General features: G+C 31.4%; 3 protein-coding genes and 2 pseudogenes across 3 annotated transcripts; 4 read left to right on the forward strand and 1 right to left on the reverse strand.

Annotated features, from left to right (window-relative positions):
• The first annotated feature begins 36,527 nt into the window (after window positions 1–36,527).
• Window positions 36,528–39,754, forward strand: LOC123229984 (immune-associated nucleotide-binding protein 9-like). Its single transcript, XM_044656064.1, has 5 exons — window positions 36,528–36,906; window positions 37,001–37,278; window positions 38,056–38,220; window positions 38,306–38,440; window positions 39,334–39,754. The coding sequence occupies exons 1-5, from the start codon at window positions 36,642–36,644 to the stop codon at window positions 39,541–39,543; spliced, it is 1,053 nt and encodes a 350-aa protein (XP_044511999.1). The 5' UTR covers window positions 36,528–36,641; the 3' UTR covers window positions 39,544–39,754.
• A 6,494-nt stretch (window positions 39,755–46,248) lies between these two features.
• LOC123229985 lies at window positions 46,249–74,759 on the forward strand (annotated as a pseudogene).
• A 995-nt stretch (window positions 74,760–75,754) lies between these two features.
• LOC123228761 lies at window positions 75,755–82,887 on the reverse strand (annotated as a pseudogene).
• A 7,119-nt stretch (window positions 82,888–90,006) lies between these two features.
• LOC123229986 (immune-associated nucleotide-binding protein 9-like) lies at window positions 90,007–93,128 on the forward strand. Its single transcript, XM_044656065.1, has 5 exons — window positions 90,007–90,255; window positions 90,350–90,627; window positions 91,487–91,651; window positions 91,729–91,836; window positions 92,832–93,128. The coding sequence occupies exons 1-5, from the start codon at window positions 90,012–90,014 to the stop codon at window positions 93,039–93,041; spliced, it is 1,005 nt and encodes a 334-aa protein (XP_044512000.1). The 5' UTR covers window positions 90,007–90,011; the 3' UTR covers window positions 93,042–93,128.
• Window positions 93,129–108,403: 15,275 nt separating this feature from the next.
• On the forward strand, window positions 108,404–112,450 carry LOC123229987 (immune-associated nucleotide-binding protein 9-like). The gene is made up of 6 exons (XM_044656066.1): window positions 108,404–108,508; window positions 109,175–109,463; window positions 109,558–109,835; window positions 110,686–110,850; window positions 110,936–111,070; window positions 111,987–112,450. Exons 2-6 carry the CDS (start codon window positions 109,199–109,201, stop codon window positions 112,194–112,196), a joined length of 1,053 nt encoding a protein of 350 aa, XP_044512001.1. The 5' UTR covers window positions 108,404–108,508; window positions 109,175–109,198; the 3' UTR covers window positions 112,197–112,450.
• Window positions 112,451–132,098: the final 19,648 nt, after the last annotated feature.

The raw sequence follows: 132,098 nt of genomic DNA on the forward strand, positions 1-132,098 counted from the left end.
GTGAGTGAAAATTACCTTGGTGCACATAACTTACAATTGTCAAATTTACTGTTGATGGGTAATTTGATGATCAGTAAAGGCGAAAGAGTAAAATCAATATTGGGTATGATCATAGGATAGGCCAAGGTGATCGAAAATCAAGGGATTAAAACATTAGCCTAAGTCCAAGTCCATATGAAGGCATCGGACATGGACTTTGTGTGCTAGAGTGCCCGGGCAATGTATAGGGTATAAGCCCTAAACCACCGAATCTATAAAAGCCTCTTGACCAGCAAAGAAAAGGAAACATTATCATTTAACAAAAAAAGAATATTACTTTCTCCCTTTAGTTTTTCGTAATTCTTGCAAAGATAGTCGGAAGCATGACAAACCTCAGTATTAAATAGAATGAAACTCCTTTGGTAAGATAATATATAAATTAAGAGGGGATAACCACCAAATGGAATCAGATAAGTTGCATAGACACTGTGAATAACACGGGTTGGTTATGATCACAATGTGTGAGTATGGTCATATCAATACTTAGTTGAGTTATTATTTCATGCTACCATGCAGCAGAAAATAAAGTAAGCTTTAAGCATAAAGGGGACAGTTCGATTTTGACATATCGTAATCATAGGTTACATCCATAGGAGCAAGTCCAGTAAATTTAAATCCATTAATTATAACTCAAAAAACTGCCACAATACAATCAAAGATTGAATAATGTGGCACCACTTTGAGTGTTATAATTAGAATTAAATCTATTTTAGGACTGCAAAGCCATATGCCTTGGGTTCATTACACACTTTACAAATAACTCTTCCTCTTTCGAAACTCCTACCTCTTTCTCTGATGAGTTTCGATAGAATATTCTAAGGGTTACATAGTGATTTCTAACAGGCTGAGTTGGGCTACAATAGTGATTAGAAAAGAATTGCTACTTTGTTATGAGTAGCGTAAGTATTGGAGTTTCTCAACTGGAGTGGTATTCTCAGGCATCAAATTATGAGAGATAGATAAATTCTCTAACTGCTGTAGCAGTGGCTGGGCAGGTGCTCTATATGGAAAATTTGCTAATGCAGCAACATATGACAATGGTGTTGTTGAATTATCCCTGCGTAGTAAACAATGCCTCCATGAAACTCTAAAGAAACTTCTAAACTTAATGATTGTTGAGCTCTTCTAATTCTCAATTCATGTTTTTCAACAAGAATTGAGCTCATTGAAGAGTCAGTCTATCATACTTAGATTCTAATCTAGTTGTCAGACTAGCAACTACAACATCATATTTAGAATCTAATATGTCAAATATGTAACTAATGATTTCTTAATCAGTTACACTCGAGCTGAGCCACAAGCTATATGTAACGGCCACTTAAGAATTACCGCCCTCCAGAAGGAAACACTAAGATATTTTACTACTTAAGAATACTATAACTTAAACTTTTATCCATACCAAACATAACTGAAAATTCCAAAAGTACCTTTTATTAAACATATGAGTGCAAAAACATGTAAAGGATGTTCGAAAATGAAACAACAAACCCAAACTATTAATGTGTTTAGCAATAACACATAACTCAAATAAGTCAAATATAGTCTTATACATGAAATAACTGAAAAGCATAAATAATTAAAAAATGACTAGAATACCCTCATGACCAACTACACATTGACTCTCCCACATTTCAATTGCCATGCTTACTTGTTATCAAAAAAACATGAAAAAATGGGAGTAATAGATCACCCAATAAGTAGAACTTAAACTTAAATATTTAATCCCTTTTTGTCTGAACTTTATCTACCTTAACTCGGTCATTAGGAGTACATCTTTAGACTCTATATTTTGATGACATGGATTCATCTTACTTAATTTGGGAATAACTTTGATCCACACGATCATCTTAAGAAGCACAATGGTCTTGTACAATATTGACTTAAATTCTCAATCATCTAGGATGTAGTTAGGATCCTATACTTGGATGAATCGCTAAAGGAAAGCTTATGTAAACTCATTTGAAAGCACTTCAAACATTTCTGATAACTAATAAATCTACGTTGATCAATCTAAATCGAGACATGAATTTAACACCTTGGCTATGTGAGCTTTATACCATATAGTCCTCTTTTTCTTACACATGCTATTGAACTACAATAACATAACTAGGCCTTATTGTGGACTACTATGTTATACTACAAATGACTAGGCCCTACTACAGGCTACTATACCCAACTATGGACATGTGTAGAGATAATCTCACAAACGTCCCCTTGTAATAAGACTTATACAACATATCAATTCATGAGTGAAATTGGTCTCATGCATATAAAACTAACTATAACATGTTTCATAGTAAAGCATGCATGCACTCAAGCCATTTACTTTAACTCAATCTTCTAACTTTAACTCAAGCTTATATACCCTAACTTGGCTTACTCTCATGGTTATTACACTCTTTAGGCATGCTTTGATATTACTACCTACTCTATACTTCCTTACTATCCTTTAAGACAATGTTATGAACACTTGGGTTCAAGACTTACTTCTCAAATATGTCATCATAAATGATAAGGCTTACAATCATGCACCTTCTCCTCTCATACACAAGCTAACTACTCACGAGCATTCTTGGTCATAACTTGGTGCATGGTTGTGCATGTCTTTGTGCACGAGCATAGACACCTTGAACTTGAATGGCTTGTTTATTCTCTCTATAGTCATACTAAAATCCTAAAGGCATAATCTTTTTTTACATTGTGAATGGCTATATACCCCTTCTATATGACAATCTATTGTGGCCTAGTCTATATGTCATAGATGGTCGTATGTGTCCTTTATAAGAGCATTTTTTTATCATCAAAAAATTTAGACTATCGAATATATAGGCATGCATGACTTCATACATGACCATACAAAATGTTTTGAACGTAAAAATAATACATGTCACAATCTTGCCTATCCTTAGGACAGTCATGAATACGCGTCTGATACATTATTTAAATCATATTTCATGATTGATCATTATTCAAACTATGTTTAAACAATTGGTCACATTCCTAACATATTTTTTATCAACAAAATGCATTCAACATAGTACTACAAATTAAAACAATGTTGGGTTTTCGTGATACAAATTGTAATTAATGTTGGTAGCAGAATAAGATGAAAAATAAATTTTTTAGACAACTAAACCCTATTCCTAAGATCTAGAGGTTGTTATACACATCAAACGAGAGTTTTGGATTGCAAACTTGTGTTTGACGGTTCTTTCAAACTAAAATTTACCCTGAATTCATCTCAAACACTTCCACTACTCGTTTATTCTCTACAACATAGTAGGCCTTCTACTCATCTGCATGAAGGCAACCATGAACATATGATAACATGAAGGTTTGTTTGAGGCATAAGTGATTGCTAAATCACCAAGGATTAATGAATAAATAGTGGAAGTTTTGAGAGAACTCTTTCTCTCTAGGGTAGGTGACTAGGGTTACACAAACCCTCTAAGGCTGTGTTTTGTTATGTGGATTATGATGAATATCTCTATATATATATGAGACGAATTCTAACCCTAATCTAATTCCTTATATAATTGAACCCATGGGCTAATTTAATTGCACCTTCAGCCCAATCACTTAACAAATATTAGCTAGACTTTAAATATCTTTAATATTTAGAATAAATATTAAGACACGTTGTTAGATATTTAAATTCGTCATATTTGATATATCACATATATCTCAAGATGATTCACTTTATGTGCAATTAAACTCAAATTCAATTTTCACAAATTATTTCTAGCCCCTAAGCAATTGGATTATTACATTTGACCAATAGTTTGTTAATTTTATACCTTAGGTCCAATAATAGGTAAGACATCCATCATGATATGATTGGATCTATATTCACTCATTAATAGAGGTCCAAATCACGTTGTGATTTACTTTATGTGTAATAAATCTTTAAACTTTCAATCACAATTATTTGGCCCCTATGTGTATGATCCATTGATTTCTTATCATATTAGCAGTCAATAAAATTTATGATTAATTCATAATTAGTTAATTTCCTCATCTAAATTTGAACATAAGTTAATTTCCTTTTCTGATTCTAATTAATTATGTTCTAACTTCTAATTAATATATGATTCAGTTAGCTAACTTAATTACTTTCCTGATCTGATTCTAATTTATCAGATTCTAACTAACGAGTATATAATTTAGTAAATAACATATGTTTAAGGAATACATGTAGCATAAAACAAACAAGGTAATCTTATATATATTTAATTCTTTATTCAATGATGAGAAAAACATTTTTTTAATATTTTTTTTTTTAAGAATTAAACTGTATTTAGTTGTGTTTTGTATATTCATTCAAGAAATTATCGTCATCCTTTGCAGGGTGTGCAAGATCATAGGCTATGTCTAGTGATTAACCCTAAAAGTATCTCATATTCAAAGACATCATTTTCCTCCCAAGCATCCACTGCAAACATAAATTTTTCATATCCAAAAGACACCCATAAATTAAAGAGAAACTTAAACCCATGAAACTAAGTATTAGGTGATTGAAAATTTCCATGGTGCATATAAGTCGTAATTGTCAAGTTTACTGTTGATGGGTAATTTGATCAGTGCAAAAGAGTAAATTCCTTATTAGGTATGATCTTAGGATAGGCCGAGCAGATAGAAAATCACAGGATTAAATATTAGCCTAAGTCAAAGTCCATGTAAAGGCATCGGACATGGACTTTGTGTGTTAGAGTGTCCCGGCAATGCAATAGGCAATATTTTTATAAAGAACCAATTTCTTAAAGGCATTTCTTCAAGGACCTTGCAACACAATAAATTATGAAACCCATTTGTATGAAAATATAATTCAAAATCTACCAAACTGATATACAAAACTTTCTTGACATTACTTTGAAAAATCAAATCGGATTCTTTGATTATTTAATCCTTTAATGCTAATACTTACACAATGAATAAGGCTTCTTCTCTAAAATTTACATTAAATCAAAAGGATAATAAAAAAACTACCATAGAAATGCAATGCTAGGTTTTTTAGTGAGAGTGAACAAACTTTAGTTAAGCGATTTAGTGGTAATTGAAGATGATAGCTAACAATGGTGGTGGAAGATGACAAGATTGGAGGGTGAGAGAAGGGGCGTTAGGGTTTCAGTATGACCTTGAAGGGCGTCAATAGTGGTGGAAAAGCAAGAGAAACAATTGAGATTTTCTTATGAAATGAAATCAGCTAAACGGGAAGACAGAAGGGCGCTACAATTTCCATATAGGAAAAGATATTGATTTTATCATTAAATGAAATTCTAAAAAAACCACATCTGATGCTCTGCCAGTCAGCAAATTATGTCGGTATAGTTTGTCAATATAGCATTTACTGTTGTACCTAAATACGTTAAATCAAATGGAAATAATTTATTATTATGATTTTTTTAATATCTCGTGGAAAAAGATAACCAAATAATGTTATCATATATAGACTAATAATCTCGTTTATAAATAAGGAAAACTCAAGAAACATATAAAAATAAATTAAACATATGTCAAATTACCGTGTTCACAAATATTCCACGCGGCATACGACGGGGAGATGGGGGCGTCTCCGAAACCGCCAAGCACAGTGGCTTGACTTTTTCTGTCATGTTACAAGTAGTTACTGCAATGAAACTTTATACATATTAATTTTAATTTTATATATATATATATATATGCGTTTGTGTGTACTCAGTTAAAAAATACATCTCATGGATTCTCATCCCCCTGGTCCTGCGTATAGATATAGTCGACATTGGCATCGACGGTTTTTTTCATCATCAAGCACATTTCCTCTGAAGCTCCATCGCAATCGACTTCCACCGCATCCGCAACCTGTCAAAATTCCGAAACTATGACTAAATCAATGCCATAAATATTTAGTATTCAACAAACATTAAAAAAGAAAAAAGGACCAACCGCTTGGGCTTCTGTTGGAGAATCGGCTAGTGCTTCTGTTGGAGAAATGGCGGCTTGTGCTTCTGTTGGAGAATCGGCTTCTATTTCTGGTGGAATAATGGTCAGTTCCAGACGGCTAGCGTACGTTAGAGTTGAGAATAGTACAAGGAGAAGGAAAATGGTGGCAACCTGAAGTCTAGCCATGTTTTGCTTTAGGAACCAAAAAATTATGTTAAAAAAGAGTGTTTCGGGATGCAAAGAAGAAAGAAATATGAGGTGAATTTATAGAATAAATGAATTAAAAGAGGTTGTTAGAGAGATGTTTCGCAAATGTGGTTAGAAAGCTAAATTAGGATAATACATATATATAGTTGAGAAAGAACAAAAAATTAGGATAGATGCAAAGGTAACACTGCTGAACTCAAACAGACATTACTTGGGCGGGGAATCAAGGGAGGTACTTGGCCCTTTTATTATCCTAATTTTTTTATTTTGGATAGAGTTGCATTCGAATGGTATTGTGCTCGAGTTTAATTTGATTTGAAAAAGTTGAACTTAATGAGTTTCTCCCAAACTACTTTAATTTGAAAGGTGTCAAACTCAAATTCGAGTTTAACAATGACATTAAATTGAAACAACATACTTTTAATCAATTTAATTTGACTTTTTTCCTATAAATTGACAAACAAATTCAAACTAGGTCCCTTTTCGAATTCACCCTAATTTTGAATATCAGAGTCCTATAAATAAATAAGTACATATTTATATTCGGGGAGCCAAAATATGTATTCTAAAAGGCCAAAATGTAACGTTAAATGAATGAAAGGGCAAATCAATTAGGAAGTTACAAGTATGGGGGCCACAGTTTAAGTTAAAAAACCAAGAAATTTTAAAGTGGAAAACAAAATTTATAGGAAATGAAATTAATATTATATTATACCTATATAAATTTTTATAAATCTTGGCGGTCTTCTAGTATTTCTTCAAGAGCTGGAAACTTCATACAAGGCCCAAACTATTATTTATGATAGCTGTAGCCCAAGTTGAACAGTGATGATATTATTTGAACTTAAACTTAGCATATCGTGTCATTATGTGGTATTCATATCATATTAGTTCAAATTTTAGTTTTAAGACCTTTAAAACTAACTTAACCCAAATTAGAATTGTTTCAAAAAGTTTTAACCGTAATCAAACCCTTTAATATTTAGATTGATTCGACACAAACCAAATTAACTTGAAACTGTTTACTGTTTTTACTTTCTTAAAATTTTTAACATTTTAATTTCTTTACCAAATTACCCTAACTTACAATTAATAAAAGAGCAATGTTATGTGTACCTATTTTTGATACACAATTTATGTACACAGTAATGTGTCATCATGTAATTAGATAATTTTAAAACACGTGTCATCATATGATAAATAAATATCCAATCACATAATAACACATCATCTGTGTACATAAATTGTGTATAAAAAATAGGTACACATAGTTTTATTATTAATAAAATACACAATATAATATTTTGTCTTATTTACAAAGGCTCTAAAAGATTACATATGAATATCTTTAAAACAAGTCAATACTTTTATTAATCATATCACATTCTCACGACTGATTAATCAAATAAAATATTTAAATAAAAATCAAGAATAATATAAATAATTATAATTATATAAAAATATAATTATATTCAATATGTATGGATTTTAACTATTGTTGATACTTGTCCCTCAAAATTTTTGTAATTTACCCTTAACAAATTCTATTAAAGTAATATTTCTCTAAACATTTCAGTGAGATCAGATCAGTTTGGGTTATTTTTGTGTCAACCTTAATACGATCCAATTTAGGTTTGAGTCATGTCAGGTTGCCTAAAATAAATTTTGTGTCAAAAAATTGACTATAACCTGATTTTCTTGTTTGTCATATTATATCAGATTAACAAATCATATTAAAAATTGTCAACTTTATTTGAACTCCACAGATTTTTTTGGCAAACCTCTTTTAGAAATAATATTTTAGTAAATTATTTACTCTAATGTATTAACTTGATGCTTTTAGAAGGAGCATAGAAAAAAAAGTTTTGAGGTTTAACTAACACTAGTCCTATAGGACCTATACAATGGTTTTTTTTAGTTATTGTATGGAAACCCGAATTCCTAGGGGTGTGTATGCTCTAGTTTAGTGTGGTTTGAAAGCTTTGTCAAACCAAATTAAAAAAAAACGGTTTAAAAATTTTTCAAACAAAATCAAACCATTTTAGGTTTTAAACCAAAGTAAACTAATTGAAAAATTATGATTTGGTTTGGTTTAGATTATAATTTGAACCATAGTTATCAATATCATATGATACACAATATGTATATTAGGACACAATACGATATAAGTGAAAAACCATATATATTATAAAGTGTATTGAATTAATACAACAAAATAAACGTATCATATGATACAATACATATTACCAATACAAATTAATACACATTTTTAGAGAAAATAATGGTGCATTATGGGTGTTTATAAAGAATTTTCAAATGTTAAGGGTATTTGAGATATTTTTCAAAATGATAGCGTATCAATTATAATATTTTATTATTTTTTAAGGCGCATCATACAATACAATACATAATACATGATATGAAAAATTAGATTTTTGATACATAATTCGACTACCATGGAATTTTTCTGTTGAATTACTGGAGATCCTTTTAACACGAGATTGGGTTCCGAAGCTTTTGGAATAGTACATTTTTTAGGAGTTTTTCCAATTTACTTTGTTTATTTGTAATGAATTGTATATGTGTGTGTGTAAAATTTAATAAAATTAATTGAGTTATAATTTTCTAAAACATAATATAAAATATAAAATAAATATGAAATATATATATAATATATATTTTAAAAAATGACAAAATAGATGTGAAAAAATATAAGTAATTGTTTATTGAAAAATTTTGTCAAATATAATTATATATATATATATATATATATATATTTAAAGAAAAATAGTTTATAGTTTGGTTCTGTTTGAAAATTGTTTAAACTAAAAAAAATAGTTTGAGAAATTTTTAACCCGAATCAAACTAAACCAAATTGTAATTTTTAAGCAATTCAGTTCAGTTTTATGGTTTAAACTAAATTATATATACCTCTTCGAATTTCAATTAAACAAGCTTTTCTAATTGCAGATTAATGTATCCTTAATTTAAGATTGGTGAATAGATATTTATAGTTTTTGTAAAATATGTATAATCTGTGAATAATATTATTTGCTCCTAATTTTTTTTTATTTTAATTTACGGTTGTTCTCTATTTCTCTTTTTTTTTTTTTTTTCCCTCTCTCTCTCTTTTTATTTGGGTGTTCATATTACAATCAAAATAGGAAAAATTATAGCCCTTCTATTAGGCTAATTGTGTTATTAAAGTATTTTTATTAAAATAATATGAGTAAATCACATTTTTCCACCCAGGGTTTGGGCCTAAAACACTTTTCTGCTTTTGATAAAATAAATAACACTTTCTCACTCATTATTAAACTCTACTTTAAAAAGTTACACCATAGGGGCAAAAGAAAATTTGGATTGTCCAAAAATCTTTTATATAAAATTTAAAGAATAGCTCTTTTATAAATCTCACATTCACGTTTTAAATATAACAGTTTTGTCTTTTAACCTACAATTTAGTTCATGCATTTTGAAAACCAAACAGCCATTATAACAACCATAGCTTATATCCTAGTGAAAAAAGGATGGGCATGCTTAACACCAATGAAAAATAGGAAATAATATCACACTCCATAAATAATAATAACAACAATAACAATAAACATTTCTAAAATGGCATAAAAATCAAGAGATTTGAAATTGTGCATAGTGTTTATTAGTGCCAAGTTGAGAGAGATCAAGCCTTTGATAAGTATTATAAGCATAAGAGATATTTTTGTCATTATTTTTTATTGTTGTTCATAATGAAAACAAAAGAAAATTTGAATAACGAGTTTTGACATGATATAAGAGAAAAGAGATGGTTGGGAAAAAGAATAAAAGGCAACGATAGTAAAGCTAGATTCGAGCTGAGTCAAGCTTTAATTTGTCTAAGCTCAAGCTCAACTTGACTTAAGTAGAGCCAACCTTAAGCTCAAGCTCAAACACATCTTAAAGGTGTTTAAGCTTGACTTATTTGAAAGGAGCTAAGCTCGGCTCATTACTAAAATGGCATCGTTTGATGTAAATTTATATCGATTTTTTTAGGCTTATGGGTTTGACACCTGAACACCCTTAAAGCTTAATCTGAAGCTCAAACTGAAAAAAAAATTTAACTTTCAAGCTCGAGCTTGAGCTTATTTCAAGCTTGAACTCATACTCAAATAAACTCCGCTCAAATCCAACACTAAGTGGTGGTAGGGCTCACTTATGTATACGACAAATGGTGAGAGATAAAAGGTGAGAAATGGTAGGGAAAGAAGAAGAAAAAGAAAGCAATGGTGGTGGGAAGTTGTCTGTATATGTGATAGATGGTTAGAGATGAGAAACAAGAGGCAAGAAATGATTGGGGAAAAAAAAGATAAAGGCAATGGTGGTGAGGGCCATTTGTATGTATGATAGATGGTGAAAGTTGAGAGACAAGAAAAAGTGTGGGAATAAAAGATGAAAGCAATGGTCATGGGTGAGAATTGGTGAGAGAAAAAGAAGGAAATAGTGTTGTCATGTCTCACCCCTAACAATCAAGACTAAAAGATGAAGCCAAATGAGCAAACAGGTTGTAACACCCCTCTTAATAAACATATTCTTAGATAGAATACGAACTGAAGAGATGTGCACGACATAACTCCTTAATGGATACTATAAAAAATGAGCATACAATAGAAACTCTTAACTCATTTGTATATAAAAAGGTGTAACAAATAAAAATTCTCAATTTATAAATAATCATCATAAAACTTCATAAATATAAATCCATCATTAATTAAAAATATTATGTTTGAAAAATATCTAAATCCCCAAAATAAGTGCATAACGTGTGCAACTATCTAAAATAAAATGTCAAATTCTTAAAACATGAAAATGATAATCTTTCCACTTTGTCTCATGCAACGAACTGAGTTGGAACTCTAGCTCCCCTAGATGTGTCATTGCTCACCTTTATCTGTAAAACCACCGAAAAAGAACACATGAGTGAAAAAACTTTTAGTAAGTAGGTGATCTTTTGACACCTAGCAAAAACATAACTAAAACTGGCATTCCACTAATAAAAGATCTATGTGATCATAATTTGGCACCCTCATACCTTAACTATAGGTCATATCACATATTTTAATAAGGTATAAGCTAAGCTTGACATATTTGATGCCTCGTGAAAGCAATTGGCACCTCTTGTGTCTACTAACTATCTTTTGTGTCTTGCGTATATGCCAACTAGATTGTCGAGCTAACTAACTATGACAATACCTTGATCACATGGGAACTAAGCATAATCTCTCCTTTACCATATATGCATAGTTATAGAATCACTAACTAAATACCACCCTTTGGTGGCCCCTACCACAGACACGTATATGATGTATCCCACTGATCACATAAGAAATTAACTATGAAGCCACTCTTTTACTAGACACCCCTAAATTAAACTATATGGCTAATGCACATCGGCACATAGTGTATGATGCATCTCATGGATATCTATCTCTCATATAGTCTTATTGTTTTCACATAACTAACTGTTTATGCATATAGTTAATGGCTAACTAGGTATACTTCTGTTTTATAGACTTTTACTATTTTCGAGTAGAATCTAACTTAGACAGGGTCTTGTCTTGTCTTACACAAAATTGGGCACCTCTACTTGGCTAACTGACCATTTTATTTCTTTGTTAGACTTAGCTTAGAAGTAAAAAAATAATTTTGTCTACTTTGAATGGTGTTAAGTGCCTTTAATTGTACCAAGAATGGACATTCGTCCTATACTGAATGTTCGCTCACCCTAAAACTTTAAAATGAACATCTCATAAAACTTATGAAGTTGCTCCACGAGATACCCTCTAAAAGCTTGTTGGCTCCTCTATGAAACAAAATTTCATGACCTAAACTTAGCCCATGCTTCCTGAAATTTCCTAGCCTAGAAACTAGAACCTAATATCTCACCTAGTTTTCAACTACACTATGCAATTTTCCCTAAAAAATCTCATAACATGTACACACCACTTTCTCCATGCAAACCACTTTAACTTCCATCACATGCATGCAAGAACTTAGTGATTCGACACAAGATTTTCAAGGACTTATTTCTTAGTTGGTTCCTAGAATGAAAACTAAAAACTACAGCCTACAACGTCCATCACAACAAGCTCTAATTACTACTAAACTCAAACTAAGCCATTCCTATAGCACTAGCAACAATCTAAGTTCAAGAATTCAACTCCTCAAACAACGTGGGAATTTTCCAAGTTTCTAGCCACAAAAATGATCAAAACAATCTATAAATCATTCAAGAACACATCCAAGATTCAAGGATAACAAAGTAACAATGATCTTATACCAAGTATCCAAGAAAACTCAATCAAGATACAATAACTTGAAGGAAGAAGTCTACTTTACTTGACTTTTAGCTATATTTCAACACAAATAATAGGTTATTGGAAAAAAAAAAACACAATCTCAATTATGAAAAATAAAGAACAATGAGTCTTCTACCAGTGATCCAAAGATCAAAATGATCCAATGGTGAAACTAAGAGAACATAAAAATTTTTCATGAATGTGCATTACAAATCTAAGGACAACGTTTTTCTCTTTTCTTCTTTTTCTTCTTTATCTTTATCTTTTTCTTTGGCTTGTTGGCACTACCTTCTTTGGACTATCATTTTCTTTCTTGTTTTCTTTCTTAACTCTCTTTTTTCTTTTCTCAATTAAGGTGGCCAATCAAAGAACCCTAAAGCTTGGTGAAAAATAACTTATATAAGCCACCAACTCCTAGTATGCTTAGGAATCCTAACTAATGAAGTCTCTGATACCTTTTATTTAGATAAAAATTCATTACTTGTGATTAATTTATATAGACCAACCATCAGGCCCACACAAGACTTCCATATCAAATTTTGGCATCTTTAGTTCCAACCCTATTCATAATTGAAATTTTTGAAAAAAGGCATTAGTACCCCTAGGTTTACTTATGGAGATTATACAGGCTTTTGCCACGACAAACTATATGGTGCATATCCATCAAGGCAATGTAACAACACATAAACTTAAATCTGGAAATTATTGTTCATATGGCACAGCAGCACTTTGTCTTTCAATTTAACCAATCAAATGACTTCCAAAACATACAAATTATAGATATTGGAAAGAGCATTCAAAGAGCTTTCTAATGGTATAGATAGCAATAACAACTCAATCAACAAGGCATTCAAAACTTGTTTCAAAGTTTGTTGGCAAAATCTAAAAAATGGCAAAATCATACACTGTGAACAGTATCCGAGGCGTACAACACACATTCACACTTTGGATTTTAAGGGTAACAAGAAAGTTAACCAAGGTATAAAGGAAATTTCCACCAACCTTGGGATCTTCCACCACCAATTCTTCATCCAAGATGAATTGGATAAAGGAACAAGCAAATAAAGAAAAGCTACAAAGCTTTACTTGAGAATTTCACTATCAAAGAAGTCTAGCCTTTACAAGTGAAAAAACCACTTTCATATACAAGAGGAAGTGACGGCAAAAAAAAAGGAAATTAATTAGACATGTAAGCTTTGCCCTCCATTTAAGCTAAGCCATTCATTTAAACTAAGGTCATACCACATTAATGAAGAAACTAACAAAAGGGAATAACTTTTCCTTAAAAGGTGGAACTATGTCCACCAACTAAAATTACTTGCTTCCCTTTTAGTTGCAATTCAACTAAATGGGTTTCATGGCATCTTAGGCTCCAATTTAAGTGATGGATGGCTGCCTTATCTACTTGGGCTCATTTAAGCTTCCATTTCATTAAGGCCTTGGATGCAAGTAATGAGAGTGCACCCAAAAGTAAAGTTGGGCCAAATTAGAGATGGCAAAGGTTCTTTGGACTTGCATGGAGCTTTCCCCTCATTCTCAATGGTGGCTAGAGCCAAATGGAGATTTGATAGAGATTTGGAAGCTAGAGTTGGAGAAGTGGCCAAAAATACATCATCCCCCTCGAGTTGGGAAGGACTTGCCCTCAAGTCCTCAAGGTGGCTATCCTCCATATATAGTGAAAGATCTCCAATGTTGAAGGTGGCTGAGACTCCTCCTATTTCATCCAAAAGATTCACCTTGTATGCATTGTCATTCACCCTCTCAAGCATTTCAATTGGTCCATCAGCCTTTGGAGCTAACTTACTTCTTCTTTTGCTTGGAAATCTCTCTTTTCTCAAATGCACCCAAACCAAGTCACCAGGTTTGAAAATGGATGGCTTTCTATGTTTGTTGACCTTCTTCTTGTAAGTTTCATTGGCTTTCATAATCCGAAATTTGATAGATTCATGGAGTTTCTTCATGGCAATAGCTTTCTCCTTGGCTTCTTTATGAATTTGTACATCAAGAGGCAAAGAAGTTAGATCCAAAGGAGTTAAAGGATTGAGACCATATACTACCTCAAATGGAGAGTGTCCGATTGTAATGCTTGGACTCCTATTGTATGCAAATTCAGCTTAGGCAAGCTTCAAATCCCAATCTGTCAAGTGTTTGCTAACCATGGTTCTCAAAATGGCTCTCAAGGTTCTATTGGTTACCTTGGTTTGGTCATCCGTTTGCGGGTGATGGGAGGTGCTAAACATGAGTTTAGTACCCAATTTACTCCACAAAGTCCTCCAAAAATAGCTTAAGAATTTGGTATCCCTATCCAAAACTATGGTTCTAGGGATTCCATGAAGTCTCACCACTTCTTTAAAGAATAAGTCAGCCACTTTACTTGCATCTTTAGTTTTGGTGCATGGTAGGAAGTGAGTCATTTTGGAAAACCTATTAACCACCACCATTATTGCATCCTTCCCTCTTTGAGTTCTAGGAAGAGCTACCACAAACTCCATGCTTAGATCTTCCCAAGGCCGCTCCAGAATCGATAATGGCATGTAAGGACCAGCTTTGAAATGAGATTTAGACCATTGACAAGTGCCACACCTTGCTACAATGGCTTAGACGTCACCAACCATCTTAGGCCAATAGAAATATTCCTTAAGCATCTCTAAGGTTTTATTTATGCCAAAATGACCTGCCAACCCACCACCATGTGTCTCCCTAATAAGAAGCTCTCTAAAAGAACCCTTAGGTATGCATAATTTGGTTCCTTTGAAGAGGAAACCATCTTGGATAGTGTAGTCTTCATAGGCACTCATTGAACACTTCTTTAAGATCTCTCCAAGCTCTTCATCTTTATGATAATAAGCTTTCATGAGCTGAAACCCAAGGACCCGTGCATTAAGTATAGATAATATATAATGTCTCCTTGAGAGTGCATCAACAACTACATTAGAAGCTCTTTGCTTATAGGAAGAAACAAAAGAAAAAGATTGAAAGAATTCTACCCATGTAGCATGCCTTGCACTTATCTTTTGTTGGCTACTAAGAAACTTCAAAGCTTGATGATCTGAATGGAGAACAAATTGCTTAGGCTTTAAGTAATGACTCCAATGATCTAAGACCCTAACAATAGCATAAAATTATTTATCATAGGTAGAATATCTCTTCTTTGTATCATTAAACTTCTCACTAAAATAAGCTATGGGTCTTTTAGCTTGAGTGAGGACTACCCTAATGCCAACTCTACTAGCATCACATTCTACTTCAAACACTTTATCAAAGTCAAGTAAGGTTAAGATGGAGGCTTCACATAACCTTCTTTTAATCTCCTCAAATGCTTTGGAGGCTGTTGTGGACCATTCAAACCTATTCTTCTTCATGCATTCAGTGATGGGAGCCATGAGAGTACTAAAATTAGGCATAAAATGCCTATAGAAAGAAGCAAGGCCATGGAAGCTCCTTACTTCAGTAAGAGTCTTTGGTTGGGGCCACGTTTTAATGGCTTCTACCTTGGATTGATCTACTTGGATGCCATCTTTGGAAACTACATATCCAAGGAACATAACTTAGTCTACAAAGAAATCACACTTCTCTTCCTTTACATACAACTTATTCTTTCTCAATACATCAAAGACACTTCTCAAGTGCAAGACATGATCATCACAAGTTTTGCTATACACTAATATGTCATCAAAATACGCAACAACAAAAGAGCTAATGAAAGGTTTGAGTACCTCATTCATAAGTCTCATGAAGGTGCTTGGAGCATTTGAAAGGCCAAAGGGCATAACTAACCATTCATATAAGCCTCCCTTAGTCTTGAAGGTTGTCTTCCATTCATCTCTTTCTTTCATCCTTATTTGATGGTAGCCACTCCTTAGATCAATTTTGGAGAAGACACAAGCACCATGTAACTCATCAAGCATGTCATCAAGTCTAAGGATAAGATACCTATACTTGATGGTTATATTGTTAATGGCTCTATTATCCACACACATCTTATATGAGCCATCTTGCTTAGGAACAAGTAGGGCTGGAACGGAACATGGACTCATGCTAGGCTTTACAAAGCCTTTTTCAATCAATTCTTCCACTTGCCTTTGTAACTCTTTAGTCTCCATGGGATTGCATCTATAGGCTGGCTTATTAGGCAATGGTGCACTTGGAACCAAGTTAATTTGATGTTCAATGCCTCTTATAGGAGGGAGGCCGGATGGAAGCTCTAATGGGAACACATCTTCAAATTCGGCCAAGAGAGATTGAACTAAGGGATGGGTTTCTTTCTTCTTATGTTTGAGCTCTCCTTCAAGTATAAGTAATGCAAAGACAAGTTGCAAACTCAAAAGAGCCTTTTCTACTTGTTGCCCATTCATATACATACTCTTCCTTCTAACTCTTTTCCCTTTGATAGCCTTATTAGCTTCTTGGGGGCTAAGAGGTAGCAAAGTAATGGTCTTCCCCTTGAATTTGAAAGAATAAGTGTTCTTTTTACCATAATGAGTTACTTCTTTATCAAATTGCCAAGGTCTCCCTAGCAATAAATGGCATGCATCCATGGGAACTACATCACACATAATCTCATCTTGGTAATGCTTGCCAATGGAGAAGGAAACAAGTACTTGTTTGGCTACTTGGAGGCTGGTCCTATTGCTCAACCATTGGAGCTTATATGGTTGAGGATGAGGTATGGTAAACAATCCAAGTTTCTCCACTAATGTAGATGAAGCCACATTTACACAACTTCCATTATCTATAATCAAATAACACACCTTGCCTCCTATGATGTATCTTGATTGGAAAATTTGGAGTCTTTGTTCCTTATGTGGAAAGGACTTGGAATGCAATGCTCTTCTAATCACTAACATCTTTCCTTCATCAGCCCTTTGTATGACTTCATCTTCTTCTTCTTTGGCAGCTTCATCTTTATGGCCATAATCTACATTTTCTTCATCTTCTTGAAGAGATTCTTCAATAGCTTGAATCTCCATCAATGACAAAGCTCTTCTATTTGGGCATTCGACTTGAAAGTGTCCACAGCCTTGGCATTTGAAGCACTTTTTATTAGAGAGATCAAGTTTTCCCATAATTAGTTTGTTCTTGCTAGGTTCTACCACATTTTCTTTCCCTTTCTCCTTAGAAGTGGTTTCAGCAACCTTATAGTTGGAGAGGGAACCTTTTTGAAAGGTGGTTCCCTTGTTGAAAGGAGGACTTTTAGAGAATGAAGTCCCCTTCGTAAATGGCTTGGCAACCGTAGACTTTATGGCCTTCTTTTGCTTCTCCACCTTAATAGCCAACTTACAAACATCTTCAAAAGTGCAATATGGTTGTAATTCTACCATATGAGCAATGTCTTGGTTTAAGCCACCAATGAATCTTGCAATGGTTTGCTCTTTCACTTCCGACAGCTCACTCCTCATTAATAGCTTCTCAAACTCCATTATGTAATGCTCTACTCCATCACTTCCTTACTTAAGAGTGTGTAGCTTGAGGCAAAGATCTTGTTTATGGTTGTATGGAAGGAATCTTCTCTTTATAAGCTTCTTTAGTTTCTCCCAAGATCTTACTCTCTCTTTACCATCTCTTTCCCTTTGCTTCTTAAGATTTTCCCACCACAAGGATGCATAATCCTTGAATTTCAAGATGGTAAGTTTACATTTCTTCTCATCTGAATAGCCTTTATATTCAAAAACTCTCTCTATAGCATGTAACCAATCAATAAAATCATCCAGACACATGCTCTATTAGAATTCCAGAATTTCAATCCTTAAACCCCTATCATCATCCTTTTCTCTCCTAGGTGGCCTCTCTTGTTCTTCCTCATTTGAATAATCATGAAGCATTAATTCTTCCCTATGATGTCTAAGAGAAGGAGGGGAAGGTCTAATATGTCTTCTTAGTTAATGTAGTTGGGTTGGGTGAGGTGGAGGAGGGGGTATTTGGCTTTGTGTTGAAGTTTGGGGTTGTGATAAAGGTGCCTGACTTTGAGTGAGGGTCAAGTCTCTCATCATTTGCATCATTTGATTCATTTGGTCCTTAATGGCCTTAAGTTCTCCTTTGACCTCTTTTTTTAATGTCATGTGGGCAAATTCCCAAGGATGAGGAGGTGGGGAGGATGAGGATAAAGTTCTTTTATGGGACATTTTTGGTAATGGCTAGTAGGTAAAGGTTAATGGTTATAAGTGTTTAAGGGTTGGTGTGAGTATTGGTAAGTGTTTAGGTTAATGAAGGTTTGTGTTTAAGGCAAATCAAGGTTTTGTGAATAGTAATTTTGTGGTAAATAGTAAATTTTGGTGGTAAACAGTGGCTCCGAGAGGTAGAAATCAGTCAACAAATCACACAAACACCCTAGGCTCTGATACCAAATGGTGCATATCCATCAAGGCAATGCAAAAATACACAAACTTAAATCTGGAAATTATTGTTCATATGGCACAGTAGCACTTTGTCTTTTAATTTAACCAATCAAATGACCTTCAAAACATACAAATTATAGGTCATTGGAAAGGGCATTCAAAGAGCTTTCTAATGGTATATGATAGCAATCACAACTCAATTAACAAGACATTCAAAACTTGTTTCAAAGTTCGTTGGCAAAATCTGAAAAATGGCAAAATCATACACTGTGAACAGTATCCGAGGCATACAACACATATTCACACTTTGGATTTCAACGGTAACAAGAAAGTTAACCAAGGCATAAAGGAAATTTCCACTAACCTTGGGATCTTCCACCACCAATTCTTCCTCCAAGATGAATTGGATAAAGGAACAAGCAAATAAAGAAAAGCTACAAAGCTTTACTTGAGAATTTCACTATCAAAGAAGTCTAGCCTTTACAAGTGAAAAAACCACTTTCATATACAAGAGGAAGTAGTGGCAAAAAAAATGGAAATTAATTAGACATGTAAGCTTTGCCCTTCATTTAAACTAAGGTCATACCACATTAATGAAGAAACTAACAAAAGGGAACAATTTTTCCTTAAAAGGTGGAACTATGTCCACCAACTAAAGTTACTTGCTTCCCTTTTAGTTGCAATTCAACTAAATAGGCTTCATGGCATCTTGGGCTCCAATTTAAGTGATGGATGGCTGCCTCATCTACTTAGGCTTCAAAGTGGGCTTGTAGTTGGCTTTTTGGGCTCATTTAAGCTTCTATTTCATTAAGGCCTTAGATGCAAGTAATGAGAGTGCACCCAAAAGTAAAGTTGGGCCAAATTGGAGATGGCAAAGGTTCTTTAGACTTGCATGGAGCTTTCCCCTCATTTTCAATGGTGGCTGGAGCCAAATGGAGATTTGATAGAGATTTGGAAGCTAGAGTTGGAGAAGTGGCCGAAAATACATCACTATATTGCATAACAAGGGTTGTGCAAACTAGACATGTCAAATGGATCGAGTCAGCCTATAGCCCGGCTCGAAGCATGCAATTTCGACATGGCCCACTATAGTGTCAAGCTCATGGATCTTCAGGGTCTTACCATGGGCCTAGATATTAGGCCTAAGGGTTAGCCCAACTCAACCTGTAACTATTCACACACAAAAATTAAAAAACAAAACAATTTGAAATTTTTTAGAAGCCAAATTGGTTTTTGTTGTTCTGCTAGAACAACTATTAGAGTTAGTAGCTATTCCCATTTAATTTTTTTTTTTTTAAATTCATAACAATTTTCTTATACAAACCCTCCTCCCTTTTTCCAAATTTCATATACACTTACACTTTCAATCTTTTAATTTTTCATTCCTTTTAATCTTATATAATTTTTTGTAAGGTTGTCAGTGACATCAAGTTATTTCGTAAGTTGTGCATACTTTTAAAATTTTGGTGAATTTTAGAATTCGGGCATACACGATTGACACCTTCGCCTATATGTCTAGCTAAGGAAGAATTTTCAATTCGATCCTATTTTAGTGAATAGGGACTGAATTGCAAATTTCATAGTAAAGGCCCGAAGATAAAGATTGACTAGTCAAAACCCTTTTCACTCGAAAGGCTTGACATTAATAATGGTTGTGCACTAAAATGTTTAATTTATGTTGTAGAATGTATGTGTAGGTTTTATTTTTGCAAATATCACCTAACATGCTGATTAAACAAATGAGATTGTTTAATTAAAACCCTCAAATGTAATATTAAGTCAAAGATTAAATTGGCATCTTCCAATATGACAACCTAATTAAGCTTATAACCTTATTCACCAAAATGAATGGTACATTTTTACCAGGTAGACAATTAGGAGTTAATCATATTAGGTCTATACTTTGTTTGTTCGCCAAAGTGAAGGTAAAATATATTAGAGGCAAGAGCAAAGAATGCATTTGTCAATGTAAGGTGATATATAGTATCTACCCTACTGATACTGAGAGTCACAATTAATGTCACATCGTTTGTTAGGGTAACACCTAACTTGAAATCATAAGCTTTTAGTGATCAATTTGAAACTTACCTATTTGATAAATTCGAATTTGTTCATCAAATTGAAGGGAAAAATTAGTGTGATAGTATCTCAGTCCACTAGGAAGTTCATCAGAACTTCTTGAGTACAATAGTGAGGGCTATTAGCTTGAGAAAAATAATGAGAGCATTTTAATAAATTAAATTCATGATTACAATGATATTAATAATTAAAATAAAATTATTGATACTTTTCATCTATAATTGTAGATAACAAATCTCCATGTTAAACCAACTTATAAATCAATTTTTGAGAAAGAAAATAGGCTCACTAGAAGTAACTTCACTGATTGGTACAAAAATCTTTGCATTATAGTGTGTCAGAAAAAAGGTTGTCTATCCTTGAGGGGTCATAGCTTATGTGTCCCTTATGTTGGAATTAAGTCTTTATGAGTTAGGCAAGGATAAGCGTTTGAAATTAGGATATCACACATGCCTATGTGGTATAGGACACACGCTTGTGTATGATAACTTAGACTAGCATGCCCATGTAGGAGAAGTAACACAACCGTTAGCTAAAAATGGTAGCTAGAGAGATAAGGTGAATGATAAGTGTAAGTTAGCTAATATTGGAGGCACATGACCGTCTGACTGGGAGTAAACTGCCCATGTATAATTGGGAATTATTAAAATGCATGTGCATGGAGTTGGTCATGCCTATCCATGGATATTAAATGACATGTTCACCTTTGTGAGTTGTGAATAAGGGGATTATAGTGATTTTGGCCTTAGCAAAAAATTAGCAAAGTATTGTATAAGGGGATTGTGTCACGATAAGGTATCCTTAGCCTAAAACCTGACCAATAAGTTTATTGAATATACTTTTATGATAGACATCTAAAATATCGTATGCTTTCACCATGCGTCTGGAACGTTGATATACATCATTTGACATTATCACCTAGGATGACACCATTAATGGAGATAGGACATTAGATGCCAAAATATTTCTGATAGACATTTAGGGGGCGTTTGGTTTGGGTAATGTTTGATTACTAAAATAGAAAGATTACCTTGAAGATAGATTACTTAGAAGATTACTGGGTATAAATGATTACTATGTTTGATAAAATTTGATAGGTATAAATAATTATTGTGTTTGGTTAAAGGTAATAAAATATTACTAGTAAAATATTTTACTTAAATGCCTTTAAATATAATTATTTTTAAATATTTTTTATATTATTTGTCATATTAATTAAAAATAAATTTATTTTTATCTCAAAAAATTAATAAATAATAATTTTTCTATAATAAACTCAAGATTACCCCAGTAATCTTTAAATACCTAAAGTGAAGGTGGTAATCAGATTACCACCTATATTACCTGCCACGTCAGCATTAGTAATAGAAGATTACTGTAATCTTTTATTACTGACAAACCAAATAAAGGAATAAAAGATAGATTACCAAGGTAATCTTAAAAACTTTTAACCAAACGCACCCTTAGGATATTGGGAAAACCTCCAAGAATACCACATTGAGATTGATTATTGGAACATAATAATTATTGTTTATGATGAGTGCCAGGTATTGAGAGGTCACCTACTTACTGAATGTTTTCACATACTATGTTCCCAGTTATGGCTTTGCAGATAGATTTTTGGACTAGCCAGGAGGTCAACTCGGGACATTACATAAGCCTTAATTCATACATGCATACACTTAATTCATGCATTTTATGTACAATACACAAAATTAGCATAAATTTTTCAATGTATATCATCATATACATCTAGCCAATATGCATTAATAAAAATTCCAGGATTTAATTTCACTTTTTAAGCTAAAAAACACATGTATGTCCAAATCAAGTACATATTCATGCGCCCTATGAACACTTCATCATATACATGTCTTAAAGCACATGTTCTTCATCTTAAAATCATTAGAACATGAGAAAAGAAATAAAACTTAGCCAAGAGTTACAAAGCAAAACATACTTGAAAAGCTTGGTTTTCTAGCAAACTAACAATATGCATGTACACATATGATAAATATACATATTTGGCTTCAAAAAGACACACAACGAGTTGAACCATGCTCTGATACCATTTTGAATGATTGGGTGAAAAGAATATATGCAAAATAAACATACATGTCAAGAGAGAAATAATCAAAGCATGTATTTGCAAAAGAAAGAAAGCATAAGGATTTTACCTACTCCTTTACCTCTTATATGGATATGGGAAGATGGAATAAGTCTCCCACTTGCAAGATCTCCAAAGAAAGTCCACTACCAAGCCAAAAGATAACCTTGTTGTAAGGTAGAGAGAGGGGAGAAAGTTTGCAATTTAGTGAGAGAAGTTTTAGTTTAAAATAGACTAACCCTCTTTGAATGAACTAACTTCATTATTTTATAATGGTGGTTAGTTGTAGTTTTCTAAAATTCTACTTTTGGCCCACTAAAATGTTGATTTAAAGATTTTTCATGCATATATATATATATATATATATATATATATATATATATATATATATATATATATATATATATATATATATGTATGTATATGTATGTATGTATATATAAATTATATTTTAGCCCCATTAATTTTATCTCACTAACACCTTAACTCTTAAGATGTTATCTTTGCATTCATATAACATTTTATATGATTCTTATTATCTTTTAGAAGGTGTTAACCAATCCCGGATAATTAATTCTCCTTATTGTAAGCTTGGATTTCTAAGAAAACATAAAATGTAACCAAGGCATAAAAGAAAGTTCCACCAACCTTGGGGTCTTGCACCACCAATTCTTCCACCAAGAATGAATTGGATAAAGGAAAATAGAGAAAGTCAACAAAGCTTTGCTTCAAACTTTTATTATATCAAATTATCTAAACTCTTACAAAAGCATGACCACCCTTTATATAGGGAAGAAGTGGCAGAAAAATGGACTTTCCAATATAAAATCTATTCATTTTTTAATACAAAAATCCTTTGTAACCATGCCATACCTCTTAGTTGCTAAAGACAAAAAGTGAGTTGTCTTTTCCCTAAATCTAGGAACCATGTCTCCTAGCTTTGTAACTAAGTTTCTATCTAGTTCTAAGCCAACTAAATACATAAGTATGAGTTAAAATGGGCTTCAAAAGAGTCTTGGGTGGATTAGGCTTGGAAAGGCACCATGTGAAGCTTATTTTAGGCCAAAAGAGCAAACTACTCAAGGGATTCTTGAGTCCAACTAATAAGGCTATGCCCAAAAGTGAAGTTAGGCCAAAATTGAAGGTGTAATGCTTCCTTTGGCTTGGGATTTGCTAGAACTTCATTCTTCTAGGCTTCAAAGGCTGCATGGAGACTTAAGGATGACTTGGAACCCAAAAATGACAATGAAGCCATGTATACATCATATAGACATTTGGGATACTAGGGAAACCTTTGAGAATACCACATTGAGATTAACTATTGGAATACAATAAATATGGTTCATGTTAAGTGCATGGTGTTGAGAGGTCATATACTTATTGAATGTTTTCACTCATTATGTTCCCTATTATGGTTTTGCAGATAATTTTTTGGACTAAAATGTGACAAGGGAGCTAACGGATCAGTTCGGGACATTACATAAGGTAAGGGTATTTTGGTGATTATGTTTTTAGGATAGGTTCCCTAGAGTCAATCAAAATTTGTTATTTGTGAATGTAATTTTACATTAATAATTAAGAAAAAATTTACTATTATTCAATTTATATGTTGTCTATTTATATGATCGTATGAATAACATACCCTTAGAATGGTATAACTATAATAAGGGGACCAAATGACTAATCATAGAACCCTATATACATTTTTAGTAGTTATTCTAGAAATATACATAATCTCAACATTACAATGAACGAGAGCACATGTAATAGTGATGGGATTGTCATAGTATTGAGCAATCCTACTAAAAATGAGAATAGTTCTTACTTGTCGAAGCTATTATAGATAACTTGGTATAGCACATGGGTACACGATATAGACATGTTCATTAGATTAACCCAACTAGAGGATATCCATATAGATGGTTGTTCCAATTCTTATAGAATAAATCCTCTGAATGTCATAGGTGCATATGATCCTTTGACTTGAGGTTGTCAGACCATCTTATGTGAGGATTAGTATAGTTTGATGTTATTTAACGTGATATCATAATTGGGGTAACTATAAAGGTAGTATTTGATCATATTGTAAGATACATAGAAGCTATAGTTGATCGATAAATGATTCATCACTTTTAAGCATAGGAGTAGATATCTCATATGAGAATACTAGATGACATCTATGATAACTTAAATCTTTGGCCATAGTGGGATGAGGTTGTAGTCTAATCCATGTTAGTCATTAATTTATATTAATTTATATCGAAGAACTACTAAGATAGGCATTTTTCTATGACTCAGCCTCAAGAGATATTGGTTGACTAATCCATGTTAGTTATTGATATATATTAGTTCCTATCGAAACTACTAAGATAGGCATGTCTCAACCTCGAGAGATATTGGATGATGAAAGGATTGAATTGCATGTAATTATGATGTTATAAAAGCTTAAAAGTTGTTTGCTGACATTCTATTATCCGGGTGATCATGATGTTTTGCTAGAGGCTAATCTTGGTCTATGTCTGAATTTAGCTCAAATTTAGACACTACTAGTTTGATAGAGAATTTATGGATCACACACATATAGAGGTTGATTTAAACCCAATGGCGAGGATTATTTGGTAACAATCCTAGTGTTTAGAGAAAGAAAGAATCCAATTGACCATGCTTTGACCAAGGTTCACTTGGTGTGCATGGTGTTAGTAACACCATGCATAATTATTAAAGCATGGTTAAAGGCATACTAGATGGCACACTTGTGGCGCCATTCGAGCAAGTCATAGAACATGTCAGTTATGCATGTTTACATGCCAATTGTGCATATGTGTTAAAAATGTTAGATTTGAATGAAATTCTTGTTGTACTCAAACACCTGTACATGTTTAAAAGAATGCATTAAAATTTAATAAACATGACAAATGCATAGTAGAAACCTTAGCTGTAGGTTTTCTTATTTTCTCTTCTTCTTTATGTGAACACATATAATCAAGTAAAGAAGCCCTAATAGCCTTCTCCTTGGATTGTCTCTTACATGTTCATGCTACATGTGGATGCCAAAGCACTACCTCTCAAGGGCTGGATAACATTTAGTCTCAAGCCACTTGAGAATTTGGATAAACCAACAACATAGGTATAAACTAAAAACACTTTATAAGTGTTTTGCATGATTCATGAATATATGTTCTAAAATGAGTATCCTAGTTAGGGTTTTTAGGATTGTTTGATTTTTAAAATTTTTAAATTTCGATACGCTACTAGTTATCAACACCTTGAAAACCCTACATGTGTTCTGTAGACCTTATTTATGTATTATTCGAGATTATTTTATGCGTTGTTTATGTTGAGGATGATGTTCAGACACTTTTGTGGTGGATAATATTATTATGGTTGTTTATGGCTTCAATGCATGTTTAGTTTTAATGCGTTCTTACATATTTTTGCATGTTGTATGTAATAAGTGTAATATCATGCTTTTACTATTTCACAAGTGATTTAAGAGAAGATTAAGTTAGCATATCTTTTTAGGTCTATATTCTAGATATGAGTATGCATCTAGAAAGAGGTGATACACATGTTAGGATAGATCCTAAGAAAATCGAAGCCATTATTGAGTGGTATGCCCTTGCTAAAGTATTTCAATTTAGATCATTTCTTCGCTTATCCAACTAGTATAAGAAGTTCATAGTTAGTTACACTAAAAATGTTGCACCCTTGATTGACTTGTTAAAAAGAAATCTAGAATTGGACAGTGAGTTGTAAGGAACCCTTCCAGGGTTTAAAGAATGTCATTTCATCCGAACTAATGCTTATGTTGCCTAACTTAGAGATGCCATTTAAGGTGCATACTAATGCTTTAGATAAGGCGATAAGAGAGTTTTTGGTTCAAGACAATCATCCAATTGCATTTGAAAGGTTACTTTTCCCATGAAAAAAATATGGTGGCTATTGTCCATTGTCTTGAAGTTTGGCCTGTTTATTTTTTAGGTACAAGGTTTATTGTTAAAACAAATAATGTAGCTAATACATACTTTAAAACTCAAAAGAAACCCTTACCTAAGGAAGCAAGATGGCAAGAGTTTCTTGTTGATTATGACTTTATGTGAGAGCATAAGGCTAGCCGACATAATTAGGTTGTTTATGCCCTTAGTCAAAAGGAAGTAATAGTTATGTTATATGTTGTGTTTCATGTTGAAACTAATCTGTTAGAAAAGCAACAACTAAAAATGCAACTTATAGGAAACGTATGCAACAAGTTAGTGATGAGTGAGAAGGTATTGGGTTGAAGAGGGATTTCTTTAATTCAAAGGAGGATGTCTATATGTGTCTTCTATTTGAAGAGTAAGGAATGTCTTACTCAAGGACACACATTAACCAATATGGACGAGACATCTAGAATTATTGGACTAAGATGAAAGATGATATTAAGGCATATGTGAAGAAATGTCATATGTGTTAACAAGACAAAATAGAAAAAAAGAAAGAGGTTGGACTGTTGCAACCTTTACCCATCATAACAGGTCCATGGATATTAGTTTCATGGACTTTATAAGTGGCTTTTAGAGGTAAACAATATGAGATCTATTTTAGTTATGGTTAACAGGTTCTCCAAATATACAGTTTTTATTATAGCACCACCTTTATGTCCCTCTAATGTTCAAGAAAGATTATTTTACAAAAATATGATAAAACATCTCAAGATTCCTATGGACATAGTGAATGATAGGGATGAAAGGTTCACAGGCCAGTGTTAGACTTCTTTATTCAACATGATGGGAATAGACCTTAAATTTTCAATTGACAATCATCCATAAACCAATGGACAAACCAAAAGAATCAACCATTTGCTTAAGGAGTACATGAGGCATTATGTGTCGGCAAGTCAAGAAAATTGGTTGGAATTGCTAGATAGTGCATAATTTAGCTATAATTTGCATTGATTATCATCCACAGACAGAAGTCTATTTGAGATTGTATTGGGACATTAAACTAGTGGCCCTTTTTCTATTACATAGAGAATTGCTAATGGCAAATGCCCTACAACCTACAAGTTTGAAAATAATAGGCAAGAATTATTGGATGAAACACAAGATAGTTTAAGAAAGGCTACCAAATAAAAGAGTATGCTAAACAAAGTAGGACAGATACTGAATTCAATTTTAGTGACTAGGTTTTGTTGAAACTTACTAGAAAAATATGGAAGAAAATCATAAGCAAGACAATGCATCAGGTTTGATATCTAAGTATGATGGTCCCTTTGAAATAATTAAAATAGTGCAAAATGGTGCCTATAGATTGATGGTGCCAATAGACTGAAGCTGCCTAAGATACTCAAAGTTCATTCTACTTTCCATGTCGGTTTCTTGAAAGAATTTCATGAGGATAAGAACAAACTTGGTAGGAGCAAGATGGCTAGAGCACCACTAGTGTTCAAAAAACAATTTGATGATGATGTCGACAAAATATTGAATCATAGAGTCCTTGGCTCGAGTAAGAAAAATGAAGAATAGAGTTCTTAGTGTAAAAAGTGAGGCAACAATCCAAGGCAACTTGGGAGAAAGACATTACACTACAGTAATTTGAGAGGTAGATTGTTGAATATTTAAATAGAGGCAATTCTAACAGCTAAGCACATGGACATAATCAATTAAATTTCTTAATGACCCTACATCAGATCAAAGTTAGGATAATTGAAATTTATTTGAAATGTATATCTATATTGAGGTTGGTGAAGTGCACCCTATACTGATTCATGATGGATATCTGATTAAGCATAATATTTTAATGTCGAGTTAGAGTGAAAAATCATATAGTGAGGCAAAGAATGAAGTCTTGTGCATGATTTATTGGTTGAGGTGATGGCAACATATACAAAGAAGAGAAAGATTCTTAGTGCTCACTAATCATGCAACAAATAATTTATTCCAAGAGCCTAATTTAGAGAGGTTAATGTGGCAAAGATGGTCAGAGTTTTTGTTGAACTTTAACTTTGCACGGATACACAATGATGATGTTGATCCAAGCTAGGATGAGTTAGACTAATACAAACCCTCTCAACGAGGACATTGCGTTCAATGGGTAGGGGAGGTTTGTCTCACTCCTAACAATCGAGGCCCAAAGATATGGCCTAGTGAGCAAGCAAGCTTGGGCCAAGACAGATTACATTGTATAATAGAGGTTATGTAGACTATTTGCGCACATTGATCGGGCATACAAATCTATTGAGTTATTTGATAATAAAGCATACGGAGATGATGGAGCAATGTCTTATCTACCTAAAACATGGTTGGTTGGCTCAATTGGCTAGTTTTAGATAAGAAGCTTAGGTGGGTTTGCTTGGTTTTGCATGAGCTGCATTGGAGTGGTTGAACAGTTGGCATGTTAGCATTGCAAGGAGCTGCTAAGTGTTGGCAAACGACTTTTATTTCTAAAATGTTGCAGTTGCTTGGACAAGACCTTAAGAATATGTTATGGGCAGTTGACGCTAAACTGCCTTGTTCAAGTTCAACCCAATGTAACTACTTGTAACTGCCTTGTATGTGTGCTTTATAAATATGGGCTAGTACCCTCATGGATGTATAAACATTGGAGTGTTTTTTACATGTATTTTATCCTTTGTAATTGTTTATTTACTTGATACCTATTTGTTGTCTTGTTGATTGTTGTTGAATGCATGTTACATACACCATTGTTGTACCATAGAATTGCACCATTGTGACCCTAAAACATTGAAGCATTGATGAACTAAGTTTAGGCAAGACTTCGTTGTATCATAGGTGTTAATTTGAAGCACAAACAACATTGAATAACTGGGCCTGTGACACTGTGTGATTAGGCTTGCCAATAGCCAAAGTATGGTGGTGAGGAAAAATGTTGTGCTTTTACAAATTTTATATATGATGTGGTAATAGGGTAGCTTTGTTAATTTAGTTTAATATGATAATTTAAAATTTTGAAATAATTAAGGATAATTTAGTGATTTTACGTTCCAACATTATTTTAGATTTCTTTTCTATTAATGGAATTTAATTTTGAAAATGTATGAAAATTAAGTCATATTTGAAAATGTAATTATATTAAAAAGATAATATTAAATTTATAAAGTTTTATATAGTAAGGATTAAGAGGAAGAGAAGTAGCAATATATGAATAGATTAGATGATTTAATATTAAAAAAAATCAATTTACATAAGAATTTCTATAAGAAGATATATTTGGTTTGTTTAGTTTAAAATTACTTAATTTATAATACCCAACTCTTCGAAGTTTAGCTAATACTCAAACTCATGCCACTTCTAAGTTTAGTTGGTATGTCTCTATGTCACTTTGAACCTTTGAGTTTTATTTTTAACTCTGTCCAGGAATGCTTTAGCCATTGAAAAGCTCCAAGCAAGGGTAATTTAGTCAATTTGTGTAAATATTAAATTTTAATTCAATAAGGTTTGACTTTGAGGGTAATTTTTTTAATTTTTGCAGAAGACAAAAGTGCCACATATTCATCCTTCCACGAAATTTCTTAATCTCCAAGAAATAATTTCAAGTAAGAAAGAGTATCCTATCTTTTTCTATTTATAGCTTCAATTTCTGAGTCTCTGTCACATACACTTCACTTCATCTTCTACTTGTTCCTCTTCTCAAGTAAGTAATCAGCAGATCAATTTCTTTTATTGTATTTATTTATTTTTCAAAATGATTTAATCTTAAATGACTTTCTTAGATCGTAGTGTTTTGATGCTTTTTGGGTTACAAAATGGGCGGAGGTTCAGTAGATCGTACAATGGCCAGTGGAGAGCGGACTGTAGTTTTAGTTGGGCGCACTGGCAATGGAAAAAGTGCCACCGGGAATAGCATTCTTGGAAGAAAGGCTTTTACGTCCAAGGCTAGTTCATCTGGTGTTACTAGTACAAGTGAGTTGCAGACAACTGAACTGAAAGACGGCCAGATCATTAATGTTATTGATACTCCTGGTATGTTAACCTGGATTTGATTGTACGATTTACTACTATTATCTTGCATTTGAAATTAGTTAATCAAATATACTAACGTGGTGAGTCGTTGCAGGACTCTTATTTAGTCGCTGCAGCTTACGTGGTGTCAGTCTCTCTGACTTACACCTATAATAAGATCTAATCCATGTTAAAGACAGCGATCAGTGATCAGGAAATCACTTGTTTAGAGGAAGTGCTTTTGTAAAGAGGATCACTCTTGCAGCATTGGACGAGAAAACTAGCATGAATTTTACAAAATAACAAAATTTTGTTTTATTAATACAATGTTCAGCCACAATATCAAAAGGGGAAAAAAATAGTATTGTTTTTATGGTCTTGAAAATATAAAATATGAAACAGACTGCCAAAACTAATTTCTATTAAACTTTAATGCCACGTATAATCTGGAATTTTTACCAATTCTGAAAGATAACATTTTTTCCCTTAAAAAATAAAGTTTATAATTCAATTAGATAGATATATTTTTATGAATATAATTTTTAATGGCTTCCAATTATTGAGAAGAGAGAACTACATTTCCTATTTTAATTGGCATAAATTACCATTTTATTCCTATTTTAATTTTTTAAAATTATCATATAACCCAAATAAATAAAAACTAAAAATCATCCTTTTTATATTTAAATTACATAAAAACCCACAAATTAAGTGCATAAATGTCATATTACAAATTTTTGGTGGCAATAATGAGTATAATCATATATTGATGGCAAACTATAAATTTTGAAAATTTTAGGGCTGTTAATATATTTTAGGTTTTTTGAAATTTAAAATAAGTTTGGGGTGTTTTTGAAATTATAAAATTTTAATATACCCCTTGACATTTTAAAAATTTTAGTTACACCCTAAAAAAACTGAACATAATTCCACAAATTAAAGGCATAAATGTTATATTACAAATTATTAAGGTTATAATTTATTTTCAAAATGTAGGAGGGTGAATATGATAATTTGTTAAGGAGCGGCATCATGATTGAGGTTTTGAAAAGTTTTTAGGATTGATTTATAAGGATTCAACCTTTTTAAATATTAAATTGTTATATTTGAATCGTTTGAGTCTTATTTGTAATAGAATAATTTTTTACTTTTCAAAAATGAATAAATGATAAAATTATTATTTTCTCTTACACCACTAGTTTTTTTTTTAAATAAAGTTTGATTTGGGTGAAAAAAATATTATTTATGCAATCTAAGGTGGAAATAGTTTCTAGACCAAAGCTTGGGTGGGAAAATGTGATTTACTTATTGAGAAATATCCTAACAGATTGGGTTTTCAAGCTTCTTTCGTGGCAACAAAGCCCATGAAAGAAGACTACATAGAAAATGGTTTTCTCTAAATAATAATAATAATAAGAAAAGGAAACTTAAAAGAACTCACAAATTGTAAAGGCGTAATATTGGTCTGTTTAACTTTAATTTGTAATTCTTTTAACAAAAAAATAAAAATAATTTAATTTGGAATATAAAATGATTGATTTTCTCCTATAATTGTAATATAATATTGATCAATACTAATATATTCATACTTTACATTAAAATAAATATATGTTTAGTCATAACTTGAATCGAATTGATCAATTCAATCAATCTGATCGAAACTCAATGGGCCTGATTTAGGATTTGTCATTGGACTTTTTTTTTATGTCAATATGATTTTTCAATTCCTTTTGTACTTTGTCATAGTCCATAGTGCATTTTATTGGGTATTTTGATTTGAGTGATATTTTTATTCAACATTTTGATTTGAGTGATGGAGTCCTAACAATCACAAATGAATGGATTATACTACTAGACCACAAATCTATTTAATTTTATATATATATATATATACAAAAAATTGGTTGATGTCTTCATCTAATTGGTTATATTAGATCAAAACTTATTTTGGACCTGAAAACATCACAGAAAAGAAAAGAAAAAAGTCATAAGGGTTATGGAATTTATTGGGTATTTTGGTAATTTTATACATATTTTACTTGAAATAATAATCACACAATTAACAATGATATAATTTTTTAGACGTTTTTATCTTGTTATAGATAGTAATATAAGTAAATGACATCAGTGTCAATTTCAAAGTTGACCTTTGATGGGTAAAGGTCTAATAATCTAAGTAAATGACATTAGTGTCAGCACTGCACCACCATGTCACAATTTTATTTAGTTATATTCTTATTCAACATTTTGATTTGGGTGATGGAGTCCTAACAATCACAAATGAATAGATTATACCACTAGACCACAAATCTATTTAATTATATATATACACATACACAAAGTTGATGTCTTCATCTAATTGGTTAGATTAGATCAAGACCTGTTTTGGACCTGAAAATATCACGGAAAATTAAAAAAAAAGTCATAAGGGTTATGGAATTTATTGGATATATTGATAATTTCATATATATTTTACGGGAAATAATAGTCACACAAATAACAATGATATAATTTTTAGACTTTTTTATCTTGCTATAGATAATAATCTAAGTAAATGGCATCAATGTCAACTTCAAAGTTGACCTTTGATGGGTGGAGACTAGATAATCTACTCTATTGGATTTTATTTTCAATATTAATGACATTTTATTTAAATATTATTATAAATATGTATTTGGTTTAAATAATATTTTATTACAAAAAATTAAAAATTACCACAAAAATAAATTGCTTGAAAGATTATTGAAATTACATAATTATTATGTTTGATAAAATTTAGTATATATAAATAATTATTGTGTTTGATTAACAATAATAAAAGAATACTAAAATAGTATTTCACTTAAATACCCTTGAAATATTATATTAGCAATGTATATTGTTAAATTGATATGTTTTATATTATATATTTGTTTGGTGTATTTTCTAAAAACTTTTTTATCTTATTAATAATATATTAGGATTATTTTATATTATCACATTATGAAATTAATTAATTAAAATATATTTTTAAATTGTTAACTTAATTTCAATGTATTTTTTATTAAAATATTATTTATATAACTTGTGAGAGTATTTTTATCAAAAAATAATAATAAATAAGGATAAAATTAAAACTAAACTAAAATTTTTTATTAATCTTTTTATACTTAAGCTAGATGTTCTAATTAGATTAACTCATGTATTATTTTTCACATTATATTTGATAAAAAAATTATCAAAATATTTTATTGTTTTACAAATGAAACAAATTAATATTAATAATAAAAGATACTACCAATAATGACACAGAGACACTGATCTTTGGGAATCAATTGACTGCCTGGACTTTGAAATTTTTTTTACTACCCTATATGTAAAATATTAATGGCCAAATGACTTAATCTCACCCAAGGTTTAGTGTAAATTGAAACTTATACTGTTAACTTTCAAAAACTTAAATATCTGTTTATTTGTTAAATTTTGTTGTTATTGATAAGGGTAAAATTGTTATTTAACAAAAATATTTGAAAAACTATAAATTCTTCACATTTTCTCCCCTAGGTTTAAAAACTAACAATTTCGCGTCACTAAAATTTGAAAAATGATTATTTCTCTCTAGGGTTTGCATTTTCTCCCTTATCGCTTCTCTGATGATTAGAGTTGGCCAATCTTCTCCCTCTCATCTCCCAAATAAAGATGAATTGTCAATCAACTGGAGGTTGATTGATGATTCATCAGTCGATCTCCACAGATTGAGCATAGATCTTTGGCCCCAAATGCTTCCAATGTGAAAAGACACTCTTGCGACAACACTTCTTTTCTCTAGGGTCAGATTTCAATAGATCACCTAAAAATTTGAAACCTTAGTAAGAAAATATAACTTTTCAAAGTTGAATCATGAGAAATTGTTAGTTTTCTAAATTAAGGGAGAAAAATGATATAAATTATTAGAGTTTTAAAGTTTAATGGTGAAATAACAATTTTACCCTTATATTTAACAAAAATTCTAGCAGACGTTAGTCTATGGGTTGGTGTTTGAGATTTTGAACTACCATGGGTGTGTTTTTGAGATTAACCTAAAACTTGGGTGAAAAATAGTCCTTTGACTTTTTTTTTTAACTATGCTATATGTAAAATATTAATAAAATTCTAAAAATTTTGCTTGACTTACAGATTTTATTATTGTTTACTTTCTATATTTTACTAGTACACACTTTAAACCCTTTAAGTTTTTCTTTTAACTCTGTTAATCACTTTAGAAGCGGAAACGTCCAAGAGTGCTTTAGCCATTAAATCCGACATCTTTTATTGAACTAAGCAACGGTAAGTTAGTAAATTTGTATAAATATCAAATTTTAAACTAGTAGACTTACACGATGTTAAGGTTTGAGGGTAATTTTTACGATATTTGTAAAAGTGCCACATGCTAAGCTAAGGGGTCAAGCCGCCCCTACAATGTGGCCAAAACTTCCACTGGATCGGAATCCACTGTAGAAAGCGGCCGGCAGCGAGGGCTCTAGGCCAAGAGAAGAAGTGCAACGACCAGCCGAGAAAGGGCGACCTGGCAAACGGATGCAAGTAGAGAAAAGAGAGGGCCCCGTCTGAGTTAGCTCATTCTTTGTTCCTCAGTTTAAGCCAGCGATGGAAATCAGGGTGCTAAAAGGCCTAACATTTTTTAGCTGAGCTCACATTTGAAGACTGCTAAATTTGATCAATAGAACAGAAAAATAAAAATGAATTTCTTGCTAGATTGAATTGAAATCTATGGAATTGCCCTGGCGTTGAGACTTTGGGAAATCGATGATTTTTTGTCATTAGCTAAATTGTAGGGGAATCTATGAAATTTCTCAATCTATAAAAAATTATCTGAAATAGAACATCCCATAAAATATTTAAATATTTTTTAATAAAAACGGAAAACGAAGAGTCCCGCCCTTTTCTATTTATGACTTAAATTTCCGAGTCTCTCTTACAAACTCTTCATCTTCTCCCAGTTCCTCTCCCTCTCGCTGTTCCTCTTCTCAAGTAAGTAATCTCGCAGATCATTTTATTTTATTTTACTTATTTATTTTTGAAAATGATTTAATCTTCGATGACTTGCTTTGCTATTTCATGTTGATTTCGATTTTGGACAGGCTGTAATTTTTTTGAGTTATGCTTCTCCAGTTGAGTTGACTCGTTAATATCAATTAATTGTTGACAGCAAACGTGTATGTACTTTAATAATGATTTGTTTCATTCACGGAAATTAAATATCTGGAGTAATCGTGATTCTAATTTTGTTATTCTTGCTGTTCAAATACATTTATGATCGTTTTACTGTACCGGGAAAATTTCCCAGCATTGATACTGTGCCTGTACTCTAGGTTTGTGAGGATCCCGAACTAGGACTGTATTTGAATGTTGTTTTTATACCTTTATTTTACAATCTTTTGTAAACAAACTGATCACTAATGAAGCATGCAATGGACGGATAAGGTTAGATTTAATGTAACTGTTGAGGATGAGTCGTGTTGTGGAATACTAGTTTGGGTTTTATATTTAGTTTTTATATCAAGATACAGATAGGAAGGTAGTTGGAATAGTGAATTTTGGTGGAAAGTTGGACTGCGGCTAGAAGAAAATCAGTGGTTATAGATTGATTGGAAGTGTTTTGATGTTTTTTGTGTTGCAGGTTAAGTAATTTGTTCCTTACAGAATGGGTGGAAGCTCAGTAGATCATACCATAGATGATGATTGGGAACTCCCTTCCCTATCCAGTGGTGAACGGGCTGTGGCCAGTGGAGAATGGACTGTGGTTTTAGTTGGGCGTACTGGCAATGGAAAAAGTGCCACCGGGAATAGCATTCTTGGAAGAAGGGCTTTTAAGTCCGGGGCTAGTTCATCGGGTGTTACTAGTACATGTGAATTGCAGAGAACTGAACTGAAAGATGGGCAGATCATTAATGTTATTGATACTCCTGGTATGCTAACCTGGATTTGATTGTGCGATTTACAACTTTTATCTTGTATTTGAATTTGATTCATCATATATACTAATGTGGTGAGTTGTTGCAGGACTCTTCGATGTTTCCACTGAATCTGAATTTATTGGGAGGGAAATTGTCGAATGTATTAAGTTGGCCAAGGATGGTATCCATGCAGTCATTGTAGTTTTCTCAGTGAGAGCCCGTTTTTCACAAGAAGAACTAGCTGCCCTACGCAGCTTACGGACTTTGTTTGGAAGCAAAATTATAGACTACATGATTGTAGTCTTCACCGGTGGGGATGAACTTGAAGATGATGAGGAAACATTAGAAGACTATTTGGGTCACAATTGTTCTGATCCTTTAAAGGTTTCTTTCTGAGCTTTAAGTCTGATTTATTAGCCGTGTTCTTTGTTTTCATAAAGGTCTTTCTATCGAGTGAATTTATTTGTGAATTTCTAGAGTCCTTTAAGCTTTGAATTCCTTGGAGTATTAGGATATCTAAATTTATATTTGCTATCCAATCTTGTTATTCGATCTATATTTTCCGTAAATTGACTGGTTTGCTGTTGAGGGACCCCTATTTGCTACGTAATTGCATTTTGTGTTACAAGATTAAACTTTCTTTTAGGTCTGTATAGATCTGCCCTCATGACTGTTTTTTTAATCGTTCTTCCTTTTTGGTTGTCTAATTCAGTGCAAGATTGTTTTGGTAGCAACAATGTTAGCACCTCTATCCCAACATTACTTGATTTCAATTTCTTACTTTTTTAACTTCAGCAATATTTAAAACCAAGCTCACTCTTTAATTGCACAAATAAGTTGACCTGTCAGGTAAAAATTTCTCTTAGCCCTTACCATGCAATTAACAAAATAGATTTATTCTTTGGTCATTTTACTTCTTCTCATTTATAGGAATTAAAATTGGTTGTTATAAATACTTTAAAAATAGACATGTTTTTTGATGATTAAGAGGTCATTTTGTGTCTAAATTTTCGAAAAACATTATGTTTTACCTTGTAAAAAGTTATGAGCCTAAATTTTCTAGGCTGAACATCTTTAAACTTTATGATTCTTTAATATTAATTCTAAAAAAGAAAGGGCTAATATAAGTTATTTTTCACATTTATATTAACCTTGTTTCAGGGTATTCTTGCTTTGTGTGAAAATCGGCGAATGCTTTTTGATAACAAGACTAAAGATAAAACCAAAAGAGCTAAACAAGTTAGAGAGCTTCTCATCCTTGTTAAAAGCGTCCTAGTGCAGAATGGTGGACAACCATACACAGATGATATATTTGCTGAATTGACGGTGAGTTTGTTCACAATTTTTGTTTTTTTTTGACTCCTGCAGTTTGTATTAATTATGTCATGAAATGTCTTTATTTGATTTACAGAGGGAGGCTATGAAACTTCATGATCAACAAGTAGAGGTTAATTCTCTAAAGGGATGTTCAGAGCGAGAAATTACAGAGCTGATGGAGCAAATAAAAAGATCATATGAAGATCAGCTCAAACAAATTACTGAGATGGTAATCTTGTTGATCTCTTTTTCGTGTATTAATTTGTGCATGTGCATTTGTGCTCTGATATTCTAAGTTGCATAATTACAAAGGAGGTAAAGCTACAATTGCAGCCTAGCCTTATACTTTTGGAGAAAAGAGCCCCTAGAAAGATTAAATTCATATCTAGCTCTTAAGAGCCTCTAAGTTACCATTTGCAGCCTTTATCTTCCACTAATTAAAGTACAGCAAGGCCTTGGAATGTTCTTGGTAATCAATGAGATTCTATGTAAACATGTTCTACATTCATGACTCGTGTAACATTTTGTGAGATGATCTATTGTTTGAGGATACTAATTCAATTTTAGTTTTGAGAATCTTCTTATTGGATTATAAAATATATCTGTGAGGTTGTTGTGAGTCTGATACAATTTTTTTTTTTTAAATGAGGGCAAGATGTGCAAAATTTTAGAAATTGTTGAAAAATAATTTGTTTGATTGACTTTAGTCTGATGCGAGCATTGTCTATATAAATCAGATCTTTTTTGATGGGAAAATTATGAATGTCATTAATATTTATGTTGAAAACTGTAGATGTGTTTGTTTGAGATACCATGTGCTTGTTCTCTATATACCCCTGCTAAAGTATGATTTGTAATTCCAGAAATTTTATGGGTTGTTTTTCTCAACCTCGGAAATTCTAATATGATTAACTATGGCTATAGGTATCCAGGGGTCCTCCATTTGTGTCTAGTTTAGTGAATGGTCTTCAGTTGATAAATTTGGGAGTTCTATTTGCTTTTGCTGTTTATCTGTCCTTTTAGTTTACATTTTTTGTCTTTTTCATTTATCTATTATGTCAAGCAGAATTTGTATTATATTATTTTGGGGCTTAATGGTCTACTTTCAATGTTTTTACATAGGTTGAGTCAAAGCTCAAAGAGACAACTAGTAAGCTTGAGCAGCAATTGAAGGAGGAGCAAGTTGCCCGCCAAAAGGCAGAGGAGAAGGCACGGGAAGCTCAAATGAGGTCAAATGATGAAATTCGTCAACTTAGAGAGAATCTTGAGAAAGCGAAGAAGGAAACCGAGGAGCTCCGGAAGCAAGCTGAAAACCGGTGTTCTATTCTCTGACCAATCTTCAATCATTTGTGAGCACGGTATGTGCAGTCATGTCAAGAATGCCTAAGATTGTTTTATCTTTTCACTGTTTTTCTTACGCTGATGTCAATATGTTCACACTGCAAACATCTGCATTGTTATCTAGTGATTTTTAAATGTTTTATTCTCTGTAAAATGCAAATTTCCACCATGCTATCTCGAACAACAGTTGAAACTTGTATTAGTGTTATTTAAATATGGATGTTATAAGTTTACAATTAACTTTAGATTTCTTGCGGTTGCTGGATGAACCCTAAAAATATTTTGCTGTAAGCCTGTATGACATTTCAAATAGTAATAAGGTTATTGGTTGCAGTTGATATTTATAGTTGTTATAAGAACTGACCCATGCTAAAGACATATGAGGAAATCACTTGTTAAATGAAGTGCAGACATATTGATGGATAAACTAGTTTTATTTTAACAAAATAAAGATTTACCAACAAAAGTTTGTTTTCCGAATACAAATGCTCAGCCTCAATGTCAAATTGAATTATTTTTTATGGTCCTGAAAATATGAAATATGATTTCTGGTTTTGATTTTACAATACCAACTGCCGAAACCTATTTTGTTTTTGTATAAATTTAATAGAAGAAAAAGAAATCTTTGACAATAAATGTAGAATAGTAGAAACAAAAGAAATATTTGTGTATGGGGCTGTAGCACAAGTTGAATTACAGCCACAATTAACTTGAACATGCTAATGGAGGTGTCAATAAATTAATATTGCGTGTAAAACATGTCTAGCTGAGGTAAGATTTGTTATTACTTTCTTTTTTATAAGGTTATTAATAAATTAATTAATTAATTTAAGTTGGCTTGAAAATTAATCTACCCCCACCATACTTTGCACTGAATTTTTCACCACTTCTGATGTCACCTGTGGAAAAAAAATACCAGTTGTTATTATCTCCTCTTAAAGAAGCAGATCACTACCCGGAAAGCCAACAATTGATTATTTTTTTAACATATTATATCAAAATTTCGTCATCACCAAAAGCTTCGAATACCCCATAAAGGAACAAATCTAAAGACAAATCGAAATCATATCTTAAATTAAAATATATTTTTTGAACTTTGTGATGATTGTCAATTTGAGTTGGACATGGTGGTGGGGGTGAACCGGCAACATGGCTGACCTCGACCAATCACAAACCGCATAGCCGACTATATAAGAGTTTTCTATACTTATTTCATTGCCTTATCTGGTTTGACAATGACTTGTTGATTATAAACGATGACGTATTCAATGACCATAGATGAAGCTGTGGGTGATAGGCGATGGTGATTGAACTAAATAGGGGGGATTTACCACTTTTAAAATATCTGGTGGTGAAAAATAATTTACCCTGAACCAAAATTTTTTTGAAGAGCAGGCCATGCAACTATGTCATGCAACGATATTCATCGCTCCTTACTCACAGAGAAGGCGGCTCTTCTGGCATTCAAAAGCTCCTCAGTTTTTGGCATGAGGCTGTTGATATCTTCGATTCACTGCTGTCAAATGCCTTCTTTCTGATGAGTTAATTACCTTTCAGTGAAACTGCCTTGAGTGCAATATCGCCATTTATCGTGATAATATGACTCTGGTTCCATTTTTCAAGACCCTGGAAAACCGTGATGAGTTAGTTGAGCTTGAGTCGGCAGGCATAATTTAAAACAAATTTAATGCCCAACTATCTATCTGCAGTTTTCTTAACTAATTCTAAAAAGATAACACGTTTTTCCCTAAAGAAAGGTAAAATTTTTAGTGGAACCAGAAATTTTCTAAAAATCAAGTATCTAATAGCTATATTTTTTATGATTATAATTTTTAATGATATACAATTATTGAGAAATATCCAAACAAATTGGGTGTTCAAGCATCTTTTATGGCGTTGAAGCCCATGAGGGAAGACTAGATCAATGTTGTGTGTATATATTTTTATAATAAAACTATATATACCCATTTTTTATACACAATTTATATACACAAATGAGGTGTTATCATGTGATTGGATGTTTCTTTATCATATGATGACACATGTTTTAAAATCACCTAATTACAGGATGACACATTACTGTTTACATAAATTGTGTATAAAAAATAGATATATATAGCATTGCTCATATTTTTAAGTGTATAATTGGAAATTTTATTTTTAATTTAAAATTATTTAATTATATGAAAACATATTATTTATATAATTAATTATATACTAAAAAATATACACACATAATTTTATTACTATTAAAAATGAGTTTTCTCTTAATAATAATAATAATAATTAAATTAAGCATTTTATGGTGGCCTATATAATTTTAACAACATTCAATGGTTTATGAGACTATAATCAAACATCTGAAATGTCAGGAGAGCCGTTACTGCTAACTTCTGAACACTTTATACATCTTGATGCTATTTGGATTAAATTAGGGGTAAAGTGATTTTTCATAATTCGGGTTAAATTAGGTGTGAATTTGACCGAATCAAGCTCAAATATGACACAACTCAAATTTGGCTTGGTCGAAAAATGACCAGCTCAAGCTTGCAGGAAGTGTTATTCGAGTTTGGGCTCACAATTAAAGGAAGAGTTCTAAGTTTTTTTTCAAATTCGACAGTGTATACGAGCCCAAATGTACTTGTGCTTGACTAAGCCCAAGCCAAGTTCCATTCACAAGTTTGGTTGAAGAAGTGCAGGATCCATTATGTCTTGAAGGCCACTGCACATTAAAATAAACTCTCAAACAAGTACCCATCCCAATCCATAATGATATACGAGAAGACAAAACAAACAGGCTTAAAGATTTTCATAACTTGAATGAAATAATGCAGAACAATGATCATTTTTATGGGACACCTTTAGTGTTGATTGAAGATGACCCTTGCCGCAGAATATTTGAAGTTGGCAGATTAATCCACCAAAAGTTCACTGACATGATAAATAAAATGCATGTGAAAATTATCAATACATTAAAAAAATAGGATATTAATTAAAATAAGCACAAAAATTTTTGGCTAAATTCTTTTTAGGCAAACTTTTAATGAATTTACCTTTTTAAGCAAATTTAATTTTTATTTCAATAATACCCCTCTCTATTAATTACCTTTTTTTTTAGTATGATTTTTCATTAGCAACCTTTTCTTTTGGAGCATACTCCTGCATCATCACATTGATAATAAGCTTAGTAATTTATAAATCGAACATTCATAAACTTATTCAAAAACAGATTGATTTTTAGTGTGATTGTTGATATATATAAATCGGAACAAAAAAATGAATATAAGTGCGAAGAGTGCATGTGCAATGCGAAAAGTGCGAGAGAGAAAGCAGCGGTGCGAAAGGTGTGAGAGAAGTTGCATTGCAAAAATTGTGTGAATTTATGCATTAAAAAATTGAATGGAACTGTTGTATGAAAACACTTGTCATTGATGTTTTGAATAAGGTAGCTTTGGAGGCAAATGAAAATATTTATTACAGTTTTGCCCTTGATTTATAAACAAACCACACTTCCTTACTTGTTTGATTCAAAAATTAATTGATTTTAAACAAACTACACTTCACTTGTTTGAATTGATTGATAAAAAAAATGGTAGGGGTGCTATTCATGCTTGGATTTGGTGGGCAATAACTTAACGAAGATGATAATAATTTAAAATATATTAATAGAGTTCAAACATTAGTTTCAGTTAATAGGAAAATCAATTATGATGGATTTGTAGAAGTAGTATTTTCTTGTTTGGATATCAATCGAAGTTATAATGAGATAAAAATTTATATATCAAACTCAATAAAGTTCACTGATTTGTCATATTTGTTAAAAGATGACTATGATATTTGGATGATGATGAAGTTATTTAGGTCATGCAAAAAGTCTTTCTTATTTCTTGAAGTGGTGACATACCGAATTGAAGTCGGAACCAATTATGAACAACAACATCTAGAACCAGAACAAGGGTTTCACCAAGGGGTTTATTGAAACCACTCCATTGAAGTTCATTCATCAAATAACATATATATGCAACCGGAAAGTGTGCCCAAAAATAATAGAGTAAATGTAAACTTTCCTCATAACGGTGTTGAGATTGGTGTTGATTAGAATCCTTGGTCTCAAGATTGGGCATATGGTCAAAGAGGCCCAAAACTGCTATGAGGTACACCCAAAGGATGTTATCAAATGAACGATTCACTAATAGATTATTTTCACTCTGACAAAGAAGACGAATATGGTGGTTCTGATGATAGTGGTGGTGATAATGATGATGGTGGTAATGGTGGTAGTGATTTGGTGGTGTTGAAGGCAGTGATGATGCAGGGGTTGGTTCATCAGGGATAACACATAAAAGTTCAATCCACATTGTTCCAATGCATCACGGTTCCAATCCCGTTAATGTGTAGGTTCCAAATCCATTTTTTGGTGGTTCAAAGACTTATAGGATGTAGAAAACAAGGGAATTGAAATTCACACAACTGTACCACGAGATGGGAGATTTAATTGAAATTCACGGTTCCAAATCCACGAAAGATCAATTTGTTTATAAACAAGTTTTAATAGATACATTACATAGGGATGCATTGGAAAATGGTTATCAAATTTTAATAGATGGGTTTGCATTTTCTCCCTTATTGCTTCACCGACGATTAGAGTTGGCCAATCTTCTCCCTCTTATCTCCCAGATAAGGATGAATTGTTAGTCATCTGGAAGTTGATTGATGATTCGTTGGTTGATCCCCACAAATTGAGTATAGATCTTTGGCCCTAAATGCTTTTAATGTGAAAAGACATTTCGGCGACAACACTTCTTTTCTCCGAGGCCAGATTTCAATAGATCATTTGAAAATTTGAAACCTTAGTAAGGAAATACAACTTTTCAAAGTTTAATCATGGGGAAACTGTTAGTTTTATAAACTAAGCGGGGAAAGTAATATAAATTTTTAAGGTTTTAAGGTTTAATGGTAAAATAACAATTTTATCCTTATATTTAATATAAATTCTAACAGAAGTTAGTCTATGGGTTGGTGTTTGAGATTTTGAACTACCATAAATATGTTTTTGAGATTAAACTAAAACTTGGGTGAAAAATAATCCTTTGACCTTTTTTTTTTACTATACTATATGTAAAATATTAATAAAATTCTAAAAATTTTGTTTGACTTATAGATTTTATTATTTTTTACTTTCTATATTTTACTAGTACACACCTTTAAACCCTTTAAGTTTTTCTTTTAACTCTATTAATCACTATAGAAGCGGAAACGTCCAAGAGTGCTTTAGCCATTAAATCCGACATCTTTTATTGAACTAAGCAAGGGTAAGTTAGTAAATTTGTATAAATATTAAATTTTAAACTAGTAGACTTACGCGATGTTAAAGTTTGAGGTAGGCTTGGATTCGAGCCGAGCTCGAGCTCGGCTAGAACGAACTCAAAACGAGCTGGCCCTAAGCCAGCTTGAGCTCAAGCCAATGTTTTCGAGCTCGAGCCGAGCTCAAGCTTAATTGTCAAAGTTTATAAATTAAAATTTTGGATACAAAATAATATTGTTTTGACTAATATGTATTAAAACGACATCGTTTTAATAACAAATATTCAAATTCGAAGCAAGCCGAGCAGAACTCGAGCCGAGTTCAAGCTCAAGCATTATGAGCTCGACGAGCCCGAGCTTGAGCTTGAGCTTGAGCTTGACGAGCCCGAGCTTGAGCTCGAGCTATATTATTCTTAAGTTGAGCCGAGCTTGAGCTCGGTTCGGCTCGAATCCAGCCCTAGCTTTGAGGGTAATTTTTATGATATTTGTAAAAGTGCCATGCTTTGTCATTAGCTAAATTGTAGGGGAATCTATGAAATTTCTCAATCTATAAAAAATTATCTGAAATAGAAAATCCCATAAAATATTTAAATATTTTTTAATAAAAACGGAAAACGAAGAGTCCCGCCCTTTTCTATTTATGACTTAAATTTCCGAGTCTCTCTTACAAACTCTTCATCTTCTCCCAGTTCCTCTCCCTCTCGCTGTTCCTCTTCTCAAGTAAGTAATCTCGCAGATCATTTTATTTTATTTTACTTATTTATTTTTGAAAATGATTTAATCCTCGATGACTTGCTTTGCTATTTCATGTTGATTTCGATTTTGGACAGGCTGTAATTTTTTTGAGTTATGCTTCTCCAGTTGAGTTGACTCGTTAATATCAATTAATTGTTGACAGCAAACGTGTATGTACTTTAATAATGATTTGTTTCATTCACGGAAATTAAATATCTGGAGTAATCGTGATTCTAATTTTGTTATTCTTGCTGTTCAAATACATTTATGATCGTTTTACTGTACCGGGAAAATTTCCCAGCATTGATACTGTACCTGTACTCTAGGTTTGTGAGGATCCAGAACTAGGACTGTATTTGAATGTTGTTTTTATACCTTTATTTTACAATTTTTTGTAAACAAACTGATCACTAATGAAGCATGCAATGGACGGATAAGGTTAGATTTAATGTAATTGTTGAGGATGAGTCGTGTTGTGGAATACTAGTTTGGGTTTTATATTTAGTTTGTATATCAAGTTACAGATAGGAAGGTGGTTGGAATAGTGAATTTTGGTGGAAAGTTGGACTGCGGCTAGAACAAAATCTTGGTTTATAGATTGATCGGAAGTGTTTTGATGTTTTTGAGTTGCAGGTGAAATAATTTATCCTTTACAGAATGAGTGGAAGTGCAGTAGATCGTATAATAGATGGTGATTGGGAGCTCCCTTCCCTATCCAGTGGAGAATGGACTGTGGTTTTAGTTGGGCGTACTGGCAATGGAAAAAGTGCCACCGGGAATAGCATTCTTGGAAGAAGGGCTTTTAAGTTTGGGGCTAGTTCATCTGGTGTTACTAGTACATGTGAGTTGCACAGAAGTTAACTGAAAGATGGCCAGATCATTAATGTTATTGATACTCCTGGTATGTTAACCTGGATTTGATTGTACAATTTACTACTTTCATCTTGCATTTGAAATTAATTCATCTAATAAACTAATGTCGTGAGTCGTTGCAGGGCTCTTTGTTTCTTCTGATGAATCTAAATTTATTGGGAAAGAAATTGTCAAATGTATTAAGCTGGCCAAGGATGGTATCCATGCTGTCATTGTAGTTTTCTCAGTGAAAACTCGTTTTTCACATGAAGAACTTTCTGCCTTACACAGCTTACAGACTTTGTTTGGAAGCAAAATTATAGACTACATGATTGTGGTCTTCACCGGTGGGGATGAACTTGAATATGATGGGAAAACATTAGAAGAATATTTGGGTCACGATTGTCCTGATCCTGTAAAGGTTTCTTTTTGAACTTAAGTCTGATTTGTTAGCATTTTGTTTATTTCATAAAGGTCTATGTGTAAGAAATTTCTGATATACGCTAACATTAATTATGTTTTGATTTCATAAAACTGGGTAATTGAATAGTCTATTGTTAATTTATATATAGGTTTGAATGATCAATAAAAACATGTTCAATACACTTAAAAGTTATTGGTGTAAGTGAATGCTCTAGTGTGGGTCTTCGGTTATTGGATCTTTAATAAGAGGCTCCATACAGTCTCTTATAAATTCACTAAATCTCCACTTCAAAACTTAATTTTGATATGTTTACCCATTCAAAGCTATCATAGGGAGGTTTTTGGAGTGAAAGCCCTATTATAACATGTTTTCAAGTTTTAGGTGATTTCTTAAGATCTTTTTTAACTTGAAAAATATTTAAAACCAAGCTCTTCAATTGCACAAATAATTTGCTCAGATAGGTAAAAATTTTTTATAGCCCTTACCTGGCAATCAACAAAATGGCTTTATTTTTTGCTCATTTTTCTTATTCTCATTTATAGAATTAAAATTGGTTGTTATAAATACTGCAAAAAATACTCATGCTTGTTGATGCTCAGGGAAAGGTCAACCTGTGGCTACAAATTAAGGCTTTGCCTCTACAAGCAGTATGAAAGCTTTATCTAAAAGTATTATGCTTTACCTTGTAAAAAGTTATGAGCACATTTGATATTGTTTTTAAACTATTTTATTTGGTTGTCATATGTTTTCTAGTCTGAACATCTTTAAGCTTTATGATTCTTTAAATGTTCACTAATTCTAAAAAATAGGGCTAATATATGCTTTTTTTTCACATTTATAATTAACATTGTTTCAGGATATTCTTGCTTTGTTGTAAAAATCGGCGAATGCTTTTTGATAACAAGACTAAAGATGAAACCAAAAAAGCTACGCAAGTTGGAGAGCTTCTTTCCCTTGTTAACAGGGTCATAGCTCAAAACGGTGGGCAACCATACACAGATGATATATTTGTTGAATCGAAGGTGACTTTGTTCACAATTTTATCTACTCCTGCAGTTTGTAGTAAATATGTCCTGATACGTTTTCATTTGACAAACAGAAGGGCGCTTTGAGACTTCATGATCAGCAAGTGGAGGTTAATTCCCTAAAAGGATATTCTGAATTAGAAAGATCATATGAAGACCAGCTCAATCAAATTGCTGAGATGGTAATCTTGTTGATCTCTTTTCCATGTTTGAATTTTAGCATGTGCATTTGTGCTCTGATATCCTAAATTGTATACTTGCAAACGAAGTAAAGCTACAATTGCGGCCTTTCCGAATGAAGCCCCTAGAAAGATTAAACTTCATATGTACCATTTGATTGAACAAAAATCTTTTATAAAGCCATGTTTGCACATTCTTAAATTTTTTTTGGATATTCTTTTACTTTTTGACTTTCAATGAATTAAGAAGTGGTAATAGTACCTTCTGTAGTTTTCTCATATTGAATTGCATCGTATGCCTAATCGTTATTGTCAAGCATTTTATTGTATTTACTATTTTATTGGTAGGAATTATGGTCTCTCATCATATGGGCATGATTAAAAGTTATGAGCAACCTTTATGAAAACTAAGTAGACAAATTTAAATGGAATGACTTAAAACATTTTCTTCTGAAGGTACAATTCGAATATAAAACTAATGCTGTAATTACTTGGCTATTATTTCCTATTTCCACTAATCTAAATTATGGCAAGGCCTTGGAATGTTCTTGGAAATCAGTGAGATCCTATGTAAACATATTCTACGCTAATGACTCATGTAACATATTGCGATTTGATCTATTTTCTGAGGATATTATTGCAATTTTAGCTTCAAGAATCTTCTTATTGGATTATAACAAATATCTTTGAGGTTGTAGTGAGGCTGATTCAATTTTTTTTTTTTTTTAAAAGGAGGGCAAGATGTTTGTGCAAAAGTTTAGAATTTGTTGAAACATAATTTGTTTGATTGACTTCAGTCTGATACAGGCATTGCCTATATAAATGAGATCTTTTTTGGTGGGAAAATCATGGTTGTCATTAAAATTTATGCTGAAAACTGTGGATGTATTTGTTTGAGATCCCATGTATTTGTTCTCTGTAGTCCCCTGGTGAAGTATGATTGTAAATTTATGATTTATATTTCCAGAAATTTTATGGGTTGTTTTGCTCAAGCTCTGATATTCTAATATGATTAACAATGGCTGTAGGATTCCAGGGTCCTCCAACGGTTTTAAAGTTGGGAATTCTGTTTTCTTTCCCTGTTCATCTGCCCTTTTAGTTTATGTTTTTCATTTGTCGATAATATTGTTGTTCTTCTGAGGTTTAATGGTAAAAATAGTAAGCTTGAGCAGCAATTGAAGGAAGAGTTTGTTGCCCGCATTAAGGCAGAAAAGAAGGAACGAGAAGCTAAAATGAGGTCCAACGATGAAATTCGTAAGCTTAGAGAGAATCTTGAGAAAGCGCAGAAGGAAGCCAAGGTGCTCCGTAAGAAATCTGAATACCACTGTTCTATTCTCTGATCAATCAACCAACCATATCGAATGACTATTTTGGTTTGACTTTGCTTAAAAAATATATTTTAATCCCCTAATTTTGAAACTATTTTTTGAACGCTAAATGATTATTTACTTACTTTTAGACGGGCAGTTCATGTCATCCATACGTATTCGTATTACATCAATTCAAATTTCATATTAAAGGCTTTTAACTTTAATCTGATTTAATTTAGAATCGTGTTAAAATTTTTTAATTCTAATCTAACCTGTTAATAATCAAGTTGACCCAATCTAACTGAAATTGATCTAAAATTATTTATTATTTTTACTATCTAAAGTATTTTTATTATTTTAATTTCTCCACTAAATTATCTCAACTTACTATTAATAAAACACGCAATATAACATTTTATCTTATTAACAAATAGTTTAAAAATTTATATATTACGATTTTTAAAACAAGTCAATAATTTGATTAGTTAAACTAAATTTTTACTACTTAATAATAAAATAAAATATTTAAATAAAAAAATAATATGAGTAATTATAATTTTATAAAAATACAACTACAAGTAATATGTAAATATTTAAAATTTTTAATATAAATATATAATATGTAATTATAATTTGAATAAGACCTTTAAAATACATATATAATCTTACTAACCAAATTAAACTTTTACTACTTAATAATAAAATAGATATTTAAATTATAATATGAGTAATTATATTTATGTAAACATAGAACTATATATAATTTATAAAGATTTCAACTGTTGTTAATATTGTTTTTCAATATTGTTAATTTATGTCGTGTCGACTACTTTTGTGTGAATTTTAACAGTATCTAATTTAATTTCGAGTCATATTAGGTTGACTTGAAATAAATTGTGTCAAAAAATCAACCCTAACCTAATATTTTTCGTATCGTGTCATATGAGGTTAATAAATTGTGCTGAAAATTGACAGTTCTACTTGTTTTCCCCTTCATTAGTGAGACTCAATAACAGAAAAGGCATTTATGTTAGGCCAAAGGACTAGTTCCGACCCAAGGTTTACTGAAATGATAAATTTTCATCAGTTAACTTTGAAAAATCTAAATACTCATCATTCTGTTAAAATTCATTATTATAGTTAACAGTAAAAATGTTATTTAGTTAAAAATATTAAAAAACTAAAAATTTATCACATCCCCCCCTCTCCCAAGATTTAAAAATTTAACAAATTTCCTCCTGTCAAAGTTTAAAAAGTGATGATTTCTCCCCTATGACTTTTCTTTCCCTTATTTGGTGACAATCTCTATTTTGGTTGATAACTGATCTTCGCTAGAATCTTCCTCTCTTGTCGATTTATCACCGTCACTATTCTATTTGCTTAAACAAAGATAGATTCATCTTCATCTGAAGAGGAGACGAAATGAATAATCTTCTCGTCACCGTCCTAGTAAGTTAAAACTTACTAGGACCAAATGAATAATCTGAAATTATTATTTTTATGTCTATATATTTTGAAAACTTATTATTCTTAATAATTTGCAATATTAAATTTATATTCTTAATTTATTGTGTTTAGTTCAATTAGCAAGGGATATAATTATCATATATATTTAAAATAAGATAGGAGAGATTATTCATATATTTAAAAATTTTGTAAATTTTATCTTATTTTAAAATTATCACATATTTAAAAAATTTTCAAATATAATCTTTTTTAAATCTCATAACTTTTATATTTGTCAATTAAGTCTTATATTTTAAATCACTTTATTCGGTGAGGTGCTTTTGCACAGTGGATCGCTATCGTAGCATTAAATGAGAAAACTAGCATGAATTGTCAAAATAATATGATGTTTAGCCGCACTTTCTTAAAAAAAAAAAAAAACAATTGTATTTGATATTTTATCAATTTCAATTATTTAATCTGCAGTTTTCTTTACCAATTCTAAAAAGATAAGATATTTTCTCCAAAAAAAAAAAGTTTCTAGGGGAATAATATAATTACTAAGTTCAATTAATAAATTATATGGATAAGGTTTGGCCTTAAAACCTTTTTCACCCCCTTGTTGGTGTAAATTGTCATTTTACTCCAATTTTTTATTTTTCGAACTCATTATATAACCTAAATTTGAAAAAGTAAAACCAACCCTTTAAATGTCAAAATTACATAAGAATCTATTTATTCTTTTTATTCATGCTCCCCCATCTCTTTCTCTCTTTGGTATCAATGACTTTTTTAGGTAAATAATTCAAATCAAAATTTTATAAATATGACAAAAATTCGAATCTAAACTTTTTCTTTGAAAGTTTTAATACTTCATCGATTTTATTAACTATTGATATTTTTTCTAGTGTCAAAGGTGTAAAAATATATATTTAGAAAAAAAACTATAATTTTTAAACTTTTATGAATGTTAATAAATTTTAAGGGATTTTTGGAAATTAAAAAAATTGTTTTGAAAATTTTAAAATTTTAATGTACTTCTTGATAATTTAAAAAGAGAGTTACACTCTTAACAAACTAAACATAATAAAATAAATTAGAGATATAAATTGTTGAGGTATAATTAATTTTGAAGAAGTAAAGTCGTGATTGAGTGTTCAAAAAGATTTTAGGATTGATTGCGAGTTTTTAGACTTTTTAAACATAAATTATCATATTTAAAATGTTTAGAAATGATATGTGATAAAATTAATATTTAATTTTTTAAAAATTATTATTTTGCTTTTAATTCATTATTTTTTAAATAGAGTTTAATTTTGAGTAAGAAAATATTATTTATATAATTTAGGATGGGAAAATATTTTTAGGCAAAATTATAGTGGGAAAATGTGATATACTTACTGTGAAATATCCTAACAAATTGGCTCTTCTTTTGTGGCAATGAAGCCCATGAAAGCGGCTATATAGAATTTGGTTTTATTTAATAATAATAATAATAAAATAAAAAAGAAAAGGGAAGTTAAAGAACTCACAAATTGTGAAGGCCTAATATTGGTTTGTTTAACTTTAATTCGTAATATTGTTAATAAATAATTAAAAATCTTTTAATTTCGTGTATTAAATTATTGATTTTCTCCAATAATTGTAGTATAATATTGACTCTATATTAATATATTCATATTTTACGTGAAAATAAATATATAATTACCCAAAAATGTGATTTTAAACCTAAATTAGATTGATTGATTTAATCGATCCAATGAAAATTTGATGGGCTTGATTTAGGGTTTGTCACTGCTTTGATGTCAACATGATATTTCAATTTTTTTAAATTATTGGAAACCATATCGCAATGCTCTATTTGGTCTCCAATTTATTTGGTTATATATTTCTCACTTTTTTATTTAATTTTAATTTGGGTCACAATTACTCTATATTTGTGTGTAAACTAAGTTGATGCCTTGATTTAATTGGTTGGTCCGGGTCAAGGCACTCTCCAGTTGAATACTTTGCTCAAAAGAGATGAAAGTAGTCATAAGGCTTGCGGAATTTATTGGGTATTTTAGTAATTTTATAGCATTTTTTCGCTTGAAAATAATAAATTCCATTCATAATATGCGTTAACATTAATTATAATTTAGAGCTTAAATTGATCAATAAATATAAACTCACTACAATTTATGTATGATATGAGTAAGGACATCAATACAAGTTTAAAGTTTATTAGACTTTTAATAGGAAAAATATAAGCAAAATTAGAATTTCTCATCCAAATGCAAAGTTATAAAACTTGATTATTTTACCAATTTCTATTTAAACACATCATGCTATAAAATACCATAATTTGAAAATTAGGAATATAGATAAACTTGTTTGTGTCATTTAGTTAGCGAAAATTAATTCAGAAAAGATTGATTATCAATAAGTTACGTTTATTTTTTTTATAGAACCGTTATGCAGAGTGAGGTGTCAAGGAGTTACGTGTTTTTTTTATTTACTGGAGAAGTGGACCTGTCTTTCTTTTATTAAAAATAAAATTGGTTAATCAGACTCTCCTATAAAAAACTCAATAACCAATTATCAACTCACACTTACAACCCAAATTTAACAATTGCAATATAAAGTGTATTAGTCTGCTTCTAAATGATGACATCAGACTCATAAAATAAACTCTTTCTAATCTACACATTCGCCTAATTTTATTAAATGATAAAAATTTAGTCAATATATGTATACATTATTCCAACATTCTCCCACTTGGATAATATTGATTAAAGGTTTATATATATCTTTGATAACATTGATTAAAATTTTATATTTATATGTATATATATTAAGAAAATAATCCCTTAAAAAAATTCAAGTAAATGGCATTTAATTATTCTAAAATGGCCACTAATTTGCAAAAATACAACATAATGCAGAAATAACACTTCAATCTAAAACAATTTTGTCATTACAATTGTCAATAATAAATTAAAACAATCTTTGTGTTTCAAAAATAACACAAGATATCTATAATTATAATTATACCACATGGACCTTTAATTATGACAAGAATAACATCCAAATGTGATCATATAAATATATACTATTACCTGTTAATCCTCTTTATAATTTTTCTTTAATCATTATGTTTCAAAGGAAATAAGAGAAACCTCATAACTCTAAATAAAGTCAACAACTTCCAACAAAGTTTGCACATTTTACTAATAATATAGAGATGTACAAACAAATGTTCATACAATTGTCATACTTAAGATTATCCTTATTCTTGAGATACATGTTGTATATAACAATATGTACGAATATATGCGCACATATTTAATATATTTGTATCAATCAATAGACATCATACAAGAAATATGTATGAATGTTTAATCACAATAAACTTTATTAAGACAACAAAAAATACAGTAATGACTCCTCCCACTAATTTAGGTATCAAAAGATTCCAGAACACTCATATCTCTACATGTTTAAAAACAATAGGTCTTAGTCCTTTGATTAGGGGATCCACCAACATGGAGTCTGTACTTATGTATTTTACAACAATATCACATTTCTTGACTAGATCTTTGACTGTCAAATACTTTATTTCCATATATTTTGATTTACTGTTAATTTTGTTATTTTTATAAAAGAATACAACTTCATTATTATCATAGTAAATCATTAAAGGCCTAGACATAAAATCAACCACCTGATGCTCAATAATAAAATTCTTCAACCATATTGTTTGTATGATTGCTTTATAGACAGAAAAACAAAATTTTTCAAACATATACATGGTTGAAAACGATATCAAGGTCCGTTTTGCACTTTTCTATGCTATGACCCTACCAGTGAGCATGAACATGAATTCTGAAGTGGACTTATAACCATCCATACAATCACTAAAGTCTGAATCAGAATACCCCATTACTTCAAGATTCTTAGCCCTTTTGTATACCTACTTGAAATATTTTGTTCTTTGTATATACCTCATAACTTTCTTGGCTACAACCAGTGACTAGTACATTGATTGGAAAGATAATGACGAAATACTTTCACAATAAATGCAATGTTTGGCCTAGTACAGACTTGAGCATACATCCAGCTTCCAATTGCACTTGCATAAGGAACATAAGACATAAATGCCCTTACACATCATTTCAAGGACATTACTTAATATTAAGCTTATCTCCTTTCACCATAGGTACCTCACCACCTTTATAATTGTGCATATTAAACTTCTTAAGTACTCGTTCAATGTAAGCTTTTTGCGATAATCTCAATAACCTACGATTTTTGTCATGGTGAATCTCAATATAGAGGATAAAAGATGCTTCTCTAAGATCTTTCATATCAAAAATCTCAAACAAAAGTTGCTTCGACTCATGAAGCAAATTACCATCATTGCTAGCCAACAAAACATCATCAACATAAAGGACTAGAAATATGAATCTCCTCCCACTAATTTTGATATATACACACTGATCAAACTTGTTTTCAAAAAATTGATATGAAGTTATTACCTCATCAAACTTCAGATACCACTATTGAGATGTTTGTTTCAATCTATATATAGATTTCTTTAGCCTATATATTGAATGTCATTTTCCTTCAACTTCAAAACCTTCTGACTGTTTCATATAGACTTCTTCATAAAGATTTTCATTCATAAAAGTTGTTTTCACATCAATTTGGTGAAGCTTTAAATCCAAATAAGCCACTAAAATCCATAATAATTCTAAATAAATCTTTAGTGGACATAAGGGAAAACATCTCATTGAAGTCTATACCTTTTTTCCATGTAAAACCTTTAGTAACCAATCTAGGTTTAATTAATCAGTTATGCACTTAAAGTCTTTCTTGGTCTTGAAAACCTATTTACAACCAATAGGTCTAACCCTATCAAGTAACTCCACGAGATCCTATACACCATTGTCGTTTATAGACTACATTTCTTCCTTCATAACCTTAAACCATTTTTTCTGACTATAGGCAAGAAATGACTTCTTTAAAATTTACAAGATCTACAATCTGACTTATATCATAATCAAACTTACTAAGATAGACATAATAATCATCAGAGATAGCTGCTTGTCTCTATTTAGTTGATCTTCTAACTGAAATTACAACTGTTGGCTTATTAGGTACAATATCAAACACAAACAACGAGACTAATATAGGATCTGAAATAGTATCATTAGTTGCTTCATTTTAAATAGGCTCATTTTTTGAAGGATTCTCTAAATCTTGTTGTTTAGACTCTTCAACGGGAGAGGTAAAGTACCACTAGATACATTAGTCAATGGCTCCGATCTATATTAACCTTCTTAAAATTCCTTCAATAGTTGAAAGCTACTACCTTCTGATGAGTCTAGCTTAAGAAATTTAATTGTCGTTGACTCAACTACTCTAGTATTGTGAGACGGGTAATAAAATCTGTCATTTGGAATGTTCAGGATAACTAATGAAATATCCCCAAACAATCCTAAGTATCAATTTCTTTTTATTAGGATTAAAAAACCCTTACTTTAGTTGGACAACCCCAAATTTAAACATGCCTTAAACTAGGTTTTCTTCTTGCCTAAAGCTTAAAAGGAGTTTTGGGTACTGATTTGGAAGGAGCCCTATTCAAAATTTATAATGTAGTCTTAGTAGTTTCACTTCATAAATACTCCAGCAAATTAGATTTACACATCATACTTCTAACCATATTCTTAAGGGTGTGATTATATCTCTCAACTACACCATTCTATTCTTGAATCCTAGGCATAGTGTATTGAGAAACAATTCTATAATCCTGCAAATACTTGGCAAAATGACCCATTTATTATCCTGAATCATTATATCTACCATAATATTCTCCACCTTGATCAAACCTCACAACCTTGATGACTTTTCCAATTCGTTTCTCTGATTTTGTCTTAACAATCTTGCACTTCTTAAATGCACTAAATTTCTCTTTAATTAAAAAAACATACCTATATCTAAAATAGTCATCAATAAAGGTGAGGCAATACATATTACGACATAAGGTGGATGAATAAGGCCTACTGATATTTGTATGAATGAGCTCTAAAAACTCTTGACTCCTAGTTGAATCATATTTATTAATCTTTGTTAATTTTCCTCTTACATAATGAACACAGGTCCCCAGATCTTGAAAATCCAAAGGTGAAAATTTTTTATCTTTAATCAATCTGTCAACCCTCTCTTTAGGGATATGCCCTAACCTTTAGTGTCATAACAAGGATGATTTCTCTCTAATAAAAGGTCATTTAATATTAACATTTTCAACATTCAAAGAATAATCAACACTATTGGGAGCCAAACAAAGTCTATATAAATTTTTAGAAAGAAAACAACTGCCAATAGATTATGAATTAAACCATAAATAAACATTTCCATTTCCAAACATAAGTTTATAACCAAATTTATCCAACAATAAAACAAAAATTAAATTCCTTCTAAAATAGGGTACATAAAAAGGGTTTTCTAAACATATTTCAAAATCAGTCTCTAATAACAATTTGACAGTGCCAACATAAATGACTTCAACATCAATATCATTTCCCACTTTAAGTTTGGTCTCCTTATTAGTTGGTTTGCGTTGGCTAGTTAGGCCTTGTAAAGAAGTAGTCACATGAACACTGACACCATTGTCAATCCACTAACAATCCTTAGACCCATCAATAAGATTATATTCATAACACACCTAGGCTAGGACATTACCTTGTTCTTTCTTCCTAGTTTCTAACCATGTCTTGAATTTCTTACAATTTGCCTTCATATAACCTCTCTTCTTACAAAAAAAACATTTATTCTTCATTTCTACTTTCATCTGAGAGTAATCTGAATCCATCCTTTTAAAATTGCCTATATTATTCATTGAAGCATGGGACTTGAATTTCTTATTTTGTCATTTTCCTTTAGATTGACTCTTAGATGTACCAACCAGATTTACAATTTCTAGCTTCTCTGATTTTAATTTCTACTCTTCAACCATACATCTGGTAATCAAGTTATTGACAGTCTAGTTCTCTCTTACAATATTTAAACTATTTTAATCTTACTAAACTTTGCAAATACGAAATTAAGGGTATAATAGACAATATAATTATCTTTAAGGGAATTATTATGATTCTTCAACTTTAATTGTATCCCTACAATCTTTAAAATGAATTCCCTTACCCCTTTAGATCTGTCATATTTAGTACTTAACAGCTCACTCATCAAATATAAAGCTCTAACATGATTGAAAACCTAACACCTATGCTCAATGATGTCAAGAAACTCTCTAGCATTTGTGGACTTTGGCAAACTACTTAAAAAATACTTAGCAATGGTCTTTTTCATAGCAATAATGATAAGTCTATTAGATCTTTCTCATTTACCATAACACTTTTTCTCAACTGTGGAACTTTCATCAGTTTGGAGGTTCATTGACTCACAAGGTCATATCAATATTAGCAATGCCCAATGCAAATTCAATGTCAAACCTCCATTTTTTAATATTACTTAAGAGCTCAAATATAGCATTGTTATTGTTCAATGTAACAGTAATTGAATTCACAAGTAAACAATATAACTGATTAAGAAAATGGATAATTAACCAATTAGAATAGCCCTAAGACCATATAAACTATTCTAAATTGAGATCACTATTTCATCACCATTAACTCACCTTTGGAAAAAGAAAATGGCATGTTATTATAATCCCAAGGCATAAGGTTATAAACCATATAAAGATCTTATAAACAAACAATTTTTGAAAGAAATATCCTCTTTGGGTAGATAAACTTTTTAGACCAATGTTCGTCATTTCTTGAAAGCACATATCGATTGAATAAATACAAACACCTTTGGATGTATTGGATCTATTCATGAATAGGAGCAATGTATTTCATATAATCAACCTTATGCTACCATTGGTCTTAATACACACAATAAACCCCCATTGGGTAAAAAATTACATGCATTAAAACTAAGAAATGTATCATTACTAGATGAAATGTTTCATGAGCTTCGATGAATGCACTGCTTTAGCAGTTAAACATTCTAACAACCTAGTAATTTATTCCTATGATACTAAGCAAAATTATTCTAGTAAAGATTTCATGAGATATTAATCATTATTATCTATGACAATCTTTTCTATTAAAATTGCATCAAGCACAATGAACAAATAACCATTTATGAAACTTTAATTCTCAAATTGTAGCAATTTATAGCAGAATAAAGTCATAGATGTATTATAAATGAAATATAATATAGTAAAAATAAGCATGTGCACTTCTAAAACACAAATAATCACCCACACGCACCACCACACGCCAAAGAACAACTTCCACATGTCGGAAAACACTTTCATGTGCTTTAAAATGTCGTCATGCACTTCTACGCATTGAGAAACTATGCTTACATGTCAATGACATACCATGAGGATAACCTATGCATAGGCTAGGGTTGGTTCGAGTCAAACCAATTTTTGGGTCAAGAAATTTGTTGACTGACCTTAGGTTGACCTATTGATGAGTCAACGTATTGACCTTTAATCACGGGTTTAGGTGATCCATTGACTCAGGTAATCAAGTTTTCATAACCCGATTGAGCTTGTGAGTTACCAAGAACCCTAACTGTTAGCTGATGACCATGATATTGAATTTAGCCTTTTTGGTTGACGATCAGTCCGATAACTATAAGGAAAATAATACCTAGACATTGATGACTTCAACCGATGCACTTTTGGCCGATGACAATGAGTGTATTGATTGAAATTGAAACTTGACCAAAAAGGTTTCCCAATGCATACTAGCTCAATTTCGGTCAATTGTCAATTGATTTTGGGTTCAAAAACATGTTTAAAATCATGTATAATCAACAACAAACATAAACAAATGATTTTCATGCCCAATTACTAACAAATTTAGCATAATTCACAGAACCCTAATTTCAGAATTTAGCCAAAAATAATCCAATTTCAAACACGTTTAAATATTTTATAGTCTAATGTAAGCAAAATTAGAATTTCTCATCCAAATGCAGAATTATAAAACTTGATTATTCTGCCAATTTCAATTCAAACACATTATGCTATAAAATATTGTAATTTATAAATTAGGTATATAGACAAATCTATTTGTGTCATTTGGTTAGCAAAAATTAATCCAGAAAAGATTAATTGTCAATCTTACATCAAAATCTTCCTTCTCAATTTTACAGAAGCGTTGTGCAAAATGGGGTGCTAAGGAGTTACACATTTTTTTTTATTTACTGAAGAAGGGACCATGCCTTTCTTTTATTAAAAATAAAATAGGCTAATTGGGTTCTCCCATCAAAAGTCCAATACCCTTATATCAGCCCACACCTACAACCCAAATTTATCAATTACAATATCAAGTGCATTGGTCTACTTCTAAATGATCACATTGGGCTCATAAAATAATTTTTTTCTAGACTACACATTCACTCAGCTTGATTCTAACAAAAAGGTCCAATAACCTACTATATGTCATTTTGTTAAAAGTATTAATGTCATTTTGTCTAAATATTATAACAAGGCTAAGTTTGGTTTGAATAATATTTTATTATTAAAAATAAAATATTATTACAGATATAGATTACTTAAAAGATTTTTGAATATGAATTATTATTATATTTGATAGAATTTAGTATGAATAAATAGTTATTTTATTTGAAAAATAGTGGTAGGTAAAAGAATACTAAAATGTTATTTTACTTAAATATTCTCGAAAGATTATTGGTTAAAAAATTAGTATTGTACATAATTAAACTAATATGTTTCACATTAAAAATATGTTTTGTATATTTTTAAAAATATTTTTCATTTTAAGAATATATTATAATTTTTTACATTGTCAAATTCTCACATTAATTCATTAAAATATATTTTCAAGTTGTTATCATATTGCTAGAGGTGGTCGGTGGCCTAGACCCCCTTTTTAGCCTGGCTAAAAAATAACATGACCCACTACTATAATATGCTAGGCATATGGACTAGTCAGATCATGTTTGGGGCTTGAAAACTAGACCTATGGGCTAACCCACAATGGTCTGCTATTGTAGAAGGCCAAAAAAAAAAAAAATTTTAAAACAATTGTTTGGGTGCAAACAATAGGGAGCCATTTTGCACACCAATGACTATTGAGGCTAGTAGTCGTTGGGTGGATAACCTAAAGACCATTGGATCTTTTATTTTATTTTTTTATTTATTTTTCGTTTCCTATATATACTACCTAATACCCATCCTAAATTCACAATATCACGTTACAATCCATCATGAAACACCTACATATATGTTCAATGGTAAAATAGTATTTTCCTATATAAGTTTGACATTGGTTGATTATGGCTTAGGATTGGATTAAAATTAAATAAGAAATACTTAATTTCAACCCTTGTACGACTATACATTTCATTATGTATGCTATACATGGCCTTCCATGTCAGGACATTGGGTAAGATGTAAGCAAATTTTAAACAAAATGCATGTTTATACATGAGGATGTACATCCATGCATACTATTATAGAATTTGTGTTTAATAAGGCATGTTTGTGCATTTTTGGAAGTTTATCCCATAATATTTGTGAGTGTTTCTATCTAGTGTATAAGCGTACTAGAAAGAAGAGATTTGATACTCTTATTTTTTATGACAAGCATAACTTTCTAGTGGAGTTAAGCAAATGAAAATAGTAGAGAGAATAAGGTTGCTTGATAGCAGATCTTCAATCACGTCAACAATCAAGTAAGTAGGAACTTTTAATGTTTTGTTATTGTGATCTATAGTTCGTGTATGAAAGAATATCTCATGGTGATGATCTGGATGTTTGATGAGTGTAATTGGTAAATAGATGTGATAAATAGGGTTATGAAAATTATATTATGTTTGGTGTTGTTCATTCTTGATTTAATGGTAATAAAGGATGACTAAACCAGGTATGTTAAGGTTTGATTTTCGGTTATATTATGATTGTTGAGTTAAGGTATGAATTATACGATGCGTTTATATGATTAAAAATGGTTGATGATGGTTAAAATATGCTTTAGGGAATCTGATATGTTTTGTTCTAATCCTGTAATGTATATACACATTATGAGCATTAATTTTACACATTTAGGACACTAGTAATGTGTTATGTTAATTGTTAAACTAATATAAAGGTATTAAGATTAAAACCATATATGAAATGAACTTAGAATACATTTTCCATACGTCATGTATGGTCATACTTCAGTTGTGCACAACTATGGCATGCTTGGAAATCATGTTTCTATACACCATGTATGCCCGTGCACATGATCGTGTATGCCCGAACATGGTTTATAATATTTTTCTAGTGTTTGATGATTGGATGTATGGAGGCCACACACACCCATTTGTATCCTTTTAGTTAGAACATAGTGTATGCTTGTGTATCCAATTGCATGCTTGTACATGATCAAATTACCAATTTACCCCTAGGTTTCGTGTATGACCGTGAAGGAGAAGAGCAATCATACATAAAGGAGGATGTACACCTGTATATTTGATTGTGTACACCTATTAGCTTGTGGTCGTACATAATAGAAACAGAAGGTTAAAAATGTTAAGTAAGGGTGAAGTGAAGTTTATGAATCTTTAAAACATAGAAAGTTTATAGTTATAGTACCTTGTCTCAAGGTCAAATTTATAAAAGATAAAGTATTAGACTAAGGTGAAAGTTGCTACTTGAGATTGCATGTATGCATACTATGACCATACCTTTGTTGGTTGACCATGGAACTAGTTCACTCATGAGTCAATATGAGTCATTAGGGTCATTATTGGGAGACACCTATGAGATACTCTTTATATTGCTAGTAGAAAGGGCATTACTCGTAGTAGGATATAATGGTTTATAATAAGACTTGATCACCAGAAGTAGGATATGGTAAGCCATAGTAGGAACGAGTTGTTGACATAGTCTAATAGTGGTGTAAAAAGTAGACTGTACCATAAGTTTACTAACATGGTCAAATTGTCTAATCCCTGTATTGACTTAGTCAAATTAACATGTCAATTATAGTTCAATTATACTATTACAATTAAGGTTAAGCTTTCACTTATGTTACTTTGAATTAGCAAGTCATTACAGTTAGGACCCAAAAGGATTGTATGTGATGTCATGAGATATCAAGATTATCGAGGCAAATTTAGGGGACCAAAGTAGATCTCAAGTTACTGTTAAGTATGAAAATGTTCACATTATCAATAGCTAGAGTACATAGAGTACTCTTGATGGCTATGCTATAGTGAACCTAATCGAGGTGAATAATAAAAATTATGAAAATATTTAGATAATGTTCTTACTTACTGAGTGATTATCACTCACATTCTTATTTTTATGATTTTGCAAGTGACAAGTAATAGTGACGATTGTAGTGCTAAGAGGCCAGTTGCTATGAGTTGCTATGAGGGGTCAAGTAATCAATTATATTTTTTATTTTATGTATTTGGACTTTTAGAGACGTGATGTTATGATGCTTTTTGAGTTTGAGAGAGTTATATTTTATATTGTGGATGATAGTTTTATTGTTACTTAATAGCTTTTGATTTCTTCCACATACTTATTTAATGAAGGGTGTTTAGTTATTATTATTTTATGTGTAGGTTATTGTATAGATTCAAGTGAATATGTTTGCTTAAATAACTAATTTAAGTACTACTTCCCTTTGAAAGGTAGTATTTCTAGAGAGGGTGTTACAAGTTGGTATCAGAGTATGATTTTGATACCTAAAGGATGTTTTAGGTAGAGTATAGTTAGAAAAGGCTCAGTAAGCTCCTCATGCTATGTTGACCGCACTTGCAACTGATCACTATAAGTTAAAGTTTTAGTTTATAAATTATCTACTTTATGAGAAATGTTAATAACTGATGTGAGTTTTAAAGATTCATAATGAGGAGGTGCAAATGCTTAAATGGAAATAGTTAAAGGGACTAATATGAGGCTTAGGATTTAGGGGCAACTCTCATAACCTTTCATTTTAGACTCAATGTTGCAGATGTGAGGAACTTGATCCGTGAACTGCTTAGGGAGCAATAATAGGGAGGTGCTCCAACTTAAGCTAATGAGTCAATGCAAGCGCTACTGACATAGGTGTCAAATAAAAGGATAACAGGAAAGACCCTGATTGTAGAAAGAACCCAACAATACCCAATTTATGACTGCTAGGGATGCATCAGTCGTAGAAATTTATAGATACCAAAGATCACATAATTGTTAAGGAGTGGCTCAAGATTACTGAAAGCACTTTGTCTCTATTTGAGATTATGGATATGAAGAAAATAAATTTGGTTTGTTTAGTTTAAAATTACTTAATTTATAATACCCAACCCTTCGAAGTTTAGCTAATACTCAAACTCATGCCACTTTTATGTTTAACTGGCATGTCTTTATGCCACTTTGAACCTTTGAGTTTTATTTTTAACTCTGTCCAGGAATGCTTTAGCCATTGATAAGCTCCAAGCAAGGGTAATTTAGTTATTTGGGGAGGCAGTTAGGATTTTTAAATAAGAGTCCAACTGCCAATCTAACTGTCTCTTATAACCGCCTTTGGCAGTTATATGAAATCGGGTCAAGTCGACCCGTCATAGGTGGACCCGTATCCAATATCTCCCACTCACACATGACGAAAGACCTGAATCAAATACTTAGCCACAAAAATCCTATATAGTAGTACGTTTCATACTTGCAAATATGTCGTGCGACCTCACGAGCAACCTGTACTTGGGAGCTAAATATTATGCATCTATTAGGAATAGCATAACCGCTTCAATCCGAATAAAACAAAAATAAAGTGTTAGGCTCGCAGCACCCCAAACTTACTAGATAACACTAGCTCCCTTTAATAATTCATTTTTCATTGTGTTATTTTCCTATGTATCCATGATCAAGTCCAATCTCCATATGAGTGACATGATCGGTTGGCTAATGGACACACGTAACATATAAGTCTTCCTCTTCTACTCGAAATTCTCAATTTAAACTTAGCTGTTTTTCTAGTCATATTTCATAGACTGAATCATGCGTGGCCATAGGTTCCAAGCGAAGATAGCAACATTAAGAGTAAATATTGAACAACAGTAAAAAGTTAAAAGGTACCAACATGAGGTAATCCTCATAAAGTCTCACACAGTGAAGGAACAGGGATTTATCATTTCACTACTTTAACTGGTTGTCTTACTTATGCACGCATGGTATGAATCATGTGCTATAGTGTGTATTTTCTCAAATCTCATTCACAACACTGTACAGATTTTAGTTCAGTTGCTACACCTAGCGTCTAACCTGAGTTCTTAATCATCTTCACACTTGTAGGTATTTATCTATATTAAGAACTCACATCTGGCATTCATAAGTTATTTGGATGTGGAGAATCCAAATCAATCATTTTTTAAATGTATCTATTTATGATCTCATCTTGATCAATCATCAAAGCGACATTTTTATTTCAATAAATCTTTTCTTGAGAAATTTGTCTCTCATTGGTATGCTCTCTCAGCATCACATTTCTCAAGAATAATGTCTTATCTTTGCTGGCTCTCTCAGAGCCAAAGACGATTGCTCGTGTAAGTGAGTCAATCTCTAACTTGTGTGACATTACAATCTTGTTGAGCTAAAAACGATGTGTATGTAGTGAAAACCCAAGAATTTCGGGACGTAAGTTCAAAACATAAAATGAACTTAAATTCATGGTTTTCGACGTTATGTCATCAATACAATATATAAGCTCAACACTCATCAATCATAGTCTACGCAATCCAAGAAATTTAACATGTACAAGATATACTTTTCTTGGAAGAATTTTCATTAAAGGATCAGTGACTATACAATGCGTAGAATTATATTGTACGTTCATTTCCTTCTTGGAAATTGAGTCTCTTATTATGTTGTGTTTAGTGTCGATACGTTTGGTTATCTTATAAAAATTCAGGATCTTTCATTTCAACAGACAACCATTGCTTTGACAATATTGTTCTGTTTACTTAGATTCACGAAGAATCTTTTTAACTAAACAGTTTCTTGCACATTTACTGAACAGGTTATATACTAGGCTTCCGATGTGGATACGGTTACGCATCTCTGTTTCTTATCGCTCCAAGATATGAGTCCTTTTGGAGTAAGAAAACTTAGCCGTAATTTAATTTGCGTTGGTTTAAAAACACTTCCCCAACTGACATCTCAATAGCCAATTAAACGGAAGTTCGATCCTCAATGACATAATCAATCATCCACAAAGCCTTAAAAATATCAAAATTCTACATACAACCTTTCAGTGCTCTTTTCAACATTTACTTATATTAACTAACCAGCTCAATAAAAAAATAAATATTTGGGCATGTATGCACCATAGCATACATAATACATCTGATGGCATCTGAATAGGTAACCTATGACATTTCTCTTCTTCTATCTTAAGTTTTGGGATATATCTCTTTTGGCTCAATAATTCGTCATTTGACACAAGAATATCAATAAGTTCACAGTATACCATATTGGATTGTTTTAGAATCTTTTGAATATTATGCTCTTATGACATAGTCAAAGGTTTCTTTGAACAATTCCTCTAGATTTAAATTCATAATATGTATTCTGTTTTCCCACATCCTGCAAGTCAAAAGTATGGACAACCATCCTTTGATGATTATCACTTACTTCAAATCATTTCTAGCTATCTGTACATCATCATACATATCGATAGAATTACAAATTTGTCATTAGACTTTGTCACATAGACATGATGGTCTTGATTAATCATTTCAAAGTTTAAGTACCAGTATCTAGATGACAGTTTTAGGTCATTCAATGTCTTTGAAGCTCGCACTCTCTGCGCTTCAGACATATAACAATGAGATCTATATCTCATTTCATGCAGATTTTTTTGTCAAGTTTTCCACTAAGGAAAATTGTCTTGACATTCATCTGGTGTAATTCTAAATTCAAATGTGTTATTATAGCTAGAACCAAATATACTAAAGTAAATCTCATAAATGACGAAAAATATCTTTCTACATAATCTATACCTTCTTGTTGGGTATAGTTTTTCGCTATTAAGCGGAATTGTATCTATTTATTGAGTCATTCGCCTTATGACTAATTCAGAAAACTCATTCATTTCTAATGAATTTTCGATCTGGCGATAAGTCAACCAAAACCTATAATTGGTTTGTTTTCTTAGTATTCCATCTCTTCTTCCAATGCATTTCAAAAATTTTCTATTAAAGGATGAGACATTTATTTCAGGTTCTTTATCATCTTTGGGAGTGGTTATGAAAACCTTGTTTTCACTTTAAAAACGTCACTTGAATACTTTTGGACATCCACTCCAATTCAGTTGAGATAAAGATAAAGAGATAAAGATGTATATAAAGAGAAAGAAAGAAGACAAAACAAAAGAAACTTCAAGACTTTTCCATTATCTTTCCATCCATTCCAATAGCCACCATTCTCCATGCTAATTGATTTTGTTTTGTGAAGATAAAGGAAGAACTTGAAGGGGTTTTGGAAGACAAAATAAGAAAAGGAAACAAAGAAGCATTTTAAAAGCTTTGGTAACCAAAAGATCTATTTCCTTTCCCTTTACCTATGATTATATATATTTGATACATGTTATATGAATATGTTAGTGTGTTTTGGTATTGATTTAAGGTGATTTTAGTGATAAAGGAAGCAAGACAAGGAAGGGGAAGCCAACTTGCAAAAATTGGCTTGAAACAGGGTAAGAGGTGTCATCCTTGATATGTTGCATGTTTTAGACTTTTGGTTTCTTGGATCTATGTTATAAATGATGATTTTGAAGTTGAGGAATGTTGTTTTTCCATTTGGGATATCTATGTGTGTGATTTTGTTGTTGGCAGAGAGTTGGTTAATATTTACAGTTTTACCACTGACTTCATCCCACGTTTTGGTTGTCTTATCTGATGAATCATAAGTGTTATTATAGCTTTGGAAAGCTCTTTGAATCCTCTTTCCAATGATATATAGCTTGTATGAATTAGAGATAATTTGGACTGTTAAATATTGTATGAACCAAAAGGACTGTTTTACTAAATAAACAGTGAAGACAGTTTTTGCCACTGATTTCATCTCACGTTTTGGTTGCCTTATCTAATGAATTATGAGTGTTATTTAGCTTGTTGGAAAACTCTTTGAATCCTCTTTTCAACGATATATAGTTTGTATGAATTAGAGAATGTTTGGGCTGTTAAATTGTATGAAAAAGAAGGAAAAAAGGAATTAGAGACTGTTTGGGCTATTAAGCGGAACAGTATTTCACAGTTTTTGGGAAAGAAAGAAAAGGAGAAAAAAAGGAAAGGAAGAAAGAAAGAAAGGAAAAGAACGGAAAGAAATGGGAGATAAAGAAAGGCAAAAAAAGGAATTTAGGGCTCAAGATTTAGGGGTCATCCCAAGAGTATGGTCTGGTGAGTTATGAATAAATTTAGATGGAAGCAAGATTAGTAAGATATAAGGCACGCATGCATGTTATGACCTATAAGGGGGCACTTTACACTACACCGTCCGCAGTAGGGCACGTCCGCAGTAGGGCACGTCTGTAATAGGACACATCCGTAGTAGGACATAGACCCCTAGTAGGGTCCGCTCGCAGTAGAGCGTGCTCGTAGTAGAGCTCAATTCAGATTCAAAATGGTATAGTGAGAGAAATGAAGAGAGCTGGAGCTTAGAAAAGTGCCAAATCCCTATAGTCAGCTTCCAGAAAGTATCAAATAGACACCAAATGGGACAAAGTATGACCCAAATAGAAAAGAATAAACTAGATTATCCCCTCGATTTCTTATGGAGGTTATGAATAAGGTTGACTCCCGAGAGTAAGTTCAAACATGAAAGGAGATAGTTTACTTAATTCTTTCCCCTTACTGAGTGTTCTTATCTCTCACTTCTTTTTCTTTCATGATTACAAGTACAATTGATCGAGGTAGCTGCGAGGCAGGGTCAGGTCAGCGAAGATAGATCCGACTGGAGCAGGTTATCTCTAGTTTATATTACATGCATACAGTCACATGTTCTTCTTGACTTTTGACCTTTTTGAGATGATTGTACAGTTGTATAGGATTACTCCATATTTTCAGATGCTTTTAGATGAGTTTTCATATGAGTATATACATCTTTTGTTTGCTTCCAGATTTTCAGTTTTCTTAGAATAATTTCTAAACACTTTTAGTAATACGTTCATTTTAAAGTATTTCAAAGAAAAAAAATAGTAGACGCTCCGGATATTAATTCGTAATATTTCTCCTTCAGTGGGTAGTATTTCTAGGGAGGGATGTTACAGAAATAAATTAAAGTTTAATCTCAATGCTCCCACTAGGGTGAGATGAACAAAGCAAACAATTGAAGATCATTACTCCCACTATCTGAAATAGGTTGGAGTTTAATTGCTGCATTTGCTTCCATTATTTAGAACAAGTATAAGTCTTATATCTTAGGACTCAATTTATAGTCGTTAAGATATACCCATCTTCATTCTTTTCTCATCTCATTCAGATGAAAACTTTTATCAACATCATCCCTATTAAGAAAAATATCCTCTATGAATATAATATCTCTAATACAAGTTCAGTTAATCTTCCAACGAAATCCTTCCTAATGAACACATACCCTTTGGAGTGCTCAGTGTATTTGATAAAGATACATTCATTTCTTCTCAGTCCCAGTTATTCAAATTTATGGGAAAAGTTATGGATTGATATTGCTAACCACTAAGCTTGCAATCAATTAACTCAGATTTTCTACCTGACCATAACTCATAGGGAGTGGAAGCAACTAGATTAGTAGGCAATCGGTTAAGTTCTCAAACAACAATAAATATCATATCATCAAAAAGTGACTTGACGTTTTGCTTGCGCTTTCATTGACTTAACTATTTCCAATATAGTACAATTACTCTTCTTCACTACACTGGTTGTTACGAAGTTTTGGAATTACTATTTACCATACTATTTCTTTCATTACTCAGTTCCTTGAACTTTTGGATCAAATGCTCAAGACCTTGGTGAGTTCATAAAACTCTTATCTATTTTGTCTAATTGATTCTTAACCTTAATTATATATAGTGTCTAAAGCAATCTACTGCTTCTAACTTATGAGAGATCAAGTAGACAAGATTGAATCGAGCATTGTTATCATCACTAGTAATGAAATATGAGATACATTCTCAAACTTTCATAGGCTAATTTATTCAACCCATTTTGGCCAAAATGCCCTAATGTAACATGTCATATATTTGCATTCATATCCATACACATAGGAGAAGCAAATAATGAAAAACTTAACATTATCAAAAATGTAAGGTGACAAACACCATATAACTATTCAACCAACAAACCAAATCTTGTAGAAATCAATTCTATCACATTTCAATAAAACACCCAGAGAAATTCAAATTATATCCTAGTTTAAGAAGAACAAGTACTTTGACCAAGATTTGTTGAATATTTGGAGCATATTGGATTTCGTGTAGGTATAAGATTCGATCATCTATAAAACTTATTTGCTCATGTCTATTCCTTTTACTACAACCTTTGTGTTGTTGCCTACATATATCCAATTCACTTTATTCATAATTCGATAAAAATCTACTAAAGATCTTCTATCATGAACTACTTGGTCGGAGGCGTCTGAGTCTATAATCCACGTAGGATAATACTCAGTTAATATCATAGTACTAGAGAACAAAGTTTCATCACTTTATGTTGAACAAGACTATCATTTTCAACTTTGTTCATTCATAGGCGATATAATTCTTGTTGCTTCTCTTGTAACTACTCATCTTGTTTCTGTCTCTTCTTCTAGTACTTTTGCCACTTTTCTCATTTCAATTCTTTGTTCTTATTCTTTGAGCATTAAACGATCTCTTTCCTATATTAGGACTTGAGCCACTCATTTTTAAAAGTTGATTCTGCAACGTGTGCATGAGTATTAAATTCAGCTACCTCAAAGGCGCTTGTCCTTCAATTTTATGTGGCTAGAATAATTAACAAAAGTCCTTCTTTCCTTATTGTAGGTCATATGTACCTTTATACACTCCCACTATCGAGAAGAAATCGTTTTTCTAAATGAACCTACCGTTCATATATCAAGTTACATGTAGTTGACTTTAGTTTCATGATCAGATTTAGGACTTGAGCCATATCGTTATTCTTTGAGCATTAAACGATCTCCTTCCTATATTAGGACTTGAGCCACTCACTTTTAAAAGTTGATTCTACAACGTATGCATGAGTATTAAATTCAGCTGCCTCAAAGACGTTTGTCCTCCAATTTTATATGGCTAGAATAATTAACAAAAGTCTTTCTTTCCTCCATGTGGGTCATATGTACCTTTATACGCTCTTACTATCGAGAAGAAATCATTTTTCTAAATAAACCTATCGTTCATATATCAGGTTACGTGTAGCTAACTTTAGTTTCATGATCAAATTTGACATACTTATTTGGGGACTGCAGTTCCTCCAAACTTTTTTAACTAAAAACATACTTATGGCATTTGCAATTGAACATTACTAGTACTCATATACCAGATCGTTATTCATGAAACTGATCAAGACATCACACGAAGTTGATCTTGCTTCTTACATGCATGATGCGCGTCCACATCACATTTGTGTAAGGCGCTCATTTGCGTTTCTATTCCCTAGTCAGCCACAACTCTATCTTAACCTGATCTACGGCCTCCAAAGCCTTTTGCTCATCTAGGATATTGTGCATTTCAAATGCCACATGGTTTAATTCTCTCTATTCAGTATCATTCTCATTTAAATCAACCATCATTTTCTAAGATGTTATGGTTAACTAGATCACAGAGACATATCTATCATACACAACGCTATCAATGCAATCAAATACACATCAATTGTCGCAATTACGCATTAAAATTTCAAAATATCTCACATAAGGCACAAAATCGAAAATTCACTATGTTCCCAATCATCTTCCATGACACAAATGCTTGACATTTTAAACTTTAATATAATTGCGCCAATATTAATTCTGGATGAGAATTTCATTAAATTCTATCAATCTTAGAATTCCCACATTTAACTAATATATATGATACAACAAATGCATAATCTATTTTGACTAGGACCATTTCATCAACCCGTATTGATCTTTGAGTCACTTTATCCATAATAAAGTCTCTATTACATTTGCGTTAGGTCAAATACCTCGCATCATGATAGTTTTGGGAATAACGACAAACTAATGGATATTCTCTTGTACATTACTAAGCATCGCTCTATAACAAGCTGTAATGAATCCATTCAGTCCCAAAAAGTTTCAAATTCTTGTCCCGAATAAGATCATTGATTACGGGGCTCATATTCATGCATGGATATTCTCTCTTTTCCAATTAAGGGAATTCAACAGAATATTAATAGTTTCGACATGCAATGCGATGGTCCCTAGTTAACAAACTTGCATGAAGTAGAAACATGTATTTCAAAACACCAATATATGTTTTCGGGAGTCAGAATAAGATATTACATGTCATTATACGTCGTAAGACCCATGGAACACATCTCATATACATATCCGAGCACTACACAACTTCCAAGGATTCGAAAACAGGTTTCATGCGCCAAGATGCATTGGAAATGGGTGTTCACGTGCTACCACGTGCCACAATAATTCCATACAATCCTTCACGTGCCAAATCGACGTCGCACGTGCCTCCACACGCCATATATATGTCTGCACGTGCCTTCACGTGCCAAGAATGAGTCAAACGCACCGAAATAATACTGTCATGCACGCACACTCGTTGCCACGTGCCAGAAAACTCAATTCACACGCCTCCACGCGGCGGAACTAGGTCAACACACGCGGTCAAATGTTGACCATTGACTGGTCAACTATTTGACAATTGACTAATCAACAGTTGATCGGGTTACCTATGGGTCAGGATCCAGGTTGGGTCGACCCGATTAACTAAACAGATTGACCCGTTGACCATTGGGTTTGACCAACCCGTTGACCAATTGGGTCGGGTAATCGGGTTTTTCCAACCCGATTTCGACCTGATATTGCACATAAACCCTAGTTTTCCTGTCTGTCTAATTGATTGCTTTCCAGTGACGTTCTGATGACGATACTATAGGGCTTTTGTATCCCAGTTGATGATAAGGCCTATCGTTCCAATTTCTGGCGTCGGAATCCGTCGAAACGACGACAAAGCAAAAGACGCCTTGGGTCTCGGATTTGGGTCACTTTTCATTGATTCTGACGTTAATTCAAGTCGTTTTTTTAATTTAAAACATGTAATATCATTCCTAGCATACATCCAACATGTTTCCCAACACCAATTTCTTGCAATTTTAGCCGAATTAAATTCATGTCCAAAAACGAATTTTGAAAACGAAATTCAACATGCAGATTTTAATTTTCACAATATACGCTATACGAATCACAGAAAAACATAACAAATATATATCCTAGGCTCTGATACCAATGTTGGAAATAATTAAACATGTCAAGATCAAAATCTGTAAAATCTGTAAATACGAATATGCGTACCCGTTTCAATTTTCAATGAAGTTTTTTTGAATGCGGCACGAGGTGTTGATGTTAGTCTATTTCCATAACACCATTTGCTCACGTATTGCTTTTCATCTTGAGAGACAGGATCTACTGTGCTTTTGTATGTTGGGAGGAGAATAATTCCCTGTAAAAAATGGCACTCTCCTTTTTGGGAGGCAGTTAGGACTTTATATAAGAGTCCAACTACCAATAATAACTAGCAAAACTGCCTTTTGGCAGTTAATCAAATCGGGTCGGGTCGACCCGTCATGAGTGAACCCGTATCTAATATTTATTTTTCAAAATGATTTAATCTTAAATGACTTTCTTTGATAGTAGTGTTTTGATGCTTTTTGGGTTACAAAATGGGCGGAGGTTCAGTAGATCGTACAATGGCCAGTGGAGAGCGGACTGTGGTTTTAGTTGGGCGTACTGGCAATGGAAAAAGTGCCACTGCGAATAGCATTCTTGGAAGAAAGGCTTTTACGTCCAGGGCTAGTTCATCTGGTGTTACTAGTACAAGTGAGTTGCAGACAACTGAACTGAAAGATGGCCAGATCATTAATGTTATTGATACTTTTATTGAGGTGGTAATCTTGTTGATCTCTTTTTCATGTATTAATTTTAGCATGTGCATTGGTGCTCTGACATTCTCAGTTGTGTAATTACGAAGGAGGCAAAGCTACAATTGCACCTTTCCCAGAGGAGCCCTTATGGAGATTGAATTTCGTATCTATCTCTTTAGATGCATTTAAATTTTGATTGAAGAAAAATCTTTTATAAAGCCATATTTACACATTCTGAGATGATGACTATAATTGGTTGAACTTCACTTAATTCTTTTGGTTTATACTATCATTGAAGAAAAATCTTTTATGTTTTTTGCATAGACTGAGTCAAAGCTGAAAGAGACAATTGGTAAGCTTGAACAGCAATTGAAGGAGGAGAGGGTTGCCCGCATGAAGGCGGAAGAGAGGGAACGAGAAGCTGAAATGATGTCCAACGATGAAATTCGTAAGCTTAGAGAGAATATAGAGAAAGCTCAGATGGAAACCGAGGAGCACCGTAAGAAAGTTGAAAACCAGTGTTCTATTCTCTGATCAATCTTCAGTCATTTGTGAGCAGGGACAACGTCTGAGACTGTTTATCTTTTCAATCATTTTGCTCTGTGAAATGTGAATTTTCACAGTGGTTGCTCCAACTTCTGTTGAAACTTCATAAAAATTTAAGTATGCATATTAAAACTATGCCTTATGGATCAACGTTATTAACCCTAGCCTTAAGCCTATATGACATCTCCAATTGCAACAAGGTATGTAAGGCTCAGTAAACTCTAGCTATAGCTGGATTCGAATAAATTGATTGAGTGAGATCTGGTTGGGTTTGAGTTTTTAATAGAAATTATTATTTTTTTCTTATTTTGTTTCAAAAAATATTATTTTAACCCACATATTTTTAAAATATGATATAGTTTTAATAATTTATAATATGATGTTTATTCTCTAATTTGTTGTGTTTAGTTATTTAGGGAATTAGTTATCATTTTCTAAATTGTTAAGGCATATTTAAATTTTATAAATTCCAAAAATACCTTGCAGCTTTATAAAAATTTTTAAAACCCTTTAAAACATAATTAACATCCCAACATCATTAAAAACTATTATTTACTTTTTAAACATAAAATTAGATATTATTGACACACTCATCTATAATTATATTAGTAAAATTATTATTATTTTTAGTTAAAATTAATATAAATTAGTTATAGAAAAAATCAGTTTATAAAAAATTTGTTAGGGCAAACTGTTATTTAGTTTAAATGTATTTTAGGGCAAAAAGTTTTATAAAAGAATTTAACAAAATTTTTAAACGAATTTAACAGGTTGGTGTGAAAATTATTTTTCCAAACTAAATCAATGGGAATTTGTCATTACATCATACCTTGCATGAGCAATAAATTATACGTTTATAAATTACCAATAGAAGCTTTAATCATCCTCAATCTCAAAAGTTGAACTAGAATGGTTTGAGCTGCAGCTTATGTGGTGTTAGTCTCTCTGACTTACACCTATAATAAGATCTAATCCATGTTAAAGACAGCGATCAGTGATCAGGAAATCACTTGTTTAGAGGAAGTGCTTTTGTAAAGAGGATCACTCTTGCAGCATTGGACGAGAAAACTAGCATGAATTTTACAAAATAACAAAATTTTGTTTTATTAATGTTCAGCCGCAATATCAAAAGGCGAAAAAAATTGTATTGTTTTTTACGGACTTGAAAATATAAAATATGATACGGACTGCCAAAACTAATTTCTATTAAACTTTAATGCCAAGTATAATCTGCAATTTTTACTAATTCTAATACGAACCCCACCTATATCAAAAGTAGAACTCAATATCCAATTTTGATTCATTGCCCAAGATCGTTTAAAGTAATGGTAAAAGTAATTTATGGAAGTAAGACCTTTTATTTATAAAGAATCAATAATCTTAGATATTAAAATATGTATGTCACACAATTTTAAAGATTAAGAATAAGCTTTGTAATTGATATGACAAGATATAATTAGAAAACAATACAAGAACTTGTAGAGTTTTCAAAGAACAAAGTAAAGAAAAAAATTCCTCTCCTTTGATTAAATTTTAAATTTGGATAACAAGACCAATAATTTCTTCTCTGGGGCTGCCGAATACACTTATTTATAGAGAAACAAAAACTCTTTCCAACAAGTATAAGGCAACTAAAGTTTGGTGAAAAGGAAACAAAATAACTTCCTAAAACACTCCTAATTGAATTTGACAAATATAGATTATTTAGCTACCAATTAACTACTAATTAGGCAACACAAAAAAATAAATATTCTCCTAACCCTATAAGGTAGGCAGAATTTAAGAAAAGACAACTAAAACAAATCCTAACTAAATAAGGACTCTCATATTTTCGGTCAACTAAGGAAGAAGTTTGAATGAGTCAATTCTTGAATCTTTAGGAATCTTTCTTGAAATCTTCTAGGATCTTTTTGAATATTCTTTATTCTTCAAAAATCTTTCTTGAAATCTTCTAAGATCTTCTTGAATATTCTTCATTCTCCAAAAATCTTTCTTGAAATCTTCTAGGATCTTCTTAAATATTCTTCAATAACTCCAAAAAAAAAATGAACAAACAAAGTAGCTTTAAAATAGGAAATTAAGCTAACTAGGTTGTAATCTTCAAAATGCATCTCCGAAGGACTAGAATGGTTTGAATCCACATGCTTGCTCATGATATGAAGAACAAATGAATTCAAAGCTTGTTTGAACCTTTTCACCCTTGCTCTTGTCATTGGACCTTCATAAAGCAAAGGATCATTTGACTTGTTTGGCACCTTGATTGCATCATTCCCCCCTTCCTCTAGATGATTCATCTTCAAATTAATACCTTCATCAAAATCAAAAGGAGACAAATCAGCAACATTAAATGTAGTACTAACACCATACTTACCACGCAAATCAATCTTGTAGGCATTGTCATTAATGTGTTCCAACACTTGGAAAGGTCTATCTCCACGAGGCAATAACTTAGAACACCTTTGAGTTGGAAAATGTTCTTTGTGCAAATGCACCCAAACCCAATCACTAGGTTCAAATACAACACGCACACGCCCTTTGTTAGCTTGCCTTGCATATGTCTCATTCTTGCATTCAAGATTGGCTCGCACTTTTTCATGCATTGCCTTCACAAATTCCGCCTTCTTTTTGCCATCTAGATTCACTTGTTCACTCATAGGTAAAGGAATTAAATCTAGAGGACTTAATGGAATAAACCCATAAACAATTTCAAAAGGACATAAATTAGTAGAAGAATGTACACTATGATTATAAGCAAACTCAATATTTGGCAAGCAATCTTCCCAAGACTTCAAATTGCTTCTAACCATAGTTCTAAGTAATTGAGACAAAGTTCTATTAACTACTTCAGTTTGTCCATCAGTTTATGGATGATAGGTGGTAGAAAACAAAAGTTTAGTACCTAATTTACCCCACAAAGTTTTCCAAAAGTAGTTTAAAAACTTAGCATCTCTATCACTCACAATTGTGTTAGGCATACCACTTAAACACATAATTTCTTTAAAGAACAAGTTGGCAATATGTTGCGCATCACCAGTTTTATTACATTCTATGAAGTGAGTCATCTTAGAAAACCTATCCACAACAACAAATATTGAATCATGCCCACGCCTAGTCCTAGGTAAACCAAGCACAAAATCCATGGAAATATCAATCCAAGGCGAACTAGGTATGGGTATAAGCATAGACAAACCATGTGGTTTTAACTTAAACTTAGCTTGTCTACACACAATACACTTATCACAAATTCTTGCAACATCCTTTTTCATGTTAGGCCAATAAAAGTGATGATGTAAAACATCCAAAGTCTTAGTTACACCAAAGTGACCCATCAAGCCACCCTCATGTGCTTCACGTACAAGGAACTCATACATGGAACAATTAGGCACACACAACCTATTGTCCTTAAACAAGTACCCATCATGCCTATAAAACTTTTCAAAAGCAACTTTCTCACATGCATGATAAACACTACTAAAATCACTATCATTCGCATACAACTCTTTGATGTATTTAAATCCTAGCAATTTGGCATCTAAAGTAGCAAGTAGAACATACCTTCGTGAAAGTGCGTCAGCTACTATATTTTCTTTACCTTGCTTATATTTGATGACATAAGGAAATGACTCAATGAATTCACCCCACTTGGCATGTCGCTTGATAAGCTTGTTTTGTCCTTTCAAATGCTTCAAAGATTCATGATCGGTGTGTATCACGAACTCTTTAGGCCATAAATAATGTTGCCAAGTTTCCAAAGCTCGAACTAAAGCGTATATCTCCTTGTCATAAGCTGGATACTTCAAGCTTGCACCATTCAACTTTTCACTAAAATAAGCAATTGGTCGCCCATCTTGCATTAAAACGACTTCAATTCTCAAACCTTAAGCGTCACATTCAATCTCAAAAGTTTTAGAGAAATTAGAAAGAGCAAGTAAAAGAGCAGAAATTAACTTATCCTTGAGCATATTAAATGTTTATTCTTGTGCATCTCTCTATTTAAAACCAATACTCTTCTTGACCACCTCGGTCAATGGTGCGGCAATGGTACTAAAGTCCTTTACAAATTGCCTATAAAAGCTAGCAAGGCCATGAAAACTTCAAACATCACTAACACTCTTAGACGTAGGCCACTCCTTGATTGCCTTGACCTTTTCTTCATCTACTTTAATTCCTTTTGCACTAACAACAAAGCTTAAGAAAACAAACTTATTTGTGCAAAAATTACACTTTTTGAGGTTAGCAAGCAAACACTCTTTACGCAATACTTCCAAAACCATGCACACATGCTCAATATGCTCTTCAAAAGATTAGCTATAAATGAGTATATCATCAAAATAGACAACCACAAACTTTCCAATAAAAGAATGCAAAACATGGTTCATTAATCTCATAAATGTGCTTTGTGCATTAGTTAAACCAAATGACATGACTAATCACTCATACAAACCATATTTTGTCTTAAATGCAGTTTTCCACTCATCTCCTTCTTTCATGCAAATTTGATGATAACCACTTTTCAAATCAATTTTAGAGAATATAATAGCCCCATGCAACTTATCAAGCATATCATCTAACCTAGCAAAAAGATGACAATACTTTACCGTTATCTTGTTGATAGCACGACAATCAACACACACTCGTTAAGTACCATCCTTTTTAGGTACAGGTAGAATGGGTACGGCACACGAGCTCATGCTTTCTCTAATGTAACCTTTGCCTAAAAGTTCTTCAACTTGCCTTTGTAACTTTTTGGCTTCCTCGGGGTTACACCTATATACGGGTCTGTTTGGAATTGTAAAGCTGAGTATGAGATCAATTTGATGTTCAATCCCCCTAATTGGCAGTAAACCACTAAGGATTTCTTTGGGAAACATATCTTGAAATTCTTGCAAAAGAGAAACAAAAGAACTAGGCAAAGAAGGGTCAAGGTCATTAGTGCTCAAACAAGATTCTTTATAAACAAGCATAATAATAGATTGCTTTAAAAGCAAAGGTTTCCTCACATCTTTTCCTTTTGCATAAAAACTTGTTCTTCTCTCTTGTTTTTCCACTCTTGTTACACTCAACTCTCCTTTTGCATACGTTTCACTCTTTTTTTCATTGTGCATCCTCTCATTAGACTCTCCTTTTTCCACTATTGACTCATACCTTTTATTGCTTTTCTTATAGCTCTCCTTTTTCTTGGTGCATTAGTTAAACCAAATGGCATGTCTAACCACTCATACAAACCATATTTTGTCTTAAATGTAGTTTTTCACTTATCTCCCTCTTTCATACGAATTTGATGATAACCACTTTTTAAATCAATTTTAGAGAATATAATAGCCCCATGCAACTCATCAAGCATATCATCTAACTTAGGAATAGGATGACAATACTTTACCGTTATCTTATTGACGGTATGACAATTAACACACATTCGCCAAGTGTCATCCTTTTTTGGTATAAGTAGAATGGGTATGGCACACGAGCTCATGCTTTCTCTAATGTAACCTTTGCCCAAAAGTTCTTCAACTTGCCTTTTTAACTCTTTGGCTTCCTCAGGGTTACACCTATATACAGGTTTGTTTGGAATTGTAGAGCTGGGTATGAGATCAAGTTGATTTTCAATCCCTCTAATTGGTGGTAAACCACTAGGGATTTCTTTGGGAAACACATCTTGAAATTCTTGCAAAAGAGAAACAAAAGAACTAGGCAAATAAGGGTCAAGGTCATTAGTGCTAAAACAAGATTCTTTATAAGCAAACATAAGAATATATTGCTTTAAAAGCAAAGGTTTCCTCACATCTTTTCCTTTTGCATAAAAACTTGTTTTTCTCTCTTGTTTTTCCACTCTTGTTACACTTAACTCTCCTTTTGCATACGTTTCACTCTTTTTTTCATTACGCATCCTCTCATTAGACTCTCTTTTTTCCACTCTTGACTCACACCTTTTATTGCTTTTCTCATAGCTTCCATTTTTTCTTGGTGCATTAGTTAAACCAAATGGCATGACTAGCCACTCATACAAACCATATTTTGTCTTAAATGTAGTTTTTCACTTATCTCCCTCTTTCATGTGAATTTGATGATAACCACTTTTCAAATCAATTTTAGAGAATATAATAGCCCCATGCAACTCATCAAGCATATCATCTAACCTAGGAATAGGATGACAATACTGTACCGTTATCTTGTTGATGGCATGACAATCAACACACATTTGCCAAGTGTCATCCTTTTTGGGTACAAGTAGAATAGGTATGGCACACGAGCTCATGTTTTCTCTAATGTAACCTTTGCCCAATAGTTCTTTAACTTGCCTTTGTAACTCTTTGGCTTCCTCGGGGTTACACCTATATACGGATTTGTTTGGAATTATAGAGCCTAATTGGCAGTAAACCACTAAAGATTTCTTCGGGAAACACATCTTGAAATTTTTGCGAAAAAGAAACGAAAGAACTAGGCAAAGAAGGGTCGAGGTCATTAGTGCTAAAACAAGATTCTTTATAAGCAAGCATAAGAATATATTGCTTTAAAGGCAAAGCTTTCCTCACATCTTTTCCTTTTGCATAAAAACTTGTTTTTCTCTCTTGTTTTTCCACTTTTGTTACACTCAACTCTCCTTTTGCATGTGTTTCACTCTTTTTTTCATTGTGCATCCTCTCATTAGACTCTCTTTTTTCCACTCTTGACTCACACCTTTTATTGCTTTTGTCATAGCTCCCCTTTTTCTTGTGCACCTTGTCTTTTTCATGCATACTTTTTCTTTCTCTTTTTATTGTTTTTTCCCTTTCAAACTTTTCAATTCTTTGTCTAAGGACTTTTTGGTCCTCATACACTTCCTTGGGGGTTAAAAGTTTAAGGGTTATAGGGATATTGTTAATTACAAAAGAGTATCTATTAGAAAACCTATTATGGAGAACCTTCTTATCATATTGCCAAGGTTGCGTCAAAAGAATGTGACTTGCTTGCATAGGCACTATATCACATAACACTTCATCTTCATACTTACCTATAGAAAATGCCACCCTTATTTGTTTATTTACCTTCACCTCTCCATAATCATTCAACCATTGTAACATGTATGGTCTAGGATGTTTTAAAGTAGGTAAATGTAATTTTTCAACTAACATGGTACTAGCTACATTAGTGCAACTACCCCTATCAATAATCAAACAGCATACCTTATCTTGCACTTTACATCTAGTGTGGAAGATGTTCTCACGTTGTACCTCATCCTCTATCTTGGCTTGCAAATTCATGACTCACCTTGCAACTAGTAATTCTCTATGCGTAGGACTTTGCAAAGTTTCATCTTCACTTGTATCCTCAAGCTCGGGCATCTCCAAGTCATTATCATCCTTACTTTTACTAACCACTTTGCCACATCTTATGGTCATAGTACGCTTGTTTGGACAATTTTAGGAGATATGTCCATAACCCAAACACTTAAAGCATTGTACTTCTTGTGCTTTCTTGGTTTGATTTTCATTCTTTTCCTTACCCTTGGCATTCCCCCCTTCCTTTGCACCTTTATTGTTTTCAAACTTTGGCTTGTTGAAGGTCTTTTCTCTACCCTTTCAATTCGACTTCCATGATGTGCTAAAAACAAATGAATTGCTCTTTGTACCTTTAGACTTCAATTGCCCTTCAATCTTGATGGTCATATGCAACATATCTTTCATGTTGACATAGTGATGTAATTCCACTAAGTCGACTATGTTTCTATTCAATCCATGCAAAAACCTTGCCATTGTTGCCTCACAGTCCTCTTCAATATTTGCTCTAATCATGGCAACCTCTATTGCTTGATAATATCCTTCAACACTCTTAGTGCCTTGTACAAGATTTTGGAGTTTTTTGTATAATTCTCTATAGTAGTGTGATGGAACAAAACACTTGCACATGATGGTCTTTATCTCATCCCAAGTTTCAATTGGTTGTTCATGGTTCCTCCTTCTACTAGTCACCACTCGGTCCCACCAAACAAGTGCATAATCAATGAACTTTATGGTAGCTAACTTCACTTTCTTTTCTTCAAAGTAGTTATGACTTTCAAAGATGAATTCCACCTTTTTCTCCCACTCCACGTATGCCTCGGCGTCACTGTTGCCTTGGAAGCTTGGAATTTTCATCTTTATGCTTCCCAAGTTACCATCTACCTTGGTACGCCCATTCCTTCTTGAATTGGATGTCTGATCATCATCGTCTTGTTCATGTCTCCTACAGGTTCTAAAAATGTTTATACTTTGCTCCCCATGATGGCTTGACTCCAACTTGTCAATTCGGTCCAATACATCTCCAATTTTGGGTGTCATGTCTAGTTTCATCCTTTCCATCATTTGTTGCATGGACTTCATGAAAAGTTTCAAATCGGATGCTCCTTCCCCTTCTTGAGACATGATTCAAAACCTACAAATCAAAGTTAGAATGGAAATAGAAAGAACCTCACAAAACACTCCCTCGCGTGTTTAACTCTCAATTAATGGCATTCACACTTGTGTTTCACTTGATTTTAGGCTTTTCCCCTCTAATGAGCTCACTACTCGCCTTTTACCTGTCAATTTCCTTAAACTTGGTTCTTATAGAACTAACATAGCTCTCTATATATTATTTCCAACCACTCACCAATATCAACACAAACTTAAATTGAACCTTTTAAAATTCAAAGCAACACACCATTCCAAGAAAATAAGAAATTAAGCAAGTGAACAAAACTTGACTTAAGAACAATGAAAACCCAATTTAAGGTTGTAAGAAACAAAAAAAAAATGTTAGCAATAGAGAATAACTGCTAAAGAACCAACTCAAGAACTTTGAACAATTCCACCAAATAGAATTTAAACACACACATACACACACACATATATATATTTATGAGAATACGGAAACAAGAATTCAAATCATAATCACAAGATTCGAATCAAGTTAGGAACTTTGGGGGTTGTCCCAATTGTATTCATGCACAATTTTTTTTTTTTTTTTGTCTTTCTTTTCTTTATAATAGATGCGGACACAAGGAAGATAAATACTAAGGGTTGATTTTGATGACTTCAAACCCTTTGAACAACAAACACAGAAATTTGACACTTAAAGAAAATTAAGAAGAAGAGAAAACAATTGACAACACAAGGATAGATATACCAAACCTTGAAGTTTGGCTCTAATACCAAACTGATACAAACCCTACCTATATCAAAAATAGAACCCAATATCCAATTTTGATTCGTTGCCCAAGATCATTCAAAGTAACGGTAAAAGTAACTGATGGAAGTAAGACTCTTTGTTTATAAAGAAACAAGAACCTTAGTTACTAAAAGATGTATGCCACACAATTTTAAAGATTAAGAATAAGCTTTGCAATTGATATGCCAAGATAGAATTAGAAAACAATACAAGAACTTGTAGAGTTTTCAAAGAAAAAGTAAAGAAAAAAATTCCTGCCCTTCGATTAAATTTTAAATTTGGATAACAAAACCAATAATTTCTTCTCTAGGGCTACCGAATACACTTATTTATAGAGAAACAAAACTTTTTCCAACAAGTATAAGGCAACTAAAGCTTGGTGGAACTTCCTAAAACACTTCTAATTGAATTTGGCAAATATAGATTATTTAGCTACCAATTAACTACTAATTAGAGAACACAAAAAAAGAAATATTCTCCTAACCCTATAAGGTAGGCAGAATTTAAGGAAAAACAACTAAAATAAATCCTAACTAAATAAGGACTCCCATATTTTCGGCCAACTAAGGAAGAAGTTTGAATGAGTCAATTCTTGAATCTTTAAGAATCTTTCTTGAAATCTTTTAGGATCTTCTTGAATATTCTTTATTCTCCAAAAATCTTTCTTGAAATCTTCTAGGATCTTCTTGAATATTCTTCATTAACTCCAAAAAAAAGGAACAAACAAACTAAGTAGCTTTAAAATAGGAAATTAAGCTGACTATCTTGTAATCTTCAAAATGCATCTCCAAAGGACTAGAACGGTTTGAATCCACATGTTTGCTCATGATATGAAGAACAAATGAATTCAAAGCTTGTTTGAATCTCTTCACCCTTGCTCTTGTCATTGGACCTTCATAAAGCAAAGGATCATTTGACTTGCTTGGCACCTTGATTGCATCAAATTATGAGAGATAACATTTTTTTCCCTTAAAAATTAAAGTTTATAATTTAATTAGATAGCTATATTTTTATGAATATAATTTTTAATGGCTTCCAATTATTGACAAGAGTGAACTACATTTCCCACATAATGTTTGGCTTTAAAACACTTTCCACCTTAGTTGGCATAAATTACCATTTTATTCCTATTTTAATTTTTTAAAATTATCATATAACCCAAATAAATAAAAACTAAAAATCATCCTTTTTATATATGAATTACATAAAAACCAACAAATTAAGTGCATAAATATCATATTACAAATTTTTGGTGGCAATAATAAGTATAATCATATATTGATGGCAAACTATAAATTTTGAAAATTTTAGGGTTGTTAATTATTTTAGGTTTTTTGAAATTTAAAATAAGTTTGGGGTGTTTTTGAAATTATAAAATTTTAGTCTACCCCTCGACATTTTAAAAAAATTTTAGTTACACCCTAAAAAAACTGAACATAATTCCACAAATTAAGAGCATAAATGTTATATTACAAATTATTAAGGTTATAATTTATTTTCAAAATGTAGGAGGGTGAATATGATATTTTGTTAAGGAGCGGCATCATGATTGAGGTTTTGAAAAGTTTTTAGGATTGATTTATAAGGTTTCAAACTTTTTAAATGTTAAATTATCATATTTGAATCGTTTGAGTCTTATTTGTAATAGAATAATTTTTTACTTTTTAAAAATGAATAAATGGTAAAATTATTATTTTCTCTTACACCACTAGTCTTTTTTTTTTTTAAATAAAGTTTGATTTGGGTGAAAAAAATATTATTTATGCAATCTAAGGTGGAAATGGTTTCTCTACCAAAGCTAGGGTGGGAAAATTTAATTTACTTATTGAGAAATATCCTAACAAATTGGGTTTTCAAGCTTCTTTCGTGGCAACAAAGCCCATGAAAGAAGACTACATAGAAAATGGTTTTCTCTAAATAATAATAATAACAAGAAAAGGAAATTTAAAAGAACTCTCAAATTGTAAAGGCGTAATATTGGTCTGTTTAACTTTAATTTGTAATGCTTTTAAAATAAAAATAAAAATCATTAATTTGGAATATAAAATGATTGATTTTCTCCTATAATTGTAATATAATATTGATCAATATTAATATATTCATACTTTACATTAAAATAAATATATGTTTAGTCATAACTTGAATCGAATTGATCAATTCAATCAATCCGATCGAAATTCAATGGGCCTGATTTAGGATTTGTCAGTGGACTTCTTTTATATCAATATGATTTTTCAATTCCTTTTGTAATTTGTCATAGTCCATAGTGCATTGCACCACCATGTCACAATTTTATTTAGCTATATTTTTATTCAACATTTTGATTTGATTAATGGAGTCCTAACAATCACAAATGAATGGATTATACCACTAGACCACAAATCTATTTAATTATATATATATATATATATATATATATATATATATATATATATATATATATATATATATATATATACACACACACACATACACACAGAGTTGATGTCTTCATATAATTGGTTAGATTAGATCAAAACTTGTTTAGGACCTGTAAACATCAGTGTTGAATTTATTGTTATAAGGGTTATGGAATTTATTGGGTATTTTGGTAATTTCATACATATTTTACTCGAAATAATAATCACACAAATAACAATAATATAATTTTTTAGACTTTTTTGTCTTGCTATAGATAATAATCTAAGTAAATGACATCAGTGTTAACTTCAAAGTTGACTTTTGATGGGTAAGGATCTGATAATCTACTATATGTAATTTTATTTTAAATATTAATGTCATTTTATTTAAATATTATTATAAATGTATATTTGGTTTAAATAATATTTTATTACAAAAAATAAAAAATTACCACAAAAATAAATTGCTTGAAAGATTATTGAAATTACATTATTACTATGTTTGGTAAAATTTAATATATATAAATAATTATTATTTTTTATTAACAATAATAAAATAATATTAAAATATTATTTTACTTAAATACCCTTGAAATATTATATTGGTAATGTATATTGTTAAATTGACATGTTTTATATTATATATTTGTTTGATGTATTTTCTAAAAAAAATTTTATTTTATTAATAATATATTAGAATTATTTCATATTATCACATTATGAAATTAATTAATTAAAATATATTTTAAAATTGTTATCTTAATATCAATATATTTTTTATTAAAATATTATTTATATAACTTGTGAAAGTATTTTTGTCAAAAAAATTAATAAATAAGGATAAAATTATAATAAAAGTAAAATTTTTTATTAATCTTTTTATACTTAAGCTAGATGTATTATTTTTCACATCATATTTGATAAAAAATTATCAAAATAGTTTATTATTTCACAAATGAAACAAATTAATATTAATAATAAAATATGCTATCAATAATGATACAGAGACAGTGATCTTTGGGAATCAATTGACTGTCTGGTTTGAAATTTTTTTTACTACCCGATATGTAAAATATTAATGGCCAAATGACTTATTCTCACTCAAGGTTTAGTACAAACTAAAACTTATATTGTTAATTTTGAAAAACTTAAATATCTATCTATTTGTTATATTTTGTTGTTATTGATAAGAGTAAAATTGTTATTTAACAAAAACATTTGAAAAACTATAAATTCATTACATTTTCTTCTCTAGGTTTAAAAACAAATAATTTCGCCCCACTAAAGTTTGAAAATTGACTATTTCTCTCTAGGGTTTGCATTTTCTCCCTTATTGCTTCACCGACGATAGAGCTGGCCAATCTTCTCCCTCTCATCTCCGAGATAAGGATGAATTGTTGGTCAACTAGAGGTTGATTGATGATTCATCAGTCGATCTCCATAGATTGAGTACAGATCTTTGGCCCCAAATGCTTCCAATGTGAAAAGATGCTCCTGCGACAACATTTCTTTTCTCCGAGGCCAGATTTCAATAGATCATTTGAAAATTTGAAACCTTAATAAGGAAATACAACTTTTTAAAGTTTAATCATGAGGAAACTATTAGTTTTATAAACCAAGGGGGAAAAGTAATATAAATTTTTAAGGTTTAATGGTAAAATAACAATTTTATCCTTATATTTAACATAAATTCTAGTAGAAGTTAGTCTATCGGTTGGAGTTTGAGATTTTGAACTACCATGAATATGTTTTTGAGATTAAATTAAAACTTGGGTAAAAAATAATCCATTGACTTTTTTTTTGTTTTTGCTATACTATATGTAAAATATTAATAAAATTCTAAAAATTTTGTTTGACTTATAGATTTTATTATTTTTTACTTTCTATATTTTACTAGCACACACTTTAAACCCTTTAAGCTTTTCTTTTAACTCTATTAATCACTATAGAAGCGGAAACGTCTAAGAGTGCTTTAGCCATTAAATCCGACATCTTTTATTGAACTAAGCAAGGATAAGTTAGTAAATTTGTATAAATATTAAATTTTAAACTAGTAGACTTACACGATGTTAAGGTTTGAGGGTAATTTTTATGATATTTGTAAAAGTGCCACATGCTTGTCATTAGCTAAATTGTAGGGGAATCTATGAAATTTCTCAATCTAGAAAAAATTATTTGAAATAGAACATCCCATAAAATATTTAAATATTTTTTAGGGAAAAGGACTATTTCCCACCCATTATTTAGCCCAATCTCAAACGCATACCCACGCCAGATGAAAAACCAAAACACCCACCCATCTCTAAACCGCCGTTAAATTTTTCGTTAAATAGAGGGGTAAAATCGTCATTTTATTGTTTATATTTCAGTTATATAATTTTATCACATTTTTCCCCTCCGATTTTAAAAATTAAAATTTACCCCCATCCCTGAACTTTGAAAAGTAACTTTCACCCCCCCAAATCCCTAATTTTTTTTTCACTTTCCCTCCGGCCACCGGCGACGATGTGGCTGGAGGGAGAGTGACGAGCGTCGTCCAGAGAATGGACGACGCTCGTTGAGCGTCACTGGACGACGGAGCGTCGTCCATTCTCTAGACGACGAAACATCGTCTAGACTGGACGACACTTCGTCGTCCATCTAGATGACGCTTCGTCGTCTAGACTGGATGACGCTTCGTCGTCCAAAGTTCTGGACGACGATTCTTCGTCCAAAGTTCTGGACGATGAAGTGTCGTCCAAATTTGGAAGACGCTCGTCATCCAGATCTGGATGACGGTCGTCCTTCTTGGACGACGATCATCGTCATCCAGAGGTGGTGGATCTCTGGATGAAATCTTCTCTGCCGTCGTCGGAAAAAGTGGCTGCATTTCAGGGGGGAAAAGTGAATTTTTTAAAACTTAATTCAGGGGACAAATGTTAGTTTTTCAAATTAAAGGGGGGGAAATGAGATAGAATTTTAATTATTTAATATTAATGATGAAATGACTAATTTGCCCCTTAATCTAACTGAAAAAATGTGGGTGGATGCAAACAGATTAAACTTTGGGTGGGTGTTTGGATTTTTCATGAGGCGTGGGTATGCGATGGAGATACGGCTAAAAAATGGGTGGGAAACGAAGAGTCCTTTCCCCTATTTTTTAATAAAAACGGAAAACGAAGAGTCCCGCCCTTTTCTATTTATGACTTAAATTTCCGATTCTCTCTTACAAACTCTTCATCTTCTTCCAGTTCCTCTCCCTCTCACTGTTCCTCTTCTCAAGTAAGTAATCTTGCAGATCATTTTATTTTATTTTACTTATTTATTTTTTAAAATGATTTAATCTTCGATGACTTGCTTTGCTATTTCATGTTGATTTCGATTTTGGACAGGCTGTAATATTTTTGAGTTATGCTTCTCCAGTTGAGTTGACTCGTTAATATCAATTAATTGTTGACAGCAAACGTGTATGTACTTTAATAATGATTTGTTTCATTCACGGAAATTAAATATCTGGAGTAATCGTGATTCTAATTTTGTTATTCTTGCTGTTCAAATAGATTTATGATCGTTTTACTGTACCGGGAAAATTTCCCAGCATTGATACTGTGTATTTACTCTAGGTTTGTGAGGATCCCGAACTAGGACTGTATTTTAATGTTGTTTTTATACCTTTATTTTACAACCTTTTGTAAACAAACTGATCACTAATGAAGCATGCAATGGACGGATAAGGTTAGATTTAAAGGGTCAAAGTAATTGTTGAGGATGAGTCGTGTTGTGGAATACTAGTTTGGGTTTTATATTTAGTTTGTATATCAAGATACAGATAGGAAGGTAGTTGGAATAGTGAATTTTGGTGGAAAGTTGGACTGCGGCTAGAAGAAAATCTTGGTTTATAGATTGATCGGAAGTGTTTTGATGTTTTTGAGTTGCAGGTGAAATAATTTATCCTTTACAGAATGAGTGGAAGTGCAGTAGATCGTATAATAGATGGTGATTGGGAGCTTCGTTCCCTATCCAGTGGAGAATGGACTGTGGTTTTAGTTGGGCGTACTGGCAATGGAAAAAGTGCCACCGGGAATAGCATTCTTGGAAGAAGGGCTTTTAAGTTTGGGGCTAGTTCATCTGGTGTTACTAGTACATGTGAGTTGCACAGAAGTGAACTGAAAGATGGCCAGATCATTAATGTTATTGATACTCCTGGTATGTTAACCTGGATTTGATTGTACAATTTACTACTTTCATCTTGCATTTGAAATTAATTCATCTAATAAACTAATGTCGTGAGTCGTTGCAGGACTATTTGTTTCTTCTGATGAATCTAAATTTATTGGGAAAGAAATTGTCAAATGTATTAAGCTGGCCAAGGATGGTATCCATGCTGTCATTGTAGTTTTCTCAGTGAAAACTCGTTTTTCACATGAAGAACTTTCTGCCTTACACAGCTTACAGACTTTGTTTGGAAGCAAAATTATAGACTACATGATTGTGGTCTTCACCGGTGGGGATGAACTTGAATATGATGGGAAAACATTAGAAGAATATTTGGGTCACGATTGTCCTGATCCTGTAAAGGTTTCTTTTTGAACTTAAGTCTGATTTATTAGCATGTTGTTTATTTCATAAAGGTCTATGTGTAAGAAATTTCTGATATACGCTAACATTAATTATGTTTTGATTTCATAAAACTGGGTAATTGAATAGTCTATTGTCAATTTATATATAGGTTTGAATGATCAATAAAAACATGTTCAATACACTTAAAAGTTATTGGTGTAAGTGAATGCTCTAGTGTGGGTCTTCGGTTATTGGATCTTTAATAAGAGGCTCCATGTAATCTCTTATAAATTCGCTAAATCTCCACTTTAAAACTTAATTTTGATATGTTTACCCATTCAAAGCTATCATAGGGAGGTTTTTGGAGTGAAAGCCCTATTATAACGTGTTTTCAAGTTTTAGGTGATTTCTTAAGATCTTTTTTAACTTGAAAAATATTTTAAACCAAGCTCTTCAATTGCACAAATAATTTGCTCAGATAGGTAAAAATTTTTTATAGCCCTTACCTGGCAATCAACAAAATGGCTTTATTTTTTGCTCATTTTTCTTATTCTCATTTATAGAATTAAAATTGGTTGTTATAAATACTGCAAAAAATACTCATGCTTGTTGATGCTCAGGGAAAGGTCAACCTGTGGCTACAAATTAAGGCTTTGCCTCTACAAGCAGTATGAAAGCTTTATCTAAAAGTATTATGCTTTACCTTGTAAAAAGTTATGAGCACATTTGATATTGTTTTTAAACTATTTTATTTGGTTGTCATATGTTTTCTATTCTGAACATCCTTAAGCTTTATGATTCTTTAAATGTTCACTAATTCTAAAAAATAGGGCTAATATATGCTTTTTTTTCACATTTATAATTAACATTGTTTCAGGATATTCTTGCTTTGTGTAAAAATCGGCGAATGCTTTTTGATAACAAGACTAAAGATGAAACCAAAAAAGCTAAGCAAGTTGGAGAGCTTCTTTCCCTTGTTAACAGGGTCATAGCTCAAAACGGTGGACAACCATACACAGATGATATATTTGTTGAATCGAAGGTGAGTTTGTTCACAATTTTTTCTACTCCTGCAGTTTGTAGTAAATATGTCCTGATACGTTTTCATTCGACAAACAGAAGGGGGCTTTGAGACTTCATGATCAGCAAGTGGAGGTTAATTCCCTAAAAGGATATTATGAATTAGAAAGATCATATGAAGACCAGCTCAATCAAATTGCTGAGATGGTAATCTTGTTGATCTCTTTTCCATGTTTGAATTTTAGCATGTGCATTTGTGCTCTGATATCCTAAATTGTATACTTGCAAACGAAGTAAAGCTACAATTGCGGCCTTTCCGAATGAAGCCCCTAGAAAGATTAAACTTCATATGCACCATTTGATTGACCAAAAATCTTTTATAAAGCCATGTTTGCACATTCTTAAATTTTTTTTGGATATTCTTTTACTTTTTGACTTTCAATGAATTAAGAAGTGGTAATAGTACCTTCTGTAGTTTTCTCATATTGAATTGCATCGTATGCCTAATCGTTATTGTCAAGCATTTTATTGTATTTACTATTTTATTGGTAGGAATTATGGTCTCTCATCATATGGGCATGATTAAAAGTTATGAGCAACCTTTATGAAAACTAAAGTAGACAAATTTAAATGGAATGACTTAAAACATTTTCTTCTGAGGATATTATTGCAATTTTAGCTTCAAGAATCTTCTTATTGGATTATAACAAATATCTTTGAGGTTGTAGTGAGTCTGAATCAATTTTTTTTTTTTAAAAGGAGGGCAAATTGTTTGTGCAAAAGTTTAGAATTTGTTGAAACATAATTTTTTTTATTGACGTCAGTCTGATACAGGCATTGCCTATATAAATGAGATCTTTTTTGGTGGGAAAATCATGGTTGTCATTAAAATTTATGCTGAAAACTGTGGATGTATTTGTTTGAGATGCCATGTATTTGTTCTCTGTAGTCCCCTGGTAAAGTATAATTGTAAATTTATGATTTATATTTCCAGAAATTTTATGGGTTGCTTTGCTCAAGCTCTGATATTCTAATATGATTAACAATGGCTGTAGGATTCCGGGGGTCCTCCAACGGTTTCAAAATTGGGAATTCTGTTTTCTTTCCCTGTTCATTTGCCCTTTTAGTTTATGTTTTTCATTTGTCGATAATATTGTTGTTATTCTGAGGTTTAATGGTCCTCGTTGGATGTTTTTACATAGAATGAGTCAAAGCTAAAGGATACAAATAGTAAGCTTGAGCAGCAATTGAAGGAGGAGATTGTTGCCCGCATGAAGGCAGAAGAGAAGGAACGAGAAGCTGAAATGAGGTCCAACGATGAAATTCGTAAGCTTAGAGAGAATCTTGAGAAAGCGCAGAAGGAAGCCAAGGTGCTTCGTAAGAAATCTGAATACCAGTGTTCTATTCTCTGATCAATCAACCAACCATATCGAATGACTATTTTGGTTTGACTTTGCTTAAAAAATATATTTTAATCCCCTAATTTTGAAACTATTTTTTGAACGCTAAATGATTATTTACTTACTTTTAGACGGGCAGTTCATGTCATCCATACGTATTCATATTATATCAATTCAAATTTTATATTAAAAGCTTTTAACTTTAATATGATTTAATTTAGAATTGTATTAAAAAATTTTAATTCTAATCTAACCTGTTAATAATCGAGTTGACCTGACCTAACTGAAATTGATCTGAAATTATTTATTATTTTTACTCTCTAAAGTATTTTTATCGTTTTAATTTCTTCACGAAATTACCTCAACTTACTATTAATAAAACACGCAATATAACATTTTATCTTATTAATAAATGGTTTAAAAATTTATATATTACGACTTTTAAAACAAGTCAATAATTTGATTAATTAAACTAAATTTTTACTACTTAATAATAAAATAAAACATTTAAATAAAAAAATAATATGAGTAATTATAATTTTATAAAAATACAACTACAAGTAATATGTAAATATTTAAAATTTTTAATATAAAGATATAATATGTAATTATAATTTGAATAAAACTTTTAAAATACATCTATAATCTTACTAACCAAATTAAACTTTTACTACTTAATAATAAAATAGATATTTAAATTATAATATGAGTAATTATAATTATGTAAAGATAGAATTATATACAATTTATAAAGATTTCAACTGTTATTAATATTGTTTTTCAAAATTTTTATTATTTGTCTCTAACAAATTCTATTAAAAGAATATTTTTTTAAAAAATATTCGAGTTAATTTATGTTGTGTCGGTTACTTTTGTGTGAATTTTAACAGTATCCAATTTAATTTTGAGTCATATTAGGCTGACCCGAAATAAATTGTGTCAAAAAATCAACCCTAACCTAATATTTTTCGTATCGTGTCATATGAGGTTAATAAATTGTGCTGAAAATTGACAGTTCTACTTATTTTCCCCTTCATTAGTGAGACTCAATAGCAGAAAAGGCATTTATGTTAGGCCAAAGGACCCAAGGTTTACTGAAATTATAAACTTTCATCAGTTAACTTTAAAAAATCTAAATACTCATCATTCTATTAAAATTTATTATTAGAGTTAACAGTAAAAATGTTATTTAGTTAAAAATATTAAAAAACTAAAAATTTATCACGTCCCCCCTCCCCGAAAGTTTAAAAATTTAATAAATTTGCTCCTGTCAAAGTTTAAAAAGTGATGATTTCTCCCCTATGACTTTTCTTTCTCTTATTCAGTGACAATCTCTATTTCGGTTGATAACTGATCTTCGTTAGAATCTTACTCTCTTGTCGATTTATCACCATCACCATTCTATTTGTTTAAACAAAGATAAATTCATCTTCATCCGAGGAGTAGACGACATGAATAATCTCCTTGTCACCGTCCTAGTAAGTTAAATTATTATTTTTATGTCTATATATTTTTAAAATATATTATTCTTAATATTTTGTAATATTATATTTATATTTTTAATTTATTGTGTTTAGTTCAATTAGCAAGGGATATAATTATCATATATTTAAAATAAGATAGGAGAATTTATTCATATATTTTAAAATTTTTAAAATATAATCTTTTTTAAATCCCATAACTTTTATATTTGTCAATTAAGTCTTATATTTTAAATCACTTTATTCGGTGAGGTGCTTTTGCACAGTGGATTGCTATCGTAGCATTAAATGAGAAAACTAGCATGAATTGTCAAAATAATATAATGTTTAGCCGCACTTTCTTAAAAAAAAAAAAAACAATTGTATTTGATATTTTATCAATTTCAATTATTTAATCTGCAGTTTTCTTTACCAATTCTAAAAAGATAAGATATTTTCTCCAAAAAAAAAAAAAGTTTCTAGGGGAATAATATAATTACTAAGTTCAATTAATAAATTATATGGATAAGGTTTGGCCTTAAAACCTTTTTCACCCCCTTGTTGGTGTAAATTGTCATTTTACTCCAATTTTTTATTTTTCGAACTCATTATATAACCTAAATTTGAAAAAGTAAAACCAACCCTTTAAATGTCAAAATTACATAAGAATCTATTTATTCTTTTTATTCATGCTCCCCCCTCTCTTTCTCTCTTTGGTATCAATGACTTTTTTAGGTAAATAATTCAAATCAAAATTTTATAAATATGACAAAAATTCGAATCTAAACTTTCTCTTTGAAAGTTTTAATACTTCATCGATTTTATTAACTATTGATATTTTTTCTAGTGTCAAAGGTGTAAAAATATATATTTAGAAAAAAAAAAAAACTATAATTTTTAAGCTTTTATGAATGTTAATAAATTTTAAGGGATTTTTGGAAATTAAAAAAATTGTTTTGAAAATTTTAAAATTTTAATGTACTTCTTGATAATTTAAAAAGAGAGTTACACTCTTAACAAACTAAACATAATAAAATAAATTAGAGATATAAATTGTTGAGGTATAATTAATTTTGAAGAAGTAAAGTCGTGATTGAGTGTTCAAAAAGATTTTAGGATTGATTGCGAGTTTTTAGACTTTTTAAACATAAATTATCATATTTAAAATGTTTAGAAATGATATGTGATAAAATTAATTTTTAATTTTTTAAAAATTATTATTTTGCTTTTAATTCATTATTTTTTAAATAGAGTTTAATTTTGAGTAAGAAAATATTATTTATATAATTTAGGATGGGAAAATATTTTTAGGCAAAATTATAGTGGGAAAATGTGATATACTTACTGTGAAATATCCTAACAAATTGGCTCTTCTTTTGTGGCAATGAAGCCCATGAAAGCGGCTATATAGAATTTGGTTTTATTTAATAATAATAATAATAAAATAAAAAAGAAAAGGGAAGTTAAAGAACTCACAAATTGTGAAGGCCTAATATTGGTTTGTTTAACTTTAATTCGTAATATTGTTAATAAATAATTAAAAATCTTTTAATTTCGTGTATTAAATTATTGATTTTCTCCAATAATTGTAGTATAATATTGACTCTATATTAATATATTCATATTTTACGTGAAAATAAATATATAATTACCCAAAAATGTGATTTTAAACCTAAATTAGATTGATTGATTTAATCGATCCAATGAAAATTTGATGGGCTTGATTTAGGGTTTGTCACTGCTTTGATGTCAACATGATATTTCAATTTTTTTAAATTATTGGAAACCATATCGCAATGCTCTATTTGGTCTCCAATTTATTTGGTTATATATTTCTCACTTTTTTATTTAATTTTAATTTGGGTCACAATTACTCTATATTTGTGTGTAAACTAAGTTGATGCCTTGATTTAATTGGTTGGTCCGGGTCAAGGCACTCTCCAGTTGAATACTTTGCTCAAAAGAGATGAAAGTAGTCATAAGGCTTGCGGAATTTATTGGGTATTTTAGTAATTTTATAGCATTTTTTCGCTTGAAAATAATAAATTCCATTCATAATATGCGTTAACATTAATTATAATTTAGAGCTTAAATTGATCAATAAATATAAACTCACTACAATTTATGTATGATATGAGTAAGGACATCAATACAAGTTTAAAGTTTATTAGACTTTTAATAGGAAAAATATAAGCAAAATTAGAATTTCTCATCCAAATGCAAAGTTATAAAACTTGATTATTTTACCAATTTCTATTTAAACACATCATGCTATAAAATACCATAATTTGAAAATTAGGAATATAGATAAACTTGTTTGTGTCATTTAGTTAGCGAAAATTAATTCAGAAAAGATTGATTATCAATAAGTTACGTTTATTTTTTTTATAGAACCGTTATGCAGAGTGAGGTGTCAAGGAGTTACGTGTTTTTTTTATTTACTGGAGAAGTGGACCTGTCTTTCTTTTATTAAAAATAAAATTGGTTAATCAGACTCTCCTATAAAAAACTCAATAACCAATTATCAACTCACACTTACAACCCAAATTTAACAATTGCAATATAAAGTGTATTAGTCTGCTTTTAAATGATGACATCAGACTCATAAAATAAACTCTTTCTAATCTACACATTCGCCTAATTTTATTAAATGATAAAAATTTAGTCAATATATGTATACATTATTCCAACATTCTCCCACTTGGATAATATTGATTAAAGGTTTATATATATCTTTGATAACACTGATTAAAATTTTATATTTATATGTATATATATTAAGAAAATAATCCCTTAAAAAAATTCAAGTAAATGGCATTTAATTATTCTAAAATGGCCATTAATTTGCAAAAATACAACATAGTGCAGAAATAACACTTCAATCTAAAACAGTTTTGCCAATATAATTGTCAATAATGAATTAAAACAATCTTTGTGTTTCAAAAATAACACAAGATATCTATAATTATAATTATATCACATGGACCTTTAATTATGACAAGAATAACATCCAAATGTGATTATATAAATATATACTATTACCTGTTAATCCTCTTTATAATTTTTCTTTAATCATTATGTTTCAAAGGAAATAAGAGAAACCTCATAACTCTAAATGAAGTCAACAACTTCCAACAAAATTTGCACATTTTACTAATAATATCGAGATGTACAAACAAATGTTCATACAATTGTCATACTTAAGATTATCCTTATTCTTGAGATACATGTTGTATATAACAATATGTACAAATATATGCGTATATATTTAATGTATTTATATCAATCAATGGACATCATACAAGAAATATGTATGAATGTTTAATCACAATAAACTTTATTAAGACAACAAAAAATACAGTAATGACTCCTCCCACTACTCTAGGTATCAAAAGATTCCAAAACACTCATATTCTCTACATGTTTAAAAACAATAAGTCTTAGTCCTTTGATTAGGGGATCTATCAACATAGAGTCTGTACTGATGTATTTTACAACAATGTCACATTTCTTGACTAAATCCCTGACTGTCAAATACTTTATTTCCATATATTTTGATTTACTATTAATTTTTTTATTCTTATAAACGAATACAATTTCATTATTATCACAGTAAATCATCAAAGGCCTAGACATAAAATTAACCACCTGATGCTCAATAATAAAATTCTTCAACCACATTGTTTGTATGACTGCTTTATAGACAGAATACTAAAATGTTATTTTACTTAAATATTCTTGAAAGATTATTGGTTAAAAAATTAGTATTGTACATAATTAAACTAATATGTTTCACATTAAAAATATGTTTTGTATATTTTTAAAAATATTTTTCATTTTAATAATATATTATAATTTTTTACATTGTCAAATTCTCACATTAATTCATTAAAATATATTTTCAAGTTGTTATCATATTGCTAGAGGTGGTAGGTGGCCTAGACCCCCTTTTTAGCTTGGCTCAAAAATAACATGACCCACTACTATAATATGCTAGGCATATGGACTAGTTGAATCATGTTTGGGGCTTGAAAACTAGACCTATGGGCTAACCCACAATGGTCTGCTATTGTAGAAGGCCAAAAAAAAAATTTTTAAATAATTGTTTGGATGCAAACGATAGGGAGCCATTTTGCACACCAACGTCTATTGAGGGTAGTAGTCATTGGGTGGATAACCTAAAGACCATTGGCTCTTTTATTTTATTTTATTTTTTATTTATTTTTCGTTTCCTATATATACTACCTAATACCCATCCTAAATTCACAATATCATGTTACAATCCATCATGTAACACCTACATATATGTTCAATGGTAAAATAGTATTTTCCTATATAAGTTTGACTTTGGTTGATTATGGCTTAGGATTGGATTAAAATTAAATAAGAAATACTTAATTTCAACCCTTGTACGGTTGTACATGTCATTATGTATGCTATACATGGCCTTCCACGTCAAGACATTGGACAAGATGTAAGCAAATTTTAAACAAAATGCATGTTTATACATGAGGATGTGCATCCATGCATACTATTATAGAATTTGTGTTTAATAAGGCATGTTTGTGCATTTTTGGAAGTTTATCCCATAATATTTGTGAGTGTTTCTATCTAGTGTATAAGCGTGCTAGAAAGAAGAGATTTGATACTCTTATTTTTTATGACAAGCATAACTTTCTAGTGAAGTTAAGCAAATGAAAATAGTAGAGAGAATAAGGTTGTTTGATAACAAATCTTCAATCACTTCGACAATCAAGTAAGTAGGAACTTTTAATGTTTTGTTATTGTGATCTATAGTTCGTGTATGAAAGAATATCTCATGGTGATGATCTGGATGTTTGATGAGTGTAATTGGTAAATAGATGTGATAAATAGGGTTATGAAAATTATATTATGTTTGGTGTTGTTCATTCTTGATTTAATGGTAATAAAGGATAACTAAACCAGGTATGTTAAGGTTTGATTTTCGGTTATATTATGATTGTTGAGTTAAGGTATTAATTACATGATGCGTTTATATGATTAAAAATGGTTTATGATGGTTAAAATATGTTATAGGGAATCTTATATGTTTTGTTCTAGGCCAAACAACTATTTCCCACCCAAGGTTTGATGTTTTCTCAAATATCCACTCTTTAACTATGGAAACACCAAACACTCACCCATGAGCAGTTAAAATTAACGGTGGTGAGGGTAAAATCATCATTTTCTTTATAATATTAAAAAATAAACTAAAATATAAGCTATTTTTGCCCCCTAAACTTTGAAAACTAAAATTTTCCCCCAGCCTAAGTTTTAAAAAATGACAGTTTCACCCTAGGGTTTCGTTTTGAAATCTCCGATGACATCTCCGACTCCATTGCCAATGGCCTCTCCCTCCCGAAGCATCCTCTCCTTCCGGCGATCTCTTTCCTCATATTTAGAGGTCTGATCGACGTCAGAGACGCCTTGGGAGATGAAGACGACGGCTTCGTCTTCCCTGACGACGGCTTCGTCTTCCCTGATGAAGTTCTTCGTCTCCCAAGGCATCTCCGACATCGATCGGGCCTCCAAATGGGAGGAAAGAGATCATCGAAAGAAGAGGATTCTTCGGGAGGGAGAGGCCGTCAGCAATGTCACCGAAGATTTTAAAACGAAACCCTAAGATGAAACTATCATTTTTTAAAACTTAGGTTGGGGGAAAATTTTAGTTTTTAAAGTTTAAGGGGGCAAAAAGAGATAAAATTTTTCGGCATTAGGGTTTTGTTAAATTTAACCGGCCATGGGTGGGTGTTTGGTGTTTCCATAGTTAAAGAGTGGATATTTGAGAAAACATCAAACCTTGGGTGGGAAATAGTCGTTTGGCCTTTAATCTAATCTTGTAATGTATGTACACATTATGAGCATTAATTTTACACACTTAGGACACTAGTAATGTGTTATTTTAATTGTTAAATCAATATAAAGGTATTAAGATTAAAACCATATATGAAATGAACCTAGAATACATTTTCCATACGTCATGTATGGTCATACTTCAGTTGTGCACAACTATGACATGCTTGGAAATCATGTTTCTATACACCATGTATGCCCGTGCACATGATCGTGTATGCCCAAACATGGTTTATAATATTTTTCCAGTGTTTGATGATTGGATGTACGGAGGTCACACACACCTATTTGCATCCCTTTAGTTAGAACATAGTGTATGCCTATGTATCCAAATGCATGCTTGTACATGATCAAATCACCAATTTACCCCTAGGTTTCGTGTATGATCGTGAAGGAGAAGATTAATCATTCATAAAGGAGGATGTACACCTGCATATTTGATTGTGTACACCTATAAGCTTGTGGTCGTACATAATAGAAACAGAAGGTTAAAAATGTTAAGGGTGAAGTGAAGTTTATGAATCCTTAAAACATAGAAAGTTTATAGTTATAGTATCTTGTCTCAAGGTCAAATTTATAAAAGATAAAGTATTAGACTAAGGTGAAAGTTGCTCCGAGCTTAAAGTTAGGTAGCTTGAGATTGCATGTATGCATACTATGACCATACCTTTGTTGGTTGACCATGGAACTAGTTCACTCATGAGTCGATATGAGTCATTAGGGTCATTATTGGGAGACACCTATGAGATACTCTTTATATTGCTAGTAGAAGAGCACTACTCGTAGTAGGATATAATGGTTTATAATAGGACTTGATCACCAGAAGTAGGATATGGTAAGCCATAGTAGGAACGAGTTGTTGACATAGCCTAATAGTGGTGTAAAAAGTATATTGTACCATAAGTTTACTAACATGGTCAAAGTGTCTAATCCCTGTATTGACTTAGTTAAATCAACATGTCAATTATAGTTCAGTTATACTATTACAATTAAGGTTAAGCTTTCACTTATGTTACTTTGAATTAGCAAGTCATTACAGTTAGGACCCAAAAGGATTGTATGTGATGTCATGAGATATCAAGATTACTTAGGCAAATTTAGGGAACCAAAGTAGATCTCAAGTTACTGTTAAGTATGAAAATGTTCACATTATCAATAGCTAGAGTACATAGAGTACTCTTGATGGCCACGCTATAGTGAACCTAATCGAGGTGAAAAATAAAAATTATGAAAATATTTAGATAATATTCTTATTTACTAAGTGATTATCGCTCACATTCTTATTTTTATGATTTTGCAAGTGACAAGTAACAGTGACGATTGTAGTGCTAAGAGGCCAGATGCTATGAGTTGTTATGAGGGGTCAAGTAATCAATTATATTTTTTATTTTATGTATTTGGACTTTTAGAGACGTGATGTTATGATGCTTTTTGAGTTTGAGAGAGTTATATTTTATGTTATGGATGATAGTTTTATTGTTACTTAATAGCTCTTGACTTCTTCCACATACTTATTTAATGAAGGGTGTTTAGTTTTTATTATTTTATGTGTAGGTTATTGTATAGATTCAAGTGAATATGTATGCTTAAATAACTAATTTAAGTAATACTTCCTTCTGAAAGGCAGTATTTCTAAAGAGGGTGTTACAAGTTGGTATCAGAGTATGATTTTGATATCCAAAAAATGTCTTAGGTAGAGTATAATTAGAAAAGGCTCAGTAAGCTCCTCATGCTATGTTGACTGCACCTACAATTGATCATTATAAGTTAAAGTTTTAGTTTATAAATTGTCTACTTTATGAGAAATGTTAATAACTGATGTGAGTTTTAAAGATTCATAATGAGGAGGTGCAAATGCTTAAATGGAAATAGTCAAAGGGACTAATATGAGGCTTAGGATTTAGGGGCAACTCTCATAACCTCTCATTCTAGACTCAATGTTGTAGATGTGAGGAACTTGATCCATGAACTGCTTAGGGAGCAATAATAATAAGGAGGTGCTCCAACTTAAGCTAATGAGTCAATGCAAACCCTATTGACATAGGTGTCAAATAAAGGGATAACAGGAAAAACCCTGATTGTAGAAAGAACCCAACTACACCCAATTTATGACTACCAAGGATGCATCAGTCGTACAAATTTACAAATACCAAGGATCACATAATTGTTAAGGAGTGGCTCAAGATTACTGAGAGCACTTTGTCTCTATTTGAGATGATGGATATGAAGAAGATATATTTGGTTTGTTTAGTTTAAAATTACTTAATTTATAATACCTAACCCTTCGAAGTTTAGCTAATACTCAAACTCATGCCACTTTTAAGTTTAGCTGGCATGTCTCTATGCCACTTTGAACCTTTGAGTTTTATTTTTAACCCTGTCCAGGAATGCTTTAGCCATTGATAAGCTCCAAGCAAGGGTAATTTAGTCAATTTGTGTAAATATTAAATTTTAATTCAATAAGGTTTGACTTTGAGGGTAATTTTTATGATTTTTGCAAAAGACAAAAGTGCCACATATTCATCCTTCCATGAAATTTCTTAATCTCGAAGAAGTAATTTCAAGTAAGAAAGAGTATCCTATCTTTTTCTATTTATAGCTTTAATTTCTGAGTCTCTGTCACAGACTCTTCACTTCATCTTCTCCTTGTTCCTCTTCTCAAGTAAGTAATCAGCAGATCAATATCTTTTATTGTATTTATTTATTTTTCAAAATGATTTAATCTTAAATGACTTTCTTTGATAATAGTGTTTTGATGCTTTTTGGGTTACAAAATGGGCGGAGGTTCAGTAGATCGTACAATGGCCAGTGGAGAGCGGACTGTGGTTTTAGTTGGGCGTACTGGCAATGAAAATAAAAATTTATTATTATTTTTAGTTAAAATTAATATAAATTAGTTATATAAAAAATCAGTTTATAAAAAAATTTTTAGGGCAAACTGTTATTTAGTTTAAATGTATTTTGTCTTTTCAACAATTTTATAAAAGAATTTAACAAAATTTTTAAACAAATTTAACAGGTTGGTGTGAAAATTATTTTTCCAAACTAAACCAATGGGAATTTGTCATTACATCATACCTTGCATGAGAAATAAATTATACGTTTATAAATTACCAATAGAAGCTTTAATCATCCTCAATCTCAAAAGTTGAACTAGAATGGTTTTTTTTTTAAACAAAGTTTGATTTGGGTGAAAAAAAATATTATTTATGCAATCTAAGGTGGAAATGGTTTCTAGACCAAAGCTTGGGTAGGAAAATATGATTTACTTATTGAGAAATATCCTAACAAATTGGGTTTTCAAGCTTCTTTCGTGGCAACAAAGCCCATGAAAGAAGACTACATAGAAAATGGTTTTCTCTAAATAATAACAATAATAAGAAAAGGAAACTTAAAAGAACTCACAAATTGTAAAGGCGTAATATTGGTCTGTTTAACTTTAATTTGTAATGCTTTTAACAAAAAAATAAAAATCATTTAATTTAGAATATAAAATGATTGATTTTCTCCTATAATTGTAATATAATATTGATCAATACTAATATATTCATACTTTACATTAAAATAAATATATGTTTAGTCATAACTTGAATCGAATTGATCAATTCAATCAATCCGATCGAAATTCAATGGGCTTGATTTAGGATTTGTCATTGGACTTCTTTTATGTCAATATGATTTTTCAATTCCTTTTGTAAATTTGTCATAGTCCATAGTGCTTTTTATTGGGTATTTTGATTTGAGTGATATTTTTATTCGACATTTTGATTTGAGTGATGGAGTCCTAACAATCACAAATGAATGGATTATACTACTATACCACAAATCCATTTAATTATATATATATATACAAAAAATTGGTTGATGTCTTCATCTAATTGGTTAGATTAGATCAAAACCTGTTTTGGACCTGAAAACATCACAGAAAAGAAAAGAAAAAAGTCATAAGGGTTATGGAATTTATTGGGTATTTTGGTAATTTCATACATATTTTACTTGAAATAATAATCACACAATTAACAATGATATGATTTTTTAGACGTTTTTATCTTGTTATAGATAGTAATCTAAGTAAATGACATCAGTGTCAACTTCAAAGTTGCCTTTGATGGGTAAAGGTCTGATAATCTACTATATGTGATTTTATTTTAAGAGAAATTATAATAATTGGCCAAAATTAAGGAGGTCTTTGTAAAATTGCCCAAAACAATAAGGTTTAAGCAAAATTGCCCTATTTTTGTGAAATGACCAAACTACCCTTATATATAAACAAAGAAAATTTCCTTATTTCCCACGATAATCTTCCACGGTTTCACTATGCTAATTCAAAGAAATTTTTTGCTCCACGGTCATCCCACAGTCGAAGAGATTTTTAGCAATTTTCATGTTTTTCGATGATCCAAAATAGCAGAGAAGATTAGTATATCTTCCCTAATTTTGTTTGAATCAAGTTATTATTCATATTATTGAGATTTGAGTGAGATTTTGTGGTTTGAAACTCTAGGGTTTCGATTTTGAACAATATTTAAAATGTTTTGATTTTTGGTTGTTTTCGTTGAATTTGTTGAGGGTTTTTGTGTTATAGCCTATATAGATTTGATTTGTATTGAAATTGGAGGTCGAAACGACAAATTTTTGGCCTAAAAATGCGTTCAAAGTGATCAACAGTCCGACCATGGGAACAGTGTATCCCATGGTTGTGTCATGTGACAGTAGGCTAATGTCGTGAATACCGTGGGTTAGGGGGAAAATTTACTTTTTTGAAACTGCAAGGGCGCTAATAGATTAGAAAATTACTCAGGGGGCAAGGGATAAATATTGGACCTGTTTGTAGTAGAAATTTTCTCTGGGGGTAAATTGATATTTTTTATATCTAGGGTTTCTCGACGTATAGTTTTCGAATTTTATATCCATTTTTTTTGTTTTAAGGTTTTTCAATATGTAGTTGTCGAATTTGAAATTCAGTTTTTCGATTTATGTACTTTTTTGGCACATTTTATGATGTAATGACGTAATTTTAGCTTAATATTTCAATTTTTTTTGTTTATAGGATATATCAATTCGTACTTTTAAATTTCAGTTTCGTTTTTTCAAATTTTATAGTTTTATGATATATCGCCTCGTATTTTCCAGATTTTTGAACGATTTTTTGATTAGTGACATTTTTATGTATTTCAACTGATAGAGTTGAAATTTCAATTCTTTTTTTTCGATTTTCACTGTTTTAAGATAAATCCACTCTTTTTTCAGATTTTCTAACAATTTTTCGATTGTTCACATTTTATAGCATTTCAACGTATAGAATTCAAATTTCAGTTTCGTTTTTTCAAATTTCGTTGTTTTATGATATATCGACTCGTATTTTTCAGATTTTCAAACAATTTTTTGATTTTTTGACATTCTAGGGTATTTCAACATTTAGAATTTGAATTTCAGTTACGTTTTTTGGAATTTCACTATTTTAAGATATATTGACTCGTATTTTGAAGATTTCTGAATGATTTTTCGATTATTGACATTTTAAGGTATTTCAAAGTATAGAATTTAAATTTCAGTTTCATTTTTTCGATTTTCATCCTTTCAGGATATATTGATTTATATTTTCAGATTTTCGATCGATTTTGCGATTGTTAACATTCTGGGGTATTTCAACGTATAGAATTCGAATTTCATTTCCATTTCTTTTAAATTTGCCATTTTAGGATATATCAACTCGTATTTTCCAGATTTTCAAACGATTTTTTAATTGTTAACATTCTAGGGTATTTCAACGTTTAGAATTTGAATTATAATTGAGGTATATCAATTATAATTAGTATATAAATATTCATATATATTGTTCATTGAGATTTTCAAAATTACAATTTTGCAGTTTGTCGAGGAGGCACGCATGGTGGACTTGACCATGATTCAGGATTCTCCACCCAAACCTCCTCCCGCATACATGGAGAATGTAACATTAATCGATTAATGCATAATTGCTACGTAGGATGAAATATTAAATTAATAGTTGTATGTACTTGTAGCTGATTCATACAACACATGGTCGGATCATCTAGAAGGGTCTACTCGTTCGCACCCCGTATACAAATCCAATCAAAGGGAGGGCAAAACAACAACTCAGGACCATTCCATCCTTTGCCTCAGAGCGTGAGGAATCTTTCCTCATGTGGTACACTAGAACTGCGACTTTCGACTCGCATGATGTTTACTTCATTAGGTCGAAGTCGAAGGACAGTTTTTGGTGGCTTGTGGTAGAGTTGCGCAAGTGGCTGACCGACGATGTAAGTTGTCTATACTATATAATTTGATTAAAAGTTTGATATATTCGTCAATAACTAACACATTTGAAGTTATTCATACCATTTTAGCATGTGGATTCCTTTTTAGCTATATTACGTTGGCATCAGGACAATCACTGTTCGACTGTTTCACAGCGTTGGACGGCTGTCCACACATCCTTCATGATATTATGAAATATCAAAATACCCCCATGTTTTTCTTAACATTTCATTTAACCCCCTATAATTATCTAAACTTTCATTTAACACCATTTTATGTTTTCTTGTATCAAAAAACATCTATCTATTCTTAACCTATTATTTAAATCTTTCATGTATTATGTAATTTCAAAATACCCCCATATTTTTTAAATATGTTTTTACCCCCTACAATTACCTAACATTATATTTACCACCCTTGTATGTTGTCTTATATCAAAATACATCTATCTATTCCTAAAATTTCATTTATAATGCTCTTACAATGTTTAATATCAAAATACCCCATATTTTTATAATATTTTTTTGACCCCCCATAATTATCTAACACTTTATTTAACACCCTTGTATGTTCTCTTGTATTAAAATATACCTATCTATTCTTAACATGTTATTTAAATCCTTTATATATTGTATAATATCAAAATACCCCCCATATTTATCTAACATTACATTTAACCCCTATATTATTATCTAATATTCAAGCACCCCCTTTATATGACATATAAACCAGATTTAACAGATAAAATTAAAATTAAGTTTTTAGGTTAAAATTCATATAAATACATTTTTTTCACGAATAGCTTTTTTTTTAATCGAATTCAGAAATATAAACTTCTATCATCCAAACGAACTTATACTAATTGATATTTAGTAAAAATGAGAGTGAGAGTGGGTGTTTGAGTGAAATAAGAAGTGTGTGTAATAAGAATGAGTAAGAGAGTTTATATAAATGTGGTGAAAGGTGATTTTGGTATTTTAAAAAAAGTTTAGGGCATTTTTGCTTAGGAAAAAAATTTGGGCATTTTTACTTAAGAATAGTGAAATTGGGCATTTTTGCTTAATGGAGGGGTAATTTGGTCATGTATTATAATTTCCTTTATTTTAAATATTAATATCATTTTATTTAAATATTATTATAAATGTGTATTTGGTTTGAATAATATTTTATTACAAAAAATAAAAAATTACCATAAAAATAAATTGCTTGAAAGATTATTGAAATTACATTATTACTATGTTTGATAAAATTTAGTATATATAAATAATTATTGTGTTTATCGATAAATATCTTTCTTCATTAGGCTAATTTCCTCTTGAGCTTGCCTCCATTTCTAAGGAACCAAATTTTCACCTTCAACTTCCAAAGAATATTCTTGTTTTTCCTTTGAGGTTTGCTGAGGTAGGAGTTTTTTAAACTGAATTTATTTTAGAGAATAGGAGGTAACGATTGTCAAGTTTCCTTTAGTTGAAATTACACCAAATTAATACAATTCTTGACGTACTTAACAATGAATCTAATTGGTAATAATTAATTTTAAATTTATTTTTATTAGTTTTAAATGAAATTAATATTAATTAGAGATATAAAAAATTTTTAATAAAATTTTTGAGTAAATTTTATTTATTTTAAGAGTTTTTTTTTTTGTTTTTTAATAAATTTATAAAAAAATTTAACAGATATTTTAACATAAACGAATTTAACAAGCCAGCAAGAAAATAATTTTTTTAAACTTAAAGGTACAACGGTCGTTTTATTTAACCCTGCGTGGAAAACATAATTGGGCCCTCTATTTATGACTTACTATTCTGAGTCTCTCGTACGACCTCTATCTTCCTTCCCTCTCCCTGTTCCTCGTCTCAAGTAAGTAATCTCACTTACCAATTTATTTTATTTTAATTATTTATTTTTCAAAATTGTTTAATCTCTAATGACTTGCTTTCCTATTTCATGAATCGAACTGGTTGATTACGATTTTGGACAGTCTGTAATTTTTCTTAGTTGTGTTTTCCAATTGAGTTGACTCATTTATATCAATTAATTATTGAGAGCAAATGTGTATGTACTTTAATAATGATTTTTTTTTATTCCCATAAATTAAATATTTGTAGTAATCGTGATTCGAATTTTGTTTTTCTTGCTGTTCAAATACATTAGCGATCATTTTACTGTACTGGGAAAACTTCCCAGTATTGATACTGTGCCTGTACTCTAGGTTTGTGAGGATTGCGAACTGAGATTGTGTTTAGATTTTTTTTATACCTTTATCTTACAAACTTTTGTAAACAAACTGATCACTGATGATGCTTGCAATGAACTGATAAGATTAGAGTAAAAAGGTTAATGTAATTATTGAGGATGAGCAGTGTTGTGCAATGCGACGTTGGATTGTATGTTTAGTTCGTATATCTAGATACAGATAGGAAGGTAGTTGAAATAGTGAATTTTGGGGGCAAGTTGGACTGCGGCTAGAAGAAAATCAGTGGTTATAGATTGATTGGAAGTGTTTTGATGTTTTTTGTGTTGCAGGTTAAGTAATTTGTTCCTTACAGAATGGGTGGAAGCTCAGTAGATCATACCATAGATGATGATTGGGAACTCCCTTCCCTATCCAGTGGTGAACGGGCTGTGGCCAGTGGAGAATGGACTGTGGTTTTAGTTGGGCGTACTGGCAATGGAAAAAGTGCCACCGGAAATAGCATTCTTGGAAGAAGGGCTTTTAAGTCCGGGGCTAGTTCATCGGGTGTTACTAGTACATCTGAATTGCAGAGAACTGAACTGAAAGATGGGCAGATCATTAATGTTATTGATACTCCTGGTATGTTAACCTGGATTTGATTGTGCGATTTACAACTTTTATCTTGCATTTGAATTTGATTCATCATATATACTAATGTGGTGAGTTGTTGCAGGACTCTTCGATTTTTCCGCTGAATCTGAATTTATTGGGAAGGAAATTGTCAAATGTATTAAGTTGGCCAAGGATGGTATCCATGCAGTCATTGTAGTTTTCTCAGTGAGAGCCCGTTTTTCACAAGAAGAACTAGCTGCCCTACACAGCTTACAGACTTTGTTTGGAAGCAAAATTATAGACTACATGATTGTAGTCTTCACTGGTGGGGATGAACTTGAAGATAATGAGGAAACGTTAGAAGACTATTTGGGTCACAATTGTCCTGATCCTTTAAAGGTTTCTTTCTGAACTTTAACTCTGATTTATTAGCCATGTTCTTTATTTTCATAAAGGTATTTCTATCGAGTGAATTTATTTGTGAATTTCTAGAGTCCTCTAAGCTTTGAACTCCCTGGAGTATTATGGATATCTAAATTTATATTTGCTATCCAATCTTGTTATTCGATCTATATTTTCCGTAAATTGACTGGTTTGCTGTTGAGGCACCCCTATTTGCTACGTAATTGCATTTTGTGTTACAAGATTAAACTTTCTTTTAGGTCTGTATAGATCTGCCCTCATGACTGTTTTTTTAATCGTTCTTCCTTTTCGGTTGTCTAATTCAGTGCAAGATTGTTTTGGTAGCAACAATGTTAGCACCTCTATCCCAATATTACTTGATTTCAATTTCTTACTTTTTTAACTTCAGAAATATTTAAAACCAAGCTCACTCTTTAATTGCACAAATAAGTTGACCTGTCAGGTAAAAATTTCTTTTAGCCCTTACCATGCAATTAACAAAATAGATTTATTCTTTGGTCATTTTACTTCTTCTCATTTATAGGAATTAAAATTGGTTGTTATAAATACTTTAAAAATAGACATGTTTTTTAAGAGGTCATTTTGTGTCTGCAAATTGAGGCATTTGCTTTACTAGCACTATGAAACTTTTTTCTAAAAACATTATGTTTTACCTTGTAAAAAGTTATGAGCAGATTGATATTGTTTTTAAACTATTTTATTTGGTTGGCCTAAATTTTCTAGGCTGAACATCTTTAAACTTTATGATTCTTTAAATGTTTATTAATTCTAAAAAAGAAAGGGCTAATATAAGTTATTTTTCACATTTATATTAACTTTGTTTCAGGATATTCTTGCTTTGTGTGAAAATCGGCGAATGCTTTTTGATAACAAGACTAAAGATGAAACCAAAAGAGCTAAACAAGTTAGAGAGCTTCTCATCCTTGTTAACAGGGTCCTAGCGCAGAATGGTGGACAACCATACACAGATGATATATTTGCTGAATTGAAGGTGAGTTTGTTCACAATTTTTTTTATTTTTTGACTCCTGCAGTTTGTATTAATTTTGTCATGAAATGTCTTTATTTGACGTACAGAGGGGGGCTATGAAACTTCATGATCAACAAGTAGAGGTTAATTCTCTAAAGGGATATTCAAAGCGAGAAATTACAGAGCTGAAGGAGCAAATAGAAAGATCATATGAAGATCAGCTCAAACAAATTACTGAGATGGTAATCTTGTTGATCTCTTTTTCTTGTATTAATTTGTGCATGTGCATTTGTGCTCTGATATTCTAAGTTGTATAATTACAAAGGAGGTAAAGCTACAATTGCGGCCTAGCCTTATACTTTTGGAGAAAAGAGCCCCTAGAAAGATTAAATTCATATCTAGCTCTTAAGAGCCTCTAAGTTACCATTTGCAGCCTTTATCTTCCACTAATTAAAAGTACAGCAAGGCCTTGGAATGTTCTTGGTAATCAATGAGATCCTATGTAAACATATTTTACATTCATGACTCGTGTAACATATTGTGAGATGATCTATTGTCTGAGGATACTAATTCAATTTTAGTTTTGAGAATCTTCTTATTGGATTATAAAATATATCTGTGAGGTTGTTGTGAGTCTGATACAATTTTTTTTTTTTAAATGAGGGCAAGATGTGCAAAATTTTAGAAATTGTTGAAAAATAATTTGTTTGATTGACTTTAGTCTGATGCAAGCATTGTCTATATAAATCAGATCTTTTTTTATGGGAAAATTATGAATGTCATTAATATTTATGTTGAAAACTGTAGATGTGTTTGTTTGAGATACCATGTGCTTGTTCTCTATATACCCCTGCTAAAGTATGAATGTAAATTTATGATTTGTAATTCCAGAAATTTTATGGGTTGTTTTTCTCAACCTCGGAAATTCTAATATGATTAACTATGGCTATAGGAATCCAGGAATCCAGGGGTCCTCCATTTGTGTCTAGTTTAGTGAATGGTCTTCAGTTGATAAATTTGGGAGTTCTATTTGCTTTTTCTGTTTATCTGTCCTTTTAGTTTACATTTTTTGTCTTTTTCATTTATCTATTATGTCAAGCAGAATTTGTATTATATTATTTTGGGGCTTAATGGTCCGCTTTCAATGTTTTTACATAGGTTGAGTCAAAGCTCAAAGAGACAACTATTAAGCTTGAGCAGCAATTGAAGGAGGAGCAAGTTGCCCGCCTAAAGGCAGAGGAGAAGGCATGGGAAACTCAAATGAGGTCAAATGATGAAATTCGTCAACTTAGAGAGAATCTTGAGAAAGCGAAGAAGGAAACCGAGGAGCTCCGGAAGCAAGCTGAAAAGCGGTGTTCTATTCTCTGACTAATCTTCAATCATTTGTGAGCATGGTATGTGCAGTCATGTCAAGAACGCCTAAGATTGTTTTATCTTTTCACTGTTTTTCTTACCCTGATGTCAATATGTTCACACTGCAAACATCTGCATTGTTATCTAGTGATTTTTAAATGTTTTATTCTCTGTAAAATGCAAATTTCCACCATGCTATCTCGAACAACAGTTGAAACTTGTATTAATGTTATTTAAATATGGATATTATAAGTTTACAATTAACTTTAGATTTCTTGCGGTTGCTGGATGAACCCTAAAAATATTTTGCTGTAAGCCTATATGACATTTCAAATAGTAATAAGGTTATTGGTTGCAGTTGATATTTATAGTTGTTATAAGAACTGACCCATGTTAAAGACAGATGAGGAAATCACTTGTCAAATGAAGTGTTTTTGCAAGGCATTGATGGATAAACTAGTTTTATTTTGACAAAATAAAGATTTACCAACAAAAGTTTGTTTTCCGAATACAAATGCTCAGCCTCAATGTCAAATTGAATTATTTTTTATGGTCCTGAAAATATGAAATATGATTTCTGGTTTTGATTTTACAATACCAACTGCCGAAACCTATTTTGTTTTTGTATAAATTTAATGCCCAACTATCTATCTGCAGTTCTTCCCTAAAGAAAGGTAAAATTTTTAGTGGAACCAGAAATTTTCTAAAAATCAAGTATCTAATAGCTATATTTTTTATGATTATAATTTTTAATGATATACAATTATTGAGAAATATCCAAACAAATTGGGTGTTCAAGCATCTTTTATGGCGTTGAAGCCCATGAAGGAAGACTAGATCAATGTTGTGTATATATTTTTAAGTGTGTAATTAGAAATTTTATTTTTAATTTAAAATTATTTAATTATATAAAAACACATTTCTATATAATCAATTATATACTAAAAAATATACACACATAATTTTATTACTATTAAAAATGAGTTTTCTCTTAATAATAAGAATAATATTAAATTAAGCATTTTATGGTGGCCTATATAATTTTAGCAACATTCAATGGTTTATTGCTAACCTCTGAACACTTTATACATCTTTGATGCTATTGGGGTTAAATTAGGGGTAAAGTGATTTTTCATAATTGGGGTTAAATTAGGTGTGGATTTGACTGAATCAAACTCAAATATGACACAACTCAAATTCGGCTTGATCGAAAAATGATCAGCTCAAGCTTGCAGGAAGTGTTATTGGAGTTTGGGCTCACAATTAGAGGAAGAGTTCAAGTTTTTTTTCGAACTCGACACTGTGTATACGAGCCCAAATGTGCTTGTGCTCGACCAAGCCCAAGCCAAGTTCCATTCACAAGTTTGGTTGAAGAAGTGCAGGATCCATTATGTATTGAAGGCCACTGCACATTAAAATAAACTCTCAAACAAGTACCCATCTCGATCCATAATGATATACGAGAAGACAAAACATACAGGCTTAAAGATTTTCACAACTTGAATGAAATAATGCAGAACAATGGTCATTTTTATGGGACACCTTTAGTGTTGATTGAAGATACCTTCGCTGCAGAATTTTTTGAAGTTCGCAGATTAATCCACCAAAAGTTCACTGACATGATAAATAAAATGCATGTGAAAATTATCAATACATTAAAAATAGAATATTAATTATCATAAGCACAAAAATTTTTGGCTAATTTTTAATAAATTTACCTTTTTAAACAAATTTAATTTTTATTTCAATAATACCCCTCTCTATTAATTACCTCTTTTTTTAGTATAATTTTTCATCAGCAACCTTTTCTTTTGGAGCATACTCCTGCATCATCACACTGATAATAAATTTAGTAATTTATAAATCGAACATTCATAAACTTATTCAAAAACAGATTGATTTTTTGTGTGATTGTTGATATGTATAAATCGGAACAAAAAAATGAATATAAGTGCCAAAAGTGCGAAGAGTGCATGTGCAATGCGAAAAGTGCGAGAGAGAAAGCAGCGGTGCGAGAGGTGTGAGAGAAGTTGCATTGCAAAAATTGTGTGAATTTATGCATTAAAAAATTGAATGGAACTGTTGCATGAAAACACTTTTCATTGATGTTTTGAATAGGGTAGTTTTGGAGGCAAATGAAAAATATTTATTACAATTTTTTACTTTTGGAGCATACTCCTGCATCATCACATTGATAATAAGTTTAGTAACTTATAAATCGAACATTCATAAACTAATTCGAAAACATATTGATTTTTAGTGTGATTGTTGATATGTGTAAATCAGAACTAAAAAATGAATATAAGTGCAAAAAGTGTGAAGAGTGCATGTGCAGTGCAAAAAGTGCGAGAGAGAAAGCAACGGTGCAAAAAGTGTGAGAAAAGTTGCATTGCAAAAATTGTGTGAATTTATGCATTAAAAAGTTGAATGGAACTGTTGCATGAAAACACTTTTCATTGATGTTTTGAATAGGGTAGCTTTGGAGGCAAATGAAAATATTTATTACAATTTTTCCCTTGATTTATAAACAAACCACACTTCCTTGTTTGATTAAAAAATTAATTGATTTTAAACAAACTACACTTCACTTGTTTGAATTGATTGATCAAAAAAATGGTGGGGATGCTATTCATACTTGGATTTGGTGAGCAATAACTTAACGAAGATGATAATAATTTAAAATATATTGGTGAAGTTCAAACATTAGTTTCAGTTAATAGGAAAATCAATTATGATAGATTTGTAGAAGTAGTATTTTCTCGTTTGTGTATCAATCGGAGTTATAATATGATAAAAATTTATATGTCAAACCCAATAGAGTTCACTGATTTGTCATATTTGTTAAAAGATGACTATGATATTTGGATGACGATGAAGTTATTTAGGTCATGCAAAAAGTCTTCCTTATTTCTTGAAGTGGTGACATACCGAATTGAAGTTGAAACCAACTATGAACAATAACATCTAGAACCAGAACAAGGGATTCACCAAGGGGTTCATTGAAACCCATCCATTGAAGTTCATTCTTCAGATAACATACATATGTAATCGGAAAGTGTGCCCAAAAATAATAGAGTAAATGTAAACTTTCATTATAACGATGTTGAGATTGGTGTTGATTGGAATCCTTGTTCTCAAGATTGGGCATATGGTCAAAGAGGCCTAAAACCGCTGTGAGGTACACTTGAAAAATGTTATCAAATGAACGATTCACTAATAGATTATTTTCACTATGACAAAGAAGATGAATATGGTGGTTTTGATGATAGTGGTGGTGATAATGATTTGGTGGTGTTGAAGGTGGTGATGATGTAGGGGTTGGTCCATCAGGGATAACACATAAAAGTTCAATCCACGTTATTCCAATGCATCACGGTTCCAATCCCATTAAAGTGTAGGTTCCAAATCCATTTTTTTGGTGGTTTAAAGACTTATAGGATGTAGAAAATAAGGAGATTGAAATTCATGCAGCTACGAGATGGGAGATTTAAGGTGAAAGATCAATTTGTTTGTAAACAAGTTTTAATAGATACATTACATAGGGATGCATTGGAAAATGGTTATCAATTCAAGGTTTCAAGTTCAATAAAAAAAAAAAGATATAAAATGTGTGCATCAACAATGCAAATAAAAGTAAGAGGGGTGAAGTTAAGTAATAGTGACATTTTTGTATTGTGAAAGTTAGGAATGCACAATTATCCTCGGGATATCATAAGACCTTATTATAGACAAGCAAACAAAAGGGCACTTGGAAAAATATTACAAACATTGTTTACTATGGGTGACCGTGTGTATAGGCCAAAAAACATCATAATGGATATGGTGGATAAGTATCAAATTGATATTTTTATGCATATGCTTGGTGTGCCAAGAACTAGGCTTTGAATGAGATAAGAGGTTTACCAGAAGAGTCATTCATACTATTACCGACGTTTTATTATAACCTTGAATAACAAAACTCTGACATTATTGCATAAATAGACACTGATGTGGATAATCGGTTTTATTTTGTCTTTATAGCTTTAGGATTCTCCATTAGAGTGTTTCGTGATTATTGTTGTCCTGTCATTTGTATTAATAAGGCATTCTTAAAAGGTCAATATTGGGGTACACTTTTTATTGTTGTGGAAAAAGATGTAAACAATTAAATTTATCTATTAGCATTTAGTGTTGGAGGAAATGAGGAAATGATAACTTAAATCCCATTCCTCCGAGTGTTACATAAGTGTATTGGAGACCTCCCAAATTTAGCAATTATCTTAGATAGACACCATACTATAATACTATCACCTGTTATGTGAGAGAAGTGTTCTTGAATGCGCACTACAATCGGTGCAGCCATCATATAAAAGAGAATATGTGTAGTCGGTATAAACAAGCAAAATGTGTAGAATGATTATTTTGGAGAGCTGTAAAAGCATATTGAGTAGAAGGTTTTGAAAAGGCTTTATAAATGGTTAAAGCTGAAAATCCTACTACAGTAGCTTATTTGGAAGGTATTAAATATTTATGGTAGGCTTATGCTCACTTCACCGGCATCCGATATAATATCATCATCACAAATATTGTTGAGTCATTTAATACCCTGACATGACAAACATGCAAGTTGCCAGTGATGATGCTCCTTGAATTTCTATGTTCCACTTTATAGAAATGGTTTTATATTGTCACAATATGGCATGTTCAATCAATTTCGTGTTTCATATTTGATGCTTGTACAAATTCATAAATTAATAATATTTCTATATTTGTTTAATCATGCAATTGCTTGTACTCATCCTCTAACTCTGTGGGCTGAAAAGAAGTTGAATGGTTATATATGAAAATCAGCCAATATGATTATCAAGCTAATAATTGTTGATAGATATGAAGTGCATGGTTTAGGCAAACCAGATGCTAAAGTCAAATTTGCTACAAAAGAGTGCAACTATAAGAAATTTCAACTATTATAAATAGTATGTAGATATGATGCAACAATTGTCAGATTTTAAAACCTTTTGAATTTTTATCCGTGGGTGAACAAGTACTAAACCAAATATTGAAAAACAGTTTATAGGGAGAGTGTAGAATCATTGGGAGATCCATTTGAATGAGTGAAACCTAAGGAAATACGTATAGTCTATTCACCTCAGATAGATTTCAATGTTCTAGCCGTCTTTCTAAACACACTAGAAGACCATCACAAGGGCAAAAAATATGTTAAGTTGAATATTGTCGATGTCATGAGAAGGGTCATATATGATTGGTTTGTACGAATCCATTACATGAGACTGTTGCATTTTCATCATCAGGTATTGGTTATTCCAAAAGAGTATAATTTTCAAATAATGTAATATTTTCGACTAGTGAAAATTCTTTGAATATTATAATATTCTTTTAATCATATTATATTATATTTTGAGGCAAGTGATATAATATATTTTGTTGGCATTAAAAAAATTTTGGTAGCATTTCCCTAGTATTTTATGCATTTTCCTCCTTGTATCAAACAAATAACAAATAAAAAAACACTTCAATATATGCATTCAATCGAACCATGCTTCAACTATATCCAAACATTGTCAACTAATAAGCAACTATAAAAACCATAATATAAATAAATAACAATAATATAAATCAGGATAATAGAAAAAATCAACTAGAGTGTGAATTGCCACTATGTTTCCATATACAATGCAACATATTGAGGTGGTCTTTTTGATTTAAAAATCAAATCTGCATCTAGTGGCAGGATACTCTAAAATATTAACTGTGAATATCCCACAATCATTAGATGTTGTGACTTGTTGGGGTATATCAATACATCTTTTGATCGTTATTGGCTCCATTTTTGGCTCTACACCTTTAACCTTCTAGTAACTAGTCACACTGATAATGGATGAAAGGTGACAATAACGTACCATCACTTGAGAGAATCTCTTTATAGAGTCAAAGAAATTCATTGATGAGTTATAAACAGTTAAAGCCCATGTATTTAGGTCCAACTCACCACATGCCCAATGTTGACAATTAAAATTGATTGGAATGTATACTTGTAAAAATAATAATAATTTCATTATCATTGCAACTAATATGTGTAAAGTTAAGTTAAAAATTAATATCATTTAACATATGACAAACCCTGTCCATATAAGCCCATGGGATATAACCCTGATCTAAGGCTGGATCATTTATTCCTTTGATCGGTCTAGTAGTAATCATGATTATTGTTAATTATCGGGTCTAACATCTTCTCGATTCTTTATTTCATGCGGCAACCACTTATCAAAAGATGTCTCAACACAGGTCCACTTAACCGATGGAAACACATGTTGTAACATGACTAAATAGTTATTAATGTGCTGAAATAACAATATTCTAAATATAGTGAGAGAATTAATAATATAATAATAATATGACAAAGAAATAATCCCATGTGTGGGTTCAAAATTACATACCTAATCCATTAGCCATTTTTTATCTTCATATAATATATTTTGCTATTTATTTTGTGTGCACAATCCATGTAAAAAAGTGGTTATTGTGACATCTTCGTTTGTGTCCTCATACCACTGCAAAAATTCCATCATATTATCTTTTTCTCCTTGTGGATGCGATGGTCGGAAAACTTCTCACGTGTATCACTATCTTAGTGGGTTAGTAGATGGGCTCTGAATTTAACTACCTTTCTTTACTATCTTTCCCTGTAATGTCCTACGAGTACTAGATCGATGTTGTATTGGAGTTTCCATTATAGAGACAGTTGATTGTTGGGGACTTGCATCCTTATGGCTAGAGAACTCAATCACCACCGTGGTTGACTCGTCTTGGATTTTAGAGAAAAAATTATCAATTATAGTAAAAAATATAACTAGTTAATGTTACAAATTGTAAATAATAAATAATATGGGAAGAAACTTACCTTTTTTGTTGGGATTGCAAAATACATATGCTAGAGCTCTACAATTTGGCTTCCACCGATGATGAGAACCTTGACGATTTGACACAAGCCTAACGTTCAAGAAGATATTTTTCTCAGGATTGAATCGGTTTCATCACTTAGATGACCTTTGACCCGAATTGATATGAAATCGAATGAACTTTAGATTCGTTAATGGTGAACACCACAAGACGAATGTTGATAAATTCAAAGAGTGATAATTCAACAGTAAGAGAACTATGCAAAAGTCGACCAAAGATTATCTTTCCTTTTATCACAAAAAAATTAAGTTTTTATTGTGCAATAGCAACTTAACCTTAAAACTACCCATGACCCAATGGACTTCCAAATGTCCCAAGCCCATTACTTGATTATCTATCCAAAATACTAATTAAATTAATAGGAATATGTCAATTGGGCTCAATAAAGTCAAGTCTAGTCACAAACAAGACTAAAATCATAAAAACTGAAAATTCTAAATTTGGTAAAATAAAATCTGTCTAATACATATTGAAACGGCCTTTATTTGGCCTACAAATTGGGTGCAACTAGAGAAGTGTGTTGTTATAGAGCTCGAAACAAGCTTCACATTGATATATTATAGGCCTCGTAACTCCTCTTGGATAAAAAGTTACGACCGTTCAAAGTCCGTCTACGCGCTTTAGATTAGATTTCTCTATAGGCTTGGGGCTAAATCAAGTTGACCTCTCTGTTAGCTCCTTCAAGCATCTAGTAATTCTTGAGTGAGCTAGTTTTAGTCTTTAAACCCTATATGAGCCTTTCTAAAGCCTGTTGCACCTTTTTAACTCTACTCCTCGTAATTGCCCAACTAGAATGTATAGCGAATCTCTTTACTGGCTCGGTGCTTCCTTAATGCCTCTATCAATCGATGTTTGATGTGCTTCAAGCGTCACTTGACACTCGTCTACTTTGTCCATAAACCCTTGGAAAAGCTTCTAAAGTTGATTGAGTTTATCTTTAACCATTAATGCAAATGCGGTAGTAGCCACATGAGGGGGTGTTTTTTCAATCAGTTAGGAAGATGACATGACAGGGGTGTGTATAGGAAGACCTAATGTGACAAAACTGTGTATAGATGTATTCCTCCAACACCTAAGAATAGGTGTACTCTGATTTTGTGACTGTGGAGATTAGATTTTTGAAGGAGATCTTAGAGGGGTACAATTATTATCATATTCATCTCTATCACCAACGTAATCCACGACATCTCTGTACCATGATAATTCCTTCTCAACCATAGACAAAATCAAAATAGGAGTCACAATATCCTATATAATTTGACGAATATTTCAGTTAAAAATTTGTAAAAGTAGTTTTTTTTTTTGTGTATATAAATCACAACTTGGGTCTCTATTTTTTGGTGTTCACCGTACGACTTGTGCAAATTTATAAAAATAAGATGTTCACCATATAATTTGTAAAAAATTATAAATCGTAATAATATACCTAAGAAGTCTCAAAGATGTGGTGAACATCCTCCCAACTTGGGCCTTCCAAACTCTTCCATCTCAATATTCGAGGGACACTTTTTGTAAACTTGCAAATGACAAAATGCCTCGAATTGTTCAAAGTTTTGTATATCCATATCTGCAATGTTGAAAATATGACATTAGTTTCACATATTCAATCATAAATGTAAGAGCAAAATAATTATTATCTTAATAATTAGGTTACTTGAAATGTCATTGCATATCTCATTATCCTATAAGATAATGCTAAGATATCTTTTTTATATGGTGGATATGTTTTCGAAGTTTCATCATACTTTTTCTTTATCGCCTGACTCATAGACTCTGTTATCATCCTCCAAACAATTATCCCTCATGGATATCTATTAAACGCATCTCAATCATCAACTAGACCCAAGATGCTTTCTAATAAGGCTTTCCTATTATCTGATCTCATCAATCCATAATGAAGCAAATAAAAGGCAATTATTTTCACTGCATCTTCATTATTATTCCCCCATGCCTTCTCTTTAAAAACTTTTCGTAGATCACCGTAGGATATATGTTTGGCACTTGGTAATAACCTCTCTCTCAACTATGATTCCTTCGTCATAACATAATCACTTGTATTTATCTCTTTACTAAATTTCAACCTCATTATCATAACAAACTCAATAAGGCCAAATCTACAGTCCACCCCATTCAATCTAAACCAAAATACCTCTCCCAACACTCATCATTAACTTGTTGAAAGAGTACAAAATGCATCAAAGTCAAGTCATGTTTAAGAATTTCAAGATTCAAAAATTGTCCAAAGTAATTTTCTCTGAACATTTCTTTTTGGCCACACCTTATACGCTTAACTGTTTATACATGACTTCAAACTTTTAATGTAGCCATGAAGCTATGAGCATTATTATACCGTTTTTTCCTAGGCTAATCATTGACTGAAATTCCTTGAGAAAACAATAATTTGAAGTTTAATCCATTTAAACCAAAAAAAAAAAATCCATCCTATGAAGAGTAAGAATGCTAGTGCTTGCGGTGGTAAGTGAGACAAGTGCAAAGAGTTTGTGCAAATGCAAAGAATGTATGTGAGTGTAACGAGTGCATGCGAGTGCGAGTAAAAGTGCCATCGAAATCAAGCTTTCTTCTCCATCAATGACAACACAACACGATCAAATTCGACTAAAATATACTACATAAGTCGACTATTTGCAAAATAAATTATCACAACCTACAATCCTAAACCTAAAGAAACGGTAAAAAAAAATAAAAAAGGAAAAAAAAATACCATTTCAAACTAACAACCCTAAACTGAGGCAAAAAAAAAAAAAAACACATTTCAAACTTAATAAGGCAAGGAATCAAAGTCACCTCAAACGACATTTTCGAATAGTGTTTACCGACGTTCGAAATGCAAGAAATAAGTCATCGTAATATCTTGAATGTGACAAGACAGAGTTATTGATTAACAAATATGATATGTTTAGTTATTTTGGATACAAGGGTCGAATGCATTAAATGATTGTCTCTCACACTCACACTTTTTGCACTTATGTTCATCTTTTCATTCCAATCTGTACATATCAACAATCACACCAAAAATCAATATGTTTTCGAATAAGTGTATGAATGTTCAATTCATAAGTTACCAACCTTACCATCAATGTGATAATGCAGGAGTATGCTCTAAAAGAAAAGATTACCGATGAAAAACCATATTGAAAAAAGAGGTAATTAACAAAGAGGGGTATTATTGAAATAAAAATTAAATTTGATTAAAAAGATAGATTCATTAAAAGTTTGTCTAAAAAGGTTTGGCTTGAAATTTTTGTACCTATTTTAATTAATATCCCTTAAAAAATTATACAACCTGTAGTTCTTGTTTGCCATATCACAAAAAACAATAAATACTAATACCACCCCAAAATTAGCACCTATCATGACAACAAATTAACACCTATATTCCTCCACGAAAATAAACCATACTCAGACTTATAGAAGTTGCAAATAGTTTTCTTCTACCAACAAGTTTACAACATATAACAGCCTCCAACTTCAAGAAATAGATTAAAAACTAAAACCATTTAATAAAAGCCAATAAGCCATTTATGTTGAAATTTTTTCACAAAGTTTATGAAGTCAGTATGTTATGTTGCAATAAAAATGATTCATGTTCAATACACATTCAGACACAAATTTGCATCATGTTAACACAACACAATGTTCATCATTTTGGAAACCAGTAAAAAGGTCAATTACTCACTAGGAAACACCAGACCAAGGACCAAAAACTCACCACAAAGCCAACCAACCAATCCATTATATTTATCACTGCCATGGAAATAACACATATGTATTCATGTTAATAAGTCATAACCATTAACTAACAATGATGCTGTATGAATTAAATACTCATGTGTTTCCATGAATCTTAATGACTTACCCACTCATCGATCATCATTACTTTTGATATTGATTTGAAGCACATATAAGACAATACAAATGACATGTCAGAAGACAAAATATGAAGCCTACAAAGGATACAAAGTAAAAACAACTAGTAAAAACAAACACAAAATACAAGGGAGGTTGTTAGCATGAAAATTGCGTAGAGCTGAACCTAGTTAATTCCATTATCTCCTAATGTATACAACTTTTTATGTTTGTGGCAAATGTAAGATTTATTATGCATGAACAAACATAAAATCATGCCATTATAATTTACAAGATCAATGGACAAATTATGAAATATTGAATTAACCTTTAGGATTTTAGGAGTACCTAAATCTCTATGCAATTTGAAACCATAAAGTGTTTGAAATTACCTGTCGAGATCACCTCTTAATGCAATTTGGTTTTCTATTCTATAAACCTCCCTGAATAACAGCTTTGAATAAGTAAGTTATACTGCAATCATACTGCATTAGGTTTTGGAGCAAAGACTTAATAGGTTAATTAACCCTATCAAGGTCCAATAAACCTTAAGACCTACATTTATATTGTCCACTCAGATCATAACCTTCAAGTGCATCAAACTTATCTTTATTGATCACTTAATCCCCATTTGTAAATTGACATTAGACTATTCAATTACCTAGTTTTATTAAATCAAAACTATAATTAATGTTAGCTCATATCAAGAAATTTCTAATATTCTCCCACTTGGGCAATATTAATTATTTTTAGGGAAGTTAAAGTAAATACCCTATTCTACACTTATTTAAGTAAAAATGCCCCATTTTCAAAGTCTCACGCAAAAATGCCCCAAATTTTTTTTTAAACATCAAAACCACCTTTTCGTATTTCTATATAAACTCTCACTCTCATACATTTCTTATATCATTTAAACTCGCACTCTCACTTTGATTTTTCTTAATATTTGATACTGTGGGTTTGTTCGAAAGAAAAAAATTCGAATTTTTGAATTTAAGTCAAAACAAATCAATTTGTTGAAAATATATATTTATACAAATCTTAACTCAAAACTTAATTTGATTTGTTAAATCAAATTCATATATTATATAAAGGGGGCATTTGGATATTTGATAATATATTAGGGGGTTAAATAAAATGTTAAAAAATATAGAGACATTTTGATACAAGACAACATATGAGAGTGTTAAATGAAATGTTAGATAAATATAAGGTTAAATAAAATGTTAGAAAAATATGAGGGTATTTTGATATTAAACAATGTAAGAAGGTTTTAAACAAAATGTTAGGAAAATATAGGGACATTTTGATACAAGAGAACATATAAGGGTGTTAAATGAAATGTTAGATAAATATGTGGGGTTAAAGAAATGTTAGAAAATATGAGGGCATTTTAATATTAAACCATGTATGAAGGTTGTAAATGAAATATTAGGAAAATATAGGGATATTTTGATACAAGACAATATATAAGGATGTTAAATGAAATATTAGATAAATATTGGATATTAAATAAAATGTTAAAAAAATATGGAGACATATGGAGACATTTTGATAAAATATAAGAGTATTTCGATACAAGACAATACTTGAAGGTGTTAAATAAATGTTAGATAAATATAGGGGATATTTTAAAATTAGAAAAAATCTAAAGGTGTTAAATAAAATACGTAGACAAAGAGAGGGTATTTCAATATTATAATAATATGAAGTTTGTATATGTTATAAAAATATAGGGTGCATTTCGATACTGAATAATATATTAAGGAGTAAAAAAAATATTAAAAAATATAAGGATCATTTGGATATAAACCAAAATATGAAATTAACATTTTGGTTTCAGATAATTTATGAGGTGTTTAATGAAATATTGGAAAATCAGAGGTGGCATATTGATATTAGTAAATGTTCATTGTGAATTTTTTATGATAAATGTTTTATTTTTTAATCGAAATTTCTTATTGTAGGATTGATAATTAAAATAGTTGATTATACTGTTTTTTGTTTCCATGAAGAATGGATCCAACATGATGAGAACACAATAAAGTATGTTGGAGGTTTTAAAAAATTGGTTTAAATTCCCTTTGGAACAATACTTTAGGGATTTATCCAACTTTTGAGTAAATAGTATGGTATTGATTCCATCTGAAATTACATTTAGCTATGCAAGAAACTAAAAAGAATCAAGTTTGACTGCCTTGTAAAGATTGAAAATGATGAAGATATGCAAGGCCTTATTGATATGTTTGTAATACTTCAAGGAATGTATATTTATTTTTGTTACATGTACCATAATTGAAAGACAAGAAGAAAAAGAAAAAGAAGAAATTAATGGCAACGATGATAGTGAAGTGAAAAGAAATCTACTAGGGAAGACTTAATTGATTTCCATAACAATGCATTCTATATTGTTGTTGAATGGGCTCGTGAAGACAAAGAGATGGTTTCATATTGGGGTGACTTTAAGGGGAACGAGATGGCTGATGTTCCTCTTGATGAGACAAACTCCGGTGATATGTCACTTGTTCACTGTGATATAAATAATCTTCAGGTTGAAGATCCTATTATAATTCTTGGGAATTATTCAGGACCATTTTTGGATAATATCCCCACTAATCCATTTAAGTGGCTACCTAATTTTTCTCCATAGCCTTCAACATTATCAAGTAGTGCAGGATCAATCCAAAAGGGGAATATTGTAAAACTTGGTTACATTTTTAACAACAAAAAACACTTGAAAAATGTTGTGGACCAATGTTCCTTGAAGAAAGGATTTCGGTGTAAAGTGCTTAAGTTTGACACGAGGAGACAGAAGATTTAGTGTTATAATGAGAAATGCAAATAGTTTCTATCAAGAAGTAGAGTAAAACCTAGTTAGGTCTTCCAAATTCATAAAATGAATCCCACATACACATGTTTAGTATATCAGATAAAGCTACATCACAAACAAGCCAAGGCCAGGCTTTAGGTCAAATAATAAAGTTAAAGTTTGTGTTGATTGATCATATTTATGTGGCTAAAGAAATCATTATCGACATCGACGACATGTGTAAATTGACATTTCATATTCACAGGCTTAGTAAACAAGAAATTAGGTATTAAATTCATTAAAGGGCTTACCGGAAGAGTCATTTATGCTTTTACCTAATTATTGCTATAATTTAGGGTGTGCTCATTCGAAAACTATTATAGCTATAGAAACAGACAATGAACATTGCTTTCAATATTTCGTGCTCATCCGAAAATCGTTATAGCTATAGAAACAGACAATGAACATCGCTTTCAGTATTTTTTCATGGCATTAGATTGTTTCGTCCATGCATTTTTACATAATATCTTCAACCTATTATTTACATTGGTACTATTTTCTTTAAAGGTCAATATCTTGGACATTTACTTTTTGTAGTGGCTTTGATGGTAATAACCAGATCAACCTAATTGTTTTCGACGTAAGTATAAAGAAAGATTATAAAACGTGGTGTTGGTTTCTGACAAAGTTTAAAGATTGCATCAATAAAATACTAGAGTTGGCAATAATCACATCATGTTATATACTCTACATTGGCTGAAGTTTTCTATTTAGTTTCATTAATGTATTATTTATGTATTTGTTAAAATGAGATGTAATCGATGTAATTTAATTAATGTTCCATTTAAGTACTTGTATATCTACAATGTAATTTATTTAGTGTGAATAATATTTTACTTATGTAGTTGTTGGAATGGGTATTACTTTATTTAATCCATTGAACATTATATCAGAATTATTTATGTTCCAAACACATGTTTATATTATTTGAGTTCAGATTCATACTTTATCGAGTAAATTGCAATAAAATTGAAAAAAAGGAAAAAAAATGAAATCAAATGCATAACCAATAAACCATTATATATATATATATATATATAACAACTCAAAATTCATATGAATAAACAATGATAAATGCAAATCTACATCTGTGGTCTACTTGATGCTGTGAAAATACAATGTGAGGCCAAATATCGATGCATCAAGGTGGATGACTCGTGGGTGAAATCCAAGCTTCGTGAAATTGCCAGATACTTAATGTAGTGTAACATAAAAAATATTACAGTCACCAAAACCCTCGCCTTACTAAGTGTGGATCACTACTTGACGTAATACCAAGTTATCCACACATGGTGCATGCCTAGCGGTGGCCTAAAAACTCATCATTACTAATAATGCTAAGATGAATATGGTGTATAGGGGTGGATTCGACCCGAGCTGAGCCTAAATAGGGTCCAACTCGTTTTCATTTAGGCTCAGCTCGTTTTATAATTTAAGTGTTCTTACTTGGCTCATACCTAGCTCAAGTTCATATTTATTGGCTCAGGTTCACTCAATTCGATTCAGACTAGAGTTTTAAGCTTAGGTTAGGGCTCGCATTTTAGACTTGTGTCAAATTCTGGATTATTCTTAATATTCTTTATGAAAAAATATATATTGCATGTATACAAATAAGAATCTCAAATTCATAAGTTAATATACATATGTAAAGAATATTATTAATCCAAAATATACACTACATCCTATTATCATCATTCATCATAAAACTTAGATTTCTCCTTAATATTTGATTTGAAAAACATGAATACAAAATAAAGTAGTTTACATTACACATTAATTGCATTATTTTAACATGTTTACAGATTACTTAAACATGAACAAATGGCCAAAATGAAGTTGCCTCTTGTCAAACCTAAATAAGCCATATTCCATGTCATGGTTTTATAACTTCCATGCCTTTTGTCAAACCTTAGTCAACCCTGCATAATTATAACATTTCATGGTTTCAGTCAAACCTGAACAAGCATTTTCACAAACTATGGCCAATTTATTCCATTCATCATACTTGCAAAATAAATTCAAGAATAAAAACAATAACTCTAGCATTTTTGTTATCCCTAATATAACATTAACAAGATAGAAAATGATCAATCAAAGTAATTACATTTAGCATCAACAAGATAATGAGAATTAAAATAAATTCCATAGTAGCATAAAAAAAATTCTTCATTTCATAGCATCAACAAGAAAATGAATAACATGTAAAAACAATTATATAATTTTAGTCATGAGACAAATATGAACATAATTTGTTCTTACTTGTTGGAAACATTGCATTATCCTATAATATGTGCTTGTTTAAGTATTTACTAATATGTCAATCTCAGTATCAGTGTCCTCAATATTTAAGAAAGCACACAACGTGGTTTATTAAATTGGTTATAAATATCATAAATAAATAAGTATATGAAGTTAAAGTTATACTCCTATTGGTTTTTTTACCCAATATTTGGCTCAAATCCAATCACCTCAACATATAAGCATGTTTACAGTTTTTGGTGCTAGAGATGCCCTATACGGGTCAATCACTCTACCATCCGCATTGAAAGCACTTTCGAAAGTGATAGTGAAGATTGGAACTGCAAGAATCTCAACCGTCATACATGATAAGATGTAACATCCCTCCCCCAGAAGTATTACCCATTGAAGAAGAAATGTTACGAATTAATATTCGGAGCGTCTATTTTTTTATTTTTTTTAAAATACTTTAAAAACTACTTTGAACTCAACTCATTACTGAAAGTATTTAGAAATTATTCAAAAAAAACTGAAAATCTAGAGGCAAACAAAAAATGTACATACTCATATAAAAACTCATCTTGAAGCATCTGAAAATATGGAATAATCCTATACAACTGTACAATCATCTCAAAAAGGTCAAAAGTCAACAAGAACATATGATTGTATGCATGTAATATAAACCAAAGATAACCTACTCCAACCGGATCTATCTTCGCTGACCTGACCCTGCCTCACAGCTACCTCGATCACTTGTACCTACAATCATGAAAGAAAAGGAAGTGACAGATAAGAACACTCAGTAAGGGGAAAGAATCAAGTAAACTATCTCCTTTCCTATTCTAACTCACTCTGGGGACTCAACTTCACATCATAATCTCTATAAGAGATTGAAGGGGTAATCTAGTTCATTCTTTACTATTTTTGGGTCATTCTTTGTCCCACCTAATGTCTAGTTGATACTTTCTGGAAGCTAACTATAGGGATTTGGCACTTTTCCAAGCTTGAGCTCTCTTTCTTTCTCTCACTACACCATTTTTGAATTTGAATTGAGCTCTACTACGAGCGGACCCTACTAGGGGTCTATATCCTACTACGGACGTGTTCTACTACAGATGTGCCCTACTATGGCGATGTAGTGTAAAGTGCCCCCTTATAGTTCATAGCATGCATGCAGACCTTATATCTTACTAATCTTGCTTCCATCTAAATCTATTCATAACCTACCAAACTATACTCTTGGGACGACCCCAGAATCTTGAGCCCTAAATTCTTTTTCTTGTTGTTCTTTTTATCTCTTTGCTTTCCTTTCCATTCCTTTCTTTCTTTCTGCCTTTTCTTTTTCTCCTTTTCTTTCTTTCCAAAAACTGTGAAATACTGTTCACAGAACTGTTCATTTGGTAAGGCAACCTTCTTTTTCATATAATTTAACAGCCCAAACGGTCTCTAATTCATACAAGCTATATATCGTTGAAAAGAGGATTCAAAGAACTTTCAAACAAGCTATAATAACACTCATAATTAATTAGATAAGACAGTAAAAACGTGAGATTAAATCAGTGGCAAAAAACTGTCTTCATTGTTTATTTGGTAAAGTAGTCCTTGTGGTTTATACAATATTTAACCATCCAAATGATCTCTAATTCAGACAAGCTATATATCATTGGAAAGAGGATTCAAAGAGCTTTCCAACAAGCTATAATAACACTCATGATTTATTAGTTAAGGCAGCCAAAACATGGGGTGAAGTCAGTGGTAAAACTGTAAATATTATCCAACTCTCTGCCATCAACAAAATCACACACATAGATACCCCAAATGGCAAAACAACATTTCTCAACTTCAAAATCATCATTTATAACATAGATCCAAGGAACCAAAAGCCTAAAACATACAACATATCAACGATGATACCCCTTACCTTGTTTCAAGCCAATCTTTGCAAGTTGGCTCCCTCTTTAGTTTGCTTTCTTTATCACCAAAATCACCTTAAATCAACATCAAAACATACTAACATATTCATATAACATGCATCCAATATATATATAAACATACGTAAAGGGAAAAGGAAGAGATCTTTTAGTTACCAAGTCTCCTAAAGTGCTTCCTCTTATCTTCCTTCCTTATTTGTCTTCCAAAACCCTTCCAAATCACCCACTTTATTCAAAAAACACAGCAAAAGCAAGAGAAAAGCTGCCTCTTTCTGGAAGAGATGGGAGAATGATGGAAAAAAGGGGTAAAAGTTACCTTTTTTGATTTTTCTCTCTATGTATAAAATCTTTATCTTATTTTCTTTTTTTTTTATTTCTTTATATATATATATATCTAAAAACACACACATACATGTGAATATATATAACTATATTTAAAATTAGAAATATCTCCAAATAGGGTCAAAAGACATAAATGCCCTTGAAACGTACCTGAGGGTATTACAACTCTTCCCCCCTCACAAGAATTTCGTCCTCAGAATTCATAAAAACAACTCTGGATACTTCTCCTTCATGGTCTACTCCATTTCCCAAGTAGCCTTATTTATCTTCTGGTTTCTCCACAAGACTTTTACTAGAGGAATCTGTCGGTTCTTTAGTTGCTTAATTCTTCTGTCAAGTATCTGAATCGGTCTTTCTTCATAACTAAGGTCTTCTGATAACTTAATATCCTCTGTAGTCATGACATGGGAATGATCACCAAGACATTTCCTCAAAGATAAGACATGAAATACATCATGAATCTGATCTATATTGGCTGGTAAGGCCAATTTGTAAGCCATTTTACCAACTCTCTCAATTATCTCATATAGACCAATAAATTTGGGAGCTAGCTTTTATTTCTTTCTAAATCTCATCAAATGCTTGAATGGAGCAACCTTTACAAAGACAAACTCACCCACGTTGAATTCCAAGTCTCGACGTCGATGATCTGCATAACTTTTCTGTCGATCCTGGTCTTGTTTTATTCTCTGCCTAATCAGTTGGACATCATCAATCATTTTCTAGGTCAACTCAGGCCCAAGGGATCGAGATAACATATCTCTCTCTCCTATCTCGTCCCAGTAGAGAGGAGAGCGACACCTCTTACCATATAATGTCTCATAAGATGCCATCTGAATAGTCATTTGATAGCTATTATTATAAGCAAACTCCACCAAGGGCAACATTTCTACCCATGTAACTTTATGGTCCAGGCAACAAGCTCTCAACATGTCCTCTAAAATTTGATTAACCTTCTCCGTCTGTCCATCTGTCTGAGGATGATAGGTTGTACTAAATGCCAAATTAGTACCCAAAGATCTTTGGAGACTCTTTCAGAAAGCTGATACAAATCTTATATCACGATCAGATACTGTGGTCTTGGATACCCTATGCAATCTAATAATCTCCCTAACATATAATCTCCTCAGCTGATATGTGGTACTAGTATCTTTGATAGGCAGGAAATGAGCTGACTTGGTCAATCTATCCACAATCACCCAGATAGCATTGTATCTATTCTAAACTCTAGGGAGTCTACTGACGAAGTCCATAGAGATATGCTCTCATTTCCATTCTGGAACAAGTAGAGGCTGAAGCAACCCTGAAGGTTTTTGGTGTTCAGCCTTAATTTGCTGACAGGTGAGACATCTGGTAACAAACTCACCTATATCCTTTTTCATGCCTGACCACTAAAAATATCTTTTTAAATCCTGATACATCTTTATACCCTCAGGGTAGGTAGTGTAAAGAGAACTATGAGCCTCTGTAAGAATTCTCTGTCTTAATTTGGTTATCTGGGGAACATAATGATTAGTTTATTACATTCAAAACACACTTCCCCATTTATGTTAATAGTTTATAATATTAAAAATGTTAATTATATCAATGGAAAACTTCGAAGCCAAACTTTGGCTTAGATTTTAAAGAAAAGATCATTTAATTATAGATACTATTTTTATTAGTCCATTATTAATAAACATGTTTATATATTGTGAAGGCTTGTTGCTT

The sequence above is a fragment of the Mangifera indica genome, chromosome 11 (assembly GCF_011075055.1).
Source record: "Mangifera indica cultivar Alphonso chromosome 11, CATAS_Mindica_2.1, whole genome shotgun sequence".
Taxonomy (NCBI): Eukaryota; Viridiplantae; Streptophyta; class Magnoliopsida; order Sapindales; family Anacardiaceae; genus Mangifera; species Mangifera indica.

Excerpts from the sequence above, each read along its gene's own strand:
- LOC123229984 (XM_044656064.1), top strand. The coding sequence starts at position 36,642 with ATGGGTGGAAGCTCAGTAGATCATACCATAGATGATGATTGGGAACTC. Across the intron at positions 37,279-38,055 it reads ATTGTTCTGATCCTTTAAAG|GGTATTCTTGCTTTGTGTGA; the intron begins GTTTCTTTCTGA and ends ACCTTGTTTCAG. Across the intron at positions 38,221-38,305 it reads ATATATTTGCTGAATTGACG|AGGGAGGCTATGAAACTTCA; the intron begins GTGAGTTTGTTC and ends TTTGATTTACAG.
- LOC123229986 (XM_044656065.1), top strand. The coding sequence starts at position 90,012 with ATGAGTGGAAGTGCAGTAGATCGTATAATAGATGGTGATTGGGAGCTT. Across the intron at positions 90,628-91,486 it reads ATTGTCCTGATCCTGTAAAG|GATATTCTTGCTTTGTGTAA; the intron begins GTTTCTTTTTGA and ends ACATTGTTTCAG. Across the intron at positions 91,837-92,831 it reads TCAATCAAATTGCTGAGATG|AATGAGTCAAAGCTAAAGGA; the intron begins GTAATCTTGTTG and ends GTTTTTACATAG.
- LOC123229987 (XM_044656066.1), top strand. The coding sequence starts at position 109,199 with ATGGGTGGAAGCTCAGTAGATCATACCATAGATGATGATTGGGAACTC. Across the intron at positions 109,836-110,685 it reads ATTGTCCTGATCCTTTAAAG|GATATTCTTGCTTTGTGTGA; the intron begins GTTTCTTTCTGA and ends ACTTTGTTTCAG. Across the intron at positions 111,071-111,986 it reads TCAAACAAATTACTGAGATG|GTTGAGTCAAAGCTCAAAGA; the intron begins GTAATCTTGTTG and ends GTTTTTACATAG.